This window comes from Rhipicephalus microplus, chromosome 10 (genome assembly GCF_043290135.1).
Source record: "Rhipicephalus microplus isolate Deutch F79 chromosome 10, USDA_Rmic, whole genome shotgun sequence".
Lineage (NCBI taxonomy): Eukaryota > Metazoa > Arthropoda > Arachnida > Ixodida > Ixodidae > Rhipicephalus > Rhipicephalus microplus.
The window spans coordinates 10,696,310-10,840,488 of NC_134709.1; the positions used below are offsets into that span (position 1 = coordinate 10,696,310).

Here is a 144,179-nt window from a genome sequence, read left to right on the forward strand (position 1 = left end):
TAATTTGCTCAGGACTAGACAAATTCTTGTCATGTTACGGGAAGGAACAATTACGGTTGATTGGTTACAGGGCCGACAAGGTGTTTTTTATTGAGTGGATAGGGAACCTACTTCAAGCGAGTTCATTCGGGGAGGGGGGAGTGGAAAGAGGTAGTGAGGTAGTTGGGGAACGTACTCTGTTTTGAGCATGATTTTTATGTTGGGGGGGGGGTGCACACAGTAATATTAGAAGGGAGGGTACCTCTTCGATGGCGGCGCCAGTGATTCGTGACATCCAGTAAGTATGAGAGGCGAAGTTTAACTTTGCATGGGCTTTTCTGGGGCATTCGACAATGCCTTCGAAAGATTCTAGGGCATTTCAGCGCACGAAACATTACTTCCAGCAGCTTAACTGCTTCTCAATTACTGCGAACACAAATAACGTCGTATCCTTTCGAACTTCAGACGCTTAAAAGAACATCTGAACAAACATCAATTTTGCTCTCAAACCCAAGTGCTCAGTTCGATAATTTCAGCCGGTATAAAATAGCTGCGTGACAGCAAGCATGGCCCGCAAAACTTGAATACTCAGATATTGCGGGCCATGCTTGCTGTCACGCAGCTGTTTTTTTTTTTCCATTGTTGGATGCCAGAGCTGACCACAGCAGAGATGTGAAAAAGAGTGAGGTTGCATCTGCATGTTAAGTTGCAAGATAACCAAACATGTACAATTAGTACTTTGAGCACCAGGTGGAGAAACGGACGTTTGCACACAGGGGGGCACATAGAACAAAAAACATTCGGCTTGAACATACATTTTGGCAAGCATTCCTTCCAAGTCCCCTACTCCCCTTCTCCATGAACGTGAGATCATTTGTCGAAACAATCCTGCCAGCATGCCATGTGGAATATTACTTTTTCGAAGGCTTTATCTTCTGGTTTGTTTGTATTTACATCTGGTGGTTTGTATTAACGCGCCTACATCCAGCCATGATGACGCTTCAGTTGAAAGCTTCTATGAAGACGTGGAATCGGCAATGAGTAAGGTAAAGAGACAGTATACAATACTAATGGGAGACTTTAATGCAAAGGTACGGAAGAAGCAGGCTGGAGACCAGGCAGTAGGAGATTATGGCATCGGTACTAGAAACGCCAGAGGAGAGCTACTAGAAGAATTCGCAGAACGCAATAATTTGGGGATTTTGAATACCTACTACCGAAAACGAGGAAACCGCAAGTGGACATGGACGAGCCCTAAAGGCGAAAATAAAATCGAAATATACTTTATAATGAGTGCACAACCAGGCATCGTGCAGGATGTGGAAGTGGTTGGCAAGGTACGATGCAGTGACCATAGAATGGTACGGTCTCGAATTCGTCTAGACTTAAGAAAAGAACGACAGAAACTGATACGCAAGAAGCCAATCAATGAGCTAACACTGAGAGGGAAAGTACAGGAATTCAGAGTCTTGTTTCAGAACAGGTACTCGGCTCTTAGTGAAGACACCAACCTTAGCATAGATACAATGAATGATAATCTGACGAGTATCATTACGGAGTGTGCAGTGGAAGTTGGAGGCAGGGTAGTCAGACAGGACACTGGCAAGCTTTCTCAGGAAACGAAGAATCTCGTTAAGAAGCGTCAAATCATGAAAGTCTCAAGTACAACAGACAAAATAGAACTGGCAGAGCTTTCGAAGTTGATTAATAGATGTAAGGTATCCGACGTAAGAAGGTATAACATGGAGAAAATTGAACACACTCTGAAAAACGGAGGAAGCGTCAAAGCAGTGAAGAGGAAACTTGGGATAGGCAAAAATCGGTTGTATGCACTAAAGGGCAAAGAAGGCAAAATAACTACTAATATGGATAGGATAGTTAAAATAGCGGAGGAGTTTTACAGAGATCTGTACAGTAGCCGGGACAACCATGACTTTAATACTATAAGAACTAGAAGTAGCCCAGATGACACCACACCAGTAATGATAGAAGTCAAAAAAGCTCTGGAGAGCATACAAAGAGGCAAAGCTGCTGGAAAGGATCAGGTAACATCAAATCTGCTGAAAGATGGAGGGCAGATGGTGTTAGAAAAACTAGCCACCCTGTTTACGAGGTGTCTACTGACGGGAAGAGTACCAGAGTCTTGGAAGAACACTAACATCATCTTAATACATAAGAAATGTGATGACAAGGACTTGAATTACAGGCCGATTAGCTTGCTCTCTGTCATATACAAGCTATTTACCAAGGTAATTGCTAACAGAGTAAAGAAAACATTAGAATTCAATCAACCAAAGGAACAAGCATGATTTTGAACAGGCTACTCAACAATCGACCACATTCATACTATCAATCAGGTAATAGAGAAATGCTCAGAGTATAACCAACCACTATACATAGCCTTCATAGATTACGAGAAGGCGTTTGATTCAGTAGAAATATCAGCCGTCATGCAGACACTGCGGAATCAGGGCGTCGATGAAGTATATATAAACATCCTGGAAGAAATCTACAGGGGATCAACTGCTACCATAGTGCCTCATAAAGAAAGCAGCAGAATACCAATCAAGAAGGGTGAAAGGCAGGGGGACACAATCTCCGCAATTCTATTTACCGCGTGCTCACAGGAGGTTTTCAGAAGCCTAGAATGAGAACAGTTAGGGATAAGAGTTAATGGAGAGTACCTTAGTAACCTGCACTTCACCGATGACATTGCATTGCTGAGTAACTCAGGGGACGAATTGAAACTCATGATTACGGAGTTCGACAAGGAGAGCAGAAAGGTGGGTCTTAAAATGAATCTCCAGAAAACGAAAGTAATGTGCAACAATCTCGGAAAAGAGCAGCGCTTCGAGATAGGTAATAGTGCACTTCAAGTTGTAAAAAACTATGTCTACTTAGGGCAGGTAATAACCGCAGAGCCAAACCACGAGATTGAAGTAACTAGAAGAATAAGAATGGTGTGGAGCACATTTGGCAAGCACTCTCAAATTATGACAGGTAGATTGCCACTATCCCTCAAGAGAAAGGTATATAACAGCTGTATCTTGCCGGTACTTAACTACGAAGCAGAAACCTGGAGACTTACAAAGAGGGTTCAGCTTAAATTGAGGATGACGCAGCGAGCAATGGAAAGAAAAATGGTAGGTGTAACCTTAAGAGACAAGAAGAGAGCAGAGTGGATTAGGGAACAAACTGGGGTTAAGGATATCATAGCTGAAATCAAGAAGAAGAAATGGACATGGGCCGGGCATGTAGCGCGTAGACAGGATAACCGCTGGTCGTTAAGGGTAACTAACTGAATTCCCAGAGAAGGCAAGCGGGTTATGGGGAGACAGTAGGATAAGTGGGCAGATGAGATTAAGAAGTTTGCAGGTATAAATTGGCAGCAGCAAGCACAGAACCGGGTTAACTGGTGGAACAGTTAACCCGGTCCTCTCTCGTTCCTGCTCGGTTTCATGGTGTATCGTTGTGGTGAAATAAATTTCAACTTTCAACTTTCAACTTTCAACATGGGAGAGGCCTTTGTCCTGCAGTGGACGTAGTCAGGCTGATGATGATGATGATGATGATGATGACATCTGGTGAGCATGTTTCAAGCGTCGTTTCAATGCCTAGCAAACTATTTTGTGAATGTGTAGCAGAGCGACGCTTTGTGTGCCACATCAGACTTGACGTACCAATCAAGGCAGCAGAGTAGCACTCGACTGGCCGAGCACCAGCGAACGAAGTAAGAAAATGTAACACAATCTACATTTCATATTTTTATGTATTGAAGTAACCGCAAAATTTCTAACCAAGGATGTAAACTAATACAACAGCTCAAGTCCCTGGACAAGGAATCTGTTCAGAAACCTGTACGTGTAGCCAGGTCCGATATGGAAGCTAGATGGGAGCTCTCACTTTACTGGGCAAAGACAGCGTGTGGTGGTACTATGAATTAGAATAAACATATTGCGTACTGTTATATGCTCTGAATTGAACAAGCCATAGGTAAGCAACCATACGCTTCAGCCAAAGGAAGGAAAAAGTTCCAAAATGGTAGATGCCTAAAAGTACTTGTACAATGTCTTCCTTCTATTACTCCACATTTATCAATCGCAAATGTGCAGAGCAGCATGTAATAAGAAATTAAACACAATCTTCAATACTTTTGAAAATCGGGGTGTTTCACTAATAAGAGTATTAAATATATGTTTGCTCTCTACTAGACTGACTGATGCTAGTCAACGGCATTTTTTGCTCAAGGACGATCGCACACAAGTAAGCACCAATGGGCATGTACTCCCGCTGTCAGCAACTCAACAACCGGTCACTTTTTTTTTTTAGAGATTGATTAGATGGATTCAGCCAAGTTGCCAAGTTTCCCATGCAGTTTAAATCAAAAGACTCAATATGTCACTACATGGCACAATGTTAAATGATGCCTCTATCGTGGCCAAAAAGAAACATGCAAGTAAGTTCACCAGTTTCTCCACAGTCGTATATGGTGGTGAAATACAAGCATAGCAAAACTATGCACCAAATGTTACACTTGTGCAACTTAACAATGTGAGTCCGACATTATTATTAGAGTCACAAAAACCGCTAGATTCTCTGTATGGCAATCGAACAGCGTAACATTTAGAGGTTTGACATAATGTGCAGGATTTGAGGCTATCATTGGAACAGCACCGTACAATAACACTGACGTACGCCGACGTGAGTGTTTCACAATATTTCATGGGCCCCGGGGAGGATTCGGAGATTGCTGGCATGTCCCACGGGGGCAAGGTGAGATAAAGTCCATCGCCTACTCTTCATCCGCCATCGGTAACAGCGCAGTGATGGGCAGCAACACAGAAGGGAGTCCCTTAACGAACTGAATGCAGACGGGCAGGCCACATTGATGGGCTGTGCTGCATGACGCATTCCACACAAGGCAAGCAAGAGGCAGGAACCCGAAGACGACTGGTTGTGGAAGAAGGGATGGCATGGCCACAGGCTTCCAGAGATAATCCATCGGATGATAGTGAAAGTCGAGAAGCTGTAAAGATGCCAAGAATGCTTGTTTATGTGTTCTGCACATACACAATGTGCGCATGGTAAGGAAACAAATTATTTGAGACAATGTCGAGTGACCACTTGCCTAGCCTACCAGCTGCCCAGGAATGGATGAAAAATGGGCTTTTTTTTTTTTTTGTAAGCGCATGGTAGAGAATCGGACGCGATATGCGGAACTTGGGGGTTCAAATACTGCGGACAGAAAGGGACGTTTTGCATACTCTGATTCGCATCTTTTTCCTTATTGAAATAGAAAATGAACGAAGGAATTGTTGTCACCGTTAATTTTTAGCGTCCCAAAAGCACCATAGGTTTAGCGTTCCAAAACCACCATATGATTATGAGATACGCCGTAGTGGAGGGCTCCGAAAATTTCGACCACCTGGGGTTCTTTAAGCATCCAAATATGAGCACACAGCCCTAGAGCATTCACGCCTCCATCGAAAATGGAGCTGGGATTCGTACCCACGACCTGCGGGTTAGCAGGCGAGTACCTATAGACCACCACGATGGGGCTAAAACGCTTTATAACTCATACTAACACGATTCCTTTCCAGACACCAAGCCTGCCTAAGGCAAGTTTGCAACGGAGTGTCAAGCACCGACGTGCCTCTGCGGCAGAATACTGGGATGGCACGCAAGCGACCTTGGTTCGAATACCAGCGTGTCTTGGGTGTTTCTATTTACCTTATTTCGTGCGATAGTGGTTACAGAAACCGGCGGCGTCGGAACACTACAGCGCCGCGAGCGATCTTGTTGTGATCTCATAGCAGCTTTCCTTGTAAAACAGTTCGCCGTAACTGACCAAAATGCAGACGCTCGCGAAGACGTCACAGCTCATGAGTGCATCGGTGTTGCCCGACTGCACTTGTGTTTATAAAACTTCAATAATCAACTACGCGCTCGACAAAATACAAATTTCCCCGGCTTGTTTGTGAACCTACAAAAATGAACCCACATAGCATAGATTGTGAAGAAAAACTGGGTGCCATGGCCAGTGGAAGGTTTGTATACAGACTTGGGCGAATAGTAAATTTTAGGGTTGAAACCCGTTCGAATAGTATGTATCACATCTTAAAGAAAAAAATGAACCTATTTCTCAGGACCGAACTAACCTGCAAAACTTTAAAAATGAAACAAGGCTTGTGCAAATGCCTTTTTGGTTCGAAGTAAGAAGCAACGTTGAATGGCTGCAGAGTTCGATTTTCAATAGAATGCAAGTGATACCCAGCAAAGCATGTCACATTTTAAAATTTACTATACTTGGAGCTTATAAGCCTGCACAACAAGCTTTAAAACACAAAGGAAGAATGAATGTGGGGGTAATATGTTGCTTTAACATTAAAGTGCGGCTTTGCGGCATTCGGACATTTGTAAAAAAGTGACCTTGATATAGTACCTCTTTCCTCCCTTCCCCGCCTTCAAACTGCAGTGTAAGAATCGTAACAGAAGAATTACATGGAGGCTAATTAATATACACAGGACGCTTAGCTAATCTCGAATACGCCGAAATTTATAACAATTTAGATTCAAGTCTAAGCGAATTTGAATACGTCAATATCTTTACTAATATTCTAAGCACTCGCATAGTCGCGCAAGGCTAGAGGTTTGTGGTTCAAACCGAGCAGGAACGAGAGAGACATTTTGATAGGATTTTTGGGGTTCTGTTTTCTATTCTCATCTCTTGTTTTCAGTTTGTTCCACAAACCTTTGTACCAGTGCACCCAACAATAAACTCTGGTAGGGCACATTCTAATTGTCATTTGCAGTATTGCTCGAAGTACGAGAGACCCTTACGCGAGGCAGTGTTGGGAGGATGTCAACCAGGGAGACCCGTCCAGTACCAGTAGGAATATGCAAGGTCAGATGTCGGCTCTCCTCATGCAAGTGAAGAAAATATGTTGCACAGGTTGAGGACCCTGTAACGACAAAAGCCAGTGGGCAGTTTTTGAGTATTCGCAAAGTATCATGGCGAACACCACGGCAGGGAACACAAGGGGATGTGGTGAATAGCTTCGAGCCCGACATACTTATATAGCGCTGTAGAAAATAGTGGGAAAATAGTGGAATCGCGAAGCTTTCTACCGAATCGTCACTCCAATCACATGTTCATTTTTAGGGTGTGTGAAACGAGACGACAGCTTGACAGTGCAGCGCCTACTCGTGCGCAGCAAAGTGCCACCTTTTAAAGTTTACTTTGCTGTATCCCGTTTTTTTTTTTTTTCCGTCTTGTGTATGCATGCACGCCCACGCACGCATGCAAGAGAATTCAAACGCGACATTTTGTGCAGAGCTAAAGATAGCACACTGCCATATTTTGTTTATGCTAGCGAGTGGCCGACGATATGGTATCTTATCTCTGCAATAACGAAGTGGGCGTGCCGACATTTGACGGAACCGCAGCATCTTCAGTGAGTTTCCGACAGCAGCCTCCCCCAATCTCAGTGCATCGGGTTTGAGGATTTCCACTCACCCGTGTTTTCCAACTCGTGCTGCTGACGATAACACTTCTGCTAGAACAGGTTCATAGCACAAACTCACAAGAGGTTTCTAAGCAGCCAATGAAGTTGAACGCGCATCTCCCGATGACACACGAACTTCCTCGACAGCACTTGAACACCAGCTTCGTGGCTGCACCCACACATGGATCCACACATGGACACACACATGGCAGTCACCTCGAGTTCACGAGTGTCGCCACCAGGAACTGTAAGGCAGATGAGAAGGACTCGTGAAAGAGCGGAAAATGGTCTATGCACAACACGCACCAATTCTAACCGCAAAGCCCATGAATGATCCATGCACAATATTCTCTAATGTCAGCATAATTGAAGCCCAGGCTTGAAGACCAGAACGGGAGGCCAAGCGTGACCGTAGAAATGTAACGCAAACAGTCGAGGGACAAGAACTGCGATATAGTAAGAGAGAGTGTTAACGGTATACCCGAGAGTTAAAGAATATCAAAAACTCGTGTGTACATCCATTGCGGCATGAACACTTCTCCCTGGCGCTGCTGATACAACTCTATAGAAGTAAGCACTAAAGATAACTGCGCTTGCATCCGCAAAAACCGCGTTCTGTACCAGAAGTAACCGGCACAATACAGTAGATGGGAGCACAACGGCATATGAAGTGGAACAATCTCCCTAAGAAAACGCAAAAAGACTCAGCAGCTAAAAACTGTCTATAGTGTTCATTGAATGTACCCTTTGCCACACGACTCGTGTGGAGACGGTGGACACAGCGGCATTTAGTACAGGTGGAGCTTCGGGAAGGAAGGCGCCGTAAAAGTAATATCCACCGAACAACAAGCAGCGGCAAAGTAATATCGACCTACGTTGGCCTTTACAGCCATGCGTGTGCCTTCCTGGAACGTCCTGTTTGCATCCTCTGTAGAGAGAAACTATAGTGTTTGTGCGTGTTGTGCTGCTCGTCCTTTTCCCTATGGTCATGACATGCCACTAAATATGCGTATAACTTCATGTTTCAGAAGTCCAAAGCAATAAATAAGCACAGTCTTTTCAGCCAGTCCCCTTTCGGTTTCGTCTCGAAGAACATCCCCAGTGGTAGTTGTGCCAAAGTTAACCAACTTGTTCCCTGCACAATTAAGCAAAATATTACATGGTGCGAGAAAACTGGCATGTGGTAATAGCAAAATGCACACCACTCTCGCCAAACTCAGTTTCTTTCACCAGTTCGATGTAACTTTTCGTCAGAACGAGGCAATTATTCCTCAGAACTGTCAGGAAAGCAGCCCGATCCTTGTCCATGGTCCCGGCTTAGCGTTTTTGGGACCTGATAAAGCATAGTTCGTAGAGCTGCAATGACACACGCATCATTACTTACTTCCATAAAATTCAGGAGTCTCCCATCAGATAGTCTAGAAATAATTACAAAGTACTCTGTATGGGGCAGAGAATCGCGGATGAGATACTTTCGACCACCTGGAGCCCCATTAATGCCCTTAAATCTACGTTCAGTATTTAAGAGTTGGAGAGAAAAAATCTGTTAAGGGGCACTTTCGCTTACAAAGTTTACAATTGTCAGTAATTTTCACACAAACAACACTTGCACATTCACTGAAGTTAGCTTGAACAGCCATATTTGCTCACATTTAGCGAGCGCATTATTCATATAAGTCATTATACTTGAGGTATGCCCTGTTGACAATTGCGAGACATGTATATTGGCGGAACTGCTGTTTACCTGCATGACAATGTGGCCCCATTGGCCAGGAGTCAAACCCATGTCCTCAAAATTAGTAGCTCAATGCAACACCTTAGCTCTCAGTTACTGTGATGGGTACCAGCCGTGAAGATACATTACGTACAACACTTTCAGATTGGCAACAAAAATGCGCGTTTCACTTAGCTTTAAGTTGTCCCGTTTCACAGTCGTGAGTGCACGTAACAAAGCAATTTTGACAAATGCGTACATCAGACCCAACACGATTTTCAGAGAACAGATTTGTCACGGCCTGACGTGGTTATTTCAAGCAATTGTTCACACTAGTCGTATTGAAAATTGTTCTCATGCGAATCCGTGAGTATCGTACAGACGTGGCCACTGTTAAAGAGAACACTTTCATGCAGAGCATGTTTAGATTTCATATTCTTGCATAAAAACAAGTGTTTAGATTTGCATAACGCTACTGGTGGTTGACAACTCAGACTCTTTCCAATAAGCTAGTAAAGAACACGTTCAATGTTTCATTATACACTTGCAGTAAGGGGGCCAGCAATAAGAAAGGCGATCATTCGAGTGCGATATAAGGGTGACCGAGTCTGTACATGCATTGCACCAGGTGTATGACTTGTACTTACGAGAGGTACCATGCGGGAGGCAACACACACGAACCCGGAAGGATGCCGAATCAACTTTTGCCAGGAGTGAAAGTTGACAAGCTGGAACGACACAGGAATAGCTCATTACTTCCGATAGTTCGCGTGGCAAGAGATCGATTTGCAACTTACGTGAGCCGGTGTAGAGCGGCATTGGGCCATGAGTCATGTACAATGGTGTAGGTGTCCTTCGCCATTGTGCATGACCCTTGTGCAAGGCTCGGTGTTGATACGCCTCATTCACTCGAGGGAACGAAACGATGAACACCGAATCATGCGACCTGAAACAGATGGAGTGCTCATTAAAATACCTAAGCGCACACTGACGGCACAATATGAATGACGCCTTAGTGCTGGAAGGACAACGTTAAAGAGGACAGGACACGTATATTCCGTATTTCCAGTCTTACAGCGTCATTTAGAGCAAAAAACCAAGTAGCCCAAAAATCTCAAAGTGTAAAATGGAGTGAAACAGCGCTGCAGAGATCTGGATAAGGTTAGAGAATCTGACGAAGGCCGAGACCACGTGCGCCTACGTGAGAAAAACAAGTAAGAGTTGAGACTGCGTTGGCACTAGAACTATAATGAAACCTCCCGTAAGAAACTGCAACATTGATCATAGTTATTTTCCATCATCACAAGGGTCAATGGAAGACACGAAACTAAGAGCGAGGAATGCTCGACGAAAGTCTTGTGCCTTTCCCACGTTAGCAAGGAATGCTGTTTCCAATGGTAAGAAAAAGAGGGGAACAACTAGGATTAATTTGGTAATTCTTTGGGAATTTACAAACGTAGCGAACCTGAAAGGCGCCTTAGTGAAGGGCTTGGAAAATTCCAACCTTTAACATGCTCTAAAAGATTTAACTTGACCACTAGATCTTGTAATAAGATTTAACATTAACAAATTGACGTAAACGAAAAGAAATATTTCAGACGAGCACACAAGTAAGTAAGAGTGAAATAAACGTAGAAGCCATAGATAAATTATTGATCGAGGCACGCCCATGATGTGTCAGTTGAAGTCGATGCAAACTCCGAAATTTTAGCATGCTGACTTCGGGTGCCACGTTGCAATCAATATAACCACAATTCGCACTAGGAAATTAATTATCCCGACATCGTGGCCGGGAGTGCAACAGCATTCCTGGCTATAGTGTTCACTACACCATCATGGACGAAGACCCTCGACTCCTGCGAAGTCTCATTTGTGAGTTCAGCTGCTATTTTGTTTGATGCTGCTGTTGAAGCCCGAAGCAATGGTGATCCTTGTGGTGGTCCCCGACAAGTTGCTAGTGATGAATCTTCTTGAACATGGGCTCGAAGTTAGTTGTCCCATCTGCAGCAGCGACAAAAGTTTTTAGAGCTGCAACAACATCAAAGTGGTTACTGAAACTGTAAAAAAAAAAGGGAAACACGATATTACTACAAAGCGCGCCATAGAGCGAGCTTAAATTTTTTAGGGCGCAAAAACATACTTAGCTACTGCACGAGTGGACAGACGCAGTAGATTTATGTATTAACAGGATAATCGTGAAAGGGTGGGTGTGCAAACACAGTGACCGAAGAAGCCAAATGCGGTTAATATTGCATAGCCTTCTTTTGTTGGTGATTACAGGCTCACCATAAAGAATGAGTCCTTACCCATTTAAATTGTGGATGCTTTTCTTAACGCATAACTGTTGAGTACAACGGAAATGAACGCAGTAAAAGTATGGGCAATGAAATTCGCGACCAGCTAGAGTGAGTCAGCACTACCAACTCGACGTCTTGGTATAAATGTCTTTGGAAATAGTAACTCTGATAGCACAGGTCTGTGAACTCACTAATGAGTCAACTCACTCGGACTCACTTAGATCGAGCCGTGAGTCCGGGCATGTAATACTTTGGTGAGCGAGACCAAGCGAGTCCGGCTGTCGAGAGTTTTCGCGAGTCTGAGCCAGTCCGAAGCGCTAGATGCATTTCTTGAAACTGAGCGAGTTCCACTTTCGTTCCACTGCACAGTATACGCGTCTGCACAAGCATGATGCTTTAAGTGCTAATTATTCAAAAGGTAAATTCGCAAGCTGTCGCTTGAATCAATAACACACAAAATCTGAAGTTTTAGGCTCCTTTTGGATTAACTTCAAATTCAAGCCCTCGTTTCATGCCCATGCGCCCTCCCCCCCTCTTTTTGTGTGAAAAGAGAAAATACACCAAAGTATGCAGAACTTTAAACAGGCATGAGCTTGGGCACTATAGGTAACGGAGTGCTTCCTCGCGAAAGCGAACAGCCTCATCGCAGTGCGTTCACCCCCGTGCTATAGATTGCGTCACCGTCTACGATGCTTGCAGAATAAAACTGCTGCTCACTTTATTTGTGCATACCTTTCTTTGTCAACATGAACCTGTCTAAAGGTGAAGCCATGCTAAGTACCGGATAAGACTGAGTCGGCAGATGGCGAGTTAAACTCTGCACCAGCCAAGTCACGAAAACCATCGAAGCATCTAACATCGTAAAATTGTACCATGCGGCGATAAACGAATGCCATCATGTATCAATCAAAGTGTGCACTAAAGCCCTTGAGTATGGACATAAAAGCATGTGCATAGAACATTTTGCAGCCTTTTTTTTGTGGGGGGGGGGGACAAAATGTTGTGAACATCTGCAGAAATGGAATGTCACTATCAAGGTTATAGGCTGGCCTACTAAATACGTGTTAACGATTCAAGCAGGTATAAAAAAGATGAATCAGAACCGTACGAAGTCAAAATACTAGTTACAAGCATACAACTACCGCTAATATGGCAGTAGTATAGTCATCTTTAAAATTTACTGCCAAAGCAAGATGGAAACAACGGTACGGTAATGCCAAATGTGTTTATCAAAAGATTGATTGATATGTGGGGTTTAACGTCCCAAAACCACTATATGATTATGAGGGATGCCGTAGTGGAGGGCTCCGGAAATTTCGACCACCTGGGGTTCTTTAACGTGCACCCAAATCTGAGCACACGGGCCTACAACATTTCCGCCTCCATCGGAAATGCAGCCGCCGCAGCCGGGATTTGAACTCGCGACCTGCGGGTCAGCAGCCGAGTACCTTAGCCACTAGACCACCGCGGCGAGGCGGGTTTATCAAAAAAAAAAAAAAAAGTCGGAAAAAGGGACGAGTTGTGGCATTGTCTTTTGAAGGTAATTATGCCAACTATATCAGTTAATTAACAAACTAACTCACAGCTCAATGATGTATTCGAGTACTAAGATGCAGTCGAGCCCAATAAGAGTTGCAACTGGTTGCCTATGGCAAAGAGGCACGGGAAAAGCATTGCAAGCAAAACACTTTAGATTACAGACATTTTGTAAACCAATGTAATGATCTCAGCCAGTTTCGATGAAGCTGTGGGTGCTTTAAAGAAAGACCACTGTGCAGCAACTTGAACGTGACTACTTACAAGCATGAACGAACCATACAGTATTAAAACGCCGATAATTAAAATTTAAATGCATGCTTCCAACGTGCCTTCATTTTTAAAAACTTGAACGGCCTATCGCATAGCTACCCTGCTACTTCAGAAAAGGAAACAAACCACAAACGAGAAAAGGGACCGATGAAAAGATTCAGTCACTTGTTCAATGCAATTATTTTACTTCATGTTGGAAAGAAACTGAAAGATATATGTTAACCACAAATATCTAAGCAGCTCAAAGCGTGAATGCAATGTTGTATACTTCAGCATTTATGGCAGCTAAGTGCAAAAGATTACTGAAGACAAAGCAAGAAAATGCAAAAGTAGATTATCATGCATAAGGCAAAAATGCTAGGCGGTATGGAGAAAGAAAAACGCCAGGGCTGCGCAGAAGGCGCAGCACAGGCAGAGCGAAAGCTAGAAGAGCGGCTTGCAGAGCCTTTTTGAAACACTCGTTGGGCAACTGCTGCAAGCACACTTGCTGCGTACCCACTACGGCATTAATGATGACAATTTCTGGGTAGTGAGCCGGCATTCACTATGTTATCATTTGTCATTCTTCTGAGAAGCGTGGTATCCGCTGAACACTTGCAAGGAATTTCGTGCCAATAGTTCATGCAGTGGCTGACGACGATGAGAAATTATGCCGGAAGTGGGTATGCGCCACAGTTAACAGGTGATCAAAAACAACCTTTTGTAATGGGTTGGTGGTGGTGGTGAAAATGTATTTATTTATTTATTTACATGAAATTTTCTGCGGAGAAGCTCCGAGTAGTCGGAGATGCTTGGCTTGCGGTGGGGGGGGGGCCCTTAGTCCAGGGCTCCGCTTACAGCAGCCGCTCTGCGAGCCCAGTTGATCAGACTCGACTGATCTTCCAGGTTCTCGCTGGCCAGCAGCTCCTCTCATCGCTCCGCTGTTGGATTTTGTACTGGTTGTGAGGCTGTAATGGCCTGACACTCCCACGTGACGTGGTACAGAGTGGCTTTAGCTGAACACCATGGGCAGAGAAGAGAGTATGCCAAGGGATGCATTTTACTCAGGATGTGCAAATTTGGAAACGTGCCGGTTTGAATTTGCCTCCAGCTGACCGATTCCTCTTTATTTAGTGTTCGGTGTGGTAGCGAATAAGCTTTCCTAAGTCCTCTGTAGTGGTTTAGGATGGCCGAATAGTCGCAAGGGACCGGAACGAATTCCTCAGGGGCGGAGTTGGAAGGTGCTCGGCTCGCATACCCTCGAGCTACCCTATCCGCTGCCTGATTCCCCTCCAGTCCCATGTGGCCCGGAGTCCATATAATCCGATGCCAAATTCTGAGTGTATGTGTAATGGAATGCTCGCCAGTGTCTGTAACGCTCAGGATGACGTTGAGAGCGGGTTGGCTGATGCGCCCCTGTAGGTAGTTGCGGCAAGCTGCTTGAGAGTCCGTGAGAACTGTCAGCGACCTTCGTTGTCTGTAGCCGAGGGCGAGAGCGAGCGCGATGGCAGTTTCTTCAGCATCGGTGATGTGGCACCGCACGGAAGCGCTGGTACGTTCTGTGAGTGTGTGGTCCACGACTGTCGCTACAGCCTTATTGTTTGCAGTCGGCGGCGTCAACATAGTACGTAGTGTTCTTGTGTGCATAAGTTCGCTCGAGGGCTTCCACTCTGGCTTCCCTCCGGCCCTCATGAGGTCGGGGATCCATATTCGGGGGATGGGAGCGACCTTATAAGTGGATCGAAGTAGGTCCGGAATGGGCTTGCGACGAGCTGCGTCGTGAAACTGGCTGATGTAGCCAAGGCGTAGGAGCAGGTCACGGCCTGTAGGTGTTTGCTTGAGCCGTTGCAGTTGTGTGCCGAGTTGCGCTTCACAAAGTTCTTCAAAGGTGTTGTGTAGGCCCAATGCGAGGAGCTTGCTAGAAGGAGTACCCAGTGGTAGCTTGAGTGGCGCTTTGTAGGCCTTGCGGAGCATTGCGTCTACTTGGCCCTGTTCGCTTTTGGTGAGGCATTGGTAGGGCAAACAGTATGTCACCCTACTGACCACGAGGCTACGTATGAGTTTCAGGGTGTCCTCCTCGCGCATGCCATGGCGACGAGTGGCTACCCGAGATATCATTCGGGCCACTTGCAGTGTAGTGGTGCGGAGAAGAGAAAGTGTGTGATTCACATGGCGGTTCGACTGTACCCACATGCCTAATATTCGAATGGTGGATTTCTCTGGGATTTGTTTGCCAGCATTATTGTTGTGTGTGTGTGTGTGCGCGCACCAGTCTCAAGGTCACTGTTCCATCCGACTATAAGCACAAGGAAAAAAAAAGTTAAGCTACACACCTTGCATTGGTGTTTAACCTTTGTCAAAGAGTCGTGGAAACTAGTTTCTCTTCAAAGCTCATTTTCTTTCTTCTAATGTAATGATAATTTATATATAGCAAATACGATTTCTAGGTCCCTGCTAAAGCTTAACATTTGGATCGGAGGATCAATTACAGCTTTCATGGTCGCATCATTGCGTGAGGTGAAATTGCTTAAGATCTGTGTACCTTAAGCTGCACGTTAAAGAACCCCAGGTGGTCAAAGTTTCCGATAGCCCCCACAACAGTATTTCATCATATAGTAGTTTCGGGACGTTAAACCCCAATAATAATTATTAAACTAACAGGATGACATCAACGAGGCCATCGTTGCCTACAGCCCCTTCTGACCAGCCAGGCCAATCGCAGGTTCCTCAGCTATTCGAGCAAAGTTCAACATGGGCGGACTTTCAGGTACGTACTATTAAACTTTGGCTTGCTTTGATTTGGTGTAGTTTCCCAAGTATAGTTTTTTTTTTTTAGAAGCAACTGTAGCATGGGTCTCTTAGAGGTTCGAGTGAGGTGGCGTGTAAGCATGCAAACGGTGGCGAACAATGATGCTTTGAGCAAGTTGGTTGTTCATATCGAGATATATTAAGTGGAGAAAAAAAATTAACGTGGACAGAAGAGGAAACACGAAATACGAAGCGCAGAGTGGTACGGCCAAGCTGCTCCAAGTTGAAGTCAGAGATAATGGAAACATGCGATAAGCCCGGGCAAGGCTGGGTTCACAATGTCGGAGTGTAACAATATGTTGCTGCGGCTAAAAAAAAAAAAGAACTCATGCTCTCCTATCGTGCAGGAGTGTCAGCGATTATGTACGGGAAATATGTTCGCTATGTTTATAATTTCTTTGCCATGTCTTCTTTATAATCTGTTTCCCTCAGTAAATTAGAGTGTGCGGGGAGCATTTCGTGTATGGTTTCTTTTCTGTCCAGTTTTTTTACGGTGCTCTAGATATCTCGTGAAGGCGGAGAGTCTTTTTGCTCCTAAGGTTCACGGCCACGTGACCTAAACGTAAACGGCATGTACGATGTCACTGTAGAGCAGCATGTTGTCGACCCTGGTTTCGGCACAAGTGATGCTTGCAAAAGGGACAGAGCCTCGATGTGGCATGGCGCAGGTTACTGACCCCGTCCAATACGGGCCAACAACAACAATAATGACTCGAGTTTGACGGACCAAAACTACGATAACATTGTTGAGGGACGCTGTAGTGGTGGAATCCGGAATTTTAGACCACCCAGATTCTTTTAAAATGCACCCAAGTCTGAGTACACCAGCCTCAAGCATTTACACTTCCATTGAAAATGCGGCCAGGATTAGATACCGCGACCGGTCAGCAGTCAAGTGCCATAAGCACTAGACCACTGTAGCGGGGACACCATAGCGGGTTAAAAAGTGATCCAGTGATAACAAAAATATGGTGATGCTTATACAGCACAATGAAGAACTTTCGTGTTTACTGCCATTGTTAGGCGGTCGTATAGTAATTTGATGTTCTATTCTCCGTCCTGCAAATCACGTAAAATGGATGTTTCATTGGGCTGTTTTCGTTTTTTTTTGTTAGTTTGCTTGGTCATACGTTTTAAAAAACTAACGACGTTGCAAGCTCATTATTCTTCCTGTTTCAGCTGTTGCTTTGCCCCAGAGGCGAAATGCTTTAGAGACCTGCTTGCTTAAATAGGGTAAAAGATAAAAATCCCCAGCCAGCCGTGATTTCCGGAGCCCTCCTCTGCAGCATATCTCATGACTGAAAAAGTTGCGCTACAGTTGCTGCGAAGAACGAAGTTAGGGAGGAGACAAGAAATGAAGTGTTTGCGACAAGCGCAAACTATCAATTCAAGTTTATTGAAAGAACTTGAAAGAAGGCTTCCAAGAAAAAGTAAAGTAGCTTTACGAATAGAGTGGAGCACAGCAATGTTAGATTGCTCAACTGTCTTCAGATGCTGCACGTGGGATGATTACGATTACGATGTGTGGTGCTGATTCTAAATACTTATCCGAGTATGTTGATTTAATTGCTATTTGTGGCGTTGGATGAATTCAATTTCCGTCGGGGTTAGTGCTGGAACTGACGCATGCGCTTTCTTGGTCTGATATGTGAAAGACTTCCCAAATTTCGAGTGTGGTCTTATTCTTTTACTTGGCAAGAATTTTTTTTTTCAATTCAACTGTAGCGCAACTGTAGCACATGTTTTTTTTTTTTTTTTTTTCAAGTCACGAGAAACCAATTAGCCCAATTCGCTCATATCTCATAATCACTTCGTCGTCCAGGGTCGTAAAACTTCGTCAATTATTTCTACATACCAAGATTACGCTACTCGATCCTTCACTGCCGCAAGACGCTCACTTGACGAAGCTAAACTGAATATTCACAGAGAAGGTGGCAAAGGCTGGAAGATAGGATCATAAACTTTGTATTGGAGAGAACAAAAAAAAAATCACAGCATATTCACGGAGTGAATGATTGGTGGGGCAAAGCGTTCGTCAGTCCGTTTGTGCTTTCGTCCACCCATTCGTTTTTGCTTCCGCCCGTCTGCGCATCCCTTCATACGTCCGTCCGTCCCTCTGTCTGCCCATCCGTACCTTTGTCTGTCTGTGCGTCCATTAGTGCGTCCATCTGTATGTCCATCCGTTCTTCTGACTATCTAGTGAAGACTCCGAGTACAGCCATGTCACATCTTTTCATCATGTATTCATCATATACAAGTGCCGCCATTCAGCGGACATTCTAAGAACCGCTCTTTCGGGTATGTGCCACCGGTGGCTACATACACCATCGGAGGCAGGACAGAGCCCCACCCTAAGGAGCTTCGCCCCTAAAAGTAATCCTTGACTGTTTCATGTGCAAAATACAGCTGAGCTGGTGACAACCGCTTCGATAGAACAGCTTGCATCGAAAGATCCCTTTTCAAGAGCAACGGAGCGAGACATAGATGACAGAACTAATAGCATTCTTTAAGGGGCGAAGCTCCTTAAAGCGGCACTCGTTCGTCCCTCGTAGTAGTCGTAGTGTGTAACTAGTCCTACGTTTTGACCAGCAAGGTGGTGCCGGTGGGAGATGTCTCCTGTGCGTTGTTGAATAATAAAAAGTTCGCAGCATGCGCGTTAACTAAAAGCCGAATTCTCCTATCTCTCATTCCCCATTAGCAGCCATTGGCATGTACATTGAGCAATATCTGACAAGAAAGGGTTGCTACATTATGCTCGCTGGGCGTAACCTCATTGGTTTTAGAAAGATTTAGCGAGTGTTGAGCCGCAGTGCCATGAATACAGTGAGCTAATATATACTATGAACTCGAGGTGGTTAAAAGTGGGAAGGAGACACAAAGCGCAAGCCGTGAGAAAGTGCGTGTGCCACCTCTCCTTAAGTCCTTGGAATGTCCGCTGGATGGCGGCGCTTCTATATGAGGAATATATGATGAAAAGATGCGAGATGGTGGTACTCGGAGTGTTGAATAGATGGACAAACGGACACAGACAGATGCATGGGCGGACGCACGGATGGCTGCACGGACGGATGGAGGCATGGACGTACGCAGGGGCGGATGCATGGACGGACGCAAGGACGGGAGGGTGGACGCACGGACGGAAGCAAGAACAAATGTTTTGCCCCACCCTCCATCATTCATTCCGTGGATATGCTGCCATTTTTTTAATTAGCACGCAGTCATTCCTTAGGGAAGTGCTAGAGTGTAGATACTTCCACGTTCTTCATCACAAGCTGTTTGATCTACTAACGATGGCTTGTACGAAAAATGACAGCATATCCACGGGGGTTAATGATGGAGAGTGGGGCGAAGCTGGGTCCACACGCCACACGCCGCTTCTGCCTCCCACGTGCAGTGTTGTCGCACTGCAAAGTCTTCGCGGCGCGCTTCTGCCTCGCACGCTTGCACGTCGGGGTCCCTTCTTTGAGCGCGAGCTACGTCCGCCCTGCGTGCACGCCGCTCAGCAGCCTTGTCCAGTCTCTGTCGCCCTGCCTCTGAATATGCGCGCACGCCAAAGCGGTGCTTTGATGATGACGTTTGTGGTCGCCCCCTTTGTATCGGGTGGGCACCTTGCAGTGTCCACTAAATACAAAGTGCCCCCTGGCGTACGGCGCCGCCAGAGAACACGCGATCGTCTCTCTCTCCTTCTGTACGTATGACATCAATCCTTCTTTTCAAGTAACCCCCTGTAGTGTCGTACCATTTGCATTTTTCTGCGTATAGTACAAGTACCGCCCTCAATGGCCAGCCCAAGAATTAACGAGGGTCGGTTACCTACAACGGGGACACACCAGCCACGCCATAAGGAGCTTCGCCCCTAAAAGGGTTTAAAGCAGTCAATTGTGAAAACGTGTGCCCTGGTAAAACGTATATGTGTACGTTTACGTACATGTGTACGTAAATCAAACGGTCACCAGCTGTTGTGCGAGACAGACGTTTCCTCGGCACTCGACGTTCTGTCGTGTGGTGGCACTCCGGCGTGCCTACCGGCAGCGTCGGGGGGCTTCTGTTTAACGTTCCTTATTCTTCTTCGTCAGTGCCGGGGCCGCTAAGACATGACACAACAATGGCGACAAGGTGAAGTACTTACTGATGTGACCAAAAAGTTGGGCCCAGGCGGACACATAGGCGCAGGGGACGGAGGAACTCTTGCGAGGCTTCTTGCTCATACAAAGGACAGACAATTTATTTACACATTTACAGAGCTTGACAAACTAGGCGAGAAGACGCGCCTTCACATGGAATGACAGGACCTAGCAAAGGCCAGAGAAAGAGAACTGAGCAAACAAGTGACGCGTTTTCTATACCCTCCTCCGTGCACGCGCTTCTTGTCCGACGCCGATGTGCGTTCCATGTGGCGCACACGGACGCCTCTAGCGTTTCTGCAGGACGCGGACCGCGTTAGCAGGGCTCCCCGGTGACTGTCTCTTGCAGGGCTATGTCCTTGCTCTGCCACTCGTCCGCTGCCTGAAGAGGTCACGTAAGGGCAGCAGTACCACTGCGCTCTGAAGTGGCCCTTGTACGTTGTCGTTGCGATTGTCCGTACGCGTCTCAACGGTTGTTGACCGCAACACACACACACACCACACAGCAGGTCACACAACAAGCGCACTTTGGCGTCACCACAATTCACAGTACACCAACGCCAGCTCGGTACCAGCAGGCCCCTCCACAGCTGCCAAGACCCGGTCACCACTGCCTGGTTGTTCCCTGGTCAAAGTTGGAACGCAGCGCTCAAGACGTTCACCGTCCGCAGAAAATAGTTCTTTCTGGGCCAGTAGCCCTAGCTGGGCTTCTTCTCTGCCTGGTTTTAGCCGGGGAGGGCGCACACAAACAGGACACCAACATGGAGAGCACTCAGCCCTCCAGAGATCCACCAGGCGTAAGCTACCACAAGGCTTCCTTTTTTTTTTAACATTTTTGCGCAATAGAAGCCTACACTATGGTGGTGACCAGTTAACAAGATGCTTACGTGATAGCGTCCCAAACTAACAACTTCACTCACTCAACCAACCCTGCACAGAAAGCCTTTTTGAAGCATGTTCATTTAGACGAGTGTCAAAAAAGCCGCGTTACACCACCCGGACGCTTCCAAGAATTGCCCACTCTGGTGCAGCAAAAATGGGGTTGAAACCAAAACATTCGTCTTCGAGCAAGAACACTGGGCAGTTTTATGGAAGCTTTATCCGCGAGGCAGAAAACCAGGTGAACAAAACTGAACAATTACGCCCCGGTCGCAAGCACACGAGAGCGTCTGAACGTCCCCCAGCTGCATGTGAACGCCCTTCTCCGCTTCAAGATCTAACATCTAAGAAGTAGTGCACTCTGCAACTAAAGGCACCACTGAAAATCCAGCAGCGTCGTTTGCACTGAAGAAACTGGGCTCCTGAAATGAATCGCCTCCTATGTCAGTTTCTGCACCTTTATCGCTGCATTGATAGAATGCAATGTTTCATCAAGGCAATCCTGCCTATCCACATCGCTATCTCCTGGCAATAGCACCTCCGGCTGTATACTATCTGGTTTGACGAGTGCGTCTGCACTCTTCCTGCGCAGTTGAAGATACCGCAGCTGCCCCAAGCCGAGAAAAACCTTCCTTTACGAGCAAGTCATCTTGGCATTCTGTCATGCTTGGGACACCTGTCAACTCCGACTGGCGAAAAAGCTGCACTCACCAGCTAGTTCAGCCGTGCCTTCCAAGTTTATCGCGACTGGTCTCTTTTGAATCGTTTCGTTTACTGTGGCCTGACCACCGGCATGTTTCACGAGGAGACTGCGAAGCTCAAGCCTCAATCGCTCCATTTCCCTTGCATAAGCTGCAGCTTCCTTTTTCAGCCTGGCGGTCTCTCTCTGAAGCGCAAGCCGCTCTAGTTCTTCGGCTTCCTTACGCCTGGCGTATACGCGCTCCCAACCATTGCAAAGCCTCTCCCCATCAACACCGAAATTATCAATCACCTGTAATAAATACCGCTTCATGTGTATCCTCGCCATGTCAACACCCAGCTCCTCACACAAAAGCACCAAATCCGGTTTTTTTAATTTGTTCCATGGTCACCCGATGCAGACTTCCATTGTTCAAGCTGCTGTGAAGGTACCTCAATAAACACTGCCTTCACAAAGCAGCAACCAATCTACCCCTTTGGAAAGACATCACCATCTAACCAAAACACCTGGTAGAATCTTTAGGGAAAGTGAGCACTCACCAGCAACAGCACCATGAAAGAACACAACCGGATCTCGCCGCTGCCAACCAGTTGATGTGATCGAGGAGCGGGCTACACGCAGTCACCAAGGCGCCGGGGAAGGAGGAAGTCTTTCGAGGCTTCTTGCTCATACTCAGGAAAGACGATTTATTTAAATATTTACAGAGCTTGACAAACTAGGGGAGCAGATGCACTTTTACATAGCATGACAGGCCCAAGCGAAGGCCAGAGAGAGTACTGGGCGAACAAGCGACGCGCTTTGCTTTTTATACCCTCGTCCATGCACGCGCTTCTTGTACGACGCCGATGCATATCAAAAAGTGACAAGAGTGGTCACTGGGGCCAAAAAGCGGATGAGTTACGCAGTTTCACCCCAGCCGTAAGATGCAACACATCGCTCAATGATTCAAGGAAACACGTGTACTAGTTATTAACTACAGTACATTTTCTAGTGCACTATATGTCCATGTGTTTTTGCGTATGTTATAGTGGCCTGGATCCGTCTTTATCATCTGCGATTGTACGGTGTGACAACGTCAGGCTGGGATCAGGCATGAATCGGATGCGAAAAATGTGCACATGACGTCGACAAGACGGAAACGTTGTCACGCTCCGTGTCCACGAGCACTTGCGGCAACGAAGAAGCACGGGCAGCAGCAGGAATAGGTCATAAAAGATGTGCGATAACATGCCTGGCGTGCGTCGTGGGCTTCGCTTGTTTCGGCTGCATCTCAGCTTGGCTGCTGGTAAGTACAAACGCCATCAATACTTTTGCTATACTATTGCAATACTATTGCGTATTGCATTTGTCATTGAAGCCTTCACCTAACATTTCTGGCATTCTGCTGTTCGGCGTAAAGATCTTTTTTTGTGCTCGTCACTTCGCGTACTGTTTTCGTGGAATGTTTCCCACGAAAGAAAACTGGCAGGAACGCTTCGCAGCACGTTTTCGAGAAAAGTTTTTCTTGGCTCAAGAAGTTGAGTCACCGCTTGCGTTGTTAGGTTTTTGTTGAGCAGCTATACGTATTAGAATTCACTGCATGAGTGAGATTTCGTGAAAAGTGCTACTATGCTCAGTATCGTTGTCTATGCCGTTCGCGAGTTGCTTGAAGCGCTAAAGAGCGCAAGAAGAAAGAAGTGGTGAATCTATAAAAATGTTTGTATACGTATTAGAATCACTGCATGAGTGAGATTTCGTGAAAAGTGCTACTATGCTCAGTATCGTTGTCTATGCCATTCACGAATTGCTTGAAGCGCTAAAGAGTGCAATAAGAGAGAAGTGGTGAATCTAGAAAAATGTTTGCTAGCTAAAGCTAGGACGTAACTCTAAGTAAACACTCTTGCCTCGTTAACGGCTTGCATGACACCTAAAATCGCTTTATTTTTGCTGCAGCAACTGCTTGTGGCTGTTTTTCGCGAAAGAGCAATGTAAAGTGTGCAGGAAAAAATTAGTGCCAAGGTGGGAAGAAAAACGTAGCCAACATTTTTCTTTTCTTTTTTCAGTTCATACCGAAGTCAAGTGCTGAGGCAACTCCCGTGTCGCGTTGTGCACTGTATGTGTAGTTGTGGGTGTTGTTTGCAGTTTTATTCTGCTGCAGTACTTGTTATATTGTTGCCTACATGCTTGTTTCTTGTGTGTACTTTATAATCATGACATGGCAGCTGTAACTTCGTGAATCGCAGTGCAATGAACCCTTCTTGCACCTGCGTTTATCAAACATTAACAAAGTGAAAATGTGCTTACCAAGAATATCACTTGAAAATAAAAGTGTTCCCTCCTCCAAGGATTATCACGTTTTAATTAAATTGTGTGCATAGACCCACGTTGGCATCGTGTGCTTGACACTCTAGCGCTGCAGCTTACACGAAGCTCATCAATGCATGCAAACGACGCGCTAAAGAAATAAAATTATGACCTCAGAGATGAGCACGCACGTTCAGAGGCTGTATAATAATCCTAGTAACTACAAAATGGCCTTCGAGACAGTCTTTTCTGCGGTCTGCCATCTCTCAGGCTGCAAAGTTTCACAACACCCATCTGGTGCGCTGAAAACCCAAATCAGCCGCAGGGGCCTACAAAAGTGTCCTCTCTTGGCGTTTCATGGCCGATGTGCGTTCGATGTGGCGCACGCAAACGCCTGTCGCGTTGCTGCAGGACGCGGACCCCGGTTCCCCGATGACTGTCTCTTGTAGGGCAATGTCCTTGCTCTGCCAGTCATAAGAGTACGGACTGTTTCATTTGTAGTCTTTTTTTTTTCCGGTCCGCCGCAACGATTCCTTTCTGCTGCGTCGCTACTTCAGCGTTTCCAGCCATCGCTTCTCTGTCGCATGATTCCTGCGTTCGACTCTGTAGATTCTTTTTGTTTTTTTAACGTTGGCGTTCTAACTTCGTGCTCGGTTTCTTTTCTCTTTTTTTTTTCGTTGGTGTAAAGATTTCTCGTTTGCGATGGGGTCTCCCATACCTCCACCGCTTTTCTTCTCCACGCCCAGGGATCCACCTATCCCTTGGGCTGATTTGAAGTTCATTTTTGAAGCATACATGAATGCTGTCGGGGATGACGCCAGAAGGACAGTGTGGCGGAGCGCCCTGCTGCGTTCGGCCACGCCGGCCTGATTGATTGATTGATTGATATGTGGGGTTTAACGTCCCGAAACCACCATATGATTATGACAGACGCCGTAGTGAACGGCTCCGGAAATTTCGACCACCTGGGGTTCTTTAACGTGCACCCGAATCTGAGCACACGGGCCTACAACATTTCCGCCTCCATTGGAAATGCAGCCGCCGCAGCCGGGACTGGGGAGCTGACGACACTCTTGGAATCGGAGGCGCGCGTTATAATCGCAGGACACATCTTTGAAATGGTCGTCGAACAGTGCGATTGGGGCTTGGAATACATCAGACGATGCAAATGTCTCTGACCCGTTGGCGGAACTGAGAGTTTCCCCACCGGCCTGAAACTTTGATTCTAAGCCGCAATCGCACTGTTCGGCGACCATTTCAAAGATGCGTCCTGCGATTATGACGCGCGCTTCCGATTCCAAGGGCGTCGTCAGCTCTCCAGTGAGCCCGTTGTAGACTTCATAGCTAGTCTCCGGTTGCTAGCCGCATCCTACGGGTTCGACCTGGTTCGGCGCGCTCGAAGGTTACACTATCAGACATCAACTGCTTATTGGCATCGCACCCGATAATGTCCGTCGCCGGCTCCTTCAAAAACGTCCGTCCATCACTGTTTCAGAAGTCCTCTCGATTGCACGAGAGAATGAACTGGTGCGCGGACAGTTAGAGCAGTTCGCTCCGCGTTCGGTGCAGCAACTTTTTGCTGCGGGGCCATATGACGCCCATTTTTTGGGGGGGTCACGCCAACACGGCGGCTCTTTTTCTTCGTTTCGGCGGGAAGGCCGAAACAAAGAAAAAAGGAAGCTTCAGAAGCTTCGTGCCTGTACATTATCCTTGGAAATTAAAAAAAAAAGATTTGTACATGAACAAGTCGCAATAGCTTGACATTACACACAGAGCTTAGAATAAAGGAAAAACTATCTCTGCAAATAAGGCAAACAAAAAAGGGAAACAGGCTGTGCTTTTATTCACATAACTAAAAAAATGCTCTTTTACTGCCCAAGCCACGAGAATGACTGCCAAGTTACGCTTGTTCTTTGCCGAAATGTTAAAACCTGTGCAACATGGTGCGCACTTCAAGCAAACTTCGTCAGCCACAGTGCAAGCTGCTTCGGCAACGGCCGGGTTTGCCTCTAGAAATGCAAAATGCTGCAGCATGGCAGATTGGTAGGTAAATGGTACAGACTTCTGAACAAAATCGGAGAACAAAAGCCTCTTTTTACACTTACTCGCACGCTTTCTAGATGAACTCACCAGGCTGGTTTGTAAGGGAGAATAACTATGACAATGAGCTGACACCGAGCCTTCGAAGAGATTCTTTCTTTCACTCCCCTCTCCAAAACGTCCTTGTCCCTGAATAGCTACAGTAGTAACAAAAAATGCTTTGCGTCTGTTTCCGCACCACAGTTCGAGGCTTCGAATAACGCGTTCCATGCTCTAACCACTGAGCTACCACAGCGGCCTAACACACAGTTCGAGGCTGTTCCTCACGAATGTCGTCGCTGTCTTTCAGGGGTGAGTTTGCAAGAAACTACCCCGTACATTTTTCCCTTGAGAGGGTTACTATACCGTCGCAAAGGGCACACAATATATGACAGGTATAAAAACAAGATAGGGAAAGACACACAAGTCTTAATTCAACACGGCAAGTTACAGGCCCGCCGAAGACATCCCGACGGTCATGGCCACATAACAAAAGACACCTTCAAACAGAGCACCCGCAAAATCTACAAGCTGCCAGCAGTGACACTGTATCAGCGTTTCAAACTGTAGGCCTTCCTAAAGGCCCTCACGTGAGTCACACCGAGCAATCCACACGGTCAGGTTCGACACCGGGCTGATAGCTGATTGCAAAAGTCCTCAAAATGATGGGGTCGACTATATTGGGCAGCACAACATACAGTGCCGTTTCCAGACGTAGTGCACTGTTGTCTGCATCCACCTCGCTGTCTTTAGGTGTGGAACGCCCTCATTCAAAGGCGGCCACGCGGGTCACATAGGGGTCACACTGTGTTTCACTCGGAGGCCCACATGGCAGGCACATGAAGCCGTTGGATGTAATCTGTGGATCCAATGTCAGGTCTGGAGGGGTTGGCATTATGTCAGGGTCAATAGTGTGTCTGTGCCAACGTGTTTCGTGGCAACTGACAGGTTCCCGTGAGTTTAACGGCACCAGGCCCAGAGGCACTTGAAAACAAAAAGTCCTTGAGGGCAGCGTTGTTACTATTTTCGTTGCCAACAATGACCATGTCATCCGAGGAGGAGTCTGCATCAAGGATGTGGTCGTCACAGGGATCGGGTTCTCCGGCAGGCACCGTTGCAGTAGCTGAGAGGGCGGCGTGATGTACACCGACTACAGCCTGTAGCAGCACGTAGGCCACTACGTCCAATCTGGCCAGTGGCTTTAGAGGCTGAATACATAACTTGGACTAGGCAGGCCCCGAGTGTGGCTCAGTCACGGGTGGCTGGGTCTTCATGGTTTATCCCTCTGTGACATATGCGCTGGGTTGCGGCTTTCGAAACAACGGCATGAGCCTGCTCTTCAGAATCTGCATTAGCCTGGGCTTTTCCAGTGTGAACCAGACGGTGACATCCGCGCTCGGATACATGTTTGCCGGCAAGCCGCCAAGGCCTTGCTGTCGCCAACGCATGAGCTGAGAGTAGCAGAGTGCCAGCGGATCGTCTTGCCTCCTGCTGACTGGAGATTTTCTGCACGTGCTGTGTGGCGGCATGGACACGTCCTCACTGCTTTTTGCCAAACCGAACTTGCTGTACGGTGGGAGAGGCTCGATGGTTTCTGAAGCATTCTCGGTACCCTCTAACAGCGATGGCTCGCTTGTAGCTAGGGCCGCCCGCACATCTGGCATCGCCATGAGTTCGCTGTAGGATGGTTGCGAAGAGTCCAACAAGGGAATCACAATAGGAGGCGTCACTTCAGTGCCGATCCTAGAGTACCGACTCTCGCAGGCCCTGTCTTTGTAAAGCTTGGGAAGATTAGGCTGACGATTGGGCTGACAATGAGCGAGCGGGGTGTGGTTTCTGGAGAGGAGTAGACAGTTAAGGCACGGAGGTGCCGCAGAGCCGTTCTCAGCACCGGAGTCGCACGACGAGGTGGAGCCCGTGCATGCCAAGCTGGAGGACACCATGCTGTCCTGTTTAGTACACCAACTAAAATAATTCACGACAAGCGCCGGTATAGAATCATCCCAGAACCCCTTATGCATATTACCGAATTTCTCATAAAGCCTCGCATAATGATATCAGAAACAATTAACTCCTGAACTTGGTAGCTCCAAATAGGCACTGTCAAGGAAGGAATTCTGTAACTGACTGAATGACCTTGAAACTTTCACCAACTGTTACTCATTTCTTGCTAACCATAACAACACAGCACCCTGTAATCCTGCCAATCATCCTGCCATAACTGTGAACCATTAAGCTGGAAAAATCAATGCTAAATAAAAATCGCGAAAGCAAAAAAGTAGGGACACATTAATAAGCAGGAAAGACTTGAACTACGGCACAAATTATAAGCCATAAAATATGCAAAAGTTAGCAATTTCTATGTAGAGCCCACTTCATACGTCTATAAACGTAAGAAAAATATCAACCAGAGTGCAAGTAATTTATACACAACCTAGAAGTATGGCTTGACACCATAAACATTTCCCTAAATAGACATTCTCACAACCCAGTGGCCCCACACCACAGTAATACATATTACATTTTCAGGCGAGTTACATGCAGAAAAATACATCCAGCAATTTGTTTCAAATGCTTCAAAATTTTTGAAAATGATCAAATCTGCATTGAAACGAATTCTTACATTAACACACGTCTGAATATCTGAAACGCTTCATTATTAAGGCACGCCTATTGCTTACCTCTTCAGTCAAGGAGCTGCTGCCCTGAGAACGCCCAGAGTTGTGGTGTTTCTTAGGACCCGCATAGTCAGGAGCAGATAAGCAGCCCATCCGGCCGTAGGAGATATGCTGACTCCGGTTGCTCTGCTTGTCTTCCTGGCGGAACCATTCTTGCTGTTTCTAAAGCTGTGCATCTGATTTTGCAACGTGAGCAACGCAAAATGAATGTACAGTTGAGTTCTGAATGAAATACACTCTCTATGCAGCTTTACATATTGCATAACTAGGCCGAGCAAAGCTTTTTTTATACAGACTGGCTTGTCCAGGATGAACAGGATGGCTTGTGCAAGCAGTGTACATGTTTTTTCAAGAATGTTTCTTTTAAGCTCTATGACAATGAGCTATTGGTAAATGGTGTATATACTTAGCTCGCCATTAGTGAGATGGACAGCATGAGTGACATGGCCTAGTAGTTGGTTAATGCATGGCTGAAGAGCGAAGGGTCACTGGTTCGAATCCCCAGTGGGTGCCTTTGAATTTTTTTTCTTCTCTGCCTTTTATATATAAATATACATACGTATAAATATCCGGAGCATGACGGTGGCAGCAAAAATCCACAGAGAGCGTCTATATAACTGCTATAGCACTATACAAGTGCCAAAGTAAGGACGAAGTAGAAACACACGTTACTAGAGTAAGCAGCCTTGACAACTAGAGTGAAGATACCATTTCACATTGTAGTCTCGTGCAGCACTTGCTATTCTCGCCGTTTCACCATGCTCCCCGTGTCAGATTTTGTATTCACTGTGTTCGTTCTCTTGCCGTCCTCTTCAAACTGCAGTGTTTCTTTGTGTCCTAGCTTTCGGCCAGAAAGACGCATAAACGCCAAACACGTCCGTGACTAAATCTATCAATGCCTGCTTTAACTGAGACCAGAACAAGGAGGGCTAGACAAGGCTGACAGAATTACAGACATTCAGCACCCTGTCTGTCAATCTATCACTGCCACTTGCCCAATACTGTCTCCTCCCACAATATTATGATTCACCAAACAGCCCAGTTAGGTGCACACATACATTTCCCAACTACTTACTAAACTTTTCCGGAAATTTCTTGATGTGCTGCCTATATTATGAAAACATATGGGTGTTTCCTTCCTAAAATATATGCTTGTGCCATTGGTGGCAATCATAACCATAGTCGTAGCTTACATCAGCGAAATCCATAGCCGCCAAGTAACTATGATGGGTTTTAGGCATAAGAGCACTCTCAGACATGAAGTTTGAAGTTTGAAGTTTGAAGTTTATTTTGCTTCCATTACAGAAACAAGGAGCAGGAGCAAAAGGCTACAAAGGCCTGACAAAGGGCTCCCACTCCTGTTGGCACTCAGCATCAGCGGTACATATGGCAATACAAAATTCATCACAGAAATTCATATGAAATTAAAGATCATATAAGCAGTATACAGACCATCTGATGAATAATACATGATAAAAAGATAACATGTAGGTTAAATCAAATCAATCCGGATAAGCAGCCCGGAATACCAAAGAAATATGCACAATAAACAGTCGCAAAATACATAAGATTATTATTATACAGAATAAAATATACTGACTTCAGTAAAATATAACATAGGCAACGAGTGTGAATGGCATTATTCATTTGTGAAAAAAAACAAAAAACATAACAGTATGACACAAAAAAAGATACGCATCATACATATTCCAATTGATGATTTATAATATACAGTTTCATAGATTTGCCCATGGAAATGCCCATGCCCATGGAAATATTTTCAGAGAACGATGATGATCATCATCATCATCAGCCTGACTACGTCCACTGCAGGACAAAGGCCTTTCCCATGTTCCGCCAGTCAACTCGGTCCTGTGCTTGCTGCTGCCAATTTATACCCGCAAACTTCTTAATCTCATCTGCCCAACTAACTTTGTCTCCCCCTAACCCACTTGTCTTCTCTAGGAATCCAGTTAGTTGCCCTTAATGACCAGCGCTTATCTTGTCTACGTGCTACATGCCCGGCCCTTGTCCATTTCCTATTCTTGATTTCAACTATGATATCCTTAACCCTGGTTTGTTCCCGAATCCACTCTGCTTTCTTTTTGTCCCTTAAGGTTACACCTACCATTTTCCTTTTTATTTCTCGCTGCATCGTCCTTAATTTAAACTGAACTCTCTCTGTAAGCCTCCAGGTTTCTGCTCCGTAGCTAAGTACCGGCAAGATGCAGCTGTTATATACCTTTCTCTTGAGGGATAGTGGCAATCTACCTGTCAGAGAACGATGACCATGACTAAGTCTGCTAGAAGCAAAACTTTGTTCAAGCTACTCGTGAAAATGTGAGAAAGTACTTACTCGAGGAAGCGCTGCAAGGATGCCCACCAGGGGATCTGCTGATGTGGCACAGAGTATGGGAAAAGACAGTTGGCAATGCTAGGGAGAAGTCAGTGAGCTCATTATTTCTTGAGGCACAATGTACACATTCGAACGCAAGTTGTGTTTTGCTTGTTCTCAAGTCTAGTGACTAAGAAAGAGCAAGATAGAATAATGGCGAGCCGAGTTGGTACGTATTAATGTGAGAAGACTAGGCATACAAACTTGAACACCAGAGAAGTCAAAACATCACTATTGCTGGCTGCAATACTACCAAATAAAAACTGCTTTCTGCATCACGGTGTCTTTACTAACTCATTATTTGCTGCGTAAGACTGCAGACAATCATTTCAGCGATGGGACAACTTTGTTCAATGGCTCTGCAAGAGAGCAACTTTCTAAGGACAACTGTGTCAAAAGTATCGTTTGCTCGCTCTAAATGAACACAACCAAAAACAAATTGCACATGGATCTTGAATTTATTACTTGAAATATATAAAAATGAAAGTGACTGACTGCCAGGAGTTATTAAACATTTATGCATGTATTAAGAATAATCATGAACTCTAAAAACGACAGTCATTGTCTTTCTTGGTATGTAATACCAGATGGCTCAGAAATTGTTGGGCAAACTTGACATTTGAAGACCGTTCATCACAATTCATGCATCAAGAGTATCAAAAGTTGAAAACTTGTCAAAAATAAATGTAGTCGTACAAATAGCAAATTACAAGTAGTAGGACATCAATGAACAATAAAGAAAATTTTAGGGCTCCCTTTTGTTAAGCAGAAACATTGGAACTGTCAAAAAGCAAGGAAAAGTACAGGGGATTATGATGTAAAGATCAGGAGAAAGTGGATGAAAAGATAACTTGCCACAGGCAAGGACCGAACCTGCGAGTTTCGAATAACGTATCCGATGCTATACCAACTGAGTTACAATGGGGGACATCCCCTTGTTCACTGTATAGGGTACGTATATGCATTTAAACCTGGGAGTGAGTCAGCGCCACTGGTAGCCATGACTGCAAATATGAAAAGCGTTGGCGATTCGCTTTTTCGCTCTCCGCTTGCATGCGCCAGGTGCCCCAGCCTGCGCGGTGCGGCTGTGCAGATAACATGTGAACAAATAAAGTCCCTCAATACCGAGACAAGAGTGCACCTGCCAAGGCACGCGCTCCCACCTGATTGCTGCCAGCTCACATCTTTTCTCCGTAATAGATGTAGAGGAGGAATGGCATGAGTGAAGAGACGGCGCCAATGTGAAAAGGACGGGGTAAAGCAGGCCCTCATTGGTTATTAGGGGCGAAGCTCCTTAGGGCGTGCGCTGTGCGTCCCCTGTAGCCTGTATGTAGCCACCTCTAGTTTAGTTCTTGCAGTGTTCACTAGATGGCGGTACCGTCTCCTGTATGTAGCCACCTCTTGTTTAGTTCTTGTAGTGTTTACTAGATGGTGGTACTTGTAGCTGATGATGAAAAGATGCAAGATGTTATAAACTAGAAAGCGGTACTTGTAGTTGATGAAAGACGCGAGATCTTATAAAATAGAAATGATGTCACACATGGTGCGTGTCATTGGTTGAAGGCAATCGTTCGATTTAGTGCGGCGACGTACGCTAGGGGGAGCGTTGTAATAAAATCCGTTCGCAGTTGGCGCGCGCTCGGAGTCGCCGGATGGATAAGGCTGCACAGCGGAGAGAGCGCAAGGCGGCAGCAGCGCGCGCTCGCAGACAGAATCCCGATGTGCGAGCGCGCAAGGCAAGGGACATCGCAAGCCATCCATCGTCTAAGAACAAATAAAAGTTGATTTGTGTATATACACACACAGCGTTTCTCACGTCTTTACATGATGATCGACTGGGCGAATTACACGGAAGATTCACAGTTTACCGATGAATCCCTCCGGAGCTTCGCCCATTCATCATCATTCACCCCGTGAATATGCCGTAATTTTTTGCTTACGCGGCAGCTGGCGGCAACAACAATAATAGCGCAGTAGGCGATTCGGTCAGCGGCAGAAAGTTCCTGAAGCTTCACAAAAGAGAGAGAAAAGCGTTGTCTCGCGGCGGCGCGCGGTGCGTGGGAAAGTGTCGCACCGCCAGTGTGTTCATACCTTTACCTTTTGAGCACTCCACCTTTCGAGTAACCCGTATTACCCCTTCAGAGAACGACGGCTGCGATTAACAAAGCTTGAAGAAGCAGGGCGGCTCTTCGCAATTAATGTACGTGCAGTCAATCACAAAAGTTTATGGACCACACGAGTGCGTGGCCAAAAGCTTCCTCGCAACATTTCTGCTATGTAAGCAGCGGTCAACAGCCCCGCAGCGCCCGAGAAGCATCTCTTCCTTAATCTACAGCCTGTCTTTTTTCTGACTGCATACAAATATTTTCACTTTTTAACGCAACACGCTTTTTGGCGTCTGTACCCACGTGCTTCTGCTTTGAAAGCAGTCTATGAGCATAGATTATCAGTCGCAATCTTTACCAAAAGTGACAATGACATTTAGCCAATGAAACGCTGTCTAAGACACGCCTTGATAGCGTTGACCTTGCTACGAAAATACAAATGTGATGGTCACACTGCAGATCAACGCTTGGTGGAAAAAATACCAACTAGCAATGGGCTACGCAGAACTAACAATGCGCTATGTGGCAGTAGAAAAATGAAAGGCCAGTGAATAATAGGAAGGCCTGTTATTGGCCTAGCACTTTTGTCGACGGCAATCTGCGCACCACTAGGTGGCACGGAGGCATGCGCTCTTGTGGTCTCCAAACTTTTGCGATTGACTGTACTGTTCTACTCGTGGAATGAAAGTCATGCTTGCTTGATGCAATGCGGGTAGTATGTCCGCCATAAAGACTCCGTCGGCACTACTGGTCATGTCTCACTGCCAGGTAATCAACGCGCTCATGCGGCTGCTCACGAACTCACCCTCCGAGCGGCCCCGCACAGTGAGGCGCCCAACACAGAGTCAGGTTCACCACTTCTCACATATCACGAAGTCACACAACATTACATACGCCAACGACAGTAATACCAACTCCTACCAGACTCCTTCACACGCGAGGAGGCTGTCGCACTTCACCAACTGCAGACCCAGACTTTTCCGAACCTCCACATCATTAATAAAATATACCCGACTCGTTATACTGATGCCCATCCAGGCTGTGGCGCTATCCCCACAACTTTTCACGTTACCGTAGAGTGCTCCGCCGCTTGCTTCCCTTCCCTCCCTCCAATCCTTCGGTCCACTCATACCTCAGAGCAATGGGAAGGCACCCAATGCGACGGCGCACCCGAGGTCTGCCGAGCCCTCATCCTCAGGGCCTGGGCTGTCGCTGAGGTTACCATAGGAGTCCTGGAATAGGGACCCTCCCCGTTTTCTTTGAATTTTCATAATAAAATGTTTTCATTATCATCGGCAACAGCACAGAGAACACGATGAAAATAGCGCACGGGGCGTACGTGGGTGCTCTTGGAATGAATGCAGAACTTGGACAATAAAAACACACGTCAAAAAATAAACGCAGTCTCACGGGTAATACTTGAGCACAACGCCACGTCTGGTTCATGCAAACTCTCTGGTCTAGCACTGAAGTAGAGGCTACAAAGAATTCAGAGAAGAGTGCAAGGGTTAACACTGCAAAAGAAACATGCAAACTGAAAAAGATCCCAACTAGAATGGGCAGCACAAGCTTCAACCCACCTGCGTTCCGTTCGTAGCAGGTTCCCAGCGCGTTGTGCAGACTTGAAGTTCTGTCGTTGCCAGTTTCTTGAAGTGCACACCTAAATCTAAGAATGCTGGCCTCGAGCATTTTTCCTCCATCGAAAATGCAGCCACCACCAACGGGATTCGATCCCACAACCAGTGGGTCAGCAGCCGAGTGACTTAGCCACTAGACCACCGTCGTGGGTCGGAGACGATGCGTAATACTTAACTTTAGCTAGAGCATTGTGAGAGAACCATGGTAGATATAAAGGGTGTGTTTGGGTAGCCTACAGCATATTAAACCGTATAGCCTACTGTCATTTTTAATTCTTGAAATTTGAATTTAAGATATTAAACATTATTGTGTTCTATCTAAACAATTCAAGGAATAAATGAAGTAAAAATTATGAAGTTATCAAATAATGTTTTGTTAAATTAACTGGCACATTATATTACTCTTCACTGAGAAATGTGAGCAAAGAGTTTTTCAGTTCTTTTTGGACAACCAGGATCATGCGCATCCCAAATGTAAAAACTAGTTGCTCATTTTGAAAACAGTTAATTCAGGGGTGAGAAGGTGCACATGTTTACATCCAATATGCATGTGTTTACATCCACTGTTGTGTGGTGTGCACACATGAGGATACACATCTCAATGTGAGGCACATCCTGCGGCATTTCGATATCGAGAGATTACCTAGTCATTTTCGGAATATTAAACATGTTCAGTGCAACTTTTAAGCATGGTTGTGAAAACATACCCGGTTGGACCTTTTGGAGCAGTTTGGTGCGACCCGCGCAGCAATCACAATGCTCTGGTGCCATGTGCATCACAAAAGGTAACATGCATTCAACCCTTGACACAATTAACAACACTAAGTGTTTTGTCATGAATAAGTTATTTATTTGTTTATGCAAATGCAGATCAGAAATATTATAAAACATTCATATATACAAATGACAGGAATACATGGCAGTGACAATGAGTGTTGGCACTTAAAAAAAAATGTGGGAGAAAAAGACTCACTACAGAATAGAGTTATCTAATGAAATCTTCAAACTGCTTCAGGCGTCGCATATGTTCAGTTGTGAGGTCTATCGACCTGAAATAAAAGAAAATGCACGTTTTTGTGAATAGTCTCGGCAAGAACAGACCAGCTACAATTACCATTTGCTAATAAGTACCGTAACTAAAACACATCAGCATTGCAAAAACAAGTGACATACTGCAATACAGGATTGATTGAAAGTTTATTTTACAGGTGATTCGACATTTATTGTATACTTCATTTGAAGTCCTGGAATGCTTTGATAAATGTTTTTCAAAACTTGAATCACTACAAAGATCAATCACTACAATTATCATCGTAGCTTTTACTACACTTGAACCTCGATATAACGAACCTAGATATATCAAGATATTGGTTATAAGGAAGTGAAAAAAGAGTAGTAAAACCTTATTAATTCGAACTCGGTTATTCCGAAATTCCGCTCAATTCGAAATATTTCTGAAGTCCAATATTTTGCAATATAACCTTCAGCGGATAATGTGAAGTGGAGTTCAGCACCAGTCCGGTTGATTCGAAAACTTTGGATGCAGTGTGCCAATGCCCGATCCCGATTTCACCGCAAAACCGCGGGAACAACAACCCTTAAGAACCACTGGGCGATGTACTGTAGCGACATTAATAAGTGGCATCAGAAGCACTCCAACCTTGATACTTCCAGCACTAAAAATAAAATTGTAAAAGAAAAAGAAAAACGGTCGTGTAATCAACTGAAATATGCACCTGCAGAAAACAAGATGCGCTTCACTGCAATACAGCAGTGACGCGCGAGCAGCATGTCGCATGCTTCTCGCAACGTCAGCGCATCATGACTTACCCACTCTGTCCAGGAATATAAAGACATTAATAAAGGTCAGTCTGTCAGGATTCCCGATGTATTCGAACCTACGAGTGCTGGTTGCTCCACCAATTTTTGCACTTGCACTGCTGGCAGAGTGCTTGCCTGCCACGCCTACTCCGAAAACTCGGTTCGAAAGCTTCAATGATCATGTTTTCAAGCTAAGACACATCGCGAATTTCGTCACACTCCCCATTACTGAACTCTTCATTTTACTCAAAAGAATGGACAAATGGCCGCATCATGACCTGCTGACGCAGCGAGGAGCAGGCGACATGCTGCCCGCATGTTACTACTGTGTTGCAGTGAAGATGTCTTGTTTTTAGCAGGCGCACATTTCAGTTGATCACGATTTGTGTGTGTGTGCGTGAGTGTGTGTGTGAGGTCCCAGCAGCGAGGCCCGGCGCTCTCCCTTGTTTGCAGCAAAATCGCGACCTTATATTGCTGAAAAACATAACCCTAGGAGCCGCGATCTAGCTGGCACTGCGAACAACCAGCCCCGATTAGTTGGAATATTTTCAAGTTTCTTGCATCCCACTTTTTGTATACTATTCCGCTATTCCGAAAACCCCCTTGATTCGAAGATTTCTCACGGTCTTGGTGCCTTCGAATTAACAAGGTTTTACTGTACTTTTGCAATAGGTATGGTGCTAGGAATACAGCTTTGCAACAAATTTTTGGATATAACGAACTTATTTTCGTGTCAGATGCAACTTTATTACAGTGAGGTTTGAGTGTACCTATGATGAAACATGACCGCAGTTGCTTTCATAAGCTCTCGCAGTCTTATCTAGTAAGGACACAGTGTGCAAAACATTCATTTAATCACAGAATCAAAAAAATAATTTTTTTTTGGGGGGGGGGGGGGGGGGGCAGCACAAGATAAAACTAACTTGCAATGAGTAAATACAATCTTATATAGACTGACCCCGGTTCACCTTTTAGAACAGAAAGATACAGCTCCATTTTGATTTCCTGGCTTTGCGGCCAAAAAACTTTACTGGTAAGGTGGCACAAGTAACCTCGCTAAATAGTAAACTGGGTCTTCTATCCTGCGCAGGCTTTCGCACTAAGCTTCAAACACATAGCTGTGCCAAGATTAGACATGCCATTAGACATGCCATTAAGCCTAAAGCTTGAATTCAATCGGCTGATGAAAGTGCACAAGCTTTTAAGTAACACGCACAACTACCGTAAAATGTTGCCATAAAACATCAAAAGGAAATGTTTTCGTCAGCTGGTATGAGTGCTGCATTCTAGCACATTCTTGTAGGGTCTTCAGTTTCATAGTCGCATAATGTGCAGCCTGAGCACATTGTCCTAATGCTGTTTCCAACGTTCTTAGGCATGCGACAACTGCGACCAGCGCTCAACAAAGTTAAATTGTCCATTAGAGAGCATGATGATGGGCGAATGGGAAAGAACAACAAAGAACAACCATTTCCACTACCACTGAATAGAAATTCAGATTTAGACTGGAAGCTGAATAGGGCAAGTTTTCGCTTGGCGAGAACTCTTTTTGCTTACTTGTATCTTGAATTGATGAGGTGATTAGCATTTTTTTATGCACATTAAGGCCCTGTAATCCCAAACTTGGTGGGTAAAATATCGGTGCAGCACCCTTTTAAAGCATTAGGGATAAATGCTATGCAAACATCTGTTTTTCAATTAACTTTTTTTCGTGCTGCCATTCATTCACCTTTAATGTCATTTATGAAGCTACTGCTCTTGAAAGAAATCCATACAAGTCAAGCAGCCTTCAAGTACGCTTTTGGTAAATACCTTTTATTATTTACTTTTTCTTTTTCTTCTCATTATTTTGTCATAGTTCAGTAAAACATTTTCATTTAATATGTCTTGCACACCGCTATAGCTCGTGCAAGACATAGTCCAGTTTATTTGAACTTCTCTTTGTCCGTTGTTATTTTTACTTATTTAAATTTTCTTTTAGCTTCCTCGCATCGTTGCATTCTATGCCTCTTTTTTTCAGCAAACATTGGCCATGAAATATTGTTTTCTCTTGCGTGCTCCGTGCATTTTGTCTTGTTGTGGGGTTTCGCTATAAGCATTTGCTCAATTACATGTTGACTATGTAAACCCTCCCCCCTCATGTAATGTCCTGTTTAGGGTCCTCAAAGGTCAATAACCCTTTAATGCTTGAATTACGAAACTGCTGAACAAAATAAAAATTGTTTTTATTTTCCAGCTTTAAATAACAACCTTTCAATGATTCTGCAGTTAAATTATCTAATATGCAATTTTAATGCATATTTTTGTGTATGTCATGAATTCTCCATTTGCCATGAAAGCGAAGACCTTGCAACAAAAAACGTACTTCAGAACTACATAACATGTCGTGTGCCTTCTCTTGGATGTGTGCACACCAAATAAACAAAATTATTGAAGATGCAACTTGCGTGCCCCAGTCGAGAAAGAACGAAAACGTGAGAGCTGTAGCACGTGCTATGCACTCTCCGCCGTCAGCTACAAAGCAATCAGTTCTAGCATTAAATACCTTAGACGAGACGGCGCTACATTTTTCATGCTTAAAGCTACATTCACTGTGAGTAGTACTTGACAGCCAGCATTTCACGAATTGCTTGCTCGAAGCTTTCGGGCACATCGTGAATTGGTGACAATAAAGTAAAGGGACAAGTGACGACGATGATGATGATGTATTGTACTTACCCAAGGTGCTGTTTAAATGTGATTGTCATCTGGTAAAGACCGGTCGTGACTGCAGCCGCCAAGGCCCTCCCCAGACGAAGCTCACGGCCCAAGCTGCTGTTGGGACGACGCAGAATGGAGCAGCGCTTGCTGTGACGCTCCAGCAGCTGCATGCAGATCACCACAATATGGCAACACCACACAAGCAAAACAGCCCTCCGCTACTGCGGTTATCTCTAGGTATAATGAGCCATGTTAACTAACCCACGGTAGATGTTCAGCTAACTAATTCATTTTTCCCCAACAGAAACTATGCAGAGCATAGCATTAGAGTAAGAGCTCGTTTATTCAAACTCGAAGGCGTCTAAAATTGCTCCAATAAAGCAGAGTCCAAATCAGTGGACGGGTGCTGGAATGAACAGACATTACGCCACAGTGTGGCCAGAACCCACAGAGGCCACCCCTGGGCTATAGCGAATTAGGCTCTATTACATGTCTTGGGTAAATTAAGTTCATGAATTAAGAGCAAACAAAATTAAATAATCAGTCAAGGAATATGCCACAAACAAGCATCGACATGCATTAATGTGAACAGCGAGTCTATGAAGCTACTTATGCTCCAAAACGTATATATTTATATGGCATGGTTAATGCAACTAGAATACTAATAAGTAGTCAGTAATTTGAATTTGGGTGCACTTATTTTGTCGTGACTCCATGAACGTAGTTCACAGCTTGCCCAAGAGTTCCAGCACCGTGCACGAATTCTCATCTGTTGAGAAATGCTGCTGTTTCGTTCTTTTGCACAACTACTAAGTCTGGTTTGGTTTGGCTTTGCAACACATTGTGACCACTGTGAGCCGACTTCAGGGAGAAGCAATGACAGCCGGGAAGGGGGGGGTGTCCCAGTTTGAATTAACAATTGTGGATACCGATGCGTGTGAATTATCGGAGTTTTCTCTCGCAGAAATACACAGGGCTGTGCCAGGAAACTGATGCATCCACCTCCCTTCTGTATGTGATACGCCTAAAGCGCTTCACGTGCTAACGTTTCCTCTGCTTCTTTCTGCCACGCACTTCTCCACACAATAATGTGCAGCCACCCGAAGCATGATAAATCAGCACGTGAGAAACCACACCATTTCTTATCTATAAAACATGCTCCCTAAGACAATCGTCAACGCAGCCACTGATTTGGCCGATGCCTGGCTTGCGACAGCTCAATGAAATTTCGTAAGCAATGCTTACCATGCAACACTGAACTGGCCGGGCATGCTTCTTTTTGCATAAAGGCTTGGCGTTTTACAAATAAATGTGAGCACAAGGTTTGGACAGCTTGATCGGTGCCAATAAAACCACTGGAAAACCATGCCTGCTTGCAACCTTTTACAAATTGCGAGCAATCATGGGCACATAAGGCAACATCAGTGACCTTTTTCTTTGCGTGGCCTTGGGCTACCACCTGCTGCATGCTTTTGACTTCCGGAACAAAGATTCGGACGCACAGTTAAAGACTGCTGAAGAGAAGCCGTCTGCAAGCAGCCTTGAAATCTGTAACTGAAAAACAGTCTTCCATAGTGTGCTCGCATGACTTCTATAATGCAGACTGCAGACAGTGTTGCAATCACTCTTGTCACAGTTTCCGAGTGAGCCGATTCACAAGCCAGGAGGACCTCATGGGCACAAGGGCTGTACATCCAGCTCGATAGTGCAGCGTTTAGTAACGGCTCGATGTCTTAAAACTGCAAATGATTGTCTTGAGATAGCTCACGCATTAATGTCGAACCTTTACCATGCTACCTAAGGACTGATGAATTATGATTCACATCGCCGCAAGCGGTCAAAGAGAAGTGTCTAGATATACAAGAAAATCATCATCTTGTCTAAAGCTCTGAGACAAAGCTAAGAGTCTAGGTTCCCACCACGTGCCTGGTCAATAGATGGGAGATCATCAACCAATAAAAATGCCTTTGCCCCATACACTGAGCAAGTTATTAGAAGAACGAAATGCGCTGCTCAAGTACAATTCAAGTAAAGTCGAGAAGCTGTCAACCGATAAACCCCAGAGTTAATAAAATCAGTGCTACCATTGCAATCAATACATTCTCTAAGCAGAGAAAAAGTCCACTGCGAGACACAGTGTAAGTTGATTTTTCTCAAAGGGACCGACAACTAGCCAGAAGGTGTGACTGCCGTAAAATTGAAATATAGGCCTAATATTTTTTTTAAAAAACGCGATGAAAAGTTGACCATCGTCTTATATACGGGTCTTTGCAGTCATTGGCAGAAAAAAATGTCGAAGTCTCACAACAATGGGCAGCTGAAGTCAAAAGCCTTCATTGCATCATGAGCATCAGCAGCGACGCTGTTGGGCAAGGCTAGAAAAGGCCTGCAGTGTTGGTTATCTTTGTCGGTCTGCTGTTTTCTTTTTCTGTTTCCTTCAGAAATGAGAGGCAGTTGATGGCAGTTTACGATAAGCTTTAAGAAAAAAGTTATCAAGTATGCCGAAGCACGCGGCAACCTGGTGGCAAAACGGAATTCGAAGCAAGGTTCTGTTTGGTGTTGCATAGGTCTGTTGCCAGATTTGGCAGGTAAGTGTGCACTTGTAGCTGTGCCTTTCCCGCGTGTGTGTGCGACATTGGCTGTTTTACTTAAGTTGGCTGCTTTAATTAACAGAATGAACATACAATGTGCATTGCAGAAGTTGAGGCTCGTTTTCTTGCTGTGTGGGCAGTTGTGCAATTAAAAAGTCGGGCTCGATTGTGTATGAGCACACGCTCAAGGGGAACTGAATTTAAGCGCTGCGTTTCAATATATAGACTCGTGTCACTGACGCACGAAATATCTTTGTAGCTGTGCGTACCTAGTCAACTATGCACAACGGCACGTTTTCGGGAGAAACTAAATAGAATTGCAGTAGGTGGTGCACTTCCTCTAACAGATCATGCTCAATCGTGTCTCAGAAGGGTCTCTGCACAGCTGATCATGCCACGTCGGCCACGGGCGATGACGGGGGCACTACGGTGCTTTCCCTCGCTGTTGTAAGCACAACTCATATTGTTCAGACCCGTGTATATATCAAGACTAAACCAAGACTGGACTCGCATGGACCTGTAAACGGAACCACGCCGCGGTGAGCCACCATCGCCTGCGTGGCGGCTCACTCACTTGATACCTTGTGTGTAGGCGCCTGTTACAGGGTCGATGAAGTTGACAGTACATGTGGTTCACGGTGTGCCAGTTGAGGTTTAGCAGCCTCCCATTGGCATCCGCAATGCTGGCTATGCACTAGTTCATGGCCGAGGGTGGCCGCATCCCTGTTGTCGGCCATGAACGAACAGCCTCGGCTCCCTTCGTGGACACGCATAGCACACCGAAAATCCACAGGCCCATGTTCGAAACACCATTGTACGAATGATCCATCTTTGGCTCGTTTAATCTTGATATATACACAAGTCCAAACGATATGTATTGTGCTGACACAGCGAGGGGAAGCATAGCGTCCCTGTCATCCCATGTGATCGACGCGGCGTGATCAGCTGTGCAGAGACACGATTGACACGATTGAGCACGATCTGTTAAAGGAAGCGCACTGCCAGCAGCGACTCTATTCAGTTTCCCCAGAAAACGTGTCTCGCATAGTGGACTAGGTACGCACTGCTACGGAGATATTTCATGCGTCTGCGACACGAGTGCGATGTACTGAAACACAGCGCACAAAATCAGTTCCCCTTGAACATGTACTCACACACGACCGTGTCCGACCTCTTAATTGCACAGCTGTGCACACACCAAAGTGCGCACCCCGACTGCTGTTAATTCCGTTAATTAAAACGGCCAACATCGCACACACACTCGTGAAACGCACTGCAGACGACACAGAGCCCTCGCGGAGAAGGATAAACTACAGGGGCAAATTTATCTGCCAAATCTGGCAGCAGTCTGGCAACACCAACCCCTAAAGCTGCCAACAGACTTGTGCAACGTCAAACAGAACCTTGCCGAATTCGGTGCATCGAAGAAAAGCATCCGATACAGGATCAGAGCCAAAAGCAGCGCATTTCATCCTGCAGCAACAAAAAAAAAAAGTTTGTTTTGTGGACGGACCACAGTGCACCCTGAACTGGAAACTATTCGCCGAATTCATCCAAGAGCTGCGTGCAAGGACACCACGCATGACAGCGTGCGACTCTAGGCTCATGAGGGCGCAATTCAAGGGTTCGCCATCGTGGTGGTGCTGATTTATCAAGCGGAAGGGCTTTGAACTGAGGCCTGTGCCAGAAACTGCTTGAAGGTTTCGATAACGAGCTGGTCCAGTATCAGCGCTTCGTCATAGGGCTTCGTCAACGACATTGCTACATGATGTGACACATAGGCAATGCTGAAGAAACTCCGATCTGGTTTGATATGCCCTCGAACCAGACTGTGACTGCCAAAGGGTCCAAGCAAGTGAAGCTCTTGAAAATGGGCAACGAGCATTCGTAACTTACAGTGATGCTTGCATGCACAGCCGATGGAAAGAAGCTGCCCCCTTATATAATATTCAAGAAAAAAGGGCTACCAAAGGAAGACTCTCCCCCGGATGTTATCGTGAGAGCGAACGAAAAAGGCTTCATGAATGAGTCCCTCATGCTTGAGTGGAACCGGCTTGTGTGCAATTGGCAACCCGGTGTGTTTTTTCAGCGACCGAGCTTGCTGGTGCTCAACTCATTTTGAGGCCACCTCACAGCCTATGTAAAGGGCAATGCAATGGCGAGACGGACCTTGTCGTAATCCCTGGGGGACTAAGGTCTATCCTCCAGCCACTGAATGTAGAGCTCAATAAACCCTTGAAAGACCACGTGTGGGAGCCCTACAATGAGTGGATGCCGGGCGACAATCCTAAGAGCTCCGCTGGCCGCCTACGACGTCCACTGCTCTCGAATGTTTGTGGCTGGGTATCGTCAGCATAGAAATGTCTCCCAGAAGAAATGGTGGGCAAGTCTTCCTGCAAATGCTGCATCAGCAGAGCATAGGATGGAACGGAGGACGATGCACTCTGGGATGTAGCTAGTGAGAAACAGACGTCGTCAGACTCAAGTTCGGACAAGTCTGAGTGACAGCACCTGTGGCCTTTCGACGTTTAGCTACATAAGATTAGTGTCAAAATAAAAAGAAACGTCCCCACAGTGCAGCTGATTGTGTCGCGTATTTATCAAGGTAAGGGTGCGCCGCAATACTTTGCGAGTTTTAAAAATTTCTTTTTTGGAGATTCAAACTTGGGGAGGTCGACCCATATTTCGGTTCTTACGGTAGATCCTGGCGAACACGAAAAAACCATAAAATACAGCCATAGATTTCAGCATTTTTTTTCGTGTTATGAGTAGGGTTTATATTTTTAAATCGTATTTAAAAGTAACCAAAATCGTCATGTGGTGCAGCCTAGCGGAAGAGATTTCAAGCTGGATTATGAAATATGAAGTCTCACTTTCCTGTACGCAGTCGCGTAGCCTGATGCTGTCATGCGTGCCAGTGCTCAAAATTAGAGTATGCATATTATTATCTACTCCCGCTTAATGTTGTGCTGCTTATGACGTAAGAAGAGTTACACAGTAAGAAGCAGTGCTGCCGTCGCAGCTGCCAGTGGACAAAGTCGAGCCACAGCCCATGCGTGCGGATTGCACACATGCAGGGTAAGCCACAACACTCCAACACGAACCATTCTCACACTCACTGTAAGTAAGCATGTAAGTAGAAGACTTCATATTTGCTGTAGATATAAATACACTGAATACAAACGTTTTGCGGCGTTTCCCACTTCGCCATTCCGTGATTAGATTCACTGACCGGTACTCTTTCGTTCCGATAAAAAGATGGCACCATACAAATTGGTTGTTCTTTTTAATGCACGCAAATGGATGTTGAAAGGCTTAGGTAAACACTACTCTGCTTTTACTGGAAGATATCCTAAAAGAACATTTTCGGGAACACAGAGAGCTGCTTGCCTGATCCATTTCCAGCAGGGCACTGAATATCTTTGGTAGGCTGAACTGCACCACACCATATTTGTCTTCAGTCTTGGAAGCACACACCAGCAGGCACAGACCTGGGCATGTCAAAAGTGCACCTTAATCCTTCGTAGGTACACCATTTTTTTTTCGATGTTATAAAAGCTAGTTGTGGTATATACATATAAGCTACAAAGAAATAGTATAAAACAATTTTTTTTTTTTTTTCGAAATCGAGCCAGTACTTTGCCGGAAAGTGGGACACATACGATTCACTGACTCTTCAAGGTTTCATCACACAATCGGACTACCGAGTATTAAGAACGAAACGGCCTTGACAAGTGACACAGAAGAGCACTTCAGATGTTATGCAGTGAAGTATTGTGTGCACCTCATTTCCAACAGCGGAACAGCATGTGCACATTCACCTTCATAGGCCTGTGGTCTGTTCCTGTAAAGCTTACTTCAGGCACCCAAACCATTTGAACCATTCTTTGCCAATTTTTGTTATCCCTTGTTCCACTGTCGAAATGGTCGAGTACCGATATTCATGAACATCTGCCCACTTTTCTAGAGGTATACGGTAGCAGGAAAACTATTCCCCTGCAACATCATCCATTCGTGAAGAATGCGTCAATTTCGCAGAATACTGTTTCAATGCATTTATCAGTCAAGTTGCAGCACAAATCTACATAAACACCCGACGACTGGGAGCTCATACCACTTCTCTAGAAAACTAGAAAAAAGAAACAGAAGACTCCTTGGCATTTTGAATGACAGGTTCCCCTTATCTGAATGGGACAAAAGTGCAGAAGCTTCAGTAAAAGATCGAATTTCAAATATTGTGGCACCACTACCACTTTCGAAAACTACATTTAAAACAATTTTTCCCACGCTTACACAAACTTTGGTGAGATAATTGTGAAAGCTGACGTGGGAGAAAAGTTTTTATGCAGAAGAAAAAGTGGTATGTATGTGTCCAGCTGTCACACAAAAGATGATCATGTTTAATGCCCGGTTATATATCAATGACCCCTACGGTGAAGCAAGAAACTCCAAGATTAAGGCTTGCCGTACATGCAGTGATTGCGAACAGTGCTGCTACATATGTGGGAAATCTGTTTTCATTCTCGCAGGCCAGCAGGCACTGATAATACATACCCCATGCAGCTGACAAAGAATTACTGTATTTACTTGAATGTCACAAAAGTATTTTTCAATATTTGTGCTGCCTCAAGTCAGACCGACACGTTACCATTGAGTACAGGAATTCAATTGTCTAGATACTGTAACAATGCACCCAATTCTGGATTACTACCGCTTTGACCATTTCATGATTCATGTTGGTAACAAATGCCAACCAAATGTAATTTAGATCAACTACACAACCTTTGAAATCACTACCTTTGTTTTGCATGATCACTATCTTGCATCACATGATCACTACCTTGCATTACATTACATAATCACTACCTTGCATCACATGATCACTATGTTGGCTGCTATGCTGACTCTCTAAGCGATGCGATGTTTTGTGATGGCACATGCCTATTCACGGCTCTATGCGCATTACCAATGGGGACGCATCACCACAACACTGCTGCGTGCATTGGATTTAAAAAGTGTCACATGAGCTCTGTAAGATGTTTGCTGTATTGCTTCGAGCCACAAAATAAGGGGTATGAAAGATCTTAAACACATAACGTAGCAGAGAGACGGTGCATCTACCACAGCTCCATGGGAACAGCACCATCGCTTGCTCAGATGCATGTGCGACAAGCAGTCGTATTATTTGGATGGCATAGCACCACAACAACTCCCTGAACTAGGTTGGACAAGCTGTTCCAATTGAGGAGTGAGCGTTTGCACTGGCATTGAAAAACAACAAAGGGAGGAGGCATGGGTGGAACATCAGAGGTTAGGATTTAGCAGGACAGTACTGGTTTGGCTTCCATACCGAACAATGAATGCCTGAATGATAGTACGAACCTTCAATGGCCCAGATGAGAGGTTGGCAATCGGCAAACAGCTGCCTACTCTTGACATCAGGCAGCTCGGAGATGAAATACGATGCCAAAGGATGGCTTTTCAGGCCATCCAGCATCTGCCCCCATTCAGCAAAAAATTTGAAAAAGGAAAAACATGCACTGCAGGGCACACACACAAGTGGGAAACCGCTGTAATCCCCAGCAGCACTACTGAGGTTGCTTGACGTACAGTGAAACCATCGAAATGCAAATACTCCGTGCGACCCATTGAAACTTACATCATTGTATATACTAAAGCACAGGCAGAATCACAAAACTTACATATGCAGGAATTTTAATGTGTTTGTTGGCTGTACATGCCGCGTCAGACGTGAGGCAATAGAAACCAGTTCAACCAACCTTACAAGACAAGTTTCTGAAACTGGCAATTATAAGGCCTGATGAAGGTGCACATTCGGCGACCATCTACCACCTAGCCTTTACACGTCAAGTTATCCACAAGTTTTTGCACACAGACTGCCACCAATTTTGTCGCTCTCTACTGCAACACCCCAGCACTGTTAAATTTTGCTACCTGAACCAACCTCTGTTCACTGTTGATCAGTGAGCAACGCTTTCATGTTGCTATCTCATGGAAATATGCTTAGGAGTCCTCCGCAGCAACTATTTTTTCCCAGTAATTTGACTCCGAATTATACATAAAATACTGAATTTAATTTGCACTCAAACTTCAATAATCAGATTCAGTTTACACTCAAAATCCTGCTATTCACACAGCTCTAGTTATTGGGACGCCCATTGTACAAGCGAAAAGTGTTTATGAAACTGCGGTCAAACGAAAATTCACAGCATGTCGCTACCATTGTCCAGTAGCCTGAAATTGTATAAAAGCCACTGCTTATTGTATAGTGGCGTATCTAACAAGCAAACACTCTTTGATGAGCAGCCATTTGATGTTGCTGGTATTACTTACCCATCTTACTATTGACACTTTTGGCTGAGGTGGTGGCGGCTGGACCTGGTTCATGATTTGCAGAGGGTCAGCTGTACAGAAGACAACAGTAACTTCAGCATGCAGGTTACATGACCAGTGTAGTATTTTCTCGCACTTTGTGTGCTATGAGAAATGAAATAATAATAGTGGGGGCTTTACGTCCCAAAACCATAATATGATTATGAGGGATTCCGTAATGTAGGGCTCAGGAAATTTTGAACTGGGGTTTTTCTAAACTGACAATAAAAAGAAAAAAAAATTTTTGTTCGTATTAGCAAATTACTCTTTCACGATAGCGAGCATCCTCTCGCCTGCTGCAAGAAGATGCTTGGCAAGCACAAAAGAGCGTTCAAAGAAAATGCATCTGGCAATGCAAACTTGAAGTTCGCACATCTAACACCGTGACGGTATCTACTCAGAGGCTGGCCAGAGACTGTAGGAATTGAGGCTAGCCCGCTGCCTTTGCGCGGGCTTTGCCGCCTTTTCTGCCGTTCTCATGTCCCGACATGTCTGCACTCCTTTGCTGTCTGCCGCGGTGGGAGAGCGGAGTGACGTTTAACTCCCTCACCCGGTAGCGAATGTTGACTGTGGCGCCGCGCGCGGAGTCTCCCGAGAGGTTTTTGCGTGCTGCGTTGATTGATTTGTGGGGTTTAACGTCCCAAAACCACCATATGATTATGAGAGACGCCGTAGTGGAGGGCTCCGGAAATTTTGACCACCTGGAGTTCTTTAACGTGCACCCAAATCTGAGCACACGGGCCTACAACATTTCCGCCTCCATCGGAAATGCAGCCGCCGCAGCCGGGATTTGATCCCGCGACCTGCGGGTCAGCAGCCGAGTACCTTAGCCACTAGGCCACCGCGGCGGGGCTTGCGCGCTGCGTCAGGAGCGGATAGATACTCTCCGGGACTGCAAACGGTGAGCCATGCAATCTTTTCGTCCATCGACTCCCGTCGCTCGGGGCTCGTCGGACTTCGCTGACGGCGCCCGAGGCAAACGCTCACCTTTTGTTGCCCCACTGCGTACGCACGGCCGAAGGGTGGTAGGGTGTCCTAGTGCGTGGCCTAGCTACGCCGACCCGTCTCCCTCCGAAGCCAACGCGAGCGCCTTTGCCCTCGCCTGAGCAACCCAGCCTAGGCCCCGGTGTCTCCGTGGATCGATCACCTTTACCGCGGAGACGTGCTCGTAGCACCCTGTGTAGTACTTTGTGCCCGTGGCGTGGATGAGCCTATTTGCTTTCCCGTCGCGCCTTTGCAACGGGCTGTACTGCGTTTGGTGTTGCCACAATAAAGTGTTGCGACTTTGAGCAGTATCGTGTTTTCGTCACGGCGGCGGTTAACGCGTGCCCTGCGGCTCGCTAAGACCGGACCCACGCTGGTGGCCGTACTCCTTCGGGATACGTGTACACCACCAGACATAACATACCAATTTTCAGACAATTTTATAAACTCAATGCCGCAAAAACACTAAAGTCTTCTTGAAGTCGTGACAACACGCACAGAGATTTGCCACAAAATTTTGAATTGATACTATGGCCTTGCTTAGCTCTGCTATTTAGCTCCACACCTATGGTGGTGCAATTAACAAAAATAGAGTTCTCAGAGAGCAATTTTCCAATCTAAATCAATTCACTGTTTCACTTCAGTGTCCCTTCTATATTTCCTGTTTGCATTTGAATTTACGCTGGAGGAACACCTCAGATGAGGCCAGAATGTAAACCTGCAAGCTTTCATTTTGCTGAATATTCTAAAGAATAAACAAACAAAGAAAAAAAGTCGAGTTTTGAGACAGGTGGCCCTAAGACGTCTATCTTTCCATGTTCCTACCTTAATCAGAAGGAGTTACCACTATACAGAAGAATCAATTCCTCCAGAGTTCACAAAATTAAATTTAAAAAAAAACAACAACTATAAAGGTAGATGTTGGCTGACTTACGGGGTGGTGTAGCCAGTGAGAGAGGCCGCATACGCAGAAATGAAGCACCCTCAGTTGTTTTTGAAGCTGCAACATCACAGTCATCCAAACATCAAATACACATACAATACCTCGAGCCATATTTGTAATATCTGGAGTTTCAAGCACCAAAATCGTGATATAATTACAAAAGACGCCATACTGGAGGGACGCCACAGTGAAATTTCAACCTAAATTGCAGATTCTACCAACTTTTTTATATCCCGACTTGACCGATTTTGAAATTTGTATCGCCTCACCTAGGCGTACAGGCACTAGTGTTATCACTAGGCTTATTCGAATACTTGAAATACTAATGCAGTATTCAAATTTTCTTTAAATCAAATTTAAGTTATTAGAAATTTCTAATTATTCGAAATGCACAAATAAGTTTATATTAGTCCACATGCAATGTCTTGTAAAGGTGTTTTCACTGCAGTGGAGGGGTGCTAAGCTGTGAAAGCACTTATTTAACGTATACTAGTTTGCATGTAACCTCCTCTATATGTGGTTTCACTGCAGCAAAATTATGCAAAGCCGTGAAAACACATATCCAAGAGAAAGCCGAACTGCAGCGAAGCTCCACTAAGGTTAAATGAAGGTACTACAATAACATTAATTTTCACGTTTAAAAATCTTGTTATACCGACTTATTTACTTTAAGTACAGCAAATTTTGAAACATAAAATATTTCACAGGCTGTCACTTGAAAAGTCAAATCCTGCTACCAAAAGTCACCAAAAGCCACCAAAAGTCAAATCCTGCTACTATTCAAAGTTGTTTCCACTTCCTTTGACACAAAAACACCGCATCTGCACAGGCCTCGTTTTAGCTTAAAAACAAATTGGGCAGGCTGGATAGGTCATGACAAACATGCCCATTTTTTTTTTATATGCAATATATATACTATTCGAATTCAATTCCAAATTATTCGACCAAAATTACTACTCACTTCGAATTTACTTCGTACCTGAAATTCCCTATTCGTACAAGCCTAGTTATAACAAGATGTTTGAGACAGTAACGCTCGATTTCAGCTCACTCTTGTAGCAATCAGCATGGTGCAATAGTTTTCAAAGGTAAAGAATCGAAAAGAATACATTTTACTGCAAGCCGAGTTTCTCATGATAGCACTCACCTTGAGGTGTGGCAGCCTGGGGGTTAGGGGGTTGCGGCGGTGGCGGCATATCCACTTGCCCCAGGGCATGGCAAAATTGACGCACGAGCACCAGGCATGCTTCACACAGAGCACCCCAGTGCAGCGGGTGGAAGCCTGTGAAAACATCGACCAGGGTCACTGTGCAAGCTCTTTAGAATAGGACAGCTGTGAGACGTGATCTACCAGATAAAGTAACAACACTGCGCACCCATCAGTCTCATGACTACTGTGGATTCTATCGACAGGACGACGCAACTAAAAAGGCACTGCCATGGCAACCAGTGCTTTGCGGGAAATCTCACTCCTACAGTTCGTTGCAAGCTCCACCGGCGAACCAACACAGCACACTTGTCAATCACCCAAGGATGAAGATTTCTCACGAGTAAGAGCCCTTGGGAACTAAAAAGACGATAAAGACGGGTTCAAATTGGCAAGAGTGCACGCCTGGAAGATTCCAGAAAGAGGCACGTGAACCGAGCCATGAAGGAAGGTGAAGAGAAGTATTTGTGGCATTGTCTACACAGGCAAGGCAAGAGAAGATTGTCTTGCCAGAAGGTGCACTGGTGATGGGGAGCGGCAGGACAGACTCTACAGAGACAATTCTTGTGTGACACGCCTCTACAGTCGCCGACCGATTTTTCGGACCTGGCGGGGATCGAAAAAAAGTACGAAAAATCGAACAGTCCGAAAAATTCGTTTTCGCCAAAAATCTGAAGTTTATTGCATCAGGCAGGTTTAAAAAAGTCCTTGATGCTGCCTTGCCTCAAACTACGCTTGGAGGCAATTTGGTTTGCCCGTATTTGCGCCAAGGTGACATCATCGCCATAAACGCTCGACAAAATTGTCACCGCGTTGGCAATCTCCGCCGCCGACGGCTGCGGGCGGTCGTCGTTGTCGTCATCCGAGCCGCTCTCCGGCTCCGGGACAACCTGGCGAAGAATTTCGTCGTCAGTGGCCTCCGCGCACGAAACAATGTCGTCGTCCGCACGAGTGAAGTCTTTAAATGTCATTGTGGCAGGTAGAGAATCCTTCTTTCGCCTCCTCCCCGTGCGATGTGATGACGATAGTGCTGACCGAAGACGAAAAAACGGCATCCATCACCGCGTCTTTTAAAAAGCAAACACGGCCTCCGAAACTTAAAATATGGCGTGCGCATTCCAATCTCGGAGGCAGGAAAAGCATCTGAAGACCAAGCTTAGCCAAGCCGACAAAAAAACCAACATGGCGGCGTTTACAATGGCTTGGGGCGTGGCACAAAACGAGCGATTTAGTCCGAAACATCGAACTTTCAGGGGCAAATTCGCCCGAAAAATCGGTCGAAACAATGCATTAGCTCTATGGGATCCTTGACGGTGCATTTATGAAGTCCGGAATATCCAACAAGTCCGAATTTTTGGAGTCCGGAAAATCGGTCGGCGACTGTATCATTATTTGATAATGAGCATGAATTGCTGCGTGCAGTCTTGTAACCAGTTTGATTGTGACCATGTGACCACTTTTACTTGCAAATGTCAGCTTTATGAGTACATAAGGGTGACGATAGATAAATGTTAATAATAATAATAATAATATTCAGAAATTTCATGTCCCAAAACCAAGATACCATTTGAGAGACGCCATAGTGGAGGGCTCCGGAAAATATTGACCATCTGGTGTTCTGTAATATGCACTGACATTGCACAGTACAGGAATCTACCATTTTGCCTTCAGATAAATACACCCAAACCCTATTATAACACAATTGCATCTCACACAAGAATAAGTTCGCTATATCCGAAAATTCGTTGTAAAGGGTTATTCCTAACACTATGCCTATTATAAGACTATTTTTCACTTTCGTCGTTATAACCGATATTTCATAATACCCAGATTCGTTATATTGAGGTTTGAATGTAAATGTTAATTGAAAGTTTCATGCTTGTCCATGTTCATTCTTTCCGTGATTCTGTCATGTTTAACTGCACACAGCAGTTTTACCCTTCATGTATTTATCTCATATAAGAGTGCTTAGGGATCCTCTGCAACCCTTTTTCTGTAACTTCACTTCGAAGTAATAGACAAATATTAAACAAATATATGAGACAACTATACGAAAAATATTCTATTCAATTTGCACTCAAGCTTGAATATTCGAATTCGCTTTGCACCCCAAATTTCGCTATTCGTATAGCTCTAATTTAAACTTAGGTTGTAGCAGACTATAGTTAGCAAACCTGGCCATACCCCGCCAGCAACTAAAGCTAGAAACTCATGCTGAGTATCTCGAGAGCAAAAAAAACGGAATGCACAGCAAACGGCGGAGTTGCTCAACATTTACCAATACAATGTTCCTGTCGCACGAACACCCTAAAACTCTTTACAACAGAGGCATTTTACAATGTAGGGAAGTCTAATGAAAAGGCACTGCCTCATGGACACAGCACCGACAACCTCTTTTTAGTTTTATTCCATACGCGTTATCGAAAGCATGATGCTAGCGTTGAAAGCCAAGTCAGCCAAAACAAAACTATGCATCTCGATATGATAAAGCCAAACTGTATTGAGTCCACGCATCCACACGCACTCCTCACGTCCGTGTGCAACACACTAAGCATCTCCACATGATATCGCCAGCCCGTTCGGCCTGCTTACGAGAGTACACAAGAAAATATGCTCTGAAGGGCTTATTAAGTCTTGAAGATTGTTTTAATGATGAGCCTAGGTGACAGAAAAACAAATATTTGCTTTCTTGGTTCTCATTAATTTATTACTGCTGGCGCGCAGTAGTTTCACGGCTCCTCTTTTGCATGAAAGAGATACACGAAGCCCATTTGCAGACTGTTTATGTAGAGGAGATCGCCCTCCTTCGTGTGCCTTTCGGCAAAATCTTCTTTGGAAGAAGTCTCCTCACTCAAAAGATTAAAAGTGCCTATGTGACAAACGTATAAGTGAATGTGTAGGCATACCGGGCGAGCTGACTGCGAAGACCTGTGCTCGGCGAGCGGGAGAGTGCTCGGCAAGTTGCCGGAAGTCCTGGAAGCTCAGGTACTGCAAAGATTGCAAGTACATGAGTACTCAAGAGTAAAGAATTAAAAAAAGCACAAAAGGCAGCTTTCATCCAACTTGCGCAATATTATGGCCCACTTTCTTTGCCTGGAAAGCCTGTAACTGCGTGTGGGCCTTCAAAAAGAATTTTGGCGCAACAGTAAACAAATTTAACATATAAAACATGGTAACAAAAAGTACAAAAAATAAACGGCAAAAGTAATTTATTAGTAGTTATACTTTGTACAAATACTCTACTCTAAATTCAATATAAAAAAGTGAAATGCCAGATTACTGATTTCATTAAAAAGAGGTTAAATACCGTATTTACTCGTGTAATGAACGTATGTCTTTCTTTCGAGAAATCAGAGCGAAATGGAGGGTGCGTTTAATTATGCGGGGCAAATTTTATGAAAACTTTTTTGGGATGAGCAAAAAGTGTGGTAATGCAAAAAAAAAAACGTTAGTGCACACTGTTTGGAAGCAGCCTCTTTGTTGCACTTCAATCATCTTCAATGGTTGAAGGCTCTTATCTTTTGCAAGCTGTCCCCGCACCGCCCACGCACGCCATGAAAGCATTTCATGGCTCCGTTTAACCGCAACAGCGGTATCTGGTGTGATCTTGAGGGGTGCGCAGGAGCATGCGCTATGACGCACTTTGCAAACTTTGTGGCAACGTCGCACGACATAGAGTTAATATACTGATAATTTAACTATGTTGGATGACGGCCACGACGACGCTGTTGACACTGTAGCAAGTAACAAACATTGCAGCAAGCTCCCACCGAAGCATCAAAACAAACCGTCGATAACAAAATTAAAGACAAAATACGGCCACCGCCTAGCTGTCCACATGAGAAGTTACTGAAGAAAAGGTAGCCTATATCTTGCGTTCCTTGAAGTACGTCCAGATAACAAGCACAGAGAGCAAATTGCAATCGAAGTGAGAATCGGGGGTGCTACCATGTTGCGAAATAGTCACGATCTTTTCTGAGCAAAAAGTTATTTTTATATTTTTATTTTTTGTTTTACAGAAACCTGCGACGCAATGACGATAAATGGCCCTTCGCGGCTGCCATGGCGACAGCAAATCCTGTCGTCGTCGCTAGAAAATTGCGTGCATGTGGTTGGAGCTTAAAGTTTCGGATTTGCAGGATGCACTCGTCGGTTGGCTGTTTCGTGGCCTCCGCTTGCTGTGTGCTTCTCACCTGCAATGTCTCTACACTCGCACCATTTGTGAGCACCGCTATGGCACACAGATAATTAAAAACACTGGGGCACACATAGATCATTAAAAAACAATACGGCACGTGGCAACGGGCGAAGGGGAGGATAGAGCAAGCCGAGGTGGCCAAGATGGGTCGGCATAATAATAAAAAATGGAAGAGATCCAATGGGCAAAGAGGCGCCATGTTTCGTTTAGCAGAACTACAGTGGATGAATGTAGGGAGTGCTTTTATAATGCAAGAAAAAAAAAAACAAAATTTGACGACTGAAGTTAGGTGTGCATTTATTATGCAAGTGCGTTCATTACGCAAGTAAATACGGTAGTCCTTCAGACTAAACAGACTAGGTTCTACCAGATATTAGGTCAAAGCTTATTGAAGGAGTATAAACCAATCTTTAAGGCAGTGTTCTTTCTTTTGTGCAACTAAAGGTTTACTGGCAATGTATACCATCATATCATAGTAATGTGGGAACTACCACGGAAACAATTTTCCACAACTTTGCAATCTACTGTGAGGGTCAAGTCGTATGTTCGAAACCAGTATCACCACTTCCGCGGCACTCTCTCATTCCCACTGACTTTAGTGCAGGTTAGGAAAACATGCATTGCAGTCGATCCCACCTACAACAATCCCAGACATAACGATCAATCAGTTAATAACAACCTTATTTTGGTGAACTTGCGATTTTCCCAAGTTACCCATTGAAACTGTTCCCATATAGCGGACATTTTTTTTTTAACGATATTTACAATAATTGCAACTATGGCTACATGTAGTGGTACCGCACTTCAGTAAAACTGCGTCAGTTCATCGCAAAGGCATTTTAATTCACTCGTAAGCATGCAGCGGGTGTTGCTTCATAACTTGAAAAGGCTTAACGATTATCAATGAAGTGGTTGCTAATAGTTTAATAAAAATGTGCAAAAAAATATCGTCTCAGTTGCTGAAGTGCAAGCGATTAACGGCGAGTCCACATACGGCGAACTAAACTTAAACCTCGAAATAGCAAACCTGAATATAATGAAATATTGAATATAACGAAGTAAAAAAGAATAGTATTGCAGTAGATGTATTGTTATGAATATAGGTACCTTCGTAACAAATTTTTGGATATAACAAACTTATTATTGTGTAAGATCCAACTTGGCTATAATGGGGTTCAAGTGCATTGATATAATCACCACTTTTTGCGACACTTTTGAATTTGTTATAAACGGGTTCGACTATGCAATGGAATGTCACCTGTCGTATGTGTATTGGCCAACAAATGCGTAAAATAAGAGTAGGCCAAAACAGCTCTGAGCTCTTCCTTGCTGACCTCCTACATATGGCAAGACCAGTAGCACCAACAAACCTCACTGGAAACTGCGTTGGCGAGTATCACAGCAATTACACGATAATACTGGCATATTGACGAGATTGACGAGACATTCCAGTAGTCGTTTCGTGTAGTTCCAGCACCCGATTGCCCTCTGAACCTAACAGGTAGATTGGAAAGCTATGCATACTCTCATAAACATGCATGCATATGATTGATTTGCCATTCCACTCATCACAAAGACAGTGCCACTTGAAAGCAAGAACATTTTTTTACCCTCGTAATGGTATAGAATAAAGTGCAATTGCCTTTACAATATAATGACTGCAATCTGAAGTACTACATACCTGCCAATAAATAAAATCCAACCACAAAGTATTTTGTATGCCACCATTACGCCTTACTGGGGCTTCTTACAAGATAATACAATGTAGTTTTGTATCTCCCAACTTTTCCTGGCAGTTCGAAAATGTTAGTAGTACCAGTTAAACTGTGAACAGTTATTTTTTAACTTTTATCAGCATCTTGCAACAAATTCTGGGTTATCAGTCCCTGTAACAAGTTTTTCGAAACCGCTGCGGTCCCAAACTGCTTCTATTGCTCGCAAAATTACTTTCATATCAGTGTCGCAAACCTGAACAAAAGCACAGCCACGTGATGCCATAGCCGTGGACAGCTGCAAGGGCCTCTCTGCTTCGAACTGAACTGCAACAGGAAATTGGTAGCCCTGCCAAGAGAGAAAGAAGTTGTAGTGCAGGCAGGTGCTCAAAAGAAACAAAAAATGAGTGACAGCTAACAGTGATACAGTGTGTATAGCATTGGTAAACAAAAATCGCTTGAAATAAATTGTTGCTTGAACAGAAAAAATTGTTTTAATTTAATCTGTTCAGTATTTGACTGCTGTGCTACCATAGCAGAAGTTAGATACTATTTCACTCTGTGGCGATCCCTCTGTGTCTCTTGCTGCAGTGGCATCTGATGAAAAGCGTTCTCGGTGTTCTTTTTTTCTTTCCACGTTGCGGGTGTGCACAGAGAGGGGCCACTTTTTTCCATGCGCGTCGTGCAGTTTTCAAATTGAGAGAAAATGTACGGGAGTTGTGTAATAGAAAACACTCAAGCTTCTCCAAGATCTGTATAGCACCAACAATGGTAAATGGTCTATATAAATAGCTCGCCGTTACTACACCGGCGCAAACGTGGTAGAGTTGTCCAAGACGGCACACTGCAAAGCAAGGGATCACTGGTTCAAATCCCCATTCTGGTGCTTCATAACTTCCTTCCAATCTATTTTTCTTTGTGCCCTTAACTTACATGATCATATACGAGACATGATGGCGATAGCAAAAATCTGGTTGAAGTGTTTATATGATTTCTGTCGTACTAAAAGAACACCCAGTAAAAGCACATCTGTCCAATATTTCCACAATGACGTCAATACACGCGCATACACAGATGGAAGTTTCACATGGAAGAAAGCAGGGCAAGGAATGAAAGGGTGCACACCTTAGTGAGACAGTAGTCTCGCATCAGTACAGCCAGGTGGTCCACGGTTCTTAGGGCAGCGCCAGTGACCACCAGTGCCCAGAAGAGTCGCAGGTTAATTAGACCCCACACTGTCTGCAGATCACCAACCCTAGGCAGCAGCAGCCATTATGTTTCAAACGCATTAACATGACATAAAAGCAGTCATATGTCACCAACACGATTCTGTGCAGCAGTATGCACCCATGCATAGATACAATAACCATTGAAGGTACTTGGCTAGCGACACAGTTTCAAAGGAAACTACAAATGAACAAATACCTCTTTCTAGCAACGAGCCTGCGATGTATAGAATTACTGCTGAAAAGGCCTGCGTTAAGGGCACCCTGAAACAGTTTAGATGATGTACAAACACACTGGGCCCGTAAACCAAGTCCTAAGGGTCATTTACAGACCGATTTGAGCCCTCTGCGTAATTTACAATGCGTTAATTAAAGCAGGAAAGTGCCGCACATCACTGCAACTCAGCCAAACGTGTTTACAACTGCACATTCATAGAGCGACGTGCTCTGGTACATCACCTGGGCTGCTGATCAGATTGTCAGTGGAATGCAAGGGCAAGATCAGCTGGTGGGGTGGAGACACATGTCGGAGCAAATATCAACCACTCCCCGATCTTCATCTTTGTTGCCAAACGACATGCACGCTGCTAGGTGAACTGTATGGTGGCCTTAGAGATTGCATGCAACCTGTAGGCTGATATGATTGATATGTGGGGTTTAACGTCCCAAAACCACTATATGATTACGAGAGACGCCGTAGTGGAGGGCTCCGGAAATTTAGACCACCTGGGGCTCTTTAACGTGCACCCAAATCTGAGCACACGGGCCTACAACATTTCCGCCTTCATCGGAAATGCAGCCGCCGCAGCCGGGATTGGAACCCGCGCCCTGCGGGTCAGCAGCCGAGTACCTTAGCCACTAGACCACCGCGGCGGGGCGCAACCTGTAGGCATGCATTCTTGGAGGTGTAGACTGGGAGAAGCTCAAATCATAACGTGTGCTCATGAGAGCTCTGCGATAGCTCTCAATGCCAGCGGGTCCCTTGAGTGGAGGAGGCACGGCTGGGGTGAGAAGGAGGGTATAACTGTCTATAGCGGCCTTGATACATGAGGTGTCACTAAATTTGTGGTGCAAATGGTTGAAAGGCTCTAGCCTAAATGCTGACAGAAATTCAAAAAACCACTTCAGGGTCCCTTTAAGAAAACTATAGTTTCTATTGTGTACTAGTCAATCATTTTTGTGGCAGGCCTTCCTGTTACTTTGTCGTTTGTCTTTGTAGTACACATGATCGTTATTACAAGTATTTATTACTTCTTTCAGAGGTGAAATGGGTGAAATAGAGCAGTTCTTGGAGCAGCAATTTTTCATTTTGGAGCAGAAGAAACTTGATTTAGAGCAGTCAGCAGCACTTATTATGTCATATTAGGAGCTTGAAAAACAAATATGTAGCCGCGTGCCAGGGGGGGGGGGGGGCAAAGTATATATTTTAATATGTTTAGAATACAAATAACACTGAAACAGCTTTTCGAGAAAGTTTCTTTTTTCACAAATTATCACTGGATATGAACTACACTGCCTTTTTACATATCACGTGACTTATCTAACACGAGCAAGAAAGAACAAATGAAACAATTGACAAAATGTTCTACAAAGGGTTTATGTCATACATTAAAAAAAAGGAATAAAAAGATCTCATATACACTTATCTAAATTAACAAAAAAATATAATAGCACAAGATTTGCAGTTACACAGCAGAAGGCCTTTGCTTAAGATTGATTATATGATTTAGCCGATTGCTGCTTTGGTCTTTCGTAGGTTTCCCAGAGATCCTGTAGGCTAGTGCCACTCTTTGTCAGGGGAGCGTCCCAATAAGCACCTTCAACTTTCTGCTTGGCCGCGTGGTTGGTGTAGTGTCAAGTGTAATGCACACTTATAACAGGCAACAAAAGCGCGCTGCTCCACCCATTCGCTGTCACCTCGTGCGGGACCGCCTTCAAGTGCCAAGAAGCCCCACCACACCATTTCATCAAACACACGCAACCTGTACTGCACACTTTTATTAGGGGGTGACACGAAACTCTCTTCGCAGCAGTTCGCTTCTAGTCTTCTTGAACAAAACTACTGGAGCACTGCAGAGATGTGCCGCTGTTTGTGGTACTTTATTTTTAACATGATGTGTGGAATAAAGAACATCATTTGTTTCCTGTGTTCAGGCATAATTGAACATTTTATTAAGACCGCGACATCTACGTGCAACATGGCTGCTCACACGTTTGCCTGTTCACATGGTACCGCCTTGCTATATCTTTCCTGCCCAAATTACCAACCACCGAATTGTGGTTGGGAGCCGAGAATATTGAAGAAGCTAAATATTGACCTGCACCACTCGGAGCTCACATACCCAAGTTTTTGCACGTACACATGTCAATAATGCAACGAAAAATTGCCCAGTACTGTTGCTAGCACTACACACTTTCATGAAACACCTCGAAACCTACCACAACTTAAACCTTGCCAAAATGAGTGATCAGGAAAGTTGGTGATTCATGCTGGTTAAGAAACTTTCATTTGTCAGTATATATTCCACAGCTTTCCGATTAAACTTTCAGTTGGTTAGTAAGCACTTGTCCTTGTCTTAGCTGCCCCTGTCCACGTATCGCACTCGTATTTCAAACCATCGTTAAATTTTGTACATGAGAGCTGTGCTGCATGATCTCCGAGGCTGTGCTTTGCAACATGGATGACAGCGTACTGCGCATTTTGTCACTGAAATGCACAACGTGCTACATATTGCAAATACAGATTTCCAGCTGTATATAAAAAAGAAATTGAGAAAAGCAATAACGATCCACAAGGTATTTAAAACTACGAATATGCTTGTGTGAATATAGTCAAATCCCACAATAACGAATTTCGCTACAAGGGTATTTTCGCCACAACGAATTATTCTTGATTCCCTGTCAGCCGGCTATAGAAAATAAGGTTAAAAATGTCTCGTCGCAACGAATACTTTTCCTAGATATTTCCGCTTTAACAAAGTTTTCGCGACTACTACCCCATAAGAAAAAGGAACTTTCCGAATTCCGATACCAGCTCCGAACATTTCTGGGTGGCTCATGACTTCCAGAGTGCACAGCTCTATCGAAACAACCGTGTTTTCATCAGATACACGTTTTCTGCCACCACACGCACATCTCACTAAATTCATCGCCATTGAGATGCTCAGCGACAGCTTGCCCATAGACTATGATGCTGACGGTAGATTTGATATATGTGCGGGCCGTGGCAGAATCGCGATCTCCAAGAAGCCTCATGTTTATGACGTCTCACTCAAAACTAAGCTACCACTCGTCGTCACTAGCGCTCCAAACGTGAATAACAACCACGCAACGTGAAGGCGCACGCGCGAGCAGCGCGCACCTAGTCCCAGCATAACTGCATTCTGCCACAACCGCTGCGAACACAAATGCAGTCGTGTCGAACGCGATCGTTGGCGATTATGAAAGTATGTGCACAATACACGTGCACCGACTCAACCCGTAACGATGTAAACAAAAATAACAATGACACATTTTTTGAATGACATGCATGGCTAGTGCAGCGCACACAGATTGAAAATGGAACTAATGTTTGCCTCAACCGTTGTGCAAGAAACTGCGATCACTATCGTCATGTTCATCGGTAGCGAATACCATCTGAAGGTGTGCAGCTAACACAGCCATAGATTAAAGGCAATAAAGCCATAAAACAACACAAAGTGTTACGGCTTTCCTGTCATTCACTTATGGCTACGGTAGTGTGGAACGTTCCCACTTTCAGTTGCAATTATCAGCTGGCCCCTACAAAGCTTTGGCACGCTCGTTCGCGGCGCTGTGCACTCGGCACACCTCATCTGAATATCGTATTTTCTTCTGTTTAACCAACCCCTGCATATATCCGGCACCCATGACCGCAAACCGCGGGAGAAAAAAAAAACTACTCGCGTTTGATGCAAGACCGCCTTCTCTGCATTGCCGTCAAGCCGTGCGGTGAAGCCAGCTTGCGTGCAAAAATTTTTGTATAATTTGCGCCCCGACTTCAGCTAGAAACTTCCTGTATATTTTGATCACATTATACACGAGAAAATATGTTCACTCAGTGTTAGGCCAGCTACATCTGGGTTAGCGATAGTTCAATGCATGCAGCAGAGGGGTAAACTAAATGAAAGAAACCTCACCATATGGTTGGCTCCATGTCGCCATAAATCCAATACTTGAGAAAGGAACCTTTGAAAATGAGAAATAACGGATCATTATTCAGTGTATCAATGTTTCAGCATGCAGCAGGCAATGTAGAAAGTTTCGTACAAACACTGCAAGAGAGAAATCTGCAGTCACCTCATGGTTCAACCACCACAAGCATTGTGAAAAGCACACAAATTTGTTTACAAGTTCACTTGCAGCTGGCAAAAAAGCATGCTATAGTTTCCCTTCATTTAAATTCAGTAACATACTTGAAACATGCTATCAATTTTATTTTGCATTCTCGAAAGCATAACGAAATAACGTTTTTTAACTACATTCTGCCACAATAGATATAGAAGTTGATTGGCATGTGGAGATTAACATCCCAAAACCATCACATGATTGTGAGAGACAATGAAGTTTGTTGTGTCAATAAGAACATCCACCTTTTCACAGAGACATAGGTATGCATACAGAAATGTATTCTTGTTTTGCTACAACACGCGAAATGCAATATCCCAACAACATGCACATTTTTTCTACCATTAAAGGCTATGCAACTTGAGAACAGTGATCTGTAGGAATTCGCGTTGCAGAGTCAAGTAAGCGAAGAGCACTTGCAAGGTGTACTTTTCCAGAGAATACTATTGGTACTACTATACTGTTTATTACCAATACAGTAAGCTCTCTTTGAACAAAACCTGAAGGTAGCAGGAAAGTATGCTCTATTACAGAGAAATAAATGGGCAGGGGTGAAGAATCAAAGTACGAAACCAATCATGTTGTAGGCAGTATTTCCATTTAAGCGGCAATCTCATTTAAGTGATTTCCATTCACCGAGAGCCTACAGTGTTAGCAAAACAATAAAAAAAATAAGTGTGTAAAAAGCACTGTAAAGTTTGGCAATGGGCTCTTTTCACATAAGTAACACTGCAGCTGGCCACACATTCAGGCGTGATAATGGAGCCTAGTCACATGATAAGTTAAATGCTAGGGTTTTAGGTTCGAAGACCATGACATGATTATGAGGCACACTATACCGGGAGACGCCGAATTGGTTTTTACGATGGTGGACTCTTTAACGTGTACTTAAATGGGCGTTTCTGCATTTTGCAACCTTCGAAACGTGGCTGCCGAAGCTGGGAATTGAACTTGTGCCACAAGGCTTAGCAGTGCTGCACGTTCATTACTAAAGCTAGCTAATATGGCAAGTTAGACACTAGGTGGCATTACTTAGCCAAAATAATCGCACACAAGTTTCAGAAACCTACTATGTACAGCAATGCAAAAGTAGAAAAAGGGGTATAGTTGGTATGAATTTACAATGGAAAATTTCTTGGACACACAAAACATAAAAGGGCGTGAGACAAGACACACTATTTTATCTTCTTTCTTCATGCCCTAGTCTGTTGTGTGCCTGCTGAGAAATTTTCCATATTGAACGTACTGGAAACCACTGTACAAATAAGGTGCTACACTAGGCTGTTATTGTCATGCTCCAATTGTGCGATAGTGAGTGATCTTCAATAAGGTTACTAGAGCACAGAGAATTATTTCAAACCAGAAGAATGAAGTTTTGAAAGGCGCATGTTCCTCCCTCTATTGATGCCATGCAAGTCCCAAGCCCTACAGAAAAAAACCCGCATACGTATATTCTAGTCCTGCATTTTTCTTTACGATTGTAGCTTTGAAACACTGTGGTGCCATAATTTACAATACCCACCTAGAAAAAAGAAGAGCAGGTAATAGATGTAGGCGTGCCTCATGGTCTCCCAGGCAGCTCTGCGCACAGTGGAGCTGATGGGCAGGTGCTTTCTCAGCGATACCACCTGGAAAGGAGATTCCAACCATTTGCAGAATGTTATAGCAGTAACAGTGCCAGCTTCAAGATAACATTACTTGAGAGCAAGGTTAACTCCAGAAAGTTCCATGTAAATCCATAAAAAAAGAATAGAAAAGAGAAAAAAAAAACATTATACAGCCTCAGCTGAGATTACTTCCACTTAGTCAAAACCATGCAAAGAAAATTCCAACTTCTATTACCATGAAACTGTACACCACAAGCTTTATGGCTACTAACACAGATGCACATATAGTTTGGTACAAGCCGAGCACTCCGGCGACAACTGACGCACTATCATAGCTTGGAGGTGGCATGTTTAACATACACATCACCCCTCAACAGGACTCAGTCCCATGTCTGCTCCAATAACGGGAGTGGAAGTGTGCTTAAGTGTTTTGGAGCAGCTCAGAGAGCAGGAATGATATTGCTGTTTTGGAGCAGCTTTGGCGCAGTAAAAGGGGAGTTTCAAAGCAGCTTCGGAGCACCAAAAAGTGTGTTTTAAAGAAATGCTAGTTAGCTTTGGAGCAGCTATCTAGGGCCAAACATCATCGTTATTTAAATTATTTCTTGTTATGAAATTCTAATGGTGTTCGCTAAATATTCAGTACTAATGAGTTTACCAGACTTACCACACACAAAAGTGTGTGTGTATGTTCCCATCATTTAACATCGCAGCTGACAGAGAAACAACTCAGAAAACAAAGAATGAGTGATGCTTATCTCTTCTTTTCATGACTGCTATACAGTTTAACATCTTTACAATGAATCTGCTTACAACGAACATTCGGATACTACATACTTTTGGCATCGTTATGCCAACCTCTCTATCTGTTCCATTTATTGAGCTCCGGTTCATACGTATTCTGGTACGATGGACATTCGGATATAATTTACTAAAATGTGAGGCCAGCAAGGTGGTCAGGACACCTTTACAGCAGACTTTTCTCCCACGGACATCACAAATTCAATAACTTCTCGACTTCAAAGATCACTTGGCATACGGTACGGGAACAGAGCGACGTGGATAACAGCATACTGATTTAAGGACGAAGGCTGCCGATATCTGGTCTCATCAGTTATGCCTACCTATGGCAACAAAAAATCTGCACACAGTATGCTTTGCGTTTCGGGGCGCTGACGCGCGAAGCCACTGCCACCGCACTCTCCTCCGAGCGGTCCCTGCATGGCAAGCTTGGTCAGGGGGTCCACTGCTAATGCTCAAAATATCCATTCGTGGTTCATAGGAGCCTGTGGGCCATCACTTTCTACGAAACAGATCACGGCTTATTCGCTGTTACACGTCCGCTAGTGCGATGGTCTTGCTCACAAAATTCGAAGCGAGTTCGGCTTAGCCCCGACTTCGAGCAGAAAGCTTGGTTACGATGTTCATGGCTGCGGTACCTGATGTTTCAAAGTGCGTCAGGATCGATCGCGAGTGTAAAGAGTTGTTCCATGGTAGTATTCACCACAAGGGCCAAAGTGCTCATAAGCAGCACATCGAACAGCGAGTCTAATGAGACAATGCTTATTGCAGTGAGCGAGACGCGTGTCTGCGATCTTCGCGACGAGTGTGGCATGCTACCATAGTCTGATAACTGAACTGAACTTCCACTTGCAGCTGCCCGAACTTAATGCGACCTGTGAACACAGTACGAGTGTGAAAACATTTACAAGTAGCGATATTTTCGATGGTTATGCCGTTTTGGAGCTTTAATGTTTTTGAAAAACGCAGTTTTTCTGGTTGTGCATCTTCCACAATGACTTTTGTTATGTTGGCAGATGCAAGGATTTTTCACAGCACTTTTGCATAGTTTTTAGTGTGAACGTATTCTGGAATCAGATAGAAAAAAGGCTATTGAAACTGAAAGTGGTGTTTAAAAATCAACATTTTTTTACATCCCCCCATTACAAATAAATTTGTTCATGACTTGTAATTCTCTCCGTTTATAACAGACTCTGTCAGTGCTATCATAATCTGATAACTGAACAATTGAACTGCCACTTGCGGCTCCCCTAACTAAATGCAACCCATGAACACAAAACGAGTATGAAAACATTTATAAGTAGTGCGGTTTTCAAGGGTTATGCTGTTTTGGAGCTTTAATATCTTTAATATGACATACAAGTTTGCTGTAAAGTACTTGGATTTCACATACTCCTTTTACAACAGACCGAAATCTTCACTATGAAGGTCTGTTGTAACGAGGTTATACTGTACTTCGTTTCACACGTCAGGAGCAATGTAGCAGAAGCCATAGAAAAAGTTCGTTTAGCAAAATGTATCACTTAGCATGTATGGTAGCCCTTTTCACCATTGTAAACACTTGCACGAGTTAAGCAGGTGCCTTGGCCTGACACTCATTCCTTATTTCTTTCAGAAAAGGAAGAAGGTACTTTCTGGTAGATGATTTATGCAGCACCTGCTGTGGTACCGTATTTGTTTATTGGTAGCAATGACGCACATCAGGAGATGCACATTTGTACTTGCATGCACACTGCTGTTTAGTGCATGGTCATGCCACATTCCCGGCTTGTACAAATCAATAAGGTTTCACTGCATTACTAGATAATTCACAGTTACTTATGTTGGTGCCACCACTTTTGCGGGGACACCACGGTGATAACAACGATAAGATGAGCACTAGCGAGCCCCACGGATAACCCGAATTACAATGCGATCAAACTACACTTGATATGGATGCAGTAACATCTCTTGTGTACAAAACTGTCGCAGTTTTATGTTTCAAAGCCACGATTTGATTATGAGAAACGCCGCAGAAAAAAGCTATGGAAATTCTGACCACCTGGGGTTCTTCAACAACCAACTGGTATTCGAGAGCTAGTGCAGCCAATGTAGCCAAAGCTGTGAAGCAAAAAGGCGATCTGCTATGGTGTGACAGAAAAACTGGTCTCGAACCTACTTTTTCGCGTCAGCCTCGCGACGTGGTTCTTTAGTCTCTTAGACGGCGAAGCGAGAAAAATTCCGGTGAGTTTGCCGCATTCACTCTCTTCGAGACCAAGTGCGAGCGGGCCTTTTTTCCATAGACAACCTGTGTAGCGCCGCTACCGTGCAGCGGTCAATCGCGTGTTCGTATCATCCGCGGTGGCTGGGGAAACCATTTGCATAACACCAAATCATTGCGCATTTTTTATAATGTAGTCCATCCAAAGTAACCTTAAAATTCGTATCCTCGCGAAATTCGCATTAACCATAATCGTATCTTTGAGATTCTACTGTAATTGAACTGAAGAGTGGAAATTCCAAAAAGAAAGAAGTAAAAGTAGACTGAAAAAAAAAAAAGGAAACTGCTGCCAATGAGAATCAAATCCCCCCAACCTTCGCATTATGTGGGAAGCACCAACCTGTATCGGTGGGAATGCAAGGCAGGACCCTTTGGCAGCCAGCTGGCTCAAGTGCAGGCTGATGGAGGTGAATGCTCCATGCAGCACCAAAAACACATATGCGTCACTCATGCACTCCTCGAACCTGCACAAGCACAAATGCTTGAGCCCAACGTTTCTATCATCTGATCATATTGTCAGTCCTGTGCTCACTTTAAACAAATGGCATTGGTGAAAAGCACACTATGTGTGGCATGAAAAAGAGAGAAGCAAGCATGGCACTCCCTCATTTCTACCCTAGCCATATATTTGGGCTTCGTGTATGACCAACTACAAAATGTCAGGTTATCAGAGTCTCTATACTTGAGCAAGTCTCGACAGTGTAAATACATTAGGTACGTCCTACTTATCAGCACAATGCTGCAACTGTTTATTCAGCATACACACAACATTGTGTAGCCTCTACTAAAGAGATTCCGACAGTATTTTAAATTTTATTCGAGAAAATTCTGGCGCTGTGCTCGTTCTGCCACAATGGGGTTGACGAGCAGCGCACAAATTTGCCTAATCTTCGTGCTTGCGGCTTCAAATGGACTTGTGGTTTTGTTTAACGTTAAGATTTAGCATTTCTTTCACATTAAACAATGGATCACCGTGAACTTCGTAAGCCAGTTTGGGTTACTGAGCTTAAAAGATTAAAGGAGTGAAGTGGAACTACTGAACTTTGCTTAACTTCGTGTTGCAACAAAATGGCTCAAGGCCACACAGAGCCAAACAGGGCCTAAAGAAGGAAGCTTTGACAAATGCACGCTGGCTGGAGCACCATGCGTAGCCGCTCACAGACACTAGCACCAGAGTTCCGTCTAGCGCATCATCAACAAACTATGGCCTCTGAATCTCCACTTCTCTGTCGCAGTGCACGCTTCACACAGCATGTGATCATGTTTCCAGTTCTGGAACGAAAGGTGTCATAGTCTTCAGGTGGCAGGTGCCAGGCTGCATTTAAATTAGCGTAAAACATGAAATTAAGTGCAATAACCTAAAACTCGAACCTAATTGAACATGCTCTTTTATGAAGGGCACGATGGCAGTGGGCTGGAAATGGCCGCTATGCTCTTGCTCGCACATCACAAATGTCATTTACATCACCACCTTTATTCCGTTGTCAAAACCCACCCATTTGAGATGGTGCATAATTTAACATAAAAGTATGCATGCAAAAGACAACAACTGTTAGCACCCTTGTTTAATCACCATTCTCGTCCAGTCAGTTTATAATTTTATCAAAACACCATTCACTTCTTTTCCAAAATATTTCTTGTGTCTTTATTCTGCATTGTGTTCGATAAGCACTACTTAGGCGCAGCGAGGGGTACACAACAAAGTGACCCTAAGATAACAGCCACCAACATTCTGCCCTTATCGAAGTTTTTTTTTTTTTAAATAAAGCTGTCACATTGAACACTTTCTTTTAGTGTTGTCCGACCAATACGCTGAACTATTTCAGAATAAATCATCTACTCGTACCTGCTGTTTGAGTTCTTAATGCTCTTAAAAGTTTTTTTTACGTGCTCACAGTAGCAGTGCAGAATAGGAGCAATAAATAACCAGTTATACAACACTATACACTAAGTTCATTGTTTCTTGGCTCAACGTCTTGGCATCATCCACTGAAGTGATGAAGTTTGAAGATTGATACCTTATGCTTGCGTGCACCAATTTTAATCATTCCTCTTGCGCTTATCTCCAATTTGAGCACTACACACTTCAACATCACAGAATGCAGATGAAAAAAATGTTGCAGGGCCCCTTTTAGAGAAACTTCTATGCAACTAAGTCAATTTTCATATAGACTTGGGGAACTAAATCTATCACTACCGCTTTAACGTCTAATCTGAAGCCCTTGTGAATGACTACTCTTGTCAAGTCATTCAGAATGACATAGAGATGTATTTATGAAGAATAAAATATGTTTGCATAACGCAATACAGTAAGATATAACTAACTATATTGTCAACAGACGAGAATAACAGGATCTATCTGGCAGTATTGTTCACGGGAGAAAATTCATATGGGTGCAGTGCTACACACCACACCCTTTAACACTGTCTTCAAAAGCATAAGACATTAGGAAGAAAATGAAGCAGCCAGTTTGCACACAATAAAGAAAGACAAACTTGAAAAGGTGGTGACAGCATTCATCCCAGTTGCCCATTCTCCAACTCTACGCATAGAATCTAAGGTTGCTTGGTACACAGAGAGCACATTTTGGAAGGAAAATGAAATCATACTACTGCTCTGTATTCGAAGAATCTTAATAATAATAACAATAATTATTTTGTGTTTTAAGTGCTAGTCTCATGATAACGCTATGAAGCATGCTGTAGTAGAGGGCTCTGAGTAGTTGTGACCACCTGCAGTTTTTACACGCACCAACATTGCACAGTACCACCTCCAAAATATCACCCCCACCAAAATGCCACCACCATGGCTGGGATCAAACTTGCACGTTTCACTTACAGGTCACAAATCAAGCACCACAGCTAATGTACCACCAGTCTGCCTTCAAGACATTTAATAAATGCAGGTCATGCGGTAAGACTTACTCTGCTGAGGGGGAGCAGCGGACATCCACACGAGCATATGGGCCACCTGACATGCCCAGAATGGCACGGACGAAGATAGCCCCGGCAAATGCTCGCAGCAAGGCTTGACCGTGGCTCCGTGGGTGACCAAAGTGTACAACTTGCGCCAGGCGTGTCCCATGTATTACAGGTGCCACTGCGAAGTTAAAGCTGTGTTAGTGGCACTCAAAGTGCCATTTCACTTTATACCATTAGTTAAACTTGAATACACAATGTATGGCTAGCGATGCAATGACATGACAGAGGTGCTTGCATTTTAGTCGAAAGCCTCAGAGCCAGATAACCTTACCTTTTTTTTTTATATATATAGTAAACATACTTGAAGGACGCTTGAAAGAGCAGATAAGAGCGTAATCCCACCTTCCTCACACTGCCTTCAAGATCACTCAGCTGGATTCATTTGTCTGTGGACACCTCAACCGTACCGCAAGGAAAAGAACAAGGGTGTGTGTAACATTTGCCACTTTAAACTCTCTTAGATTAGTCCTGCAAGTACTGTTGCAAAGTGCCCACTACACTAAATATCTTCCTGTTGTACATTGGCGTCATACGCGCTTTGTGCCAGTAAGGCTTTATTTTCTGCATTAAGTATGACTTAATATTTTCTGATTTTACATGGTCGTTGCCATGTAAAGCCCAGAAAAATTAAGTCAGGAAAAATAAAACTCCTTTTCTTTTTTTATTGAAAAGCACATTTCTCTAATATTTGAAGTTTAAAAAGATAGAGACAACATAGGAAGAAAATGTAACTTCGCTTTTGGTAGGTGGCAAGCCAGCCATTTTCTAAAAGTGATGCTTAACAAACTGAGCTGGAGCAATGATCGACCCCTACTGCTTTCCTTATATATGTATCTGTTTTATGAGGTATGTACATCTTCAATACAGCTCTGCAAGTGTTAGCCAGTACAACATGTGACCACCGTGCTGTACGTGCAACTAGCAAAGTGCCCCACTTTATATATAACATGGAGAAGGGTGACACAATAGCAGAATATAATGGCTAAATGAGTTTAACAGTTGGCACACAGATAGCTTCGGGGGTCATGACAGAAAAATGGCAATGTCCAGATCACGGGAAGTATACTTGAAACTCAATTTAGCATGTTCACTGTGGCGTGCGTCACCTACCGCATGCGCTTGTCCTATGCGGCCACGATATTACGAGCATGCTTGCTGATGCGATCAAACATGAATGCAGGGGTACTATTTTTGTTGCAAGAAGTTATAAATAACGAGAAGAAATTTTTTTTTAGTGTTAGATGCCATGGCCTACTGGTAGGTCGCTGCACACCTGGAAGATATGCCAAGTAGCCCCCTGGTAGGTCACTCCGCACATAAAACGAGACCTCAAGAAAGCCTGCCGAAACAAATGTGTTAATGAAAGATCGGGGCAGGCTTACCATTTACGCAGGTCACATGGTAGACAGCCAGAACAAACACTGCACTAAGCAGACACATGTGATGCCATGGGGAGTCTATTAATGATGCTAGCCAATCTGCAGAGACACCACAAGGCACAATTGTTGAGTACAAGCAAAAAAAAAAACAGCATTTACAAAATCACATGAAGACAAGTGAAAGCTCGCTTGGCAGACATTATTACGGCAAAAGCCTTAAATGGCTCGTGAAACAGAAAATTCGACCGTCGACGGCAACTGTCGGCGCAGTGTCGAGGAAAAGTGATTTCAAAAAACATCACATGATGTCTCCATATGATTTAATGATGACATCGCGGATCCACGTCTTTTCACCACAGTTGTTTGACCTTAGTTTTGTGAACCTCATGTGCATCACAAATTCAGGTGTGACATCAAGTTGACTTAGTTGACAACACGTTCGTTTCCCTAGCAGTGGGCCGCTTGTAGTCTGTTTTACCTTCTATATATACTCAGGATTACGTGTGCTTGATCTCTTGTGCTTTTTGCTGTGCTAGGTCTATTGGTTTCAGTTTAAGAAAAGCACTAATACCACAAGATGATGTTCGTGTGCTTGTATCTTGTGATGTCATCATGTGACGTCATGTGACAATGCCACATATGACATTTTAGCGCCCTCCTTAGGACAGCAAATAAAATTGGAAAGCATGCCACCTCAAGAGAAGATGAAGACAGCACTTGGCTGTGGCATCTGAATCCACAACTCGTATTCCCTGCTTCCTTACACATCAAATGATAAGGAAACGATGGCTTCTGCTTTCGGGTCATCTTGGGTGAATTTAAAAAGGGTCCTGCGAGCTTTTCTATCTTCATTCAGCTAAGTGCCATTGGAAGACTTGAAGCAAGCTTATGAACGAGGAGCAAGAAAAGAGGACTGAAAGCATGCCAACAACGTCATGTGGTATTAATCCTTTTGACGAACAAAAACCAATAAACCTATCACAGCAAGATGCACATAAAGCCAAGTGAGCACATATACTAGGTAAAACAGACTGCAAGGAGGCCACTCCAGAAGAAACGAACGTGTTGTTAACTAAGCCTTAGTTTAAACAGGAAAAGGGCTGCAGCAGAAGAAACGAACGTGTGGTAAACTCAGCCGAAGGTGAAATATACAGGAAACGGCCCACTGCAGGGGAAACGAACGTGTAGTCAACTAAGAAGGTAAATCACACAGACTGGAAAGGAACCACTGCAGAAGAAACGAACGTTTTGTCAAATAACTGCCTCTTACATGTTTCCACAGGCATTCCTGCCGACGTTCGTCTAGCCTGTGTTTTTTTGGTATCAGGCTCCACACAGTTTTCGCGGTTGTTGAGTACATTATCGGTGCACCCTGTCCGGCTGAACGAAATGCAACACAATATAAGCGGGGCATGCTGTCCGCGACGCGCAAACTCGAAAGCCATTCCCGGGGTTTCATCCACGCACTCACCGTAGAAGCCGTCGAACGGGGAGTACACGCTGAACTGGAGGAAGAACAAGGCAACGGGGGTGAGAACAAACTGTAAGGCCACAACTATCACGACGGCGTGCACGCACCGCCAGAAGTGTACCTGCAAGTAAAAGGAAGAATAGTTGATCGATTCTCCCCCTAGAGATTTTCGTCACTGAAACACATTCGTAATAAAATGTCTCCTACTTCGTTTCTAAACCATTCCGTCAGGCCGGTACTCATGTTTCCCGGGTTATCCTCGCAACCGCGCATCTTGCCGATGTTCGACATTCGCGAAATCAATGGCGCTGGCCTGACTTGTCTTGGCTTCGTAAGCAACGGAAAGAAGGATCGCCTCGGATAAACAGATGAAAAACCCTCTATTGCCATGCGCTAAAAACTTATGATCTCAAAAACGACAATCCTTTTTCACAAAGACCGAGAGAAGGAGTGCTGACGCATATATATGTACGCTCCTCGAAATAAAGATTTTGTTGGAAGTAAGCGCTCCCTTCTGTCCCTTCCCTTGTCCTATGTTTCTAAACGCGCTACGTCGATCAACTATGTCCTACCAACATGCCCAACTTTATACTCTAGTCAATTACTGATTTAAAATGTGGCGGTCATGACCTATTTGACCGGTCAAAAGCATAGCCTTTGGGAACTGTTACGCCGAGGCTAGCACTGCTTGAGAGGAGGCGTTGATTTATATAAAGAAACATTAAAAATCAAAAACAAGGCTCAATATCTTGTCTATAAGGCTCGGCGAACTAGCTCACTCATGAGTTGACTCAGATCGAACCGTGAGTCCGAGTAATATTTTTTGCGAATCCGAGTGACCCTGGTTGAAAAAAAAAAAAAAAATCGAGCGAGTCCGAGTGAGTCCGACTCAGAAAAATTTTGGTGAGTCCGAGGGAGTGCAAAGTGCAAAATATATTTCTTGAGTGAGCCCGAGTGAGTTCTGCTTTCTTTTGCCGATCTAATTACTCTATCTAGTCATATTCAGCATCGCTGTCAGCCTTACCTGGAATCACGTTTATAGAGACGTCTATGTTGTGTAGGGGTTTAGCACGACACAACAGTCTACTCACAGGTACACTAAAGCAGTGTCATTCATACACTGTTTTAATATTTACTAGTTGCAGAAGGGAATTACATGGGGGGAAGGGTGCTCACCCCACCACCTCTTCAAGGCAAGTTCCTGATTGTTAAATGTTGTGCTGTCATCTCTTCCGAGAAAACTGGACTTACTGGTTTGGAAACATTCGGAACTTGTTATGTCAAACGGCACCAAGAAAAGCACCGATTTCGAGAGATATTGGTGCTAAAGAGCATTGACACCACAGTTGAAGAAGCTGTACTCATAGGCTAGCTGACACGAGTCGACTCGCTCGGACTCACTCAGACAAGGATCAAGCAGTGAGTCTGAGTCCGAGTGAGTACCGGTGAGTAATGTTTTGGTGAGTTTGAGTCCGAGTGAGTTCAAAGCTCAAAATACATTGCATGAGTGAGTCTAAGTGAGCTCAACGAGCTGGCCCTCGCATTCTTGCAACCATCGACGGAGGACCCATTGCCACTTCCTTAGCAGGAAGTCGATTGGTTCAACTGACAATTCAAAGAAAGTATAACCGCGCAAATGGAACAAAGACGATAAAGGAACGAAGACCACAGGACAAGCGCTGAGTGCCAACTGAATGTTTATTGCAAAGAAACTAGCCTTTCATATCGTCTCAGAATTACCATCCGTGCATCGGAAATTCACTACTATATATATATTTTTCATAAAGTCTATATATTTCTTCGATCAATAGTAGAGGCCGGGGTTTTTTGCACTGTGGGTGGGGGGGGGGGGGGGTCACTCACGACAAATGAGTTCCTTCGTGGGGGCAGGGATCGAGGCTAGAAACATATACAGGGCCGTAAGAAGAGGGAGGTTGAGGGGGTTCTAACATCTCCCGAATTTTTTTTATTGCTTTCACTTTTTAGATGATATTAAAGTGTTTACACGCCTAATTCCTATCGACCACTAGTTGCCAAAGTTAGCTGTTATAGACAGAAACAACTCCTAAAAAATCCTGGGTACGGCTCTGAACACATATATGTCTTGTGTTTTGACTGTGTTTACACTTGGGAGGGGGGGGGGGGGGGGCTCCAAGCGACCCTTATTCCCACTGGCGCCGCCCCTTAGTAGAAGAGAGGGCGAACTTACACAACTGTCACCTTCGGTTCGGATCCAAAAGACCTCTAAAATTCTCTTTCAAAGATTTGAACAAATGTGCAGAAGTGCACGTACGTGTGCTCCAGTGTTTGAAAGTTGACCGTTTGGTTGAACCGTGATGGATCCTTTATCAATTTTCCACAAGGAAGTGCAGCAGGCCCCACCATATGGGCCCCACACTCCGTGCCTGGCAGCCTTAGATAGTCATCATCATCGGCATGACTGCGCCCACTGCAGGACCAAGGCCTCTCCCATGATCAGCCAATCAACCCGGTCTTGTGCTTTCTACCTCTTCTTTATACCTGCAATCTCTTTAATCTCATCGGCTCACTTAACTTTCTGTCTCCCCTTCGCGCGTTTGCCTTCTCTGGGAATCAAGTCAGTTACCCTTAATGACCAGCGGTTATCTTGCCTACGCGCTACATACTCGGCCCATGTCCATTTCTTCTTGATTTCGACTGTGACATTTTAAACCCCGGTTTGTTCTCTGATCCACCCTGCTCTCTTCCATGAAATTACCAATTAGCCTTCGAAAGTGCGGGCTCCCATCTTGAGAACGTGGCCTCCAGTTCATTTTCGATTTCTCATGCATGCCTTTCACCCCCCCTTCCCGCCCTATTCCAAGATATTACAGGCAGATTTTTTTTTTTTCGGGTATGGGGTGTATGCGTGGAGGGGGGGGGGGGCGTCATCTCTTTGATCTGAGGTGGGTTTTGGGGGAGAGAGATGTGATAGAGTACGTGTCATATTGTGCCGTCAAAGAAATTTTCGCGGGGGAGGTGCAGGGTGTTGGCCCCCCTGGTTACGCCACTGCCCCTACCCCCCCCCCCCCCCCCCGCCCAACACACACACGCACATCACTGCGTGGTGTTCTTGATATTAGCTGCGAAGACAAAATTTTTCTCTTTTTTTTTTTTCGCGGAAGGGGGGTAGGGGGGTGGGGGCGGGTCGTCTTTTTATTCTGTAGTGGAGGCTGGGCAAGCATATGTGGTCGGGATCATTCTATGCTCTGTATACCTCGGAAAAAGAGAGAGGGAGAGGGGTAGGACATGGGTCCAGTGTGCTACCGCCTGGCTACGCCACTGCCCCATACGGTCCCAATCACCGTCGCCCCTACGGCAGCTCACGTCATTTGTTTCCTACTCTGGCACGTTATATATCTTCGCCTAGCCTTTAAAATGCTCTTGTAATTATTGCATGTTTAATTCGTCTAATGACGGATTAAAATCTACGCGTTGCGCACCCGGTCTCCAACCACGGACGCCGCATAGATTTAGGAGCACATTAAAGAGCCCCAGGTAGTTGAAGTTTACTGAACCCTCCATTACGACGTCGCTCATAATTATACCATGGTGTTGCAAAGTTAAACCACAACAATTATTATTGATAAATAAAGGCGCAACTTGTAGAGTTTGAAAATCCCGCCCACCAAACCAACAGAATTAGACCCTTTTATTTTCACGTACCTGACGTACTTTCGTGAGCCAATGAGCGTTGCGAATATCGCCCAGCGATTGGCCGGGGAGACGTCCGATTCCCACCATCCGTGCGTGCTTGTCAGGTCCAGAGGTGCTTCCGCCCTTTCCGTTTGATTCTGGATCTGTGAAATCTAAACATTTCGGGCCTTGCTGTTTTGCGCCTCACTATTGACGGAGTGGAGACTCCAGTAGAGGCGATGGCCTTTCAGCACCAGCCTGGCACGGCTATGCAGTGTTTAAGTGTACGTTTCACACCTTCCTGTTGCGACAATCCGGGGCAAAGGCTCCGTTCTTCGAATGCTCGTGGGATCAGAGGCTAGAAACGTGCTTGTACTGTGCTCATGCTCACGATATGTTTCGGTTTTCTTTATGGTCATTTAGAGAACCCCTTGTTGCCCGGGTGACACGGGAGCCACCTTTTGTGGCTTCGGTCTCACGATCGCAGCGCTGAGGAAACACCCGCTTGCGATTTTGCAGATCCCGATAAAGCTTGCGAAGGAGGTTGGCATCGACTCTGAGGGCAGGGAAGTGATGAAGTGTGGATTCAAGATTGGAGGCGGCATCGACCAGGACTTCACGCGTAGCCCGCAAGGGTACACCGATAACGTGCGCACGCCCTATCCCTTGTATCGGCGGAGCTGTCAATTTGCACTTGTTTTCCACTGCAGGGCATCTACGTTACGGAGGTTTACGAAAGCAGCCCAGCAGCCAAGTGCGGCCTCAAAGTGCACGACAAGATACTACAGGTGCGGCAATACAGTTCATCGTGTCATCGGTAGCGATCGGTTGTGAAGCATGTCTTACGCGTTCTGCTGTCTGGGTAGGATCTGAAGTACAAGTTACGAAGTCAGTTACGCACGAGCCCTTGATCAAAGCTCTCCGTGTCGTTCTGTGCTGATTTGGTGAATCGACTTAGTAAGTGTGCGCTTCAATAAGTTTGGAACCACTTCCAGCACGCACGGTGCAGAAGCCATTTTCTGCATTTTTTTTTTCTCTCACAAAAAATGGCACGGTGGACGTTTATCTGCCTTTATTTTGAACGCAATGTGGTAAAAAAATATAGTACCCCAATTCACATTACATATGAACATTTACAAATCTACCTGACTGGGCATGGGGCTACTGTAAAAATAAAACACCAACCCGGAAGTTTATGTAATGTAAAAGCTTGTTGGATTTAAAGTTAAAGCCTAATGTTTTGAGATGAACATACTTTTTTGTTGAAAAGCATATCTCATCGCGTAATATGTATTTCTTCTTTATATCGTCCTGCCACTGTAGACAAAGGATGTGGGGACTAGCCAAGCTGTCGAAATGCAGTTTTTTTCTTCTTTGTCCCAACTACTTGTATACAGCTGTATGTATGTTGTGAACAAACTCAACATTCCTGCTTCACAAATATCAATTCCATTTCCCAGGTGAACGGCTACGACTTCACTATGGTGACTCACAAGAAAGCTGTCGAGTACATCAAAAAACACCCCGTGCTCAACATGCTAATAGCGCGGAAGGGAGTGACGCATTCCTGAAGGCACCTGTAGGACGAAGATTTCCATGGACGCTTGCTGGGCACTCCCGAGATCCTGACATCCAGCTCTGAAAAAGTACTCTGCCCAGTTTTGTAGCTGACTCATCACATGTCACGTTGTCAGTGTTCATTGTGTGTTCCTGTGAGGTATCGTGACACTGTACCGCCTATATAGTGCGTCAGTTTTGACCATACTTGGTTGGAATGTAAAGAAAAATGTCAGCTCCACTCACAGCACGCACTATCCCTCTCACAGAGAGCTTGCATAAATGCTCCATCCAAAAGCTCTTATCAATTTTCCTGACGTCAAACACATTTTAAGAGTTTCAGGTAGTTCACTTTTTCACAAAGACACGTGTGGTGCTGCTTTCAGGTTGAAAAACATCAATGACCTAGTGAATTTCGTGAAGATTACTGACACCACTGCTCAGCCAAACGCGATGTTTTAGGTGGTGACGATGAATATTTTAACGCTTAATATGCATAGTATTTACATACTACTCAAAGAACTATTTGCGGCTTAAGTGGAAACCAGTTTGCACGACTGTCTTTCACAGGTAAAGGGCAGGTATGCTGCAGTTCTGTGGCCGGAGCTGGCATTATTTTCTTATTGTGATTGAGTGTAACATCGTACTGTAGATGCCACTGTATCTGTTTTACATATTGGCCAGTTCTTCCTTGCCTCTGTCAGCAGCTGAAATAGTCTTTAAGTGTTTGGCTGACACTGTCATAGAACTACATTATCAGGGATAGTGCTTGCTAAAAGGAAAAGAAAGGCGGAATTCATCCATCTGGGTGCGCTGCAACATTTTACGAGGTGGTGTGGGCTCACAGCATTGGGCACCGTACGGTGCTGCCCTTCAGGTGTGCCTGGTTACTTAAATACATGAGGAAACTCTGCATGTCTTCAAGAATTCAGAGCAGTCGTGCTCTTGTGGTACTACATGCTCTTTCCTTTGCCCATGAACTCAATCTCTGAGTGCGTGAAACAGTGGCTACAGCTTTAATTCCCAGCTGTTGTATTCCAATCGACGTGTTACACAGAAGCATCTGATGTAATGGTGCTTTGCATACGCGTGAAGGATCCTTGGGAGGCCAAAGCTGATTTGGAGTAATCTATATCTCCAGTAGCCCTTCTGTCTCTGTGGGGTAATGAATCCAATCAATCAAACCTTAAGACGAGTGTGTAAAATTAAGTGCTGTATTTTACAGTCTGAGGTAAAAGCCAGCCAAGTTTAAACATTATGCAGTGTAATTATTAAATTTGGAGGAGCTGTGTTCTCTCACAAGCCACCATGCATTTCCTTGGTAATGTAGAATATTTGCACTGTTGTAAAAAAAAAATGGCTGAAACATGTATTTCAACACTGCACTTGTTATCCAGACTTCACAAGGGGCAATGTATAGCTTGCTGTTCGCACTGTTTGAGCCAAAACTACTCTTTTCATAGGACATTTCTTCGATAAAACTGCTTGACACTCTTACCTCCCAATGGGTTGGGCAGAATACTGACACAAGTTTTATCTCTTGATCAAGGCCACCCAAAATTTTGCACTCCAGCTGTTGAGCTTCATCGAAGCTATGAAGCTGTAGCCATCTGGCCTCACAGTGATTCATACTGATAATCTCAATCCTGTGCTGCCAGGAATGCTATTCTCGTACCGTTAAATAGGCAGGACTTGTCTCGACACTGTGCAATAAGCACCAGACACATCAGCCTCTACAGGCGACAGTATTTCTGGCACTATTCAACGACCAGCTTGGCCCTGTGCCTGAAATTCTACTGCTTGTAGATGCCATTTGCGCTACATTCGACTGGTTGCTACTACGCTCCGGCCCGGTTTGAAACAATGCAGAGTGCTTTCTTAATCCTAATGGAGCAATTCTGTCTCAGCTGAAGATGCACATTCTTACTAGAGTAACTGGAGGAAGAAAGAGTAAAGACGTCTGCAAGTATTATTGCAGACGCTGCAGCTGGCATTACACCATCAGCAAAAGCCACATGATCGGAGTCGTGCCAAATCTAGGTACCACTCTTGTGTAGAAATAGAAAGCGCTTTAAGGCACTCCAAGCTAGATAACGGTGCTCCGAAATGACCAGCTTAATGCGGCGCATGTCACCATACTGCTTTTTAGCACTTGAAAACAATCGGCGAAATGTATGCTTAGTCTCTCTAGTCGCGTCAGATGGCATACACTTGAAAGTAATCATCCGAGAATGCATTCCCTGCCAAACGAGAGCTACTAGTTGCTTCCACGTACAATGCTGCTGCACTTTTTTTGTGCTTCCAAGCTGTACAGTATAGTCCACTGTTACAGGGAACGCATGAGCTTCTGGCCGGTGGGCCACGTAGCGCTAACTGGTAGCAAGATTTGTAAATGCGGCACATGCGCATGGAATCGTAAGGGCAGCAGGCACCCACTTTTGTCTGCTATGTCTTTGCCAGCGTGCATGAAAGTGTTGAAAAGCTTTTCTGTATGTATGCGACGCAATTTGTCTAGCTGTCAATCTGCCTGCCGCACATCGGATTTCTAGCAAGCAGAAACAAATGTCTTGTTTTATTTATTGCTGCAGTGTTTCGCAAGCGCGTCATATTTTACAGCGAAAGCTGTTACGAGATCACAACACAGGTCACGCCCGGCGCGGTAGTTGTCCGCCGCCACCGGTGTCCGTAACCACTATCGTACGAAATAAGAAGAAAAAAAAGCTCAGTAAATAAAACACACCGAGGACATAGCAAGGCTTGGGCCCGGCTTTGTTGAGTGCAAGCCCAGTATTCTACCACCAAGCCACGCTGGTGCTTTGGACTCGTTCGCAAACTTGTCTTAGGCAGGCTTGATGTCGGGGAAAGGAATCACATTAATATGAGTAATAAAGCGTTTTAGAACGGCAAAGGAACAACTAGGCTTCACACAATGCTGATAGCGTAACAAGTGGGTCGTCCAATGCTTCAACCCATTACAAAAGCTTGTTCTTGAGCACCTATTAACTGTTGTGCTCACCCAATTCAGGCATAATTCCTCATCGTTGTCAGCCACTGCATAAACAATTGGCGCAAAATTTCTTACAAGTGTTTAGTGGATACCCCGCTTCTTCAAAGAATGACAAAGGATCGCATAGTGAATGCTGGCCTACTACCCATAAATTATGATTATTAATGACATAGTGGGTACCCAGCTAGTGTGCTTATAGCAGTTACTCAAAGTGTTTAGAATAGGCTCTGAAAGGCCACTTTTCATGCTTTAGCTGTGGCTCTGATGCACGTTTTGCGCAGGCCTGGCGTTTTTTCACATAATGTACACTGCAACGGGTCATTTCTGATAACAGATAAAGCTATTGAAGTCTGATGCAGCAAACATTTTAAGCTCGCCCTTGCGACCATGAAATATCGGCTTATTGAAAGAGCGACAGGCCTAGTTGGTATCAGTTGATTTACAGTGAGAGCACGCATAGCGCGAAGGATTGTGCACACTAGCGCATGCCGTGCGCATAGAGAAATAGCAGACGACACGGAGCACTCACCGCATTTCCAAATTTCCCCAGCAGTTGGTGCTTTGTGGAACGACCGGCCACGCACTCGCGTGTTCCCTCTAACAGTGGACCACGCTATTTAGGCTGTAACGGGAGAAAAAAGGAAATATCGCTTTGATTGTATTTTTTCAAGGATCTCTAGAGTCCGCCCTCATGACAATAGTCGGTTGTAAAGGTACTTAATGCACTGCCCATATGATTTCCGATTTAAGTATGGTTAACATAACTAAGAGAGTTCTGCACTTAGCATTTTTACTATAGAGAAATGACTACCACAGCGTGGGTTGACTTACAGTCAAGAATATTCTGTTAGGAAAACACTCTAAACATCTATGTTCTAAAAGAAAATGAGCTTTAATACCGTAATTGCTGTTGTAGGAAACCTAAAATGGTTGAAGTGTACCTTATAGTATGGTAGCAAATGCACAAATAAAATTTTTTATTGCCTGGGTGTGTTTATGCAGGCATGGTTGAAATGGCAGTTCTGTGTTGGCAATGCTTGTAACGAGTGATGAAGTGTTCACCTGTTGCTTATTGGTGTCTTGGCATAGTTACAGCTCTGTTGTGTTCTGTGTTTAGTGGGTTACATGTAGAGCCACCAAAGGTTTAATATATATACATATATTATATAAAGATTACATAATGTATACGTTATATAGCCCTGTTAGTCACTATGTGTTGTGTTGTATTGTAAAAGAAAAAAAAATTTAATGTTCTTTGGAGACATTATGTATAAGCAATGTTTGCACTACAAGTGCATAGTTACATTCCAGTTAACCTTCACTATCAGAATTACAGCTGTTGAATTATCCTCATGCTGCCAGTTGCTTCCTTTTATTTTCATGAGCATTCTTCACTTCATCCTAAAATTGTCGTACATTTTGTGTCATCACTTCGGATTTCTTTTCCAGCATGTTCTTTCAGAATGGTCTGAGCAATTACTGTTTCAGAAGGAAATAAAAGAAGCCTGGCCATTTGACCAAGATTGTCGTATAAAAAAATAAGAAATTGCCTGCCTTGTCACTTTTCTTGTTGTGCATGTAAGACAATAGCAGAAGCTACTGCAGTGAACCCAATAACTGAAAATGACAGCTACACGCCGTGCCACAAATATATATTGGCAGTTTCCCGTATTGAACGCCTGCTCCTCATGTAAAACCGTGCATCTAAAACACGTGCGAGAACAGGCTGAGGAAAAAAATGTGCGACTTAATTGGCATGACAAGTCAACCTTATAGTCTTCCCACATTTTTCTGTACCACACAATATCGGTTCATATTAAGTAAACATACTGCCAGTTTGCCTGGGAAAGATGATCACTAGAGGCCGGACTTTTAGGCATTAATGGGCAGGCAAAACAACCGTTTAGTAGGCAGAAATAGGCAAACAACAAACGTTTTTGGCCTCCAATGCCTTAAATGTAGGTGCAATAAATGTTTATATAAATGCAAATTATGTGAAATAAACATGTGCACAATGACCTGTTTGTATGACAGGAAAGCAACATATGTTACTGTTCATAGTGGCACAAAGACGCCAATAGTTTAACATAGTCATCCAATGGTTCATTTTTAAGCAGAATTCGCTGAATACTCTCTTTCCTTTTACTCTGTAGCATCGAGAGTCAAGCGTCCGCTGTCAAATCGACACCCTCTGGTGTATGGCTGAGAAGGGCTACTCACAGACGAGCAAGCAGGAATGCCTCTTATTGGCCGGGTGTAATCGCGTTGGGTCATTTTCTCTCCTGTCAGTAAACGCCTTAAGAAGTAAACTACAAAAAAATATGCATGAACATCACGTTTACTTTTCTTTGCTCCTCGCCGTCTTCCCTGGTGACTTACCTAGTTTAGAATTTGCCAACCGCTCACGCCATTTCAGCACAGGGGTGTATGGTGGCTGGTGCGTCTGATTTCTCTTCTGCTGGTGGTTGTTTTCCAAAAGTTGGTTGGAACTGGAGGACCAGGTAGAAACCAACGGAGTTCCAAACAGTCACTATGAAAACACTATAGAGGCCTTCCTTAGACTCTACTTAATGCTCGCATATCAAAGTGGCACAATAGGAGCTCAAGGCACAAGATTGGCATTTGCCTAAAATCTGCACTCTAATGATCACACCTCAGTGAATATCAATCAAAATTATGTCTGTGCTAGCCCACTGTGGCAGCTAAGTGGCATAGGCATGCACAGGGTTCTCTATAAGCGAGTATAAGTTCCACATCAGAGCACCCCAATCTCATTCTTTTAGTCGAGAGCAAAACAAGCTTTACAATAAATTCAAAAAATGAAAATCAAGCAATGATGTGCTTTTAACACAGGCCTGGCATTAGCCACTGGCTTTCCAGGCCAAAGATGGGAAGTAAAAACCTCTTTGGATGTAATATCAGGAGTTCTTAGTTGACATTACAGTGAAAAACCATGACTATTCATAGTGCTGCTCATTAAAAAAATGACATGAAGATTGCAACTGAAATAAGGCACAGTGTAAAATCAGGAGCCTGTTTAGATGATTAGGGTGTGTGGCTGACCCCTGTCTACCACTCTATTCTCTCTCTCTCTCTCTATATATATATATATATGACCAAGACTGACACTGGGGTTTGGGTGCACGGGAACCTAGCTCTCGTAGTAAAAAAAAAAGCCCAATGTACGGACATTGTCTCTTCCTCTACAATATATATACGAAGGTTTTATGTGCCAAAACCACCATATGATTAAGAGGCATGCCATAGCGGAGTGCTCCAGAAATCTGGACCATCTGTTCTTCAACTTACACCAGGGTTCATATTTGCAAGTTTTTTCAGCGCGCAAGCATAGGAAAAAGGGACAGGGTAGACAGAAAGATTGCTGACTTCCAACTAACTTCATTTCACAGAGTGGCAAGAATATATATGCCTAAAAAGGATTATTACTGAACATGAAGATAAAATACAAGTCATAATCAATGTGTCAGTATCAAACTTGCAAATATGACTATGCACCAACTAGCCCAAGCTTCCACTCTTGCCAGGGTTTATGCTCACTTACATGACAAAAATGCAAAGGTTTTCAAGGACATTCAAGGCTATTTTTCCGAATCTTCAAAGACCACACTGTCTGTTAGACACCCAACTAACATATGTTCAGGGAAGGATGGAGGCTTGAAATAACTAGAATTTATCAAAAAAGGGGAACATCACTGGTATATACATCAAAAACATGGCTCTAATGGCATTTTCTTTCTAGACAACTTTCAGTGACAGTTTCAATCAAGTTGCATAGGTAATCACTTAAAGTATCACTTAAGTTGCAAACTTTTATTTGGATAGAAAAAACTAACAAATAGTTATTATGGAATGCCTCGTTGCTTTTTCTGAATTTTTATATCAATGTTCATATCTCCTGTTGCTTGGTCTTGGCAGTCTTCATAATGCACGCCAGGTCGCTGATTGTCTGCCTTTTCTGTATTACGAGTCTGCTGTAACTGTCAAGACCTTAACAACGGCTTCCAGTTTGTTTTTTTGTAAGCATTTCGACCTCGTCCTCAATGCAACATCTCTTTTTTTTTTGTTTCTCCTGCTTTTTCTGAGCATTCAGAAATGCATGGTGTTAGTTCTACGCAAAAGCTACTCATGTTTAAAATTCTTTTGCGATGGGCACATTACATAAGCCGCCTGCTATTTTTTCGGCATCAGGAATAATGCGCTGATAATTGTGTGACAATGCTTATTAAAAAAAAGAAATTTAGGATTTTTAAGGATTTGTGAAAGTTCCAGCACTTTGAAAGCCTTGAAAATAAACTTTTGTAATCCAAGGGCTCACAAGGATTTCAAAGGCCCAAATGAACCCTGTCAGTGCACTGACAAAGCACAGTACAAGGGCTCTACCATTTCACCTTCATCGAAATGCGACTGCCGTGACCACAACCGAACCCGTGAACTCAAGGTCAGCAGCTGAGCACCGAGACCACGACAACACGGTGGCAGACTCCTGCGTACATGCCTATGCTTAGTGGGCAAGGTGTTACGCTAAGAAAATAGAGGATGTGTATTCAATTCGCAGCCACAGAAGCCGCATTTTGAAGAGTTAATTGTAAGGAGGGCACACCTACTTGGGGAACCCCAGTTTATTGAAACTGTCACTATAATGCACCTAATAATAATATCCAAGCCAAAAAGATTCCTGCCAACCAAGCCTGTAACCAGAAAATTTGTTTGGGAGAAGGGGTTGGAGGCACATCAGCCAAAAGACTTGACAATTTATGGAAAATACCTATTTTTAGCATTTATTTTTGGTAAAACAGCCCTTCCCATCAAAATTCCGAGGATAGGAGGGGTGGGGCTATGGGCCAGATACCAATTGCTAGCCAATTGTGGAAACGGGTAAGACCAACACACTTTCATGCACTGCATTTGTGCAATGTCAAGAGAGTGATGCAAGGCTGACAAGGTAAATGCTTGAGAAGGGCCTACGTAACTCCAAACATGGTCAATATTTCGCATTTGTTTCTTCAAAAATACCCAGGCCAATGTTTAGGTGCAGAGTTCAAAGATCAATATACATATTGTAAGTTATTTAGGAATATTGTCTAATGTGCTTAGCAAAAAGTGGTGACGACTAAGTCGCTAGATTAAAATGTGTTCAAGGGTATTTAGTAAGCTTAATACAAGCGGTACATCACACATCGTACACATTTCACTATCCATATGAGGTACAGGCACACATGATGCACAAGATAACGTCATGTGGTGCAACAAACCCGTCAATGAACGTCTGATTGCTCAAAGAAAGCATGCGTCCTTTAATATCACTCGGTTTACAAACTTTTATTTCCAATAGCAATGTAAACTGTCCAAAGAATGCTAATAGTACAAGTAGCAAAAATCACACATTTTGAAAGTTCAGTGGTGCACAGAGGTAGTGAAACTTTTTTACACAGCAGATCAAGCGAAAATGTTTAGAAGTCTTTGTTGGTCTGTTCCTTTGTTGGTCACATACGCTCTCCAAAACACTCTTCGCGTGTATCAGTAACCATGCGTACTGTTCACCGTTTGCAGTGAGCACAAAGTAACTTCACAGACAGCGATTAGCTACTATCACGAAGTACATGAATTTCGGCACACTGTAGAACTTAAGGTGCGCAGGTGAGTGACCACAGCTGATACGATGCTTCGTACAATGGTGGGCGAGAACTTTTTCAATGCCAGACTTAAAAGAATAGTCTTTGAGGTCTCGATTGTCTTGGCTATGTTCTTGGCAGCCGCTTCTACCTCCGCCTGAAAGAATGAAAAATGGCACACATGACATGCACGGCAGGCACTTTGAAAAGGCAAGAAAGCTGCCCATGTCAAAGATCAAGCACAGACCTATTTGTTTTTAGTGCACTTAAAAGACCCCTGAAAACACTGTTTATAACTACAGCTAGAAGTGTTTACACATTACACACTTTTCATGAGGAGGAATTCTCATTCAATTCTCGTTCCTTGTGGGCACAGCTATGGCTTGCTTCCTCGGGTGCAGTGCGATAGGCGTGAACTTTCAGAGTATCTGAACTAAACATAATCTAATGCATCATTTCCGCACGATTTCCCTCGCTCTTGTGGCAACAGTGGACTCAAGATAACGATAACATTTTTTTCTTTGCAGCTTTTGCATTTTTTGCAGTAACTGACTGATGCAGTTAATTTCTTGTACATGCATGCAAAGCAAATAAAACAAAAAGAGCAAAGTGCTAGCACCTTACGTGTTCCTGCCGCCATAAAATGTGCTGCACCAATAAAACAACATATGGACTGCTATCGCGAGCCATCTTATTCATTCTCGCTCCTTGCCTTCCTCTGTATAACCACACAAAGCTCAGCTTTTACAAAAGAAGCTCCCCATTAAATTAATTTTCTCAAGCATGTTAGGTTACGAACCAGATGATATTATGGGCACTGGCAACCAAATTGTGTTGCACAACATTTCAGAATGCCATTATAGCACGAGATCATTTACAAGGTGCTATAGGCCCCCGGCAACACAGTTTGCTTGTACATGCCGCGCCGCCTAGCAGCAGCGATTAGAACCCATGGGACGGCCCTTTGTGGCATTTCATCGTTGTGCGCATTGCAAACAGGCGGAACAACATAGCAGCGCGTCGTTTTTCAATGGATTTACTGTAGCCTGTTGACAACTCCGTTGTCAGAGGTGAAAAAAAAAGAACAAACACAGATACCGCAACCAAGAAGGGGATGTCGGCTTCATAATGTATTGCTTCCCATCAAGACCATGAAAAGCAACTCGGCGGCAGAAGTGGATTGTCGCTGTTCGGCGCGTCAAGTAAGTGTCGTCCTTGCGAATTTTTTAAAAACGACATCAGAGCAAACACAATAACGGGAAGCATTTGTGCATTGCACGGTAACGTTACAACTGCTCACAAGCTTGTGTTAAAACACGCACAGCGGTTGTCACTTGTGAAACATAACGCCGTAAGAGCTTGGATGCATGGCGCATTTTCTTACGCACTGATTTGTCAATGTGCATTGCCGCTGCTTTGTGCACCCGGACGATGACTATACTGCTAAAACGGGCTCATTAATGCCGCGGCTTTCTCGTGCTTAGTACGACAAAAATAAGGCTGGAGTGCACCGCGTAACACGTGGAGTATTCGCAAATTACCGCATCTCTCGCGCACACGTTTTGTTTTCCGGTTATTGTCAGCTGATTGCTTCATCACTCGTCGTGTATTCCGATATTTGTGTTTCGCTCGCGCACACTTGCACACATTTTGTTTTCGCGTTATTAAATGTCAGCTGATTGCTCTTAATTCAATGTTTCAGCGCCGATGACCTCTCATCTTGGAAGCCTAACGAGAATGCCAGGATATGCTCGAGGAATTTCCAAAACGGGTAAAGAGCACCATCCAGAATCATCCTGGTTAGCTTCCGAAAATACTTCCTCCTGTAAACAAAAGGCCGTCGACAGCTCCTGCTCAACAGCTTTCGAAGTTTTCGAGTAATAAAACTACAAGTGACGGCTGATCGAGAAACGTATACAATTGTATTTGTGCGCTTAAGCGGAATTCAACGTCGTAAGCATGCTTGCTTTGCTGTGAAAAGCACTTCGCTGCGATGTCAGTGTTCACTTCTTTAGCACTATACAACACATGGTCGTTGTCGTACAGTGCGCGTCCCTTTTCAAGCGTCGGTGGTTGAAAATGAGCATCGATGTTCTCAATCGCCTTAAAATCGCAATGCAAAACCACCGACATGCCTCAAACAGCATGATACACTCACACCATGAACGGTAGAAATGGCTCGTTGGCCGCCTCGACGCTTCGCGGAATCGAAACCGGGGCGCTGACGACTGGGCCGATCGCTGCGCCACCTAACCATTGTCGGTTGCCTATAGTGGTTAGTTCTTTTTGCCTCATAAGTCATGATCATGCAGCCTGTGTATAAAGTGTGATGCTTCAACTTAAAAAGGGTTCTGAATAACTTTTAAGACGTTACCAAATGACCTCAGTACTGAAGTTTATTGCCTCACAACTAAATTGCCACAAAATATTGCCAGAATATATCATGAATGAGCAGAGTTACAGGGACTTGTCTCACGCTTTAAAAGCTTTCTCTTGTCCCAACGAGAGCCCCAGAAGCTACACATGGCAGGATGTTGCGATGGAAAAAAGTTACGCCACACACGTCGTGACCTTGAGCACGCATAATGAAATGAAATTGCTTTCAGTCGTCATGATTCCTGTGTGTGAGAATGTGGCTACCGTGTAATGTTAGCAGACTTAAAGCTGGGCGCTGGCTTGTAGTGGCACTCCGTTGCAAAAAGTGCATCTAATCCAAATGCTGCTTTTGATTCATGTCGGGTATTGACGAATGGCATGCTTTCTGCTGTTCACCATCAAGCAGCAGGTGCTGGCAGCTACTCAACGAAAGGAGGGCACCCAGTAAAATGGCAAATTCACACTGTGCTTCTCAATGTTAACTGCGCACGATTGCAAGATTTGGTCGAGCTGTTCATAGCAGTGTCTGCCTTCACCAGGACGCGTTACTTCACTGATTACGAGAAGTGGTTCGTGACTCCCTTAAGTCGAGGTCTGCTGCATTGTAAAGAGAGGGTCACGTTTGTAACACATGTTTCTCGGGCCCAAATACATGCGCTGTAGATGCAAAGCAATATGTAGCGATCCACCATTGCAGACCACGATAATCAAGCATTCGACGCAGCAGAGTGGCTGGCAAGAACTGTAGTGCATTGCTCACATTACCTCGTCCTTTCCGAACAGCACCTTTGTAGTATACACAAGCGTCTTGGGATCATCACAGTTTGCAGCATCTTTTGTTACAAGCACCTGAAACATAAACCGTAAAAGTAAACTTTTGTTTTATTTATCCAATGGTGACAACACATGTTCCAAAGTACAAAAGACACTTTCAACACCCCCATTGGCAGAACCAGTAACTGTAAAAAAATAGCAATAAAAGTAGCTAAGATATCAAAACCATTTCAGAAAAATAGGAAAGTAAGGCTCGTACGAGTATCAGCAGTGAAAATGCCAAGGGTATTCAAGGACTCTCAAATGCCTGTATAAGTTCCCTTGAAGATGCAAGGTTGCAACCTGAGCGGTATACAGTGAACTCTCACTTGCGTGAGCTCCAAGGGACCCAGTTAAATAGTTCACCTAATAAATATTCACCAGAACATGTAAGAGCTTTGGGCAAAGCAGAAGTCAAATCAAACATGTGAAATGCAATTCATTTTGAAAAAAAAAAAAAGAAAAATTCTGTAATTCTCATTTGGACAGGCACCTTTGATGAGCAAGAAGAGACAAAACTGTACAGAGAGTATACATTTCTGTGCTCTACCTCAAGCACAGGTTGTTGCTGAGGCGAAGTCTTGCAACTTTTTAATATAACCAACAGCCTGTGCTTGAGATACGGGATTTTAACGTGCCTCAGCAATTATAACTTCTTCACGGCACTCTCTTTCTTGGTTTTTGAGACGAACACAGGAAACAATTTTTGAATTTCATAGATGCACCAAGTGCCGAAGCACGTGTGGCCTGTTTCTGTCTCCTGCACGATAGTTTTGCCTTGGTGGCACTGCATTCACAAACGATCTTGCATCGGTTATGTCAGTGCCGCAGGGCACGAAACTTCATTGAACTGATCTCAAGAATGAGCCTGGATCCGCAGATCAAGTTAGTTCGACTGAAACATTTTTTCAATTAATTGTTTAAAAAACAGAGAACACCTCTTAAAACTTGTAGTTCTGAAATGTTTGTTAAACTGACATTCGTAGCAGTAAGAGTTGAATGTATTTCATGTTTCCAAGACATTATAGATAGCTTCACAGAACTACACACAAAAAAAATTGAAGAATGTGCAGCGTCAACTTGAGGTTTCTAACACGTACAGAAATTCACAGCATTAATACAGCTGCATAAACTGAGTAATGTCTGCAACTTTTTCACTTTTACAAAGCTGATGTTATTGGATGCCTGGGCTTTTCCTAGTACTGATCTGCTCAAGAAGACAAATGGCCGATGCCTCCTCCAAGTCTTTTCATTTTGCTTTTAACTCATGGTTAATATTACTGCTGAACACACACTTGTCTGGCTACCTGCTGTCCTCAAGCTTCTCATATTTATAGCGATAACTGTTATGGGATCACAACAGTTGTTTTTAACGCCGTAGTTATTTGCCGCCGGTGTCTATAACTACTATTGCGTGAAATAAGCAAATGAAATAAATAAAATACACCAAAGACAGAACGGGATTCGAACCCAGGCCCTCTGCAAGGCAGCCCCGTATTCTACTACAGAGCCATGCCCGTGCTTGAACCTCCTTCGCCAACAGACCATATTGGGCTTCATGTCTAAGAAGGAATCACATTAAGATGCATAATAGAGCATTTTGGAAGAGTAGCGTAACAACGAGGCATCACACAATGCACACTGCATAACAAGAGGGTTGCCGAATATTCATAAGCAACTACAAAGGTCTCAACTATAATTCTTCATCATCATCAGCTACCACACAAACTAAGTGCACATGAAGTACTGTAGATGCTTCTCTACTACATAAAAATTGTGATTTATGGCGTAGAGGGTACCTCGAAAGTCTACTTGCATTAGTTACTGAGGGATCACGTTTACATATGACGTGGGTAAAAGATTAAAATAATGACTGGGCATCACACAATGCGAATCATGCAACTATTGGGTCGTTTCATTTAAGGCTTCCAATTTACTTCAAAGGGCTCAGCCACAATTCATCGTCGTCAGCTACCGCATCAATAGAGTGCACATAACGCCTTCTAGATGTGAAGCGGGGGTCTCGCTTCTACGCAAAATAATAACCACGGAATAGGTGCTTTGCCCCATAGCAAAAATTTTGATTTTTGGCGTGGTGGTAGCGGTGCCATGCAACTGTCTTTGTACTAGTTGTCCCAAGTGCGCTTAAAAGTTACTCTAGACAGGCCCACTCTGCCAGCTTTCGCTTTGACTGCTGCCCGTTCAACCCAAGCCTCTTTTTTTTTTTTAGCTTCGATTCGATACAGTTCGACCAGGACACAGATTAGACGGTAGCAAAATAACCAATACCACGTTGCCGTGTCAGTAAATAAGCGTTTTCGAATCAAGACTTGCCTACCACGGAAAGAAGGTCACAAAACTGATTTTAGAACGTAACATGAAGTTAGAAGCTTTTCTTTTCACCTTATTGTAGCTGCGACGTCCTCACCTATTTTGTAAATGGCGCCTCTCCATCACAGCGCACTTCATTTCAAAAATATACACAGAATACTTACAAGGGTGCCGAGTTTCTTGTACTGGGAAATCACGATAAACAGTTTGTCGGTAAACTCCATGATGGATATGTCGGTGTCACAACCTTCAATGGACACAGACGCCTGAAAAACGAATAAGTGAATTCCGTGACGAATCAACACGGCAAGCACAGTCTTCGTACTTACGACGACGCTTGGGATGAAGCCGGTGGCGAGTGAAGGAAAGACATGGCCGTTGTCAGCGCTCATTGCCTTCGCAGTATCCATTGTTTTCGATCGGTGTGACGTTCGGAGGCACAACTAAATGCGATGATATGCAATGAATGTCAGCGCTGGTCCAACAAGAACTTCTACTACACTGCTTCCACTCTGAAAACAAATCACCACTCCGTCGGTGGCTCGCGCACTTGCGTTTTGACTTGGCCTGGCTTGGCTGCTCTCGGTTAGCAAGAACACCATGACAAGCATCTCGTATTCTTTCTTCTTGTAAATATTTCCCAAAGCTTATCCTTCCTTAGAAGTCTGGCAGTTTGGGCTAGTTGGTATGACATGACGATAGTTATAGCACAGAACACCTATACACTAGTTATAGCGGGAGAACAGAACGACGACAAAGTGAGAACAGAACGACGACAAAGTGTTCTTGTCTCTTTGTCGTCGTTCTGTTCTTCTGTTCTATCCTTCCTGTTTGTCTCCTAAGGACAGTGGGGATGTTGCACATGCTGGCAATGTCTGATTCTTCCATTTCAAAAAAATTAATATGACCAAAGGCATCTATCACTGAAGTGAAAATTATTGCTCAAGAGCACGGCTATGGTCCCTAGAATATACTGGCCAACTCAGAGCGGCGAGCAAGCGTGGTAGTTTTGTTCGGGCTCGTGTCTCGCTCGTAGATGGCGCTACACACAACAGGGCTGCTGATCACTGAGCGCGCTGGCAGAATCAATATCGAAAACCACGTCATAGTTGCACGGAACACAAAGATATTTCACATTAAAGGTAGTGCCGCCGGTGCCGCGAAGTGGCGCCCAATAGATTTAGACTCGTTATACCGGCCCCCATGGGCGGAGCACTCTCTAGTGGAAAGAAGGCGAACGTGACCAACTTTTCGACGCTGCTGCCCCACTGCACCTTCCAGATGTGTCGACACTCGACCGTGCTCAAAAGCAAAACCGTGCCCCTCCCCCGCTCCCCCTTCACATTCATTTCCCCCAAACGGCCGGCCACCATATATGTATGGGCACAATAAAGTGTTGCGTTCGGTGAAAGATAGTCCCCATTGCCCTAATAAACCTGACCGTCCCACACCTTTCCGAAAAACCATAGACAAATTAACTACACAGAACAACGCCGCTTCTATCCCGCACCGGCGAAGGGACTGCCGAAAACGGAAGAGCGCAGACAAATACGCTGCTCTGTCCAGCCGCACTCAAACATTACGACCTGAAAATAAGTGGGCAACGCCACTGCAGATACTGTTACACTAGCCATATGGTGAGGACCTGCCAACTGAAGCCAAGATGAACCCCAATGCCCAAATCCACCAAAGGCTGGGAGGCGACCCTGTTCATTACCTCCGTACTGGAGGAACAGCGAAGTCTCGGTACATGGTCAAAGGGGCAGACTTTTCACTTTCCTTATCCTTAGGTTATCTAGGAGAGGGTTGGGAGGCTCTGCCTTTTTTCATGCGCACGCATATGAGCATGAGTACTACGACGTAAGATGTCACGCTAAACAGCAGTGGTGGATAGAGAAAAGGGGACGGATGCGGTTGGGGCGATCGCCCTTCCCAATGCCTGCGTCAGCACCCCCCCCCCCCCCCTTCCTTTTCCATCGTTGTAGTCGACCTCCTACTACCAGTTATGACAAATGAGTGAAACCCCTGTCAACGCACATTTACAGTATTTATGCTATGAAGGAGTTTTTCTGCTAGTAAAAACAGTCATTACACACAAACTATAGCCCTGACGTCACAAATTTTTACGACGTCCGCTTCGGCCTATAGTAGATAGTTCTTTATGGCTAATGTAGCCAGATACTTGGCGCAGCAAGCATGAGGAAGTTTTATAAGGTAAATAGTACAGTCAAAATAAAGTTATCACAGATTCTGGAGCAAATTATAACTACAGTTACGACGAAAAGAAGTGGATATTTAAGGGCTCGTTTTCTTCTTCATTAGACACAATATTAATTGGAACTAACAGATACCTTCAGGTAGACTACTCGACGAAACGGTCACGTGCTACGTGACGTCAACAGGCAGAAAAGGAGTGTCGCCACGATGGCTACTATAGCGGCGCCGACTAACACTCCGAGATTTAAATGCACATATATGCCCCATGAAGTGGACGGGAGGATGACCACCGCCGTAGCTCACTCAGTTGGCAGATCATCGGACGCGCTACTCAAAGGTCGCGCGTTCGGTTCCTGCCGGCGGCAAGTTATCTTTCTGTCCACTTTTCTTTCTTCGCATTAACATTGCAATTACCTGCAACAACATCCCCTATACTTTCCTTGACTTCGCATCCTTGTCTGTTAGTTCTCATTAACTACAGTTATAACAAATTCTGAAATCCCGACACCGCGACATCAGATGCTGTTACGGCTCCACAATAATAATAAAAAAGTTATACCCCTTTATCTTATAATAATGAGCCTACGATTAAGTACAGGTGGGCTTACTGGTGTTCACTCATCTTCAAATTTAGCGTGCGTTAATTGAATACAGACCCTGCTCAGTACAAGAAAAAAAAAGGAACAAATACAGGACACGTGACGTAGAGCTCAAAGTCAAGTGTCCTGTAACAACGCCTCTTAAAAACAATATGCCTGGAACGTCGCTCTCTCATCAATTGGGAGCCTGCTGCCAGCACGCAATCTCGGAGGCCATGCCTCCTGCCTTGTGTTGCGACCGGCCGCCGCGTGAGACCGCTCGCCTCCATACCGCTCAGTCACGTGACATTACCGTACCGCTTTGTCACGTGAAATCACGGCTGCTTGGAGGCAACTGTGTTCGCAGAGGTCGGCCGTCAGAGACGGCGGGTAAAACCAGAGGTTTGGGAAGCGCGTTCGCCGCGCTCAAGTTTTAGCCACAACTTTTTAAAGGGGCGTTGCCTGTAATTATTTCGTATTGTGCACTGTCTTTGTTCACTCAGCGCACTTTTAACACGGAACTATGACGTGAAATTAACGGAAATGTATTTTCCAAAGAATGAGTTATACACATTACTTGTTTCACTGTAGCACTCCTTCAAACTCCGCGCCACGCTTGTCTTAGTGTCGAGCGCTTGGCATCGCAGGCTACGGGTCGTTGGGGGCTGCGCCCTACTTCGCTCAGGCAAAGCGTGTGAAACGCTGCATTCAGAGCGTGGGATTACTTCGTCCAGGGTAATGACACGCGTATCCGTGAGCCACGCGGAACGTTTTCTTCGCGCGTCTGGGCGGCACTTCGCGTTTATACTTCAAATTGCTGCACTGGCAGGCAAGTAGCCGTGAGAGGGGGGGGGGGGGGGGGGGGCTAAGAGAATAAGTTACCACACGCTGGTTAATACCAAGTTCAGATGAACGGGAGTGTTTTACCGAGAACATAAATGTGTTTCAAGGTTTTCAACAGGTGACTTCTCAGGAAGATAATTCCCGGCTACGGGCCTCATATAACTTGCACGTGGTAGCCGTTAGTGGATGATAAAAGTGCTTATTCCTGCAGCCCAAAAAGAGAGCACGCCTCCGCGTCACTGGTTGGAGGGGATAGGGAAATGGAATAAGATGGCCAAAGGATAGTCCATATGGTCGATAAATAAGTACCTACAATGCGAACCGCCAGTTGGCGATATTTGAACAAATGCATGCAGCGCCACTTGGAACGACGATAAGGGACACATAAAACACGGACGAGCGCCGATTTACAACAAATTGATTGATATGTGGGGTTTAACATTCCAAAACCACCATTTGATTATGAGAGACGCCGTAGTGGAGGGCTCCGAAAATTTCGACCACCTGGGGTTGTTTAACGTGCACCCAAATCTGAGCACACGGGCCTACAACATTTCCGCCTCCATCGGAAATGCAGCCGCCGCAGCCGGGATTCGAGCCCACGACCTGCGGGTAAGCAGCCGAGTACCTTAGCCACTAGACCACCGCCGCGGGGCGATTTACAACAAAGTTTATTTGCGCTTGAACATGCATTTTTATGCACCCTATCTGAATTACCAAAGTTTTGAATTACCTCGGTCCGTTCCCGTTTTTTTAGCTTTGTTTTGTTTCTATTATTAATATATTTTAGCGCTAAGAACGCAAACAGGCTGTCAGTTTTACTTAGTGACGCCGACATCGATTCTCTAGATTGTCCTTTATAAACAGTTGTTTGATCCTCACGCGATTTTCCGTGTTTTGTTGGTCACGTGCTTGTTTAGTGATGTACTCCCACTTATCAGCAAGACAAGTTATAGTTCCCGCCTTACGCGTTTGGTTTTTTGTTCCGAAGGCGTGTTTTTGAAGTGTAGTTAAGTGTCGACAGTCGTGTCAGCAAAATCGGTTTGCGTTGCGTAACATACAAAGTTTTTATTGAACACTTCATTAATTCGCTGTTATTACTAGAGGCCGTTTTTTTTTTCCCGAAATCTAAAAGCGGCAATTGATGTCTTCAATTCTCCCATTTGACCTAACTGCCTAACCTCACCAATTAAAAACGTTAAACTAACTTTCCTAATTACTGTTCAAAATGATGTATTCAACACTCTTACGATGTTCGCCGCTACAGAGAAAGCAACTGTGAAAGCAGCGAGCAAATAGCGTTTTTTGCTGATTTTTGAAGAATAGTGGACATATTTCTTGAAACACTCTCTCGTCCCACAGTAGGCATGCGATTATTTTTGCCTATACAGCATCCTTGTTCCCTTTCACGTCATAACGTCTTATCAGCGTTTTAGTTGATATGACCGGCTTTGGTGCATGAAGGGGCCTGTTGAATCGCAAATAAACTCCATTGTAAGTCGGCACTCGTCTGCACATGAGTCTCCTGTCTTCGTCTAAGTCACGCTGCATGTTTTCGATTATACGTACCAACTTGCCCGGTCAAAAAGTTATTGCAATATTATTTGTCTCCTCGTAGAAAAAGAAAACAATGGGAAACGAACTTATAGCACATACCACTCCGGAGGTATTCTTTGCCTTTATACCAGCGCGCTGCGCAGTATTCTGCTTGCATGTAAGTGCTAGTTAGCTGCATGCGCTGTATGCGGTAAATGCATAAGACAACACTGATATCCCCACTCTATGCAGCGAATGAGAGGGGGGATCAACTAGTAAATGCGCATTTTTTTTTTTTTTTGAACAACGGACGGACGAAACGACAGGCGCAGCTTCATCCGTTGTCTACAAAATTTTGTGCAAGTAGTAGCTGATCACAGAATATCAACTATAGCTCGAACACACACCCTTGTTGAGAGGAATTGGAGACATGTATGCGGGCTTACCCACCAACCCCGCTAAGACAAATTATATGCCCACATTTACTATAGTATGTATGTATACGTTGCCATCGTGCTTCGATAACCCAAGCGTGGTCTCGCATTTTGAATGAGGAAGATTGAGGCGTTTCACGTTGAAAACCGCATGCACTAGGCGTTTTAGACGTAAGGAGTTGATATGCCCTTGTATTGGAACAGAAATGCATCCCGGAAAAGATAGAGCGGACCTCGAAGGCCGCAGGCTTGCTTCGCGAGTATTACGCAGGCAAGTCCTCGGGTACCCTTCAGATGTAATGTGAACGGCCTTGATCCGTGCGCTGTTGCGCGACAGCGCCGGCCAAGGCTTGCGTCCCAGCGTCACCGTAAATTCCCATACTGCAGGAAAACGCATATGTGGAAAGCGGCGCGTGCGTCGTATACAAACGAGCGTCACCCTCGCCTGACGGCTTTCACGGAAGCTCTTTCGCTTAGGCAAAAACAAACGTGAACAAAGACAAAACCTGAGTGATGACGAAGTTTATTCACACACACGCACGAACTTAAGTGCGCTGCGTAAATCACACTGTTACTTTTCCGCCTGCCCATGTTTGCATGATGTTTCAAGAGTGAATTTCCGTTTTAACAGCAAATTAAGGGACAAGCAAGGATTAGATGATGTCATCAATGAATGAAGTGACTAAATGCATTTGTGCGATATGAACACAAGTATTTCAGCACTGCAACTTTAGGGAGCAAGTCACCCAGAATGGTTGAGCAGAGAATGCGCTACGTACGCAACACGTTCAAATCGGTGTTTGAAACGAACAGTATACTTGTTCGACGAAGGTACGCAACGCCTGATGAATCATCGGCGGTACCTTGTAAAACACGCCGCACAAGTTCGCCAAGATGCCAGCATCATTAACGAACTTAATAAAGAAATGCTATCAAGGCACAGATGACCAGAACCTTTCCGGGACGGCAGATGCTTATGGACCAACTCCTTTTCATCGTTTGGCCCTTGCCCTATACAGCGTTGCACACATACAAATTCATAGGAACTGACACGCCCGCAAAGTATACGCAGGCAACGTTGAGATCCATGGCCGTCAAGCCACTGCACTTTGGTGAAATGTGCACGAAAGTGACAGACTGTACACGACACGTCGTGCACGCATCAACCCGCGCAGGAAACCACGATATACGCGTCGTGAGCGCTCTTTCGAAGTCCCAACGACAGTCGTGTATCAGTCGACTCGGTATCAGTGCACACAAACATCTAGCGCGTGCTCTGGTCGAGTACGCGCCTATGTTTCATGACGCGTACAACCGAAACAGTTCATGAAATGAAAAAAAAAAAAAGTCTCTCGGTAGGCCATCCGCCGTGCCGTCCACGACTAGTAGGAGACTGCGCACGTTTTCGCAACCGGACAAACATTACGTGGGCACGGCGCACTGCTGTCCGCCGCTCATGAAGTGGAAATGAACAAATCCAGTCTCGTGCCACCACACTAGCGACAGGAACACGATGACGTGCCAGATCTGGTGACTCGAGAAGACGTAGTCGACGCGGCCGGGCCAGAGGCACTCGGGGATCTTGAAGCGGTACACGGCGAACGCCATCCCGATGAGGCCGAAGAGCACCGCTATGCGGGGAAGGAGCAGGCGGACGATGGGGGCCTCTAAACCGCCGTTGAGGGCGAACCAGTGCGCGGTGGGCACCAGGCCAAAGAGCACCAGAGAGCTGAGTACCAGGAGCCGCGCGGGTTCCACGTCCTCTCGGCCGGCGAAGCGAGGCGCGAAGTTGAGCACCAGCACGACGGCGACCAGTAGCACCTCGACGCCGCTGTAGGCGAGCTCCAGCCACGGCCTGCAGCTGAAGGCGAAGTGGACGCCGGAGAGGAACGTCATGCTCAGACTGAGCGCCACTCCGAGCACGTCCCACTTGAGTAGCCGCTGGTAGCACTGCTCCGAGTGGCAGTTGAACGTGTGGTACACCACGGACAGCAAAAGGGTCGTCATGTACGTCAGGCATATGGCAACGCAAAACGCCCGGTCCACCGCCGAAGGGGACACCTCGTCCAACCGCTGGACGAGGTCGTGCACGAAGAGAGCCAGCATGATGAAGAAGCCCGACAGGTGCGTCCAAATGTTCAGCGTCTCGTTGTTCCACTCGAAGGCGGAGCGGGCGCACCGGCGAAGCGCGAAGTTGCAGCGGTAGCCCTTCAGGATGAACGGATTCTGGCGGAGGAACTCCGGTGCTTCATCGTACGTGCGCAGTTGTGCGTCGGCGGCTTTGTCGTCGCGAGTCGAAAACAGGTCGATGACTCGCTTCCAGACCGACTTCACGGTCTCGGCCGAAATGGCCACGCACTGGCGATCTCCCTTGCGTTCGCACATGGCTTGTTTTCGAGATTGGCGCGCTCGCTCCTCTGACGACCTGGTCGCGGACGATGGCCGGTTTTTCAGCATCCCGACCGGGGCGCCGTGCCGCGGCGTGACGTCGGCGCTTGCGTCAAGTGAGCCACCGTGATGAAGACGACGACGCGCGTCGAGGCAGCCGGCCGGGCCGACCTCTGCTTTCCGGTTTCGCTGCCGATAAGCGTGAAGGCCCGAGATGGTCTCTTCGCATCGGCTCCAGGGCACGTAATGCTCGCGGGCGATGAAACCGAGATTTGCCGCTTTGCGGGAGGCCGGACGGAGCTTCCGGTGGTTTTGCCGACCTAGGCGGAAGCACCCGCAGCTTGCCGAACGGAATCAGGCTAATCGTGGTCAATGTCGGTCACGGGAGCTAGCGGCAAGTCGGTAGGAGCGCGAGTTCTATTATCTTTATACCGCGGTCACCGCTGACGCGCACGGATCAACGATTGCGGCGATCAGATGACGCCAATATCTCATATCACCGTACTACATCAATGATTTTCATATTCGTACTTGAAAGACGGCACAGCGGATAAAATGGTATCACTTACCTTCAGCACACCGAAGCTGCTGAAGAACGGCCATGGTTAATGTTCGCGTGTCTCATTTGGTCATGCTTTTTAACCCACATTTGCGCGTTTAATTCGGGAAACGCAATCGTCACAGCCTATATCTGCCTGAAAAACCACATGACCCAAAAGCATAAGTCACCTTCCTAAGATACTGCCTCGGCCTGACCAATGCCACCTAGGTAATTTCAGGCCTGCTCACTGTATCTGCCGAGGGCTCTGACGTCACTTCGTTCATTCGCTGAAGACGTGCCTACGCTTGCTCTCGACGCTCGACGGACATAGATTATCAAGCCCGACGAACGTTTTCGTGGCGTGCTGGTATGCTAGTTGGCGACTCGAGAAGACCATCTTTTCTGTGTCCGTGAACTGCAGCGTGTATATGTGGTGCGTTTTGTGCACTGGATGTTCGAAATCTGTACGGCTGCAAATCCGAACGGTTGGGCCATGCTGCATGGCAAATTTTCGCGGCAAAGAGACCGAAGTTGCGAATGTTTTTCGTTTCCTAAGTACAACCGAAGAACGAAATGCGAGCGTGTCGTTCGTCAAGCTGACGTCGACATCCGTTTTCTTCGTGAACCGAGAGTGCAGCCCGCTCAGCCCATTAAGGAACGAGTGTGGTCCCGATTTCTTTATCAAGGACTGATGCGGCAAGACAACTTTACTTGCTGGCTCGAAATCTTACAAGCACGCTTCGGTCATCCACCAGCTTCCAAAGGTGTCACTTATGTGAACTAGATGGATCCTTCGGTCAAGCTAGAGCTACCATCACAACTTTCCCGCTCCGATGCGGCACTGTTATGCCGCCATCGGTTGGGTGTTGCATTCACAAAGGCGCATTCCTTTCGCATCGGTATGGTAGACACCTCTACATGCGAATCCTGCGGAGCTGAAGAGACCATCAAACACGTCCTGTGCTGGTGCGCTAGCTACGACACCCAGCAATGCCAGCTCCGGCTGGTTTTGAACCAACGGGGCTCTAGACGTTCCACGTCCTCCGTGCAGAAGACTCTGGGACCTTGGGCGTGTACCCCAATAGCGCAGAAAGCGACCAAGGCGTTATTACAGTGCTTGAACACTACAAACCTGAGCGACCGCATGCACACTGCATGTGCTCCCCCCAGTGTGTTCGTGATCTTGTGTATATTTCTTCATTCTCTCCTATCGCTTTTCTACCCTTTATCCTTCTCCACCAGTGCAGGGTAGCAAACCATTGATTTGTGGGGTTTAACGTCCCAAAACCACCATTTGATTATGAGAGACGCCGTAGTGGAGGGCTCCGGAAATTTTGACCACCTGGGGTTCTTTAACGTGCACCCAAATCTGAGTACAAGGGCCTACAACATTTCCGCCTCCATCGGAAATGCAGCCGCCGCAGCCGGGAATCGAACCCGCGACCTGCGGGTCAGCAGCCGAGTACCTTAGCCACTAGACCACCGCGGCGGGGCAGGGTAGCAAACCAGACGTGCGGTTAACCTCCTTGCCTTTCCTTGTATCTTTATCTCTCTTTCTCTACGCACTACTGAGAGGGGGGGAAGCAGGACAAAAAAAAAAACGCCACTCCTTGTGCCGGTCACAAGAGATTTTAATTAAACGAAAGATTTTGTTTTCTCGTGCAACGGTCGTCACCCTGACATTGTGCCGAATAACATATATGTGGCAGCGGCACACACTCTCCTCAATGACTACGTGTCTATGAAGACAGATGTTCGAAAGAGTACACATAAAACTGCAGAAACTTTGCAAATGAGTAGGAAAAGTTTCTCTGCATACTCTAGATAGTGTGTGCGTGTGTGTATATAAAAATGAATAAAATTTCACTTGTTTATTTTGTCACTTTGTTAGTTCATAAAATTTTGCTCTTATAGATCGACCACGCGTTCGGTATAGCGCACAATCTTTTACTTTTTCGTGGAAGAAATTGCTCACGGGTTACTCTCCAGACGCTGCCAAGCGCTATACATTATACTTGAACCAGCGCCTGCCCCGCCGCGGTGGTCTAGTGGCTAAGGTACTCGGCTGCTGACCCGCAGGTCGCGGGTTCGATTCCCGGCTGCGGCGGCTGCATTTCCGATGGAGGCGGAAATGTTGTAGGCCCGTGTGCTCAGATTTTGGCGTACGTTAAACAACCCCAGGTGGTCGAAATTTCCGGAGCCCTCCACTATGGCGTCTCTCATAATCATATGGTGGTTTTGGGACGTTAAACCCAACAAATCAATCAATTGAACCAGCGCCTTCTTTTTTTTCCCCTAAAAGGCAGAATAAAGCTGTTAAGCATGTAAAACTCGCCGCGAACGCTTTATCTTCTAACGGGAGATGATGGTGGTAATGAATTCACAGCCACGCGTATTCGCGCGCTCGCTCGGGCAAAGCGAGTGACGTCACGGCGGCATGGAACAGGCCTGAAAGTATTCTCTTAGGTGGCATTCCCTTGACTGCATAAACCTTGCCAACTGCTTTCGAAAAGTTGATCGACATGCGAAAACGGTACCGTGAAATGGCCTCACCAATTCTTCTCCGATTCATCATCTGTCGCTAGCACACGGCCACATCATTCCCACAACCCGCAATTAACGTGCGCGAGGTTTTGTTGCACTCCGTGTATCCACGGAGGGGGAGGGGAGGAGTTGCATTCTGTTTTTTGAAGCGAGTGTTTTTCGAAGCCTTCAACAAGTGAGCCACCCTCGAAAAAAATTTATTTCCTGACTACAAGCCTGCTATAGGTATGAACCTACTAAACAAAGCGCGTATAGAGCTCCTGTGACACGGAAAGCGTTCCATTCCGTATTCGGCGCGCAGTCATCGCCCTTCAAACCAGGGCACCAAGTTCGAGAAAGCGCGCAATAGGGCGTGTGCGCGGAAAGCTAATTGGCTGCGCACATTGTTCGTTGAAGGTCATTGATTGCACTAAGTTTATTCCAGTAATACACTATATCCAAGAACGAAACAAAATGCTCCAGTTAAGGATAGCGTTGGAAACCCATAAGAATGGGTGTTGTGCAACCCTAGTCTCTTCTTGTGATTGGCGGCTATGTTATAACGCATACAATACAGATGCGTACTGTTCAGCCGCTCATATACTATAGAGCTGCATCGATATAGTGTATGCACTTGTGCGCATTGGTGCGGATCCATAACCAAACTTCGGCATATGAAAATAGTCAGTTTGGAACACGGTGTAAGAGTAGTTTGGAACACGGTGTATATATACTCTTACACCGTGGTTTGGAAACAGACAAGACTGAAAAAAGAACTGCCTACAAAAATAGTCTTAATCTAAAAGAACCTTGCATATGCGTACACCATATAGCGTCGAGCGTCAGCACTTCATCGATTGAACTTTCAAGCAAATAACCTGATTTATCGATGCAGGCGGGGCAGCACAGGTATCAAGAGGGCGGAGCGTAGCTCTTGCCGATTACACCTCCAAATGACACATCACATTACGTTGAGCACACGCGCAAATTACGACCACCTGTGGTTTCTGAACGTGCACCTAAATAACGCCATCGCGTTAATATGAGCACGCCGATACTATTCTGCCTGCATCGTAATGCAGCCTCCGACGACGGGATTAGATGCCGAGATTTCGGGTCAGCAGTGGAACAACCTAACCCCTGGACCACCGCGGCGTGTCTTCACCTGCCGATGGCGGCACTGGACCATGATAGATTTTAATCAATTAATAATCTAGCCTTGTGAGAAAACCCTGGATTTCCTTCGCAGTTTCGGTCTACAAGCGACTGATAACAATGTTTCCATCGACGAGCCTTTGAGCATATTGCTCCTCCCCCCCCCCCCCACCTTTTTTTTCTAAGATCTGCCATATATCAAATGCATCTAAGGTAAAAACTAAATCAAGGAATCATACGCAGGACCGCCACAAGGCCATGAAATTTGGCAGCGAATACTGTACCGCGTACATATTACGAACGAATGCGTATGTAACAGGCTTTCAGGAAAGCGACCTGCAGAATACCTCTGTGGCTTCCAGCACACATTTCACAACGTACTACTGAATAAAAGCAACAAAAAAAATCAACATCTGCGTCGTAAAAAGCAGTGCCAAAGCTGTCCGCTTTCAGAGCGACTTAATAGAGTGGGCCAAGGTCAGCAGGAAACATCTGATACCGGTTCGCACTGACGAGAGTTTGGCAATATGACAGACGAGATCCAATTTGCACTAAACGAAGCTGCATGGTCTGACGGTTCCCGCAGGTCGAATGCACGAACGTTCAAAATGACCGCCTTTGGTTGACGAAGCGCACACGGGACAAACAATTAGGAAGCACAGGACAGGCTCTTACTCGCAAGTAAATTTTATTAGTAAATACTAACATATACAATGTATAAACATCGCAAAAAAGCCCCGAGATAAATACTGGCCACCCATTGTCAGGAACGCGCTTCCGCGCCCAATAATAATAATAATTAATAATAATAATAGTAATAATAATAATAATATGCGGGGTTTTAAGTCCCATTCTTTCGCACCCCAGAAAGATGCTTTCACAACAGAGAACAAGAGAAGCCATCGAGGCCTTTCGCATTCGAGGAAAGGGTGATATGTTCGTGAGCCTGTCGTCAATTTCACTCAGTGATGTTGCATTCTTATGTATTTCAGTAGCGCCTGCAAGGTATGATATCGGATCTCTATTAGGTATACCGTGTGGAGTTCACACGCACGCACGCACGCACGCACGCACACACACACACACGCACGCACACACACACACACACACACACACACACACACACACACACACACACACACACACACACACGCGTGGGTGTTATTGAATGCTCAGTGTTATTCGCCCTCGTCACCGACGTGTGTGTGTGTGCTTCCTAATAAAATTTAGGTGCGAGTCAGAGCCTGTCCTGTGCCGCTCAATTCTTCGTCCCTGTCTCGCCCGTGCGCGCTGAATCCACCGCAGATGTATCCACGCCAAACATAGCTGCTCAAGTTTGAATTCTAATGCAGCCTTGTCGAGACAGCTAGTGGTGGCGTGGTTATACGGCGAAGACCGGTTCCAGAGCCGATAAGACATCCCCGAAGTAGTTGTAGTTAGCCAAGCTCGCGATGTATAGGTGCTGATGAGGGGCTGAGATTATGTGCATGGCGGTCGTCGAGATTTGGCGCTATGCCGTCGCGACCCGTACATTGGTCTGGCAAACCGCTACTAAGTGTTGTATATCAGGGCGGATCACGGTTCCCGTAATCGGAGAATGAAAACAGGCGAAGAAAATTGAAGGATGTTATAAGCATAGTTGTAATGTAAATGTGAAGAAATGAAAGTGGACGCAAAGACAACTTTAGCGTCCAGTTTTCATATATACATTACAGCTACATATAACAACTGTACTTTCCTTGGCATCACTGCCTCTTAGTTCTCATTAATATTGTGTAACAGACAACAAGCCCCTAAATTTATAGGAACTGAAACACGGGGTGAACTAAATACAGTGAGACAGACCACTCTTATGCCTTCACCATGTTCCCCAATAATACTGCATGCCGACATAAGAGGCCTACACAAGTAACGTGCTACGTTAGCTTGATAACTGGCTTTTTTTTTCACGTTATAGTGGCTTTTGAAAGAAATATCCGGAATGCCCGTCAATTATACCGGTGATGCGAAATAGCTAAGGATGCATACTACAGGATGGAACGAAGTGTAGCGAAAAGAGACAGAGAAAAAAAAGGGGGAAGTATTCAAGTGTTCAAGGTATTAAACTTTTACAACCTGGAGTCATACTTTAATGACATCACGCGAATCACCATTCTGGCGTCACGAAGTGCGACAGAAAGACGAAACGCCAGGATGGAATAACGCATTTTTTTTTTTCAGGGGCCGTTCTGGAGCTCTTCAAAGGATCGTGTATTAGTGCCGACGAACTTTGCCTCTGATGCCCCGCCACGGTGGTCTAGTGGCTAAGGTACTCGGCTGCTGACCCGCAGGTCGCGGGATCAAATCCCGGCTGTGGCGGCTGCATTTCCGATGGAGGCGGAAATGTTGTAGGCCCGTGTACTCAGGTTTGGGTGCACGTTAAAGAACCCCAGGTGGTCAAAATTTCCGGAGCCCTCCACTACGGCGTCTCTCATAATCATATGGTGGTTTTGGGACGTTAAACCCCACAAATCAATCAATCAATCAACTTTGCCTCTGATCGAATTATCGACGGCCACCGACTGATCGACGCTATCAGAGTACGTAGTAAATCGTGCATACATGATTAATCAGCGACTTTCCATTTTTTCGACGTACAGAGACATACAGACAAACGAGGAACAACAATTTTTCTCGTTCAGTTCACGATACTATAAAACACCACGCTCGCTGCTTAAAAGACTTGGTAAGCGAGAAAAAAAAAAGCGCGAAAAAAGAATGCGGGTGACGACGTCATCTGCGAGTTTCCGCACCACGGTGGCGTCATAAATTTTTAATGGAATAATTTGAAGCACGAACCAACGGGACACAAGAGAAGAGACAAAAAGCGCAGTTGGTTTGCGCTTCCAATTATTCCATTATGAATATGTACCAACTAGCCTGCCTGTCAACCCTACTGTCATAAATTTTGACGGTGTCTATTGAGGACCACTTCCTAATCGATAAACATGACGTGCATTGTCTTCGAAGGGTGCCACAGACTTAACGCGCTAAGTAACGGGAGGAGGCAGAAGGGAAGAAATGAAAGCCAAGGAGGTCAACCGGACGTGCCTCCGTTTTCCTATACCTATACACGGGGGAGGAGGAGTTAAAGGAAACAAAGAAAGCACTATCAGCTATTTTAAAGCTCACATGGCGACCGTTACGCCTGCGAAGGTTATTCTAAACCTCCCTATTGTCGCAAATCGTCCACGCTCGATAACCTTATCGAGGTAGGCGTCCATGCAAGTCTGTACCCTCCTTAAACTGACGTCACCTAAAACGTAACTGCAGTTTGTATAGTGCGTGTGGCTGCCGGCGGTTCCGCTTTGTTAATAACACGAACGACATTTCAGCACCTCCTTAATGGGAAGATAAAGTGACAAAGTGAAGAATAGTTTGAACTGATAGGTTATCCTATGAAAACTCTAGCGTCGTTAATTAAGGTGCGATGGTTTTCGGAAAATTTCGTCCGATGTGAAACAAATACGAAAAGAGAAAACACGTTGAAATCCGCGACATCACTAACGATGATTTCGGCGGAAAACTCAGAAGTGAAACTTTTGTTTGGACAAATCGTTCGACTTGGAGTACGTTGCACCTTACAATGGGAGATCGAGCTGACCGTTCACCGAGACTACGCTTCGACGGAGCTTTTCAAATTGGTTTTTCTCGTCTATTAATACCTATGGAAATTAAATCAACGACGCTGTAGAGTTTTCCCAATAATATAACAACAGCTGCAAGGGTTTCACGTCCCAAAAACCCCGCTATGATTACGAGGGACGCAGGGTCCGGAATTTGGAGCATGTGGAGTTCTCGAAGGTGAATCTATAATATATACGCGCGCCTCAGCCATTTCGCCCCCAACGAAATGCTCCCGTCACGGCCGGGATTACACCCCGCGACCTTCGATTTGGCAGTCGCGGGCACCGCAACCAATATATAGGCCACGGTGCCGGGCAAGTCCAATCTTTAAAACATGGCAGCCGCAATCAGTACAACGAAGAGTGGGTTCTCTCTAGCTTGTTTCTGAACCTTTTTTTCGAATCGGCGAACACGGTCATTAGCGCCAGAACATTTTTGACACAGCGCAACGACGACGAAGAAGAAAAAAAGAGGATCTAGGTTATTATCTATTACTAATACAAAAACTTATAGTAAGTACAGATCAGCTATCATCAAAATTTCATTTTAAAATTGGTAACGTTTTCAATTTGTAAGTTCCGTTACTCTAAAATCGAATAATACTTTATAAGACCGCTCAATTATTGGCCGATCCCCCACTGTGGGTATGAGCCACAAGTAAAGGGCAACAAGAACAAGAACAACACAACAGCATTGACTCGCAATTGAGTGTTATTAAAAGAATATGAAAGAAAACGGGAAAAAAATTACACTCGTACCACTCGCACCCATGCGATCTTGCTAGCAGTGAGTCAGCGCTCTGGTGTGCTTCTTTCCTCTTGATCCACATCGTCATGCCCGCGAGAAAGATTAACCTTGTACACAACACCGTCACAACATAATTACGACACTATGGTTTTTAGAGGTAGCTCATCAATCTAAACTATACTTTATTCATTTCAAAATGTTAACAGCGCGTCCTGTAGTCCATAGTCATTTGCTAATCGTTCTATGCGCTGTTAACACTTTTTGAAATGAATACCCACAAACTTGCCCAAGCAAGCGTCAACCCTTTCAAACTAAACTTTATTGTTTCCCTTTAGCGTCTCTTTGATTTGGTCAACGTACACTCGTGCCCCGCCGCGGTGGTCTAGTGGCTAAGGTACTCGGCTGCTGACCCGCAGGGCGCGGGTTCGAATCCCGGCTGCGGCGGCTGCATTTCCGATGGAGGCGGAAATGTTGTAGGCCCGTGTGCTCAGATTTGGGTGCACGTTAAAGAACCCCAGGTGGTCGAAATTTCCGGAGCCCTCCACTACGGCGTCTCTCATAATCATATAGTGGTTTTGGGACGTTAAACCCCACATATCAATCAACGTACACTCGCGTAAAGCGGGCCGCCGGTGTAGCGGCCGAAAGCGGGACGTCGGCCGTTGAACTTGGTCGCCCAGAGAAAGGGGAAGGACTCGTTGTAGGTCGTCGACTGCGAGGTCGCCGCCGAAGTCGCCGTCCTCTAAACACAAACGCTGGTGTATACGTCAGAGCGCACCCAGTCGTCATGGAGTCGATCGGCGCCGATATGAGTGTTTGTATAATTACGATTGCGAACGGAATATGCAGAAATGCGCAGACGCTTACGCGCGATAGCGGAAGCGTTCCATCACTCGCGGCGCCCTTGAAGTAAGTCAGCGTTGTCCGTACACGAATGTAAGATTGATGTACGCAATAGTGTGTATTGATTGATTGATTTGTGGGTTTAACGTCCCAAAACCACCATTTGATTATGAGAGACGCCGTAGTGAAGGGCTCCGGAAATTTCGACCACCTGGGGTTCTTTAACGTGCACCCAAATCTGAGTACACGGGCCTACAACATTTCCGCCTCAATAGTGTGTATACAGCGAACCCAAACGAATGTATAGATCGAAGCGATAATGGTAAACGTACGCACATGGCGGTGGTGGTAGTGGTTAGAAGGAAGAGGAAAAAGGCACATAATTTCTGTCTGCCTTCAGGCGACACGGTACAGTGCCTTATAGGGGGGGGGGGGGGGAAGGAGGGATAAAAAGAATAGAAGGAAAATAGACGAAGAAGTAGACAGGCAAGCGACGGAAAAAAGAAGGAGATAGGAAAGTGGGGATCCGGTCGAAGCAGTCCAAGGGCGGGGCGCCACAATGCGAGAGCTGCAGGATTTCAAGCTGGACGGTTGTGCCCTCGCGATCTCCGATGCACATATATGCCAAGTGCAAAGAAGAGCACCCCCCCCCCCCCTTGCCCTAGTAACATAAGAGGGGGTGGAGGTGGCGTCTGCCCCATACATCTATTTAATAGGTAGGGAGGAGGGGGATGCAGTGAAGCTTCACCCTTCACTTACAGTAAGTGATTTCCTTCGGGGGTTGGGGAGCATGCAGGCGGGGAATTTAGTCATCGTGTTATGTCTACTTTCCCTCTTGGAGGGGTCAACGGGGGCGTGAGTGGCGAAAATTGGGGAGGGGGGGGGGTTCCAGCCCTCTCTGCCAACTCCTGGACACCTGGTTTTGGAAGCGAATAGTAGGTATGAGGCTGTGCATAAAAAAACACGGATACAAGAAGAGACAATGTAACATGCAGGACGCAACTCACTAATGCAAACCAACAGGACAAAATAGCAAGGTTCGGAAGCTATAGCGGCGTAGGGCTGGGCGTTTTCTCGCGTACTATTTTTACGTGCGGAAATTTTACGCGCTCGCTTTTGCGCCAGGACACGAGATAGAGTTTCAACGAAAGGCCTATCAGTGACGGCTGTAGAGTTAGCTTTAGCCACCACACCCACCAAAGTCAAAAGTAGCCACATTGGTCTTTGTCACGTTTCATATATTAGCGCTCTTTCATTTTTTCGAAACTTCTAATACTAGCTATCCGAAACTCGAATCGAGTTATTCAATCGGGATTTATTCGATTCGAATTCGAAACTATGACACTCGCACTACCCCAGTTTTACTCGCAGTAGATACCGTTATTTCGCGATATAAGAGAAGAAAAAAAAAAGCCTGTTATTATGTTTTCTAGCCACAAGAGACGTCATTTACGCGGTCACAATCGACCCTCTGAAAACACAATGTTCGAAAATTTGCAAGTTCGTTCTGACCGAAGGATGCAACATGTTTGTTTTTTTTTTCTCCAGAATATGATAACGCAGTCCTCTGAGTAAATAACTTTGAGCAAAATTGAGACTGAGTTATTTTTATCATTGATTTTTTTAATTGACCAGCTGCTTTTTTTTCCCTTCGAACAACAAAATTCATTACTTCCAAAATTACTAGACAAATGAAAATGCAGGGGGTACTTATTCACATGAAGTACTATCAGAGCTGTAATTATTGCTACATGCATATATACCATGCATGTAACCAGCTGTGACGTTGACAAAAGCAGAAATCACACTTCAAAAACGAGTAAGTTTCAAGAAGACTTTTTTTTTAATTCTAAAAAAAAAACTGAAGTTGCTAAGAATTAGAAAAAAAAATAAGTGAGCTGTTTCTCCATTACTTCTATCTGTGCTACTCAGAAAAAAAAAAAAACATTTGCCATATATATAGCTTGTGTCGATGTTAGCATGATCGTGAATTCATAAAAACGCACTCTTCGTAAAATGGCCGTTGTCAGGTGGCGATGCTTCTTAGTATTTCCTTGGTTCCAAAAATTTTTTTTTATTTGAAAACCAAATGTAATTTCGTGCTATTCGGTCATACAGGCATAATATGCAAAAGTACTAGGAAAGTCGGAATATCAAGTATACCGCGTTTTTTTTTTCTTTCGTAGAATCGACCCTAATTTGTTGATTGATTGATATGTGGGGTTTAACGTCCCAAAACCACCATATGATTATGAGAGACGCCGTAGTGGAGGGCTCCGGAAATTTCGACCACCTGGGGTTCTTTAACGTGCACCCAAATCTGAGCACACGGGCCTACAACATTTCTGCCTCCATCGGAAATGCAGCCGCCGCAGCCGGGATTCGAACCCGCAACCCTAATTTGTTTTCCTTTTGCGAAGGTAATTAATGGCAACAACTATGTGTATTTTCCCGCAACTGATGTTGGCCATATTGGCGCCGTTTATTCAAGTAGCATCCACGAAGCTTATGTGGCTAAGTTTCCTGTACTCGTCGTTACACAGACGTAGTACATATAAAACTGAAAATCGGGATAATGGCGCACATGCGATTTCACGCGTAGTTTGCTGCTGCCCCGCAGGGAACACCGAGGCGTTCGACGTTTTGATCAGGTGGTCATTTCTCACAATAGTCACCCTCTAACCCGCTGTCCGAATACGTGCTGCTTGCCAAAGGTAGGTCGAGTGACCGCGCTTCCAGAGCTCGACGCCTTTAATCATGCTCTCTTATCCCCGTATTCACAAACGCTCCGCGACTTTCACCCTTCACTTCACAAAGTTGAGCGCTGCGCCACCGTTCGGCTGAAAATGACGCTGCGCTACCCAAGAATTGCAGCAGATTATCGCCGATATGCAGCGACCTGCCGTGCCTAGAGACGGCGCTTCTATCGGATTTATCAAGTGAAAGTGAAGCGTTGAGTGAAGGGACGTTCTAGAATACGGGGGTCACTCGAATTCGCCATAGGCACGCCAGCGTTCTCTGCACTTCGACCCCGTCGAAATACGGCCGCCGAGGTCGGGAATGAAACCCGCGTCCTAGAGCTTATACTTTACGAGTCGAACTACACCGCGCGCGGGTGCGGAAATTCCCGGCCGCGTATCCCAGACTACATCAATGCCACCACGATCCTCGGTGTTTATCGAAACCATTAACTTGGCTCTATGTGTGTCTCCATCAATTAATTATTCAAACAGTCTCCTTGGACGGCGACAACACTTGTGTGTATCCTTATGTGTGGACTGGGACCTCTTTACGAACTAAGGGGCAGTATGCCGACAATCAAAACGCGACCAGCCATGTCCGAGGGCGGCCCACTTATATCCGCGGGAAGGCCTCGTCACTGCCATGGTCATCGCCGTCCGTGGATGCATATGCTCCGAGGTCGCCTCGAAGAAGGCGTCATTTCAAGCCTGCCGCGCGACGAAGGCCCTTCATTCGCAAAGCGCGCTGTCTTCACGGCCTGCGTCTGTCATATGTTCGCGCTGCGACTAGCCGATGGAACTTTTCCAACCACAGTTTCAATGACACCATTGTCAGCAGCAGCAGCACTAGACTACACCTATTGCTCTTTCTGTTATGGGTGTGTGAGTTGGACTGCACAGAGGTACCCCGACATATCAATAACGCAACAAAAGCTGCCTCCACGTATGCCAAATCAATCACCCGAACCATGACCTAAGGTAAGCTTGAGGCATGTAGTATTTATGCAATGAATACGACCAGTCACGTATACACTATCCCCGCCTGAACGAAGTAACAAACTTGGCCATAAATCATTGCAGTCGATAACCTTCGCTCCACCTTCGAGTAGGTAAAAGTCCGCGTCCAGACCTTGGCTTTACATTGCTACAGGTCCAAAAGCAACTCGGGCTATCAGATACGCTGTAGCGGCGGACTCCAGATAATTGCGACCACCTGGTGTCCACATTGCGCAGTATACAGGCCTGTGTACCAATATGATGTGCGGAGGTTTAACATCCCAAAACCAACATATGATTATGAGAGACGCCGCAGTGGAGGGCTCCAGAAATTTCGACCACCTGCCATGGAGTTCTTTAACGTGCACCCAAATCTGAGCACATGGGCCGACAGCATTTTCATCTCCATCGAAAATGCAGCCACCGCAGCCGCGGGATTCGATCCCGGGACCTACGGATCAACGGTCGGAGATCTAGCCCGCGTCTTACGTGTCAGCAGCCGAGCACTGTATAACGACTGGGTCACCGCGGTGGCTATAGATGGATCATGCATTTGTACAAAGTTCGCCAAACATTCCCAGGTCACGCTTCCAGAGGAATACACGGGATAACGGCACCGAGAACTTTTGACGGACACTGTACGCTTTTATGCACGAAAAAACACAATCGCAGAAATTGACGGGAGCGATCAAATGCCCTAAAAACTGCTATATATATATATATATATATATATTCTTCCCAGCGCATGCACGGAAAACATGTCCACATCAATGGTGTTCAGATAACTCATGCCTCGTAAACCTTTTTCTCGGATTTATACGAGTTACTCACGCACATGCAACTTTTTTTTTTTTTGCCGATACGGGACCAATACAGATATGAATATAATACAGATATCACATTCTCTGGCTGTTTTACAATTCTTTTCTGGAAATAATTATCACGTCATAAAATCGGCGGTCACAAGACTTTGAAGGGGGATCGATAATATGCTTAGGCGAACTTTGGCCAAGTTTATTTTGATTAAGCATTTCGTTCATGCTCGCCGATTCGCTCGACTGATTTATCTTGTGTAAAACACAGCCACATGTGAGAGTAATCTCGTAAACCATAGTTGTCTCCGACTGAATCTTCACTTCAAATGCTGTGTAACTTCCATAACTTGTGTAACAGATGTTAATAGCTACAACTGCATGTAGCCATGTTTCTAATACGGGTGTTATAATATAAATGCCATTTTTAAAATGTTGCTCACAAGTACTCTTTAGATATGTTATTATGTAATTTAATTACTGACACCCTCCGTGCAACGACCCTCACTAAAGGGTCAACACTGCGACTAAACAAACTATGATACCAGCGCGGCGGGTGAAGCTACGCCTGTTCATGTACGACTTCGACACCAAAGAATTTGAGCTCGTTACGCAAGACGCTCGATAAGAAACTCGCAAGAGCAGCCGAGAAGTTGTTCCGATCCGAAGGTTGCTTGCAAAGCAGACGATGTGGCGTGGCTGAACCGGCGAAAAGGCGGGATTTTATCACACGTGGCTATCAACTAGGACGGGAAACAGTGGCAATGTTCGCGAGGGCGACCAGAATCGCCCGGGGCAGGTGTAGAGGAGCTGCGGTAACTTGTTCTGACGAGGTTAGGTCTCTAGTTACTTCTCCTTCTATGGTCACCCCCCCCCCCCCCCTTTTTTTTTTTTTCAGGAATATGGGTTATCACTGGCACGACTCCTGCTTTTCAATGTTTAAATGCCATAACAGGTAGATACTTATATATTACTAGAGGACTGCCATTAAACATAAAAAATAAGGCCATTCAAGCTGCCCCTCAGGGCACTGCATTCACAAACTCTTACCGTTCTACTTGAAAAAAAAAAAAAGGTTCAACGAACCTACTATGAAATTAATGTACTCGAAAATAGGAATGTCAGTTGAAAAAATTTGAACGTAAATAAGGACTTCTTAAATCTTGATCAGCCAGATGCACTTGTGACAGAATTTTCGGACGGCACCAGCGTTCTAACTTGTCCTATCGCTGTGGCCAACTCGTCTGACTAATCATTTTTTAACAATTCAACATCGACTGTCACCTTGCCTTCGTTGTCTCGCTTGCCTCTCTTGAGCCTCACTAACGTCGTCGGCTATTTGTTGTCTGACTGATGACTTCCATTTTAGTGGACCAGAGGCAAGAAGCTGGACTTTTTTTCTTTTAGGTGCATATCCGTTTCATGATGGACCGTGACTACACGATACGTCAATCTCATGAGATGCTTCGACCCAAGGGTGTAGCCAAGGAGTGGCTACGCCCCCAACCCCCACCCCCAGATAGTCCGTCGTGCACTATAGCGCAAAGTGACCATTTGCCAACCCGGCAGAAAAAAAAAATTGCGCCCAACTCTGCTTCGATTACCCCTGGGAGGGGGGTCAGACCCTCCGTTTATGCACGTGCTTATGTCATGTGTGCGCATGTGTGTATACAGACATCTATACAAGACGTGACCATTAAGGGCGGAGGCGGGAACAGGTTGTGCCCCGGCCTCTTCCCTCCTCCTGGATTTTATTATACGGTGTACAGCAGCTCACAATTTGATTGATTGATATGTGGGGTTTAACGTCCCAAAACCACCATATGATTATGAGAGACGCCGTAGTGGAGGGCTCCGGAAATTTCGACCACCTGGGGTTCTTTAACGTGCACCCAAATCTGAGCACACGGGCCTACAACATTTCCGCCTCCATCGGAATGCTCACAATTTGCACTCCACTAAAATTGGCTAGCACATATGGCAGGACCACGGTGTAAGAAAGCATTCTTACGCCGTCGTCACGACTCTCAGAAGAGAGTAACGTATGACTTTATTATTTTCTTTCCCAAGAGCGCGTACTTTCGCTCAACTTTTCCCTGTCCGACTAGCGCCTGTCACGTCGTCGCGGCTGCGATCTTTAGTCGCTTCACTTCGCTTCGTCTTACAGCGCGATATCTGCGATAACATACCAGACTTTCTCGGATATCCGCGCACTCTCTGCGCGACCGTTCGTGGCGGTGCGAGTTCTTCACCATCGAAGTTATCTCCTTTCGAGGAATAACTTGCGCGCCGGACAGCCCGGACCGAAGAAAGCGAAAGATATCCCATAGCATTCTTTGTTTTGCTTTCTTGTTCACTTATTCAGCTAACTTCAAAAGCGAAAAAAAAGAAAGATAAATAGAAAAGTAAGTTTTTATTTCCTTTTACCGCCGCGGTGGTGTAGCGGTTACGGTGTTCGGCTACTGACCCTAAGGTCAAGGGTTCGAACCCGGTCGCGGTGTTGTCGTATTCGGATGGAGGCGAAATGGTAGAGGTTCGTGTACTGATCTATGTCAGTGCGGCTTAAAGGACACCAGACGGTCAGAATGTCCAGAGCTCTCCACTACGGCGTCCCTCATAATCGCATCGGTTTCGTGGGACGTTAAACGCCAGATATTATTATTGATTTCTTTTGAAGTCAGTAAAGTAAGAAACAAAAGGTTGCCTATATCATGCAGATGGGCGCCAAAGCGTCGCTTTGCTGAATTTTCCGCACGTAAAGCACCGATAACTGGCCGTGTTGGTTGAGCATGATCTGAAGCGAGAGACATATGAGTAAGACGACAGACGAAGGAAGATGTAAAATACGGGGGCAGTGCGTAGGCGTGCGCTCACAGCCCGAAAATTTTCAAGCGCAAGGTCAGCCACTTACATTTACATGATAGGGAGGGGGGCACTGCATACCCCCCTCCCCGCGCCGAACGGAACCCTGCAGGCACTCATGACTTTAGCGCCTCTTAAGAAGCCACACGAAGAGTCCGTCTTGTTGCCGAGGTGAGCGCCCTTGGTTGAAGACAAGATGGCGACGACCGATATCGCTGGACACTCGAGAGATTGGGGCGCCCTCTTGTAGGCACTCGCTATCAGTCACTGAAGTGTCGTGACTGTCGCCACTGCAGGGCAGACACGCGCACAACCGCGAGCCCAATCTCATCTGGGTTCACGCGGGAATGTCGCACGAGTGCTCATCAAGAGGAGGCACTAGATTAGAGGGACGAGAATGTCACGGGAACTAAGTTCAAGAACAGGGGGTGCGTAAACGGAAAGGGAGGGGGGGTCGGGCGAGTGAGGGCTCACACCCCCTTATCGACGACCTTCACATTCCGTTATTTTCATATTTCTGGAAGAGGCGGGGACCGAATCACACACACACACACACACACACACACACACACACACACACACACACACACACACACACACACACACACACACACACACACACACACACACACACACACACACACACACACACACACACACACACACACACACACACACACACACACACACACACACACACACACACACACACGTATCCTGAAGGCCAGACTCTAGGCCGAAACGTCGAAATAAACCACGTTGTGACCGCTCACGGAGGGTCTACTTGACTACTTTCAACGCTACGGCCACTCAACCACTATGCCTGCACACACACACATATATATATATATATATATATATATATATATATATATATATATATATATATATATATATATATATATATATATATATATATATATATATATATATATCGTAAGAGAGAAAGAGAGAGAGCGCGCGAATGAGAAAGCCTTGGTCGAGTAAATGCCGCTAGGAGGTATCCCTAGGGAGAGGGGTGGTGGTAGTGGTAAGAAGAAGGCGTCTAATTTCTGCAGCCCAGCTGGGAGCACGGCGCAGCCCCTGATAGAATGAGGGGGGAGAGCGAGCGTTGGCTAGCAGACGCTGCCTGCCTAGGCGCTGCGAGGCGAGAGAGGAAGAGCGTTCGAGATCTAAAGAGGGAGAGGGCAATGCGCATGTGGAGTGGAGCGCGGACGCCACCGGATCAAGCTCGCTCTTAACATGCTGTGCATATAAGAGGTGACAGGGCAGCGACAATGACAGTGGCTGTGCGATGCACAGAGAGCAGGTGAATCTATCATGTGGCATACTTTTATATTTCACAGGTATCACTAGTAAGAAGAAAAACACTTAGGGACTGTCTAATCACGCGCTTTACCAAAGCATACCCAGCTTTCTCACCAAAAATGTTTTTCTAGATTCGTTGCTTGAGAAGCTGCTAATTAATCTTGTCTAATTGATTGATTAAGCAGAACACAAAGAATATGCGACATGCACTTGGTTGAGATGTCAGAGGGCATCAGCATGTTTTAAAGCTTCCGCTAGACACAATATGCATTATACATTATAAAGGACATCAGATTGAGGATGCATAATACAAGTATTGCCCGCTTCCGCTACACATAAGTTGCACATGACGTCACAGAGGTTCTCGGTGCTGGGTACCTGAAGATGGCGGCCACCATGACTTTTTATGACTATTGAAAGTGTCAGCGCAAGGGACGACAGAGAGTTGTTCATCCCTCGCACTCTTTTGTGCTGTCCCCACTTCCTACTGTTCGCCAGCCGCATAAAGGGGTGCACAAAGAATTGAAAAGGCACCGGCGCTAATCTGATGTCACTTTTTCCTGCTTCAGACGGTCGAGCAAGAGTTCACAAAGCATCTCAACTAGCTGGTACTTGAAGATGGTGACGTCAGTGACATCAATACAAGTTATGTGTTCCACACCCCTTCAATGAGGCGAACTGGTGCATGGCGTTACATGCATCACACATATGTTAGCTTTTGCCCATGAATGCTGAAACATCAGCACTGCTTCAAGAGTTCCAAATGTAAATTGCAATGTACAAATCGCTACATCCAAAACCCTTTCGTTGCCGAAAAATCATTAGCATCTCAAAAAACCGTAGGATCAGGCATATTGGTACAACATGATCAAGAGTGCATATTAGTGCAAATGAAAAAAGAGAAAGAAAAGCCTTTGGTATCATTTCTTTTTGGCCCCTCTTGTTTCTGTTGATATGTGCTCTTAATTGCTAGTATCAGAATGACTCAATGCGTGAACTATTGCTACAAAACAATAGTCCTCACACTGAAAAAAGCAGACTTGTATATTTATTGAATATTTTCGTTTCTAAATGGTAAACAATATACACCTTTTATACTTACAAAAATGCAGTGGCTAAACTGAACATCTGGCTAGCCATGCTGGACAATTTCTTGAAAGGCTACATATTCAGAGTGTACACGTAATATACACAGAAACTCGACCGCAAAACTTTTGGAGCTGCGATGTAGAAGCTGTTCATCTGTACTAAATGCATCGTTCCTATATAACTGCATTGTAAGTAAGCACTTTGCTGTGGTAACACCACAGTGAATGCAGGTAACGTTCTCACTGATGCTAGGCCCTGAAAGCTTTTGCAGTTGGTAGAACAAGGCACTTGAACACATTAGCGACATCATGTTTATACTTGTCATATTGAAGAAACTTAGTGCAACTTGCATTCCCTGCAACACACATTCACGCATGCACACATGCGAGAATGAACGCCACAAACAGCACTGACTACTGTTTGCTGTGCATGACAGAACTCATATATATATATATATATATATATATATATATATATATATATATATATATATATATATATATATATATATATATATATATATAGTACCTAATCAATGATATGCAATTGCAAATATCAACAATGATTAGCATGATTAACCATGAAATGCACGAGTAACAAGCAACAACTACACAACATAACAGGAGGAAAACGAGCACTTTGAACTCTTGCTTCTAGAAGAGGTATTTCCCGCAGAAACAACCACAAAAGGCTTGGAAACACATTGGTCTGTATTCTTTCCAATAAAGTAAGCTTCGAACATGCAGGTGATCTCCCACTTCATCCGAGAGTCTGTATATCTGAAAACCACAGCTCAGACTCTCATGCTGTAGCATGTGCCACAAGATGTGTGAATCCTTTAGTTTTCTTTTTTTTAATCTTTGCACACGCTCCCTTAGTCGGTCTTTCAGGCACCTTTCAGTTTGCCCAACGTACACTTTTTTGCGGGATAATGAAATGAAGTATACAACACCCCTGGAACACTTACTGAAAGCCTTCTCATGCATTAACAATACTTCTTCTCATTGCAAATACGCAGGAATAACTTGCAGAGTTTCCCAGGCATTGAAAAAACTGCGGTACAACATCGTGTCTTGCTATGGCCTTCCGAAGGTTGTAGGAGAGCTTATAAAATTATGGCATCACTTGTGGCGCTGAACTTGAAGAATTCCAAGCGTCTCTATCCCTTTGTGTTCCTCATATCTCCTTCTGCATACGTCACTCGGCAACCATATTTATGAGCAACAAGGGAAGCCCGCAGCCAACAATCAGCTGACCTTATCATTAAAACTAGTGTGCATGTACTGTGGGCGTGACTTCCTTAATGCAGATTCTAAGAAAACTAAAGCAACAGCTCTCTTAAAAAATGAGCAGAATCAAACTGCAACAGTTACTTTTTTACAAGAGGATGACAAGACCGGAAAAGGTGGTCATTGTTTCACTGTAGCTTGAGGTTTAAGAAATGTATACAGACCTCTGTCTTTATTTTGGCCATGAAGTTTAGTTTGTACCCATACGCTTTAAAAACAGTGAAAACAAAATAAAAAAGGGAAGCTTACCCTCACTCCGATTGGAGTCATTAGATACATTTAAATACATTTGGGGAAGTACTAAAGCCATTATGTTTAAGATCATCTGAAGTATATTTGGAGGGCGCAGTCTAGAGGTAAAGGAGGTTGGCAAACTCAGGAGGTGACTCAATCAGACTCAGATTTAGCCATGGGTCTGAGTTAGAGGAAGTCTGGATGAATAATTTTGGCAAGCTCGAGTCCAAGAGAGTCCAGTTGAGAAAAAGTTGAGCGAGTCCTAGTCTGAGTGGGTCGAGTTAGGGGAAATTTTGGCGAGTTCGAGAACGTGTGAGCCCCAGGCGCGAAATATATTTGTTGAGAGAGTCTAAGTTAGCTCCACACTTTTCGCCGACCTAAGGTCCTGTCTAATGACCTTCAGCATTACTATCAGCATGACATTGGCTCATGTTTATATACTCACATGTACTTACACACACTGTACTTCAACACACTAGCGTACATACACCAGTTCAGTAGTTGTTGATCAGAGGTGTGAGTTATAAAGGAAGGTGACTTCTACACACAAACTCTTTCATGGAAAGTTCTTCACAAAAACATTGCATGCGAGTCTCACCTCTTTGTATAAGAAAGTCCTTAGCAAATTTAAACCACTGGTAACTTGTATAAGTACAAAATCATAAGGTGCAAAGTAGAGCACCGATTATGCAAGAAAGTGGTGCTGAAAAGAATTGACACACTGGTTGAAAAAGGTAACTACACTGAAACCTCGATATAACAAACCCAGATATAACGAAATATTGGTTATAACAAAGTAAACGAAAAATAGTTTTGTAATAGACAGTGTTAAGAACATACCTTTATAACAAATGTTCGGATATAACGAAGTTATTTTTGTGTTAGATGCAAGTTTGTTATAATGAGGTTTGAGTGTATGCGCTAACAGACTCACTTGCTCAGACTCAGACCTAGCAGCAAGTCTAAATGAGTCTAAGTGAGAAACATTTTGGCAAGTTTGAGTCCAAGTGAGTCCAGCTCATGAAAATTTTGGCAAGTCCCCATAAGTCTGGTTGAGAAAAATTTTTCTGAGTTCAAGACCGAACAAGCCCGAAGGGCTAAATATATTTCACGAGTGAGTCCGAGCGAGTTCGAGCGAGCTCCACAATTTTTGCCGATCTATGAACTTGTCGTTTGAAAGAATTTAGAAATCAGCAGTATCTGAAAATTTTTAAAATCTTCGCCCCACTCAAATTATCATCCAAAGCCTTATCTACATCAGCCAAAAAATATCACATAGAACTTGGAAGACACAGGAACCCGTACAAAGCCCCCTGTTACTGCAAATAGGGCTTCTCGTCAGAAGTAATAAACTCGACATTAAGATAAAATTCTAAAAACGCTAAGAAGTTTATGTTTACCTGTACAACACTCTTACAAACCACTTATCCTGGAGACTTAAAGCAACTTGGGCAGCCTCCTGAGTGCGCTGATGTCTAGAATGCGCTCCATGCTGTCCGTTCTTCCTACGGTGTCGTCTCGTGCCCTGCGAGAGTCAAGTCCGTAGTTTTGCAGATAGGCCTGGGCATCGTGCGACAGCGGCACCGTGCCCTTGGCCAATGGAGATGCCGATAAGCCAGCTCCGTCTGGGCAGTACTTGTGTGCGATGCGGTCCACCTGGAAGCTCAGCTCGTCACGCCGCTGAGCGCTCAGCCGGGATTCTTCGTACTGCAACCGCGGATGAATGAACGTCTCTGCGGAAGACGATGCCGTTGTTCCCTGGGAAGCTCCCCTGCAATAACGCGTTCCCACTTCATACTCAACTCGCGGCCCCTGCGTGACTTTTTACCGTGGATCACAAACTCGCACAGCAATCCTTGTTTCATTTGAAAGAAACACACCTAGAAGCAGCATGTCGGAATTTGATGAAAACCAAAAGTGAAAAAAGACTTTACTTTAGCAGAAGCGAAGCTAAAATATTTTTCTATTGGTTTTCAGTTCAAGAGAAATGTTGCAAATCCAAAATCACCGACGTCATGCGACGTGAAGATTGATGCATATCTTAGTGGACAGTATTAGCACGTATCTCAGGCATGGATTCCAAAGTAAAGGATGTGTTGAAGTTTCTGAAAAAGTGAAGAGAGTGCAAACAGAGCTGTTTATATTAGCACAAGTGGACCTTAACAGGCTGGTCATGCAGGCGAGCATGAAGAGGGTATTCTCAATACTAATACTAATAATACGCGAGGTTCTATGTCCCAAAACCACAATATGACTATGAGCAGTGCCATAGTGGAGGGCTACAGAAATTTTGACCACCTGGTGTTTTTTAACGTGCACAGACATTGCGCAGTACATGGGCCTCTAACATTTCTCCTCCATCGAAATGCGACCGCCACGACTGAGATCGAACTTCGCGACCTTCAGGTCAGCAGCCAAGCACCCTAGCCACTTATCCACCGAGGTGGACCGAGAGGGCGTTCTCAGTGCTAAAATTTGTTTTATCGAAGCAGTGGTCTCGCATATCGGAAGTACTGCCTCTCACCAAATTTTCCCCTTTTCTTATGTTGCCGACCCGATTACGTAGTGAGAATATCTAGACGATACTCTAATGGCTATTGATACATTCTGTCCATCACCTGTTTCTTCCGTCGTCAGTAACAAAAAGCACGGTTGAAAAGTAAACATGCCTAAAATACATTGACCATCGTACTTTCTCTCCAACCTGTCAGGCAGCAGAGAGGGATCGTCCCCAAACGAAGCAGTGGGCGTCATCAGCAGACCGGAAGTCTTGCTGTGCACAAGCCCAGGTCGCTGGAGACAGTCGGCAGGTTGTCTGAAACAGAGATAGACACAGCTGCATTACGACTGTAGCTAATTTGTCATATCATCAAGAAAGCACCAGACTTCAACAACCTGCACACATTCACTAATACAGCGATTGGTCATCCATCTTGTCGCCTCAGCATGTGGCCTGCTACCCTAAAGAAAAGCAGGATGCAGAAAAAAATAATGCAGCTCTATATTGTAAAACCTGAGTAACCTCCGTATTCCAAAACAAGCCTCAATTCAAATTCCAGTCTTCACATGACTGAGCAGAGTATAGTGCCGCCGCTCGACTGAAAATGACTTAGTAGTTCTGACGAAAAAATACTGGCTATCGCTAATAAGCAGTTAACATCTTTGCCGAAAGGTGAAACTGCTATCTACGTATATTCTTGAGTCAATGTGGAGTGCCGTGTGAAGGGCTGTCTACAATATGGAGGTAAGTGCGTAGCAAGGGTCACCAGCGATTCTCGTTAATACAGTTCTCACTTCACTGTTCACTAAACTATCAACGACGTCAATGCTTTTTCTTTTTCTTAAAGGCAAGCATGTACGTATTCCTCAGCACGAGTACTCAATCTTGTTACGAAGATTCGCTAACTTCGTGAGCCACATGCGCAATACTTTTTGCTATGCCTTATCAATCTCTTCCTTGTTACAGCAGTTGAGATACGCTTCATTTGCAGTGAGTTCTGCCAAGTCGTTTCCCCGTATGTAGTTTTGAAGGAGCCCCACTGTAAAAAGCAACTGCGCACGTGGCGAGGCAATGGTGCCTTCTCTTGACCTGTATGAGAGTTAGCCGCAAGTATTCAAAATCTGTTTAGCAATTTTATGTTGATTACTATGAATGTTTCTCGGTTATTTCTATTAATTATATTATTCTAGACCTTGTTTGCTTAAGATAACTTGGTTTTAAGCATTGCTACCCATGTTTCAGGCCTGTAATGAATGCATGTAATGATTCTAAGGACGGACTGAATGCCAAGAGTGTTTACGTTTAGTCTATGATGGCACTGTCACAACTTTTCCAAGGAACACAAAGCAGAATTAAAGGATTGCTTTCGGTAAATAGGGACTGGTAAGCTGCTTTTATGTTGTGCTTATCCTAACATCAACAATGAACACTGGCGAACCTTATACTACAGCTAAAAATTTCATGAAATGAAAACATCCCTGAACAGGAGGCATAACTAGAGCCATCATTTTGATAAGCAAACTTGTCTTCAACAGTAGCAAAAAAAGTCAGTTGCAGCTTCCATCAAAGAATATTCCGAGAAAATTTTCATCTTTTCAAGTCCCAACCTTACCCCGAACTTCTATCTTATCTGCAAACCTTGCAATCCACCGCACGAAATCAGTCGCACCAACCTATGTGATATGGTAAGTGCCGTTCTTGGACTAGGCTTGTGGGTAGGCCGCTGCGCCAAGTGTGGGGACTTTTCGGGAAAGAAGATGGTGTAATCGGTGTCGCGTTCCGGGATTTCTGATGCACGCTGTTCTTGCTTGCAATGGGGGCAAAAACAGCAGCCCTTTCCACTGGAAGAGCTCTCCATTGCAGTCTTATCTGTTTGAACAGATCGATGCACCAGTTGTGTGGTAGCTTCCGTCATGGTGCCAGCGTTGCAAGTTGGCTTCTCCTGGACAATGCAAAAGGAAAAGGTTTCGTTGCAAGCACTGGTACGATGGTAAAAGCGACGTAACAATGTTCTGTCCCATTGCACAGTCTGACAATTTGTTACTTATTTAACACACATTCCAGTATCAATCAATCAATCAATCAATCAATCAATAAAGTTTTCATTTCCAACTAAAGTTGGTGATGCCTTAGGCAAAAAGCAGTTATAAAACCACTTGACAATGCCCAAGTGGTTATGTACATGGCAGCAGTTTCTAAATCCAGGTAAATAAGCACAATAATAGCAGGAAGAAAAAGGAAAAAAAAAATTAGGATGCTTTACAGGTAGAACAGAACAAATGAGACAACTATGTATGTACACTCATAGACACAATGTGCAATAATAGATAAGCATGATAAAAAACAATGTGACACAAAAAGTGATTTTTTATCTTGGAGGTGGTTGTACAGCATACTATATAAAAAAACACATTAGACAAGGGTGAGGAAGTATTCACATGTTGCTAATGTGACAGAGACTAACAGAGGAACACAGCTAAGGGTTACACAAAAGTAAAGCATTGATGAAACTAGACTGAAAGATTAGGCTTCTGTAGCATCAAATTCATCATGTGTAGTGAGAGAACTGCTTTCATATGTGAGAAAATAAAGAATGTAGAAATCGAATCGATGTCTCCGTTTTTGAAATATGTTATGATATCAATGCTGGGTGATCCACGAAGAGCATCACGCAGGCAGGCAGGTTGGTTGGAGATTATTCTAATTCATTATGCCAATTATGTTATGCCCGTTGATGATGATGATGATATGTGGGGTTTAACGTCCCAAAACCACTATATGATTATGAGAGACGCCGTAGTGGAGGGCTCCGGAAATTTAGACCACCTGGGGTTCTTTAACGTGCACCCAAATCTGAGCACACGGGCCTACAACATTTCCGCCTCCATCGGAAATGCAGCCGCCGCAGCCGGGAATCGAACCCGCGCCCTGCGGGTCAGCAGCCGAGTGCCTTAGCCACTAGACCACCGCGGCGGGGCTATGTTATGCCCGTGTCTGGCAATTCAAATAAAGGAGAGACAATGCGACCTTTAAAGGCAATATTGAAACGATATCTAGGAACACCGAAAAGACTTAAAGGAGCACTGACATCAAATTTACTCATGCCTAGATTTTTGCGTCAGCAAGTAGCTATAGACCCTGTAGCAGCTATTCGCGACCTAAAACGCAACTGAGAAATGAATAACTATCACTTTTATTGATTTATATCGCTGGTATCTAGCAATATTCAAAAGGGCCGGCAATCTCGCCATTTCTAGTGCTGGGAGCACCAGCCCTGGCGCTACCTTGCGGTCACCTCCAGATCACGCTACAGCTGACCACTTCTCCACAGAAAAGAGTGACGTCAGGCTCAGCTGCTTCTCAAACATTTCGTCTGCTAGACGGACATTCAGTCATGCCTTGTCACCTGCGTTACTGTCGTCGCCATACAAAGTGTTGACTCGGGTTAAATAAGATATTCCGGAGCTTGGAATCCCCGCGGTTCGCGACATCGCAAATTATTTTTGCTTCGATAGATATTTTTTCGGAACAGTGATTCCGACATGAATGCCGTTCCAAGCAGCACCGCAGAGGTGCCCGAGGCTGCACGCTTCAGCCATGTTCGCTCGTGTGTCTCAGTTAGCTATATTGGTGTGTCTTCGCGTGCAAAGCATTCAGGTATACGCAGAGGGGTCAATGTAATATAGCTATCGCGAAAGAGCATCAGCGGAGAAATAGAATACGTTTCCTGCTTGCCAGGTTCTTTTATGCGCCTCCAGATGGCCCCACCTATCAAGTCCCTTGCGGTTAACACGGTATTAGCACTTTTACGTGGACGCAAAGTCTACAGATGCACTAAAATTCAGCGATACCTGCGTGTTACTTGTTAGCGATGATATCTTACTATACCCTGTCCCACTTTTGATAGCTTGTGGTCGTGTTGATGTGTAACACATACGTGATATAAAAAGACACCTTCACTGCGCTTTTTCCGGGCTTCGAACTAGACGACTGCAACTCACATCCCCCGACATGCTGACCGACAAGCACACGTTTAATCATTCTCTTTTCTTTTGCCGCTCTTTTAAAGGTGGTTTTTATCTTCATAATTTCACGAAATCATTAAAATCGGTGCGATGAAGATCAGACGCAACGAAGATCAGATGCGACGAGCGAGTGTGCTTCGGCGCCAGGATAAGAACACTCGGATTGTACACGTCATCACTACTAGAGTATCGTCACTCAGGATGGTATTTGTGGAATATATCACACCGAACACGTAGCACTAGTGTCGATGTCGCAGGGCAGTCTATTTTCTGTTTTTTCTCCTTAGCTTTTCTACGCTGTTTGACATCGAATTAAAATAACTTCCATGCAACGGATGCGGTTCAAATTTGGCCAAGAAGACCTATGCATACCAAGCGATCGAGTGATGGGCACATCTCGATCTTAAAATTTGATGTCAGTGCTCCTTTAAGATCAAAAGATCACATCTTGTTCTGAGACGATCTCTCGATACTACTCAAAAACATTTTTCTTCAGTGTGCCCTTTGGCGTGATTACATTCAGACAGACGTATTGGCAGTACACCTGTACATAATAATAAAGTTGATAAGGCAGCTGAAATTTTTCAGCTGTTTTTCACTTTGACGCTGTTTTCAAGAAGACATCTTTTTTGCCAGCTTCATTAGGAATGGACCGATAATAAAAAAGGCTCCTGTCTGCTTAGACGTGCATTGAGAATAAAACTCTGAAACATTCACTTACATTATTCTTGCCATTCTCATTAGCCGGTGGTTGGAGAGGTAGGATTGGTGGCCCTGACTGTTCTTGCGAAGGACACAGGAGGCGTTGGATCTGAAGTCTGAGCTCCAGTAACTGCTCGTCCTGGCGTCTGATCAGTTCATAGACGCCAACAGGCACCGACTCTGGTGCTGCGTGACGCTCAGTTGTAGAAGCCGAAGGTGTGCATTGTTGCTGCTGTGTCACTCGAAATTGGGCATCTGTGGCCACAACATTATAGTCCCGAACACCACAGCTCTGTAACGGAGTTGACGGTCCACCGAGAATGGGTGTTACAGTCATTTGAGCGTCCTGTAAAGCATCAGAATGCTGGGCAAAGCAGCCTCCTTGTGAACCTGCGTTCAATACGTCTATTCTTGGATCGCAAGCCAGAGCGTGTGCTCCGTAGGAAGCATTTTCTGATCTCGAATGCATCGACAAACCCATGGAGCAGTCCGACACGTCTGGTACCATCGGAGCCATGTTAAAGTTCTGAAAACAAACCAAAGTGCCATTTAATCAGAAACATGCAGTAACGAGGCAAACTATTTCGTAGGCAGTGAGAAATGGTTTGGCCTGCGTCAATAAACATTGCGCCAAACATTCTCCTAAAGCAATGGGCTTTGACGCTATCACCTCTATATTGTTTCTATTGCTCAAGAAGAATCATAGCTGAATACGCAGTACTAGAACATTTGCAGACATCAACCTGGATGCTGCATGAAGAATAGGAAAAATGTATTGTAATTACAGAACATTAAAGTGAAAGAATACCAATACTGCAGCACATTCTAACAAGCACACTTGGAAAATCCAACTTGACAAGACACAAATGCTTGACATATTTTCAATTTTTAAAAACTAGGCTTGCCGTGATTTGTCCATGTAAACAACCAATTGATAATAAAAAGTTAATTCAATTATTTTTATTAATCTTTCATTCCTAAGTGATCTAATTAGTGGCAAATTTGCCTCAGCCTAGAAATTAGCTGCGATGATGACAAGTGCCTATTTATTATAGTTTTTTAGGGAAAAATCTATATTGCTTGGAAAAGAACACCCTGCATATAACATACTATTAAAAAAAACTAGCATTTTTATCATGACCCAACTAACTTGAACAATATTTTTAAGAAAAGAATTGAAACAAGCCATGAGCGAATGTCACTTTTTTAGTTTGAAGTGAAGTGTAAGCAACTTTGAATAAGAGCAAGATATTAATAGCGCTAGAGTGTGTGGGGGTGCTGACACCCCCCCTGTAAAGTTGTCTGCACCGCGTGGCGCACGTGTCTCGCCCCCAAGGCTTTGTTTTGGTGGTGACCACCGCCGGGCGATAGATGGCGTTGTGTTCGCTTTGAGTACCACTGTTGGTAGAGTGGTAGCGCCGGCGGTGGCCCCTGGCGGAAGGCGGGCCTTGGTGGTGGGCGAGAGTTGAGCGAGCCTCTTCTGCGCGTTGCGGCTGCCGCGAGCGGTTGCCTGTAGCGTGGGTTTCCGGTGCTCGGCACCGCAGGCTTCGCGCCGGGGTCCCACGTGGAAAGTCAGGCGTTGGCGACGCCGCCTTGGGTATGTGTTAGTGTGTGTTTATAATGTTATTGTGTGTTTAGTGTGTCACTGCGTTATGTTGTTTGTATGGTAGCATGTTAATTAAAATGGATGTAACATTCGGCGGACGATATCGTTGTCTAAATTAGTTAATAAATGTATGTATGTTGTGTGCTTTGTACCGACCTCGTCTGCAGTGTCCGTTCACTCTAAGAGCGTGGCCTGGCGATGCGCTCGTTGGCCTTGCGGAGACCCCACAAGTGCAAGTTATACACGGTAAAACATGCAACGTTTTAAAATTTATTATACTTAAGGCACATAAGCCCCACACAACAAGCTTTCAAACTCAAGATATATTTAATTTACGTGAAGGTAATGCATACATTTAAGTTTCAAATGTGACTCCGCGATAGCGTGGATCTATCCCAAATAGGTGGTTTCACGGCACAGCATTCCCACATTGGAATCAAAGCCCCTTTAGAGGGATTACAAGTACATGCATTTGTTTACTTTGAATACTGTGAAATTCAAGTATTGTAATTATTCGTTCGCACTCCAATATTCTCCCATGCCATCGCTTTCCAGGGGCCGCTACACGACATATCATTTTGCTGTCCTTCACCTGGCCTCTTGCAGGCTTCGGTGTGGGAACCCACGAATCCCGAGTCACGGCGCTGCTGTTCTGCTCTGGGGACGCCACCAGTGGCACACTGAAGCAGGAATCAGAAAAAAAAGTTCAATCATGATATGCAAATGCTTGAAGAGACACTAAAAAGAAGAATGATGTCTCTATAATCACTAGTTTACTCTTTTACAATTCCAAAATGACCTGCTCATCGCAATGAGACTCTTGGCAAGTGAGAAAATGTTCCAAAATAAAATGCAAGTGGTAACACCACTGGGAAATTCGCCAAGCAAATGCCATGATGTCATAGATTCTGACAGCATCTGCTGCGGCCTATGTCGTTCCTAATCGGTAAAAATGAAGTGCATTGACCTCTTAGTGGGCTCTTAAGGGGATATTGACCTCTTTAAAAGACTTGACATACAAAGCTTTAGAAAGTTTTATTCAGCCAATGTTGTTTGAATACAACAAATACAGTTTGAAATCCGTGACGTCGCATGCAGAAGTTTTGGTGAAAAAATTTAAAATGATACTTTGATATTCTCCTCTATTATTAAACTTATGACAATGCAATTAATGACACTAAAGCTCTTAGAGTACACCTTATGATTCTAGACAGATTCATTGCTTCCTTTTGGCATCGCTTAAACAATAGAATAAATATTTTTTTTTAAATTTAAAAAGGGGCCAACCGGTTTTTCACAAGCTCCTTCAGGGCCAAGTGGAATGTCTCAGCTGCAGCTCCGGAAAGTACTTTTTCAAGGTTCATGCTGATTGTCTTGTTTGAAGCTGATGGCACCTGAAAAAGAACAAAAATAAAATTAAGTCTGACGCGTGACTGGTAGAATGCCATAAAAAAATGTTAAAAATAGCTGAACTATTCCAACACCTATGTCAATATAGTTGATGGTATTTAAGGTTTACATCTGTGAGAAAGAATAACAAGTAAAAAAAATCTAAATCCTCCCAAGTTACTTTTCCCGTTTTTAATTGCAACTTATTTAAAACACTGCTCTTCCACACTGAAAATTATCTACAGTGGCTGAACGAGAAATGCCTACTGACTCAGTGTTCCAACAATAAAACTTAGTTTTTGCCAGATCCTCTCTTTGCAACTGTTGTCTAAATACCGGTTGCAGTTTTAAAGTATTTTTCATTCATCTTCTGTCAATTGGCTTCATCTCCGTTTTCCTGTGACCTTACAAGTTATCTGGCTTCACACAGAAGTGAGACACAGATGGGAGATAAAAACAACAAACGAAGCCATTCAGTAGCGCGTGTACAAAATCAGTGCAAATATAACAGAACACAAAAATAGAAAGACACAGTACGAGCCCTTTAATTTAACTTTTGTTGTTAGACAGCGCTCATACTATGTCCGTCTATTCTCGTAATCCATCCTATTTGCGCTGATTTGGTACAAGATGCATCAAATCGAATTCGCCCACCTTTCTACCTGACTGCATTCAGTAAGAAACTGGGCATCAGCAAACTTAAATCCAAAACTGAACAGACAAATCAAAAAGACAGTAAGATCACAGACGCACAAGAAAACTGCCTCACAAATGCAGATAAATGATGTAACACTAATGCAGCCTCAACAGCTGGGACATGCAGAATGACGTCCAGGGGTACCAACACGAATTTTCGAAGACGAGTTAACCCTACCATACAAAGTTCTCGTACACATGAATGGCTCTGCGCAAGTGCGAAGCGCAGTAAATGCTGGCAAGATACTATTAAGTGTGAATACACTTTATCAGCGACCCCAAACCATCCACCGCTGTCGGCGGCGTCCGCAGTCTTGTCTCTATCTTTAAAAGAAAGAGGACTTGGCGGGCCGCAGCGCGACGCTCTACCGAATAAGCCACGGACGCGACGCTGATATCAGTGTCAGTAACGCGCCTTACACCCCCTCCCCCTTCACTCGCTCCTCCGCTCTCCTCGCTCGCTGCAGCTGCGCGCGCACCCCTCTCTTTTGCGCGCCTGCCTTCTCTCTCAGTCTCCCGTCGAGAGCGGGTCAAGAGGGGGAGTAAAGTTAAAATCCGTTGGCATTCGCCAGTGAGTTAACGTAAACTCCCCCGTGTGATCAAATTGCGATTCCCAGGAGCCATTACACCATAAAGGCACCATAGTGTGATTAATAAATGTAATAGTGCAAATTAATAAATACCCCTCATAGCATCACCCCGTGTATTCGCACTCAACCATGTTCACCCTCGGGGAAATGCTTGGGAGTTTTTATTAACACGTAAGTTGCCCTTAGTCGAGGTTTGGTCGTCTATTGGCGTGACACTGGTCACAAGATCTTAGAGCGTGGCGAGAGCGAGACTCGGCAGGAGAGAATGGGCTGCGGTGTGCTAGATGGACGAGAGCAAGACTCATTGGTAAGAGTGAACCAATAAAAGGTTCATGGACATGAGTGAGTGTGAGCAAAACTAAAAAAGGAGGCATCAGCTACACTTTTAAACAATGGTTGCGATGAGGATCTGGCCACACACTTCTTTTTTTACATTAAAGTCAATTTTTGCCCGATGCAGCCAATAGCATCAACACTAGCAGGACATCAGGCCACAGTGCCGTGTCGATTCTGGTGACCTGCCGCACCAGCATGGCTAGTTGTAGTGACTTCAGGCACCAAAACATTCAAAATGGCCAAGTGTATGTGAACAAAAACATTCAAAATGGCTACTTGTGCACCACCAAAGAAGCCGGGAACAAAGTGGTGGCTGTGGAAACGTCACGATATTCTGCGCAAGCATATGGTGAGAAGCTCATACCATGTTGTGACGTCAGGGTACAGTAAGAACTGAAACTAGGTTTTAAAAACATATTGTAATTACTTTTTCAGGGTACACTCAAACGTACGAATACATTTTCTAGGATATTGAGGGCTTGCCATTTCAATCGACAGAAAAAAACTACGACTGAAAATTTTTGTCTCAGCACCCCTGTGAAAGAACATGCATTCGCATACCCTAGCCACCGAGGTGACGGCTGCTCCCTGCCACAGCTGAAAATGGAGGCTGGCTTGGCTCTGGCAGAGGCAGTTGAAGAAGAGCACTTCCTCGGGCGCCTTCCCAAAGCTCACATTTGCTGCCGTTATGGGTTTGCTTGACAGTATACACACCACAAATATGTCTTTCGGCCTGCATCCAGAGCCACCAAAGAGCCATCTCAAAGGAAAGCTAAACAGCCACACTATGTAAGTAAAAAAAAAAAAATCAGCCAGTTGCATGCTGTGAGAACTGTCTGACGGTTATGAGAACTGTCTGTATTATCACTACTACAACTACAACTATACTATTACTGCGACAGCACAAGGTATACTAAGACATTTTCAACAAAAATGAAGAGGATGTAGGCCGTTTCATGATGATAATTTCTGTTGAGACAAATTATGACAAGCTTAAACAGCTTCACTGTTAAAAATACAGGAAGACGTTGCTGAACGAACACACAGCCTTCGCACTGCGTGTACGGTGCACCAACAGTTGTGCTATGATTGCAGCTGTAACCCTGTTCACTTTCTTTGGTACCAGTTATGCTGGCAGTCCTGGTAGCAAATGAGTGAGTACCTCTGGCTGCTTTAGTAGTGAATGTAGAAAATGCTTATTGTTTGATGCCATCACATTGTAGGTGAACTGTACAAATAGGTAGTTGACTAATGAAAAGTGGCATGCTACCTAAAGGCATGAAACGTGCCCAAGTTTAGACTCCTGTCGTGAAATGAACGAAAGAATGAGATTCAGGGGCCCTTTTTTACTGAACCCAATTGCACAGTCACACGAATTTAGAGCAATAAAGCACCTTTTCGAGATGCTATTTTCGTTTACTTTTGCAATATCACTAATTGCTACAAGACCAAGTAGAGACCAATCTTCTATCTGATGAACTTTTTAGCCAAATGCCTGTGTTTGTCACTGCAATCTCTCAGTTTTCGTAAGTATTTTCTTTTATTTGGACAGCTGTGGTGTGGCACAGGTTCATAAAATCTTTGAACTCCTGGCTACTTTAAAATATGTACTGCTTAGTATTCTGTCTGCAGAGATTAACAATAGTGACCATGCCACGAGTGGATGTTTTCAAAACTTCCATTGTGTCCAGCTGGTATAAGGTCTACATATCAGGTGGTATCACTGTGCCCTTTCATTTCTGCGTAACAAGTATTACGGGATTTTCTGGTGTTTAGAATGTAGAAGCATAACTTACATCTAAAGCTATTTTTTTAAAGAAACAACAGCATGCATGGAGCCAAAGAAGCAAGAAAAAGAACACAGTGGGGCAAGGGCTGAACATATCTTGAATATTTTATACAAACACTAGATGCAATTCTCCCCAGGATCTTGAAAGGACCTTGAACAGAAAATATAGATGCAATTTAGACGAGCACAGAGCAACGCTATCATGTTCCTGCATTTCTTTCTCCCATCCCTGCCCTTACGGCAGTAATGATGTCTGATTACATTCGATACCAAATAGCTCAATTTTCCACTATAACTGTAAGACTGCTTTGAAATCGTAAAAAAAAACATTTCTTATGCAATTGTACTTGGTACGTAATTAAGGAGCAGCTAGCAGAAGTGCAATTGTGAGGTATGCCCTGCAGAATACAAAAACGATTATGGCTAAGAAAGATATTACAGGGCAATGTTTGTAATGTGCAAATTGCAAAAGTGAGTTTCTAACAAAGTGATGTTGTGGTACGAGTACCTAGGGAACAGAAAAATTGTCAACAGCAGCTTTAGCTGGATGCACGACTATCAGGCATTAAGTGAAGTAGGCCGAGTAAGCTGAACATAGAACCATGCTAGCGTGGTTTTGTGTTCCTTCTTCGCGTTTCTGTTAGGATACGCTTGCAATCATGTCTTATTATGATCAACCTTACGCCAAGGCCGCTCACCTTGAAGCCAACCTCTGGCTTGTGACAAATTGGGCACAGACAAGCCAGATGAAGGGGTGCTCGACTGATGCCACACCACTAATCCATCTACACGCCAGGAAAGAAAAAAGAAAGGCAAAATCAGTCACTTTTCTCACTTCTTCATATGCCACCAAATTCAATCCACTAAAAAATATGCTCACACATACAGTGCAGCTGATAAACACATACAGGCCAGAGATTTAAATGGAGGACGATTGAGAATAAATTATGAAAATTAATTGACATCGTTCTCAAAATGAATGTGCAGGAAACTTAGCTACGCAACACTTTGGAACAACTGATTTCCTTCATAGCTAACAAGAACTGAACAATAGAACAAGAACATCTTCATGCAGTTTTGCAATGCTCTAGTGTAACTTACGAACACAGCTATCGGACTGTCCTGTTCTGTGAATATATTAACATTTTCAAGCAAACATGACATTGAAAAATATTCAACTGAATACACTTCCGACCACTTAAAACGTAACTGCTTATAGCTCGGAACCGGTTACGACGTGGTCTTTTATGACCCTCCTTTATCCTCCGATAAAAACCCATGTATACGCATACTGCTTTTTGCGCGATCCCCCAAGATGAAAAACCGATTATAATGTGATTGCCTGAAAACATTTCTGACAAACACGGTAGCGAGTGTGCTTCTCAGAAAAAGGAGGTGCGCCGCTGGAGAGAGACAGCGAAGATGTCGTTACGAACGCGGGGCAGATGGAGAGGAGAAAGCAAAGAAAAGAAAAACATGGTGGCGGTGCATCATAGGTATCACACTTGTGCCGAGTGTAGGAGGAGGCAGGCTGCCAAGACGATGGAGAACCCTTTGCATCAGCATCGGCGTGGCTACGGCCACTAGCCGGCCGTGCGCTCCCCATTGAATGTGCAATCGTTTCCTATTGGAAAAGTGTTGTTGTAGCGCGCAACAGATATCACGCTTGCGACCTCGTCTGAAAATTTAAAAGCTTTATGGCTTTATGACAGGGCAGTTCACATTTATTGCCAGTATATGGTCTTGCACAAGCTTGACTTGTTGCGGTTGATCTGCTGGCCGCAAACTCAAACTTCATATCACACGCGCTGCTCTTGGATCAGTGTTTGAGAGCAATCTTTTCAGTGCTCGATCTTCATGCTGTCTTGGATAAATTTCCCACGACAATGTGCCAACACACAGGCTAGGCCCAATCGGTGTTCATTGCCTTTTCGGTAGCGGTTCCGTTCAATGAGCCGCAAGTGCTCGATGGTGCAGTAGAGAGCAGCTTCCGACCTAAAGGCTGCAGCAAGTCTTGACTAGCTGGAGTTTCCAGGAAAAGAAACCCAGTGAATGCCAGTCAGAATCAATTTTCTGTTGAAGAACAGTGCTGATGGCGACACTGGAAGCATCTAACATTGTGAGAGTAGGCATGCCAATCCTCAAGTGAATGAGGAGTACCAAATCACCTACAGCTTGTTTAGCAGCCATGAAACCAGCTCGAGGACCAGGAAATCATGGATGCGGAGCTCTTGGGTGTGCAGAGGAGCCCAGTGAGTGGGTTCAGAAGCTAAGCACAGTGTGGAATGAAACGGAAAAAATTAAGGAGGCCCAGGAACTCGCGTAGCTGGCAAAGGGTAGTAGGTGCTGGGACATCCTTCACAGCTTTAATGTCGAAAGGGCATTAAACGAGTTTACAGTGCCAAGATGTTGTGACCCAAAAACTCGAGTTCTAAGGACTGAAGACACATTTCTGAGGGTTGACAACGAGACCAAATTACGGAAGACAGTGAAAGAGTTCTCGGAAGTGAAAAGTCCACCTTGGAGGAACAGTGGCTAGGGTGCTTGGCTGCCGAGCCGGAGGACGCTGGTTTGATCCCAGTCTTGGCGGTCGCATTTCGATGAAGGCGAAATGACAGAGGCCTGTGTACTGTGTGATGTCAGTGCACATTAGCGCACACGAGATTGTAAATATTTCAAGTACGGTGTTTCTCATAATCACATTGTGACTTTGGGACGTACAAGTATAGATATCATTATTATTATTATTGGAGGAGAGGCTCGTGACATTGTGGAGTGTGGCTCCCTATGAGGATATCGCCAATGTAGGCATACACAGCAGGGAGGCTGCACATCACCTCGGCAATGAATCTTCGGAAAGATTGAGCTGCGTCTTGCAGGCCAAAAAGTATGCGCACGCACTCCAACAAGCCAAAAGGTTGAGTAATGGCCATATTCAGGATATTAGCACCTTCCACTGGGATTCGATGATACATCTTGAAAAGGCACACTTCGTTGAAGAACTTGCATCCCTCCAAGTCTCCTGTGAAATATCTGATGTGCAGAAAGAAATAGATGCCGTGGAATGCATCAGCATTGAGAAACTAGTTGTCACGGCATGGATAACAGTCCCCCAGCTCTTCTTTGGGCACAAGATGTGGTGAAATCCAAGTACTGGGGGGAGGGCAAAATAATACAAAGCTGTAGCATGTGGTCGAATTCGTGCTTCGCTATTGCCAGACGGTCACTAAAGAGGCAACGCAGGCCAGCTGAAACGACTGGACCACGAGTGAGAATACGGTGGGTTACAGTACCGTACTTGGGTGGCTGCTTTAATTTGCAAGGGTCCCGACATCGAGAAAGTCTTCGAGGATCCTAACATACGGGCATGATGGTATCAGTGTGCAGATATGTGAGGAAACACAGCGCTGGTCAATCCTGGACTCCAAGAGAGACACAGTGGAAGTCTCTGGTGCAAAAGAGAGTGCAATTACCGAATCAGCAGTCACGTCGTGGACTCTATCATCAAGCTGGGCATGGCGATCAAGGATCAAGTCTCCTGTAACAGGCAAGATGAGACGAGTCGATAGCAGCAAGGGCTGCCAGAAGGGCTCTTTCAAAAGCGCATTGTTTGAGTTGACATCGCTTGAGCCGAGAAGATGCCACATGCTGCTGAGCATCTGAGAGGAGCATTGATGACCAAGCTCTTCCAAAGGTAAGCAGGTGCTCTAAGTGTGTGCTCGCAGATGATGTGGCACAGATAATGATCCGTTTCAGTTGCTGGTGCGGGAAAGTCATTCAATGGTGCAGCTATGAAGTCTGCTGCTTCTTAAGCCACCTCAGGAGACAAGTTGCAAAGCAAGCGACAACACCAATAAATCTCTGAAGAGATGTGGTGGAGATCAAAGCTTCGACCAGGGGTGAATCAAAACTGTAACGTGTTGTGCCAGACGAGGGCAGACAAGGCTGGAGGGCTCCGACGTCCATTGGGCGCAAGGTAGCATCAAACAGGAGGTTGCCCGAGGTTGGTAAGGTTGTTGGGCCTGGTCACTTCTTGGGGCGGAGGCATTATTGCCGAGATACGAGGTGTTGCAGAAGAGCGACAAACGGACCAGCAATGCAGACATTGAGAGCTTAACTATGCATGCCGGGCTTGTGCCTCGAACATATGCCACCCATCTCTAGCCAGGCCAAAGGTGCTGTCTAAGACCGTGGACCTTAGTGTCCATGTGTTGCGACGTGGAGTAGCGCTACAACTGAACTGTGGAAATGCAATAAGTGAAGACAACAACCATATTGGCCGGTGAACATTAGGCTGCAGAGAAGAGATGCTCACGAAAGAAATCGCACTGAACACCTTTGCGCAGAATATCCTTCCTAATCCTGATTCAGCCCATCAGGATTTCACACTTTTCGTTTACGCACTGTTATCTCGACTTTCGAAGTCAAAAATGCACAAGCGATGTAAAATTACTTGATCGTGCATAATAGCCATGCGAGACAAGGCAGAATGGGCATGCGACTGCGCAGCACAGTAGGCCAGAAGACAATTCGTAACCGACTTTCCGTGTACATGGATCAATCGAGAGCTTATTTCCCTCATGACGATATGTAAACACACTGCTGGCGTCACAAATTGTTCCGAAAAGACACACCAGGAGAGAATAACGTTTTTGTTTGAATTTTCGAAAGCTGTTTGGGGCCCCTTAACATGCACTTGTAGAATTTAAGAGAGTGGTTGAAGTGAGGTAAAAGACAAACATTTTTACTCACACTCCGATGAAGTTCAGGCCACCATCCTCAAGCTGATGCTTGAAGTGAAAGCACAAGTGGTCCCCACAGAGAGTGACAAACCTAAAAGGGAAATATGTTGGTCACAAAGGTATAACCATCATGCTTATTTTACGATTAATGTTTCTCTTTCTTTTTTACTGCAGCTGAGACGAACGAACAATTTTCGCAGCACAGGTCAAATCAAAAGTCTCCAAAAATGCGTAGTGCATTCCATGCGAACAGGCATGTGACGAAACACACTATGTTAATTGCAACTTTTAGTAGTTCTGTACCTGATCACTTTTATACAGAGTATTTTTCACTGTAATTCACTTGCATTTTTTCAAGAACCAGTTATAAATGTCATTATGCTACCAAGGCCCAGATAAGCAATGACAGGTGATACGGCCTTGGAAACTTGAATTTGGTGGAAAACATACAGTAGAACATTTGCCTTGCTACAGCCTTGAGGAACTGCACATTCTACTAGGGTGCTCAGTATTTTTTTCCTCACATTAATGCTCAACCTGATATTAGCTGGCAGTTTAATTTGGGCACTATAATGGCTCGATGGCCGCTGATGCGCGGAAATTGACCATGGATGATTTCTCCGGTTTTTCACTGCACCTGCCACAAGTACCATATCACAAGTGCCATAGCACAAGTACCATTGCAGCCCAAGTATTACTGCACTTGCCAAAAGTACCATAGCAGCAACAACACTGAATCGGTGTGCATGATGGATAACGCAGACATCAACAAACATTGCACCCATGAGTAACCACGATCTTGTGTTGATGGGGTTCATATGTAAGAACACCATTCTTGCCTTCGCTGAGCAATTGAGACAAGTTTTCATAGTCACTGCCAGCGTCTTGAAAATAACACAAAGAAAAGTGAGCAACGAAAAATTTGAAACAACAGTTTTCAGGGATGCACTAAAAGAGTGAGGCCAGCTTATTCTATTTAGTCCTCTATTAGTAAAGGGTCAATAAAGGTTGGAAGGACAGCAATAAAAATACAATTGATTGCATCTAAGTAACTCCTCAATGACTTTCCTGGTGCCATAATGGGAAAATGCAACCAATAGCACTATTTAATGAAGAAACCATAATTGTAGCAGGCAATCTTTTGCTGTAACGTGTACAGATTCAATTTCAGGTGTGCTTTTTGTTCAAGAGGATTGCGATTTAAGTTAGCCGAAACAATTCAGTCATTCTGGTTCTAACCACACTTGCAATTTGCTAAGGCACCATAACACTCCAGCCACAGGGTAGCAAGTGTGCAAGGAATGGCACCGCACACGTGTAGGGGATATCAAAATGCAATGATAGGGGAGAATGTCTGCCTTCAGAATAGCCCTCACATTTCAATGAATGCCTAAGTGTTATTGATTGATTACCCCATCACTATCAGTGCTAAAGAAACAAAACCCTGCAAATCACTTCAGCTTTCCCTTCACACTTGCAACCTCAATGCATTGAAATGTACAGTTAAGATGCAGTCATGATACTAGTACCCAAAGTCAGGCAGTGCTGCAGCGTGTGGTGAGGACAGAGTGTCCTGGACACCGCTCCTGAGAACTGGAATTGGGAACAGGGGCACCAGGCGCAGTGGAAGCATAGGGGTCACCGCACTCACGGTCAGGTCGCAAGAAGGGCCCTTGATGCGGGCAGCCATCTCAACAGTGACGGCCAGACTGAAGCCCAGCCCACATTCCAGTGATGCATAGTGCCAGGCATCCTCAAAGGTCTGCGTGCATACAGTAAAGCAAGAATAAGCGAGAGCTCTGATCAGTGTGGCAAACTATGATTGATTGATTGATTCATTCATTAATCCATTACACAAACTAAGCAGTGCAAACAAGTGAGACACAGAAAGAGGGCACAACCTGCACTTGTATCCCACTCTTTTTGCGTTCTTTGTCTGCACGGCAAAGTGTTCATAACGAATTTATACCAACTAGCCTGCCTATCTACCCTTTGACGACTGATTGATCAGTTGACTTTGAGGTCTCAAAATAACACCAGAGTAGAAAGTTACTGTCTAACTTTGACTACCTTAGGTGCTTTCCATGAGCCCGTTTCATTTTTCCTTAAAATGAAAGAAGGCATTGCTGCTCTATACAGTGATGATATGCCTTGTCTTCTGTCACCACTCCCGATGCAAACTTTTCAAAGTCTCGATAGCCAAGCAGGAAGTGAAATGTCATACAAACAAACATGCCACCTTGAAAAATTTTGAAGATGAGCCAGCCAGACGTTTCCCATACAAGACTTGTATGTGCACATGAGCAGTGCACATACAAGACTCCTATTTGCATAACAGTCTAGCCAAAGCGTAGCAGCAAGTGTGTGAGAAATGGCACTGTACACGTGTGGGTGAAACTAACATGCAATAATAGGGGGAAATGCCTGCCTTCGGAACGACCCTCGCATTTCGTTGAAGGGCTTCAGAAGTGTTATTAATTACACCATCACTATCAGTGCCCAAGAAACATCAACCTGCCAATCAGTTCAGCTTTCACTAGTCCTTAAACAGGATTAACTCCTCAAGTTATATGCACAGTGTTTTTCTCACTTTTTTTTAGTCATACCTGCCAACCTAGCAGCATGAAGAAGAATGGCGATTTGGGCTAGTTGGTTTTGAATTCATGATAATAAGGGTTGCAGCGCGAGCACTAATGTGCTAGAAGAAACAGACGAAAGTCGAGGTACGGAAGCCAAAGAGGACAACACGAGCAGCATGAAAATTCGGGAGACTGCCGCGGGTGCGAGGGAGCTGGGGGGGGGGGGGGGGTGCATACGAGAAATTACTAAGGTTGAGACATTTGCGACACACTGTCGTTGCTTCAATCTACTGTGGTTGTGAAAATGTGGTGTTTTTGAGCTTCAACCAGTGTTTTCGACACCCACAGGCATTTCCTCGACGATGGCAGCTGGTTTTCGTACGTCCACATCGCTTCATGTCCTCGCCCTTTGGGAACGTTTTCCGAAGCAACAGTCCTGCATGATCCCCAACGCTTAGCAGCAAGTCGTGTTCCACAAGAAATTCCGTGAATAGGCATTTTGCACGCATCGCATTTTCTTCGCTCCTCTTTTGGAAGAAGCTTCCGGTGTTGCCCTGCCCTTCCGCAGCCCAAACATAGTTCTGATGCTTCTGTGAAGCGATGTGTTCCTTTACGACGGCCTTGCTGCCGTGCGAAACACTTCCGCCGCAGGTGCACGTGGTAGAGAATCACGGAACTCACGGAACTAATCACGGAAATACAGGCACGGTGCCCCTTTGATGGGACATGGCACATCACATGTTGACCGATATATGCAAACAAAAACTATTAACAGACAACAATGGTACAAAATTTCTATAAAGCTGTCCTGTCTACATTAGTGCATCAGTAGTATTGTGAGGCAAAGCACTATTTGTACTAGTGACTCCAAGTACTTCAACCAAACGCTGCAACTAGTAAACACGAGGTTCGTTCTTACCGTCAACTTGGCCAACCATTCCTCCTTGCTTGAATTAGTGGTACCACTTCCTTGGGTCACTTTGTCAAACTGAAAATGTATCGGAATGCATTCATAAATAAAAAGAGACGGCAGAGAAAATGATGGTATAGAGAACTTGAAACATCCTTGTATATGAAATAGTAGAAAGAGTGCTAAACAACGAGTGTGGGGGCATCATTAGTGACCAGACTTCTAAGCGTTAAAAAAAGCACGTTTTCAGTGCACTCAACTGCCAAAAATAAGCAGGCAAAACAAGGCCTTCAACATTTTAAATATAGGCACCATAAATTTTTAGATAAATGCAAGTCATTTAAAATTAAGACGTGACCAACCTGTACCTACGACAGGAAGACAAAAGACATTTGTGATGGAACAAAGATGCCAACAGTCGAACAGAGCCAGGCAATTGTCCCTTTTGCCACACAGTTCGCCAAACCCGGCCTCCCCATTTATTCTGTAGCATGGCGAGTCAAGTGTCCACTGTGGAATCTGCACACTCCTGCT

At 44.9% G+C, this 144,179-nt stretch overlaps 6 protein-coding genes across 10 annotated transcripts in view; 1 reads left to right on the plus strand and 5 right to left on the minus strand.

Annotated features, from left to right (window-relative positions):
- Nucleotides 1-3,730: 3,730 nt before the first annotated feature.
- On the minus strand, nucleotides 3,731-29,582 carry LOC119180972 (uncharacterized). Its single transcript, XM_075875020.1, has 6 exons — nucleotides 28,838-29,582; nucleotides 9,996-10,144; nucleotides 9,846-9,926; nucleotides 7,564-7,729; nucleotides 6,820-6,941; nucleotides 3,731-5,005 (listed from the first exon to the last, which is right to left on the minus strand). Exons 2-5 carry the CDS (start codon nucleotides 10,030-10,032, stop codon nucleotides 6,902-6,904), a joined length of 324 nt encoding a protein of 107 aa, XP_075731135.1. The 5' UTR covers nucleotides 10,033-10,144; nucleotides 28,838-29,582; the 3' UTR covers nucleotides 3,731-5,005; nucleotides 6,820-6,901.
- A 6,215-nt stretch (nucleotides 29,583-35,797) lies between these two features.
- Ndc1 (Nuclear division cycle 1) lies at nucleotides 35,798-82,442 on the minus strand. Of its 2 annotated transcripts, none has more exons than XM_075875021.1 (17): nucleotides 82,356-82,442; nucleotides 73,609-73,729; nucleotides 72,141-72,236; nucleotides 70,702-70,876; nucleotides 68,117-68,240; nucleotides 64,634-64,739; nucleotides 62,904-62,952; nucleotides 58,646-58,775; nucleotides 57,777-57,869; nucleotides 54,517-54,598; nucleotides 51,551-51,685; nucleotides 50,395-50,460; nucleotides 48,438-48,508; nucleotides 47,466-47,580; nucleotides 45,474-45,574; nucleotides 39,511-39,656; nucleotides 35,798-36,020 (listed from the first exon to the last, which is right to left on the minus strand). In XM_075875021.1, exons 3-17 carry the CDS (start codon nucleotides 72,196-72,198, stop codon nucleotides 35,957-35,959), a joined length of 1,515 nt encoding a protein of 504 aa, XP_075731136.1. In that variant the 5' UTR covers nucleotides 72,199-72,236; nucleotides 73,609-73,729; nucleotides 82,356-82,442; the 3' UTR covers nucleotides 35,798-35,956. The 2 variants fall into 2 exon arrangements, with proteins under 2 accessions (XP_075731136.1, XP_037287951.2); XM_037432054.2 differs by lacking the exon at nucleotides 82,356-82,442 and adding an exon at nucleotides 73,816-73,959.
- On the plus strand, nucleotides 77,353-79,270 carry LOC119181421 (tax1-binding protein 3 homolog). The gene is made up of 4 exons (XM_037432663.2): nucleotides 77,353-77,546; nucleotides 77,782-77,910; nucleotides 77,973-78,050; nucleotides 78,723-79,270. Exons 1-4 carry the CDS (start codon nucleotides 77,502-77,504, stop codon nucleotides 78,831-78,833), a joined length of 363 nt encoding a protein of 120 aa, XP_037288560.1. The 5' UTR covers nucleotides 77,353-77,501; the 3' UTR covers nucleotides 78,834-79,270.
- Nucleotides 82,443-87,140: 4,698 nt separating the features above from the next.
- LOC119180998 (proteasome assembly chaperone 3) lies at nucleotides 87,141-118,060 on the minus strand. Of its 4 annotated transcripts, none has more exons than XM_075875022.1 (5): nucleotides 117,911-118,060; nucleotides 93,309-93,422; nucleotides 93,144-93,245; nucleotides 90,601-90,684; nucleotides 87,141-87,616 (listed from the first exon to the last, which is right to left on the minus strand). In XM_075875022.1, exons 1-5 carry the CDS (start codon nucleotides 117,938-117,940, stop codon nucleotides 87,437-87,439), a joined length of 510 nt encoding a protein of 169 aa, XP_075731137.1. In that variant the 5' UTR covers nucleotides 117,941-118,060; the 3' UTR covers nucleotides 87,141-87,436. The 4 variants fall into 4 exon arrangements, with proteins under 4 accessions (XP_075731137.1, XP_075731138.1, XP_037288047.2 ...); XM_075875023.1 differs by lacking the exon at nucleotides 117,911-118,060 and adding an exon at nucleotides 101,545-101,662; XM_037432150.2 differs by lacking the exon at nucleotides 117,911-118,060 and having other exon boundaries at nucleotides 93,309-93,544.
- On the minus strand, nucleotides 99,094-101,384 carry LOC119180785 (progestin and adipoQ receptor family member 3). Its single transcript, XM_037431920.2, has one exon. It carries the CDS (start codon nucleotides 101,042-101,044, stop codon nucleotides 100,010-100,012), a length of 1,035 nt encoding a protein of 344 aa, XP_037287817.2. The 5' UTR covers nucleotides 101,045-101,384; the 3' UTR covers nucleotides 99,094-100,009.
- Nucleotides 118,061-123,095: 5,035 nt separating the features above from the next.
- The window catches only part of LOC119181882 (SCL-interrupting locus protein homolog), a 26,195-nt gene continuing 5,111 nt past the window's right edge, over nucleotides 123,096-144,179 (minus strand). The window contains exons 5-15 of the mRNA XM_037433123.2: nucleotides 143,655-143,723; nucleotides 141,686-141,918; nucleotides 140,167-140,247; nucleotides 136,113-136,199; nucleotides 134,187-134,358; nucleotides 131,902-132,008; nucleotides 131,207-131,294; nucleotides 129,028-129,534; nucleotides 125,955-126,223; nucleotides 124,474-124,596; nucleotides 123,096-123,552 (exon numbers count right to left, since the gene is read on the minus strand). Of these exons, the coding sequence (XP_037289020.2) occupies nucleotides 123,219-123,552; nucleotides 124,474-124,596; nucleotides 125,955-126,223; nucleotides 129,028-129,534; nucleotides 131,207-131,294; nucleotides 131,902-132,008; nucleotides 134,187-134,358; nucleotides 136,113-136,199; nucleotides 140,167-140,247; nucleotides 141,686-141,918; nucleotides 143,655-143,723 (2,070 nt within the window). The 3' untranslated portion in view covers nucleotides 123,096-123,218. The remainder of the gene's footprint in view (nucleotides 123,553-124,473; nucleotides 124,597-125,954; nucleotides 126,224-129,027; nucleotides 129,535-131,206; nucleotides 131,295-131,901; nucleotides 132,009-134,186; nucleotides 134,359-136,112; nucleotides 136,200-140,166; nucleotides 140,248-141,685; nucleotides 141,919-143,654; nucleotides 143,724-144,179) is intronic.

What these genes read in the sequence shown, in the direction of transcription:
- LOC119180785 (XM_037431920.2), bottom strand. Translation starts at nt 101,044, where the DNA reads ATGCTGAAAAACCGGCCATCGTCCGCGACCAGGTCGTCAGAGGAGCGA.
- LOC119181421 (XM_037432663.2), top strand. Translation starts at nt 77,502, where the DNA reads ATGGCCTTTCAGCACCAGCCTGGCACGGCTATGCAGTGTTTAAGT. An exon ending in CGGCTATGCAGTGTTTAAGT is followed by an intron (nt 77,547 to 77,781) that starts GTACGTTTCACA and finishes GCGATTTTGCAG; the next exon opens with ATCCCGATAAAGCTTGCGAA. An exon ending in TGCACGACAAGATACTACAG is followed by an intron (nt 78,051 to 78,722) that starts GTGCGGCAATAC and finishes TCCATTTCCCAG; the next exon opens with GTGAACGGCTACGACTTCAC.
- LOC119180998 (XM_075875022.1), bottom strand. Translation starts at nt 117,940, where the DNA reads ATGCAGTGCCCCCCTCCCTATCATGTAAAT. An exon ending in CCCCTCCCTATCATGTAAAT is followed by an intron (nt 93,423 to 117,910) that starts GTAAGTGGCTGA and finishes CATCGCATTTAG; the next exon opens with TTGTGCCTCCGAACGTCACA. An exon ending in ACAAGAAACTCGGCACCCTT is followed by an intron (nt 90,685 to 93,143) that starts GTAAGTATTCTG and finishes TTTATGTTTCAG; the next exon opens with GTGCTTGTAACAAAAGATGC.
- Ndc1 (XM_037432054.2), bottom strand. Translation starts at nt 73,899, where the DNA reads ATGTCGAACATCGGCAAGATGCGCGGTTGCGAGGATAACCCGGGAAAC. An exon ending in CCATGTGACCTGCGTAAATG is followed by an intron (nt 70,877 to 72,140) that starts GTAAGCCTGCCC and finishes TTAACTTCGCAG; the next exon opens with TGGCACCTGTAATACATGGG. An exon ending in GAGACTACTGTCTCACTAAG is followed by an intron (nt 57,870 to 58,645) that starts GTGTGCACCCTT and finishes CTCTCTTGGCAG; the next exon opens with GGCTACCAATTTCCTGTTGC.
- LOC119180972 (XM_075875020.1), bottom strand. Translation starts at nt 10,032, where the DNA reads ATGACTCATGGCCCAATGCCGCTCTACACCGGCTCAC. An exon ending in CCTCCCGCATGGTACCTCTC is followed by an intron (nt 7,730 to 9,845) that starts GTAAGTACAAGT and finishes TCTGCCTTACAG; the next exon opens with TTCCTGGTGGCGACACTCGT. An exon ending in TGGCTGCTTAGAAACCTCTT is followed by an intron (nt 6,942 to 7,563) that starts GTGAGTTTGTGC and finishes TTGTCGTTACAG; the next exon opens with GGTCCTCAACCTGTGCAACA.